The following is a 121,896-nucleotide window of genomic DNA, read 5'->3' on the forward strand; positions in this document are numbered from 1 at the left end:
CGTGACTTTACCGAAAGAACCATACAATATTCATTCCTGCAGTCACTAAAGTTTTAAGTCAACATTTCTAACGTTTGTGGAACGTCGCATGTGAAACATAGCGACTTTGCTGCTTGTGTTTTGCAACTCAGTTGCACAATACCAAGCGATGGAAATCACACATAAAACACCTGAACACAGTTATCTGGCTTGAACACCTGAATTTGAAATTGTAGTTGTTGCTCTGCATCTACATCAGCAGCCATACGAAAGAAGAAAGACTGCACCTCAGTTACACACAGCTCCCTCCTTCATACACTGCTCTCGCCTCTCACCGTCCCTCCTCCAATGCCCCCTCTTATCCCCACAGTTATCTCTCCCATTCCCTCCCCTCCTCCCTGTCACCTGATTCCCAGCCACCGATAGCATATCGTCACATATCGGACCATTTCTCCTCATCTCCCACCCCAAATCAGAGATTGTTCTACCACAGGGTCAAGCAGGTGCAGGGACTGACGTTACCGTGGAAAGGGATATGTAATGCTGGACATCTATGAAAAATAGCTTTGTAGCTCATCGGATTCCTCCAGTACAAATATATATTCTGATTCTGAATGTTGATGTTGTGGAAACCGTTATGGAGAAGCGTTACACAACCAATTGCATGTGCAACAACAACAAATAATGCAATCATTGTAAACAATGTTGTCAAGGGTAAAATATTTTTTTAGTTGTGTAACAATAAATGGAGCAAAACATTGTTTTGTAAGCAACATTATTATTGGAGGAAACTTCCAAGTGTAGATTCAGATTAAGGGAAAGCGGCACTTACATTGTGTTACACATGATATCACGATAAGCCCTGTAAACTGGCCTGTAAATTGTGATCATGAAACTGACAGTTTTAGGGATCTGGATTTATTGTCAAATTTCATCCTACTTATAGAAAACTAGTGCGTGCGCGTGGGGTAGAGTTCAGTGGCGCGCACTTTTCACAGTTGAGTTGGGACAGTCGTTGTTGTTGTTGGTGGTGTAAGGCTGTATGTTTGTTATTACTCCAGAAGTTGTTAAATAAATACCTTATTTATTGTTACGAGATCATCCTGAATGCATTCGCCTGTGACGACATGATTAGTCAAGTGTTCGATGAAGATAAATAGACAACAACACTTCAATCGGTTTTCTTCCCAAACCCAATTCAGTCACCCTTCTTGATCTCAACAATCTAAATATAGATTCACTTACATCATAATTCAGTCGCTGCCGTATAAAGTGTGCTCGGAAAATTGACCTATGTTTGCTGTTTGGTTTATTGTGGTTACAATATGCGATCACGTTTTTTATTGATGTTGAAACGACAAAAAACCTCAACACACTTCAAATTATTCATAATTCCACGTAAATTAGTTGGTTATTAATCTCAGATAAAATTTGATGTTAGCGATTATATATTCTTTTTTTACGTTACGGAGTTGTTGATGAAGTTGTCGATTTTTATTTATTTATTTATATTTTACAATTGCCCTTGATTAGGACAACGTCAAAGCCAGTCGGGGAATAACCTAAAACTAAAAAGTTTTTATTTTACCAGGTAAGGCCTAGTGAGTTATATAGCTCTCTTTCTGCAGTGACTTAGCCACAAATGATAGCTCAACGAAGTAGCTTATAATGCGAACATTTATATCAGCCAAATACTTTAAACGCATGTTTATAAATGTGTATAGAGCAGGCGTCAGGGTCGGAATCGAACCCACAACCTCCTCCATACCAGGCGAGATCGTTAACCTTTCACCACCATTACATGCCATGACGAAGCGATAAATTGTCGTGAAGTCAAAGCCACGATTCCATTCAACAATCGATACATTTTTTGGTCTCATCTCGACCGTCTCGTTTGTATTATCTTGCTTTTTTACGTGTTTTTCTGTCTAGATTTTTCACGTCATTAGCCATTAACAAATCATGTTTTCCATTAACTAATTTAATTGTATGAACTCATATCGTTGTATTAACTGATGTAATATTGCAACTTCAATTGCGGTGTTTGTTGCTCGCTGCTTGGCGTTTTGGGCCTTTTGGCCAACTGTGCTCAGGAACCGTGATTTTAAATATATATACCTCTCGATATAATTAGCACGTGCGTTTTGTAAATTACAATTCGTAAATTCTTACGGACACGATTCAAATCATGTATGGTGACAATTAAGAATACTAAATAATTAATGTTGCTTGTAAAATTCCCGAGTATGCAAGGCTGAGGCTTTTAGTGCCATAGTCTTCTACTAGAGGTCGCTGTTTACCCACCGATTAAAAATCATCAAATCTAGCAATAACGCGGGGTGTATTTGGTGTCACTGGGTTCATTGTCAGTGGAGAACAAGCACCAATACACACACACTAAACACATCCGTCACTTATACTGTGACCTTAAAAGGAACCACGTATAATAGGTGACGTTTCTGGCAGGGCACCTTATTCATAGCACCAGTGTGTTGATTTGTATTTGTTATTTGTGTTTGGGCATCACCACCAATGCAGTCTGCTCAATAGCTCACAACAGTACAACATAATACAGGACTAAATCATTTCAGACTTCATAAAAGCGTCACTGCAGCTCCCTTTATAAGCAGATCGGGTGTCAGTTTTTTATTACAGGGAGTTATACAATTTAATGGGGGCAATTAATGGTATAGGAGCGGTGGCACACTGAGCTCCAAACCTGGTTACCCGAGTTCGGTGTCTGGACATGGCTGAGATGAGTGATATCTGAACAGGTCCTGGGTCCCCTCCCCACCAACCTACACTAAACACATTCCTGCGGAGGGACCTGGTAGGAACGTTGGGTTGCTCGGTCAATGGCCAGGGTCAATGGCGGCGTGGTGTATTCCGCAACTAAGGCTGACTGTGAGGGCGGGCACAAGCCGGCGTGAGTAGGTTAAACGTTGAGTTTTAATCCCCTGTGGGCTGGTGGAACCAGGTGGTTCCTACCAGTATCAGGTGGTAAAGTATGGTCAAACAACCCCGAGGACTAACAGCCTGAAGAGGCCTTCATCCAGCAGTGGATTGACAAAGAGCTGTAATCGTTTTGTGTTAAATAAGATGAGTATAAAGTTTCCATAAGTTTAGAGTAATTATGTGTCTTCACGACAAAACAATATATTTTGGAGTTTATTTAGTAAGATCACAGCAGAACAGCAGTGTTACACATTTTGAAATGTCACAAAATATAGGGTGACTGAACACGTTTTCACTTTGTTCAGTTATCCAGTTTCAGCGCTTCCGAGTGTCTCGTAAATCACTTTATGAAAGTGATTTATTATTAATATTATTCATCTTCGGCTCTCATACATCTACAGTTAAGCTTGACGTTAGCCATTTCGTTCAGAGTTTTATAGTCCACCTTGAAATTTTCCACCAAAAGTTTTACAACATTCGGGAACTTGTCCAGCTGCAATTCTTACATTTGAGTTATTTACCATTTTGTGGCTTGTTTTTTATTTTCTTAAAATGTAAATGTAATTTGTTGAATCAATGTAGGCCTTATTATTTTGCACCGTTTAGTCTTGAACGATGGAGTTGTTGACAAGTCTGAACGCAGTAAAGAGTAAGCGCCTAACGGTACGCTTATAATATAAAATGAGTTTCCAGCAGAGGTTTTAAATATTAGATTTTTTATAGTTTAATATTCATCTGGGAGGGAGCCAGAGAGGCTGGAGAAAAAAAATGATAATCCCCACACACACCTCTAATTCCGCACAGATAGAATCAAGAAACCACTGTTGTCCTGTCATTCCCTGGCCACCGGACAGCTCGGAGAGAGTGACGCACACACGTGTGTCAATATTGGGTTATAGAGGAGGGAGGCGGGTGATGCTGTTTATATGCATGCAGTCTATATATGCCGTGTGTGTCTCAGTGTGTATTTATGACTGTATATGTGAATTAATTTCACATTCATGCTCAGGCTGGCTCTGTTGTGTTGCCCAGCTGGGTAATGTATTTAATTCACTTCAAGCACCATCCGTGTCGTCTGTGCGAGCACACGCTGTTCTCTTGTCTTGTTGATAAACTCACAAATAAGAGTGGCGGGGTGACTCGGAGGTCAGAGCACAGAGTTGGCACTTAACCGCAGAGTCCCTGGGTTTGACTCAGGTAGCCGCTTGTTATTGCTTCTGCACTCCATTTGGCCAAATTCAACCTCTGAGAATAAAAATATTGGGTTGACTGCCGTTCTACGATTATTTCCGTCCATAGCGAGGCGGGGGGGGGGGGGGGGGCTGCCCCGCTACTCTGCGGACCAGAGATCACTTAAAAAGGATCACTGTAGTAGTTCAGCGATATCCATTTCCGTTTAACACGTAGGCTTTCGCGATCAATATCATCCATAAGAGGTGTTTGGGTTAGATCGCGTAAATATGTGTCGTTAAAACCCACCACCACCCGACATAGCCAACTAGTAAGGGTTGTCACGTAAACAGAACATGCCAATTCGTCACTAGTACAGCACACCAGTGTGCTGGAGAGCCAAGCCACATTTACAATCTGCGTACGACGTTTCGCCAGTAATTACAACTAGCTTCATCAGGCGACAGCCAGATTTGTGGAAAAGTCTTACGGTTTCGTTCCTTATATCGAGGCGTCGACAAATTCTCGCTATGGGAATTTTGTATTTATTTAAAATGGGCTGTGCAACAAATTGTAGAGTACTTGTAACTGATCACATTTGCAATTTCCCTACATAGACCGGCCCACCAGCCCTCAGAATAGACCAGCCCACTGGCATTTGAACCTTATGGCGTGACCACGGGGTCCCATAAGCTCCCGGCCCTCGTATAAACTGTGTTGCGACGTCATTTTATGTCTGTTGAAGGCGAACAATACCACAATCTATTCCTCTCGAAGAGCTCTACACGATGCACTTGTTCAGCTCTTCTGCACATTTGTCCCTGCTGCGCTTGGACGACTTGACAAGACTGGACTGCTGCCTTATGACCATTCTGGGTTTGCCACCTACTTACTCTCCATGGCTATGCTCACGTGTGGTCGCGCAAAGGACGCGGTTAACAGAGAGAGAGCGAGGCGGAGAGGGTGGAGTACATACCCAACGACATCGGCAGGATCAACTATGGGACGCGCGACCAGATTATTTCACGCGTCTGGAACTTTGGTCAGGTGAGCAACGCGCAACACAAGGGTTGAACCCAGATTGCTATGGTGAGGTGATCATACATCTGGATTAACCCCACCTGTGTTCTTATACATGTGTAATGACTCTCGGACAACTTCTGTCTTTCTTCTTTATTTATTAGGGCGCGTCGCGCAGATAACGTACTCTCATATCCTACAGTACTTAGCTATGATTAACATAAAGTACTTGGGCTAGAATAACAACAGATACTTGAGCTCGGATAACGACAAATGCTTGAGTTAGGAAAACAACAGATACTTGGTCTAGGACAGCAACCAAGCAACGACCGCATGGAGACAGCGACGACACGGAGACAGCGGCGGCGTAGAGACAGTCCATCCCGATCCCAGGGCAACCTCGAGCTCTCTCAGCCTTCGCCTTTTATTCCCCCCGGCGTGGCCTCGTACCGCCCCAGCCAATCCCGAATATCCCTCCTATGGTTTCCCCCTGCAATTATCCCACGTGACCACCTGGCAACGCACGGCAATCCCGAACACCCCCCATGGTTTCCTTCTGTAATAATCCCTCGTGACCACCTGGCCACGCACTGTCCCTATCCCCTCATTATCTCCACCCACGCACCTTCTCTCTTTTCCCACACTGTCCCTACATATGGATTATTCCATCTGTGCTGTCAGATTCGAATTATTCCACCTATGTGATTCAATACACAGTCCTATGTCAATCCACTGCTGGACGGAGCCCTCTCCACACCGCCTCAGTTACGGGGGTTGTGTGAACATACAGGACTGATTCAGATATCACTTGCCACTGATGCTAGCTATGGCCTGGAATTGAACACAGGTAGCCGGGTTTATCATGCGGTGCGCGAACAACTGCACCACTGCCCCCCACCCGTGTGATTACATCTGGATGAATCCATCTGTTTTGTTGGCCCCACAAGGTGGCGAAATGTTAACTACCACACCTGGTATATCGGAGGTTGTGAGTTCGAACTCGACCCTGAAGCCTGCGGTACATTTAAATTTTTACTTCAAACTTTCGTGACTGCAGGAATTCATATTCTATGGTTCTTTCGGTAAAGTCACGTAGATAGAAAAAGTTTACGTGTCTCTCTCCCCGTGGTCTCGTGGGTTTTTCTCCAGGTCTTCCAGTTTTTCGCTCCACATTTATAATCAACCTGCGTTGAGAGTGTTTGGCCGCGATGCATTTCTATACGATAAGCCACTTGGTTGAGCTATCATTTGTGGCCAGGTCGCTTCTGAAAAAAAAGCTATATAGCTCAGATGATTGCACCTTTCAGGTTTGTTAGGCCCAGTCTAATGCAATATATATTTTTTATCATTCTAATTATAATCGTCACTTACAATGCAGGGGGTGCTGCCAGAGTGGTGTAGTGGCTCGCTAGTGTGCTGGACCCAGAATAGAGGTTTTATTCGATCTCCTGGCACGGCAATTGAAATGATAGGACGAGTCTCTTAAATCCCCCCGCATCTGTCCACCGAGCAGAACGAATGAGTACACCACAGATAGTTGATCAGCAGGTCATGCTGTGGTGGGGGTAAAGTGAGGGTACTCTCGTCTCTTTCAATATGTATAGCCAGCGTGGAAAGGTAGGCCAATCTCTATAAGGGAGGCCCTTCCACAAGTACGGTAATTGCTTGCATGGCTTCACCTTTACCTAGAACTCGGTAGGCTAACAACGTTACGCAGCGTAAATATCACATACTGTAACAAACTTTAAATAATTACCTGAAATGTTTAATTAAACTCAGAGTGAAAGTATCTGAGCAAGCAACGGAGCAGCATTCATCTCTCTTGGCAGCCCCTCTGGCAGTGATGGAAATTTTGCCAGTTGCTAAATTAATTGGGAAAGATGAATAGCTTCCTAAATTCACCAACTGTTTCTCACATCACCCTTGCGAAACGCAGATTGAAACTTCAGCGTCTGCCGGCCAGAATGGCACCTGACCCCCATGAGTAACCCGGCCAACCTCTGAAAAAAAGTTGGATTTTGAATTTGTGTGCATAATGGATGTGGGGCAAACACAGAAATGCTGCGTGTTCTAGTAGCGTTGCTCTCGTCCGTGGTTGTGTCATTACCGCCCGACTTGAGTTTAGTGACGGCCGTAACTCTGGTAAAAAATTACTATTTTTTATTGCGCATCCAGATTTATGAAAATGAAAGCACCCCAAACATGCGTTTTGCGTGTCGTGTGCTTGTAAGATGCTGATGATGCAAAGTGTTCATCGCCATGGAACGGTGTGAAATGTTAACAGGTTTTTTTTTTATTTCTGGATCCATTGGGGCGGGTGATGAGTTTTATAAAGATTTAAAACATGTATCCGTGGTTAGTTTTGTTTTTATATTACCGCGCTGGCTGGTTAAGCAGCAGCTCTGATATTATTTAAATTGTCCCTCTCTAAACTTCGGGCATTCACACCAAAGCCGCATACATCTAAATCAACTGAATACAAACTTATTCCGCCTGGCAGTAGAGCATTGTGGATTAAACCAAATGTAAGCAAAATGTATTTCTGTGTCTCTAGATGTAAAAAAATATAACATTTATTTTAGTTTAACACGCCGGCTTTCACAACCAATATTATCCATAATAGAGGTTTTCGGGTTAGATTGCGTAAATACAAATGTGTCGTTAAACCCACCACCACCCGACATAGCCAATTAGTAAGGTTTATCATGAAATTAAAACATGGCAATTCGTTACGATTGTAGCGCTGTAAATGGGCTGCGTGTACTTACCTGCAGTAGCAGACAGGGCTCACCAGAGGCAGTAACTTGGACCGGCATGTGGGTTGCTACATTCCCCAGGCCCAAAGCAGGAGGGGGCTGTGGGGTGTTCTGGGATCCCCTGAGACCCCCCCCCCCTCAATAGAAGGGGACTACGGGGTGTCCTAGGATCCCCCGAGAACCCCCCTGGAACGCTCTGGAAGGGAGGCTTGGCCAAGGGCGGACACACCTGGGGAGGTGTATAAAAGCCGGACCTCTGGACGAGCCTGGGGCCAGTCCGAAGACCGAAGCCAGAAGACCAGCTAGCCAAGGACCCTGGGACCCCTAGCCCAGCTGCCCTTGAAAGGGCTGGGTCTCTATGGGCCAGTGGTGAGACCCTGGAAACCCCCGGCCCGACGTCCTTGTAAGGGCCGTGACCGAGTGGGCCAGTGGTCGGGACCCGTGCCTTGGCTGGGTCGGGTCAGAATATCCTCCCCTAGGTCACCCCGAGCCGGAGGGAAGAGAGCCCGTGGTCCCAGTGATAGGGCACACTAGCCCGGATGACTAACCTCCCCAGGTAGTGGGTAAAGGGCCCTGCCCCTTTGTGTTAAGACTCTTCTTGTTACCGTTGTTATAAATAAACGCGTTGCCTCTACAAGTCGTCTCCACTCTCCTGGAACCCACTACATTTGTTTTGGAAGTGGCCATGGAGATGCGGTGGAAAACACGTACCCGGAGCCTGGACGCGGTGGGGCCGGCAACCCCGGATGAAGATGGCAATGCGCTGCCTGCTGAGCAGCAGCCCGCTTCGCCGCCTGCCGCTCTCCTGTCGCCGCGAAGCCCGCTGCGGGAGGCGCATCTCGCCTTGCGGAGCTGCTTCACGCTGCAGCCTCCATCCTGGGCGACATCCATCACGAGGAGGCTGCATATGCTATGGTCCAGGCGTTGGCGTCTCGCATGGTCCGCATTCCGGCCGGGTCTCAGATGCTTGTTCCTCTCCAATTTTGGAAACCCCTCAACTCCGACGCGCTTGTAGAGGGCGTTTTGTTGGGGCCCTTTAATATGGCAGTGAGCGGGTTGGAACTTGTCGGTGCACAGATGCTCGTGTCGGGTGACAGGGAACCTTTCATACACGTTCTGAATGCGGGGTTGAGAACTACCATTATCCCCCAGGGCACAGTGCTTGCCCACGCAACACCAGCCCTTCTGGGAGATTCAATGGTGAATCACATAGGGGATGTGTCACGTTCCGATCCGCATTCACAACCTGATGAAAAGTGGATTGATGTGCTCTGCTCGGGATGCATGAACCTGCTAACGTCCCAACGTGTTAAATTGCGTGCGCTGTTGTGTGACTTTGCCGACGTCTATAGCAAAAGGAAATTCGACATCGGCTGCACTAAATTACTCAGTCACCACATTGAGACAGGTGACGCTACTCCAATTCGGCAAAATCCGTTTCGGTTAAGCCCTGTCGAGAAGGAGCACGTACAGGTAGCCGTTAATTACATGTTGACAGCTGATATTATCTCGCCATCCACCAGTCCATGGGGGGCACCAATTGTTCTCATAAAAAAACATGACGGTAGCCTCCGATTCTGTGTGGACTTCCGGAAACTCAACAAAGTCTCCGTGGCAGATGCTTATCCGCTACCCCGGATGGATGAATCGCTTGATGCCCTGGCAGACGCGTGCTACTTTTCGACGTGAGACCTCTTGTCGGGGTTTTGGCAATTGCCCCTTGACAACGCATCGAAACCGAAGACGGCTTTTTGCACTTCGCAGGGCCTATTTGAATTCAACCAGCTCCCCATGGATCCTGGGGCACAGTGGAAAGGGTCGGAGTAACACCACCTGGGCGTACGAGACCGGCCGAGGGGGGTTTTCCCTCAACCGAGAGACGGCCCAATCTTGTGCTTCAAGTGCGGGCTGCCATGGGGTGCCGCGCTCGACGGAGAGCACCCTCCACGCCGACGCCGTCTTTGGATTGTCGCCCCTTCTCTCCGCTGCGTCCTCAGGCGAGTCACAGTGCACCTCATACGCAGCCCTTCGTCTCACCTCAGGCATTTGTTTCGGAGTCGCGGGTCGCGGATTTAGTGTCGGGAAGCAGTCGCGGGCCGATCGGGGTTAGCAGGCAAGGTTTATTCGCAATGCTCCGCGCAATTGACGGCTCTGGCACACTGTATTGTTCAAGGTGGGGGGATCGTGCGTGGTTGTCTATCTGCCAAAATCGAGCTCTATTTCACCCGTTTCCATTCCCTGTTTTGCCGCGAATGGACAGTCGTTAGGAACTATTGGGCAGATTTCGGCTACAATTTGCATAGGTGACATTCGTTTGATGGGGCCGGTGCTCATTTCAAAATCCCTAGCTGTACCCTGCCTGTTAGGGACAGATTTTCTAGGTAAAATGTTACTCAAGATCCTTGTGGATCAGGGCTGCATTGAGTTACCGTCGGGCCGCTGAATGGCGTTCTTATCATCGGGGATAGGGCGTGGCTTCACTGCCCCCAGGTCCCCATGGGGATGTCCCCTAAACCATATAAACCCTAATGGGGTCCCGTGGAAATTGTTGAGGTAAAGAGCCCCCAAAGTGTCCGCATCCAATTCGGTCGCAGGCGCTGGTTCGTGCACTCGTCACATCTTAGACCTTTTTGTCCGCCTGATGGCATCTCTTTATCTCCAATCCCTGAGGGCTGTGTATCGGGTGCAGCCGACGAGCAGGGGCACACGTCCACGGATGTGTTGCCTCAGGGGGACTCTGCCTCTTCCTCCACAGGGCCCCAGCGCCTAGGGTCGGCGGAGCAGCAGGCAACGCCACCGGGTTCGGCTCAAATGGGGAAAAGTGCATCTGTCGCCCACTCCGTCTTCTCAGGGCGGACAGCCTCCTCCTTCTCCACCTCAGGAGGGGCCGCGGCCATTGGGCCACTGTTAACCCGGCGTGGGATCCGAGGAGGAGGCCTCCCTCACCCTGTCCGGGGGCCCAGCGACGAGTCTCTTGAACCGCACTCAAGAACTGTGCGGTTCAAGAGACTCGTTTCAGCATGAGATACTGTCCCATTCTGCCTGCCTGGTTGCGGGTGGTTCGCGTGGGTGCATTCGGTACCCCATGCGTTGTGACTGGTTCGCCCCCCTCCCACCCCCCGTGTATTCGCGGCTGTATCGTTCTTCGTTGCTGTTGATATCGCCATTGGTTGTTACTTGCGCGGGGTTTTCGCATTCGACGTGCCCACAGGAAATTTTTAGGGTTTTTTTGTAGATGGCGCTCTCGTCGCGCCTTATGTTGGTTGGCGCGCTCGCAGTGCATGGTTATCACCCCTTTCAACGTTTGGGTTGGCAATGCCACAATATGCATTGGCGCTTTTAGAGTGCCGGGCTTTACAGCCCCCACCACCCCCTGCACAGCCCTAGCATGTTCAGCCGGGTTGGCTGTCCACAAAATTTGAGGAGTTTTTTTCTTGGAAGTTTTTTCTCCTCTGCTCAAACTTGGGGAGTTTTGTTAAAAATGTTCCTTTACTTGGCGAGGTTTTTTTTTTCATTTTTTCTCCTCTCCCCCTCGAATTTCGGGGATTTCCCAGCCTGGGTAGGCTGAGTTTTTATAAAGGGGGGGGGGGGTAGTGTAGTGACGTACACTGTCACTAGACTGTATCGCCGGGTACTGGAGGGACACGTGACTGGGGGCCGAGAGCCCTGCCCTCATACAGTAGGGGGCGGGGACCGAGGGCGGGGCGAAGTCACGGCCAGGCAAATAAAGGGGAAGCCCCGACAGGAATTGGGGCTCGTTCTGTGAGGATCAACTGGAAGCTCTTCGTTCTTCGCTCCTCGTTCGTCGTGCAGTCTGGACTGGGATTCGTGGGTTAAGCAGAAAGTGTGCTGCTGACCCGTTAATTTAGTTTAACGCACACACACATAGCGATAGATAGCCACACCTAACGAGCAGACTCAGAGTGTTCATAGTCGTTTATTAAGCGTGTTGCCTCAAACTTATAGTGTGTGCGCCTCCGTGTATGTCACACGCTACATACGTCTACAACACAACAGGAGATTACAAATCCTGTGGCAAAACCTCAGTTGGACCAGACTGTCTGAGGATGGGAGGCGGCGAAACGTGGCGAGGGAGAAAGAAGCTGTGCTCACCACGCCCGTCCCCAAAGAGTAGCTTTCCAAAGAATTTCAAAACCAAATTATGTTTAAGAAGATTGGTCTGATAGGCTTATGGACTCAAATGTCGTCTTATGTATATGTCAAGACACAGAACGGATTCCACTTTAATTTGCCACGCATAAAAAAAATCTAACGAAATGATTTATCTAAAATAAACAACGTTTAATATTTTAGTCAATCAGCCATTTGGACCAACGCTTCTCCTCAGCCATGGTCAATCCACTGCTGGACGAAGGCCTCCCAAAGCTGCCACCTGGATGAAAAGTGGGCTATATTTTGCCCATTCCTGGCCAGCTGGCTCAAAAACTTCGAGTGGTGTTTATTGTTGAAGCTGGGAAGTATTTTTTTTATCTTAAGTGACATGGCATTCAGACGGCGTCCAAACACCATACCGTAGGTCACCTCACCTCACTGCTTCTTCCCTCTCACCGCTCCACTCTGAGGCGCCACGGTAGCGAGATGTTAACTACCTTGCCTTATATGCAGGAGGGAATGGGTTCGATCCCGGTCCCGATCCCGACCCTGACGCCTGTATATTTATAGTTTGCATGTCTATCCCCGAGGTCGCGTGGATTTTTCTCCGTGTCCTCCGGTTTTTCCCTCCACAATTTAGAAATAACACGCATTTACAGTATTTGGCTGTTATAAATTGCCACTTGATTAACCACTTCGTTGAGCTATCATTTGCGGCCAGGTCGCTTCTGAAAAAGAGCAATATAGCCAAGTGGTCCTTACCTGATAAAATGTTTTAATAGTTTAATTCCCTCCTCCCATCATCATCATCATCGTCATCTCTTTTACCCCCAAGTTATTTATAATAAATAACCTTGCTCAATTCAAGACACGTGTTACACTCTTATCTACAACTTTGATAATTGCCCCCCACCTCGTCCTGATTGATCTTTTTCTGTGTGGAGTGTGACTTTTCACAACCACAGCGCTTTGTGATTGTGCAATGAAAAGTGCTGTTATAAATACGTTGTTATTATTATAACGTGTTGTGTGTTGCTGGCCGGTTGATGTTTTGTTAAATAAAGTAAACTCCGACGACGGACTGCGCTTCAACTTTGCAGGCAATGAGTGCTACTAGACTCATCATGCTTATGCGGTCAATAAATGAGCACCACTTTATGAGAAGCCAAACGTGCTTGTGGTACGGAATAATACGTCCCTTGCCCATAGGAATGCGAAATTTCCACCAATTGGTCAGGATTATGAACAGAAGAGTGGGGAGACCTTGATCATGGTTGGTGATTGATGATGTCTTGCCTGTGCTTTTTGAGCAACAAAACCACAATTTAGTTGACAGCATCTGCCGCAGCAGTCAGCTGGCGCTATAGTGTGTGTGCGCGTGTGTATGTGGGGAGCAGTAGCGTAGCGATTAGTGGGCTGCGCTAAAACATGGCGACCCAGTTCGCTTCCTGCTCATGGCAATCATCAGTGACGATTATCTGAACCGTTACTGGGCTCCTCTAGGTCGCCTCATCCTCAATTGAGTACCTGGTGCGGTGTAAAAACATTGCCACTAGGGAGACAAAGGCGGCCGAGAGAGGTGTTGGCCACCCACCCCCTCGTGTGTTGTACCAGCCCTCATAGTTGTTCGCTAACGGCACTTACCCCAACAGTCTGTTACAGGCTATACTGGGGCTCTTTGTCTTTGGTGGTGGCGGCGGCCGTGGCAGTGGCGCACGGCACCGCGTGTCAGCGATGGGGTATTTGCGTGACGCCGGCCACCTCCCAGGCGGTGGCGCGGAAAGGGTCCTATGGGTCCTGGTACTAGGGGAGCGGCTGCTGTGCCTGTCGCTGGTGCCTGGATACCCCGACGTCTTTAGACGTGTCTAAGAGACACCCACAAAATGTGGCACAAAAATATCCAAGTGTTGTTAAGCCCACGTTATTCTCCCTTCAGCCAGGCGACGTAAACGCCGATTGTGCTGATGGAAACTTTAAAAACACAGGAGCGCACGGTCCTTAACACAGGGCTCCATGCAGAGAAACCACAGTCTGACAGAGAGACCCATAGGCTAACAGGACGTGTAAAATAACACAGGCTACACTGACTTAGACAGGACCCATAGACTAACACATGGCCATATCAGTGATGTGTGGTGAGGTCAATGGCTGGGGAGGCACTGGCTAGTGTCAGAGCCAGATTCACACACTGAGGGGGACGTGACCTCACGGAGGGGGGCGTGGCCTCACTGAGGGGGCGTGGTCTCACTGATGGGGGCGTGTTAGACACGTCCCCCTCAGTGAGGCAGATGTGATAGCTGCCTCCCCCGGTGCTTTTTCATTGCAGTTTCATGACGAGACCAGCGAGCCTAAATATCTTTATACACATACGTGAAATAAGTTATCTGGAGTATGGAAGGCGAGGACATGAAATGAAGGGGTCTACAAACATTACATTGGTGACATACTGAGAAAGTAACAGGCACGCACTTATTGCCCGCGTTCCATCCAGTTACTGAGGGGTTGCGCAATCAGAGGGGAGGCTGAGCTCGTCGCTGCCTCACCTCTCGTTTCTTCCTGTATTTTCAGCAGAGCTCCGTAAATTTGGCGATTTTGACTATAAAGATGATTGGAATCGTACAGAAATTACATTTATAACACAGATCAGTGTAAAAATGTTAATATTTATTTTATTTGATTAGTCTTTTTTTTACTTTTCGTAACAGCTATTTTCATCGGAGTATGAAAGGTGAGGCTGCCTCCCCTGCCTCCCCTGACCGCACGTCCCTGGGCCATATACTTACCTAGACTTACACAAGTCCTATACACTTGTGTAGTGTGGTAAAATACGCGGTGCGCACTGTTGGCCGAGGGCAACCGAGGGCAGACAGGTGCGCGTGTGCAACGTGAGGTTGCACGAGCAAACCTCCACCTCATTAAGGGGAGAATCGGGTGCAGACGGGGTCGGCCCAGGGTTGCATACTGACACCGGAGGTGTTGCCAGGGAGACGTGTGATAAGGGCTGATTGATGGCCTGACAGGCGATAGCCTGTCTGGCCCTAAAGAGACACAAGGGAGGGAGCTGGACAATTGGGAGGGGGATATAAAAAGGTGTGTGAGAGCGAAGCGGGAGTTCGTGTTGCTGGGGACAAGAGAGAGAAGACGTCTCGCCGCTGCTGCTCAAGCTGGGAACGGACCTCAATCCTCACGAGTCGCCGGGCGGGTGATGGTTGATCCCCCTGCCCAGGTCAGACGAGTGCGTGGGTCTGAGGGAACGTAGGCTGTGTGCAAGCCTCTGTGTGAGCGCTGCTCTGTGCAAGCCTCTGTGTGAGTGCTGCTGTGTGCAAGCCTCTGTGTGGGCGCTGCTGTGTGCAAAGCCTTGAGTGCGGAGCTGCCGAGAGCGAGAGCGGCTGTGTGCAGGTTAGTGAGGTGTAGCGTAGATAAGAGTGGGAATTGGTAAACAGAAGTGACTGTAGCGACAGTGATAGGAGTGCCTACAAGTGGTGCAAGAAGAGGCTAATACAGTGTAAGCAGGTGACCTGTTACAACGTGTCAGTCTGAGTGATTCTACAAGACACTACACTTGCATAGAGACCCATAGACATATATACGACAATAAACTTACATAGAGAGCCATACACTATCACAGTACAAAGAAAATAACACAGAACACATGTACTTGCATTAAACGTGCAGTACATAGCACCCGTAGACTTACATAGGCTCCCGAAATACTTATACAGGACTCCGTGGAGATATATTGGTGTCAAATGTGACTCATTCGTGGGGAATTTTCAATCTGAGCACGGTTGATAAGGTAGTGGGTGGCCACCGGATGAATTCCACACTTGGGTAAATTTGAATAATGTGTTTTCAGTGGCGAGTGATGTGGAAGACGTGAGACGGATGTGAATTACCGTCGGGCACGTTAGAGTGGTTTTTGATGAAAAGCTCGGTATGAACATGATTTACTGTCATTAGTGACTGCGACCATATCTCACCGTGCTGCGTGGAGAAAAATACACTTGGTATTTTGGAGCTCCGCGGGAGGATGGGGAGACGCATGGAATCCCGGAGGTGATTTGGAGTTGGGGATGAAATGGAGGATGAGAGTACATTTCACTCGAGAGCAACGTATCTGAGGTAAGGTCTTATTTTTCGTTTCTTGGTTATCCTTTGGGCCACAGGAAATAATCGTTTCCTTCACTGACATCTCCTTGCCATGGACATTCGTAAAAAAGAGCTTTATAGTTCATAGGATTCCTCCAGTATACATTTTCTGATTGTCTATTTTGACTGAGATTGCTTCCGTCCTGTCCCAACATTGGCAGTTCGAGCCCAGCAGCTGACATGGTTAATACCGGATGGGGAGGGGTCGGGTTGTAACCATCTCGGTCACAATGGACGTTCAAGATCCCGGTGGCGATATTTGAAAGCGAGTAGGCCACGTGTGCCATCATCACGCTCCACATTTTCTCAACTTGAAAATTGCCCAAAAATTACTTAATTAGAAAACACCGCCCTACCCTACCAGCAGTTTATGTTCAACTGTCAAACATAGCGGCTTCCTCATGGTCTCTAGTGATGTATGAACAGAGCGAATACCAACTGCGCTTTGTGCAACAAACACTGGACGGTGTAGATTTCCACTCCAAACCCCCAATCAGCGGTGGTGGAAATCCAACAGCCTACTTGCGTTGTCTTTGTACTGTTCGCCTTTTGGCGTTCTCTGGTCTGACACTGGTGAGACAAGGCCATAAAGAAGGCTGTTTCTGGTGTAGGCCAACCAGTTTAAAAGCCAATGCATACATTATTAGGCCATTCTAGATTTGCTTGTTTGTTCACATTTTGCCACGAGTATATGTGCTTAATGCAGACTTGATTCCTTGTAAAAGGTATTATTTGGTGTTTGAACAACTTACCACCTGTTTTATTGCCAGAAAGGGTAAAAGCTATTCTTATTTTTCATACTTTTGATACTGACAAAAAGGTCCCATAGAGAGGAGTCTCTTCTTTGAGTTTAATTTATTTGCTACATGGATGGACCCATCTAGTCAGTTACACGCGCTATTTTATACGGGAGATTCGTCGTGCGTGAGCACAGCAGCAGCAAACAAACCATCGATATTCGGGTTATGTTCTGTGTGACGTTGCTGCAGGTGGAGGCTGTTTGCCAGCTTTCCGTGCTTGCGTGTGTGTGTGTAACTCAGCCTTGAATGTGTAAACATCGCCACTGGGGAGATAAAGGCGGGTCGGGCGTGGTGCTGGCCACCCACCCTTCGTGTCCCACGGTCCTGGCCTTCATCGGTGCTACTTCTCACTAACAGCACTTTGCCTCCAACAGTCCGTTAACGGCTACGCGGCGGGGGCAAGATCTTTGTCTCCGTAGGGATCTTCCGCTGTGGGCTGTCCCTGTGAACGCAGTGAAGAGTGGAATCGTGGACTTGCCCTAAGACACAAAGTTCGTGTTTGCGTAGGTGAACGGCCCTCTGTTTTGCGCCGCGTGCCGCGCTTCAGCCTTGCAGATCCGGGGCACTCCCGCTGCAGACGGACACCGCACTCCATTGAAATGAAATTCATATGAGGTTTTTGGGTTAGATCGCGTAAATATATAAATGTGTCGTTAACAGCCGCCACCACCCGACAGAGCCAACGAGTAAGGGTTGTCACGTAAACAGAACATGTCAATTCGTCACTAGTACAGCACACTGGTGTGTTGGAAAGCCAAGCCACAAGATTTACAATCTGAGTACGACGTTTCGCCAGTAATTACAACTAGCTTCATCAGCCGACAGCCAGATTTGTGGAGAAGTCTTACTGTTTCGTTCCTTATATAGAGGCGCTCTTGCACAATGTGGGGGCAGGGATTACTGAGGCAACGTACATTATGCATATGCATTATGTGAGCCCTTTGAACTTGTCCTTCCTGTCTCTTGTGTTTATTAAAATAGCCATATACCAACCGTAATCCCTATTAAAGTACGCTGCCCTTTGTAGGCATGCATTTAAATAATGCATTATTTGATGATTCGCTTCCACGCATCCGAACGATTAAAGCTATTTAGATTTCTTTCAATTTCGATAGATTCTCTAATTAGTCTTGGACAGTAGTAGCTAGTTTTGCACAAAACTTCAACATTATCAAAATCAATTGAGTGTCCTTGTTGTGTTCTGCTACTGCTGACAGTTTTATTTGGGATAATTTAATATTTCTCTGATGTTATTTTAGTCTCGTGCTGGTCATTCGTCCTGTTTGCCCAACATAACATTTACCACACGTGCAGTTAATCCTGTACACACCTCCTGTTGAAAATATGTATTACCGAAGATGTATTAAAAACAAATATTATTCTTTTTCTATCGACGTGACTTTACCGAAAGAACCAAAGAATATGAATTCCTGCAGTCACGAAAGTTTTAAGTTAAAAATTATACATACAGGGAGTCGATGGTTGATACATATAGTAGAGTAGTTTGTGGTGTAACGTTTGCAAATGTTGGCAAATGTGGACCACGACGCCAGCACACAGTGGACCACTCTTGTGAAGTCCATCACGGAGATCCTCAGCATCCGCTGCGAAGTCGAACACATTGAGTATTGTTTATGGTTCTCCGCGCGTTCTCGACACGCCCGCCATGGGCATCATCGTCGAAGGCAGCGAAAACGCCTCCCCCGTGGTCTCCGTGCGTTTCATTTCGGACGGAGTCTTCCTCCGAGCTCCACTTGACCCCCCACCCCTGCACATGGCCCTTGCGAGTCGCCGCTATTTTACAGTGACACTCAAGCAGGAAAGAAAGTGACGGCGCAGGAGCGGCTCACGTCAACCCGCCCGGAACTCCACAAGCTCGTCGGCAGCATGGTGTGTGGGAAAATCACCCAACGTGTACTGAGCTGCGAGGTCACAGTCTTGGTCAAATGAACGCCACAGCCAGTGCCATCAAAGCAGCCCGACACCGGTACCTTGGGGTGCCTCGGCGGCGAGATGCCATCTGCCTCGCCTGGTATACAGGTCGTAGGTACGATCCTGACCCTGAAGCCTATATATTTGGAGCTTGCATGTTCTCCTTGTGATTTCGTGGATTTTACTCCGGGTCCTCCGGTTTTTCTGTACACATTTAGAAACATGCTTTTAGAGTATTTGGCTGCTATAAATTTCCACGTGATAAGCCAATTCGGTGAGCTATCATTTGTGGACAGAACGCTCCTAAAAATAGCTATATAGATAGCTCAGTGGGCCTTACCTGGTAAAATGAAAATAGTTTAGTGTTTAGTGGAGTTTCTGATATTAATTGATGAATTAATGTTTCTTTACACCCCAATAATATTAAACATCCTTCATTTTCTTTTTGATGATATATACACTATGTGCATTTTAAGAGGTAGATAGTAGTATTTTCTCTTTTTTTAGGTAAATGAAAAGGTTACTGCATGCTTGTAAACTGCTTACTCTCGCATCACTGTTGGCTGTAGGGCCACCTCTAGAGCGAGCTGCAAAGAGCTCCAGAGAGCTCCCGCCAGAGGATCTTTTTGCCTGCTCTTCCACGCTGGCCAGATTACTTAAATAAATGTGGAAGTACCCACACTTTAACCTACCATACGCAACCTGCCAGTCGCCTGTGTAGTCAACCCGATTACACTGCTGGGTGGACAGTCAGTGGGGGTGGGGGGGTTTAGAAACTTGTTTCAACTGCCGTGCCAGAAGATTGAACCGGTGACCTTTGATTTGCAAATCCTCTGGATTGCAAATCTACTGGACATCTATGAAAAAGAGCGTTATAGCCCATAAAATTCCTCCAGTATAAATATATATTCTGATTTTTTTGAAAATCTGGTGGTGCTGACCGTTATTCCATAGTGACAGCATCTCTTTGCAAAAGTAAACAAAATTTTCCTGCTTCCTCTGCGATTGGAAACCCAGCAATGAGAAAACAGAGACAGGGATAGGGGACAGAAATTGGCGTACGGAGCAACTTCCCAGCCTGAAACTCGGTGGCAGGAGACCTAGGATAAGCTGAGATTGTTTTGGCAACGACCCTGCCTAATCGTACCACTGCAACGCGGTCAATTCAGCAGGAATGGAATTACACTGCAGGGCACTGAACCCGATAAGCGCGCCATTGAACAGCTGCGGCACTGGGTGCTTTATGGTGTCTAAATGTACCTGCACAGCAGAATGGTGTGACATGGTAACGAGCCCATTGTAACGGCAACCCCAATCGTGCCTGCTATGTATTGTAATTATGCTATTGCTGAGTTGTCCGCGTAAAAAAAATTTTTTAGCTGTTTGTTGGTAACGATGATGGTGGAAGTTTCTTTAAACTGTGTCCGGTTATCCACAATAACAATTAATTATATGCACGGCTAAGAGCATCCTACAAAGTGGTACTTATTTCAACAACCCCAGAGTGATTATGTGTTGAGTAAACTCTCGGCCAAGAATTGAAAGTGTAAACTTATGACTGTGAATTGTGTTCTACTACAGTGGCATGTTGATGGATACAGTAGTTATGGTAATTGTGACATTTTTTTTTCCTAGGAGAATGATAATTTTTAAATATTGCATGCCATGTGTAGTAACATTATGCCGTTAAATGTTACCCATTACCTAGTGCATGCCATGTTACCATGTGCGCCAGCGTCACGCTCCACATTTTTACAAAAAAATTACACCAACATTTTTTACATTTTTTTGTTTTTTTCGGTAAAGTCACGTAGAAGGGAAGTAATAAAATAATAAAAATAAAACATAATAAAATAATTCTCACGACGTTTCGGCTACAACGCAAGCAGCCGTCTTCAGGTGAAGAATGAGACACTGCCAAGCTTGGAGCTTATATATAAGCTGGGTTGGAGGTGGAAGAAGAGCGCCTTAACAAATTAATGTGCATATCAAGAGGAATTTAGCATATTCATGGAAAATGCGTAGGAGGTGGGCGGGGGGGTTTCAAAGTCATATTATGCCAATGCATTATGCAGGATCAGCAGCACCAAAGGGAGGGGGCAGGGGGTAGCATTAACAAAGGGAAGGAATGTTAATAGTATGTAGAAGCAATGAAACATGTGAATGGGAGAACGGTGGCAGGAGACCCGCAGCGGAGCAAATAATGCATTCCCTGTGGAGAACACAAGATACACAGTTAATGCCAGTGAGTGGACTGCGGTCTGAAAGTCACCGTAAACGTGAACAACAATCAGTTAAGATGCGAAATGGTTTATTACGTCCTTCCAATGATTGCTGAGCCAGAATCCATCTTCTCGGTTGAAATTGTCTCTGTGTTTGTATATGTGGATCGCCTGATGAACGAATCTCTCATGGTAGCCAGATAGCTTGCAGAGAACCTCTGTCTTGGAAAAGTCAATGTCATGTGAGCCCACTGAATTGTAACAGTGATCTGCCACGGCTGAGGTGTTTGTCCTACCGTGTTTCAGGTCTGCTTTATGTTCACGGATACGGTCCGAGACATGTCGTTTGGTTTCTCCAATGTAACTGCTACCACAGAGGCAACTTAGGTTGTAGACGCCAGGGTACTGTATGTCTGGAATAACGTATTTTACAGACGGGACCAGATCACGGATTTTGTGTACTGTGTTGAATCAGACCTGAATCTTGTGTTTAATCAGGATTTTGGAGATCTTTTTTGTGACTCCAGCAATGTAGGGTAAGGTGATGGTTTTGAAAGGCTCCTCAACAGGATCCTTCTTGATGGTTGGAGTGAAGGCTTTTCGGATTATGTAGTCGGAGTAACCATTAGCCTTAAGAGCTTGGCGTACGTGTTTGAGTTCACTGGCAATGTGTTCCTGGTCGGAGATGCATTGGGCTCTATGGTATAGAGTCTTGATGAGGGAGTTCTTCTGGGATGGATGGTGGTGGGAATCCGGTTTTAGGTAGGCATCCGTATGGGTGGCTTTCCTGTAGACAGAATGGCTCATTGAACCATCAGGTCTCCTTTTAATTAGGACATCCAAAAAGGGTACCTTGCCATCTTTTTCGACTTCCATGGTGAATCTGATGGCTGGGTGTATGGAATTGATGTGGTCGAGAAATTGGTCTAGAGCAGGCCGGCCATGTGGCCAGATGACAAAAGTGTCATCTACGTACCTCTTCCATAAGGTCGGGTGTAGAGTGGCAGTCTGGATGGCGTCAGTCTCAAATTTCTCCGTGAAAATGTTGGCTACAACCGGAGATAGGGGGGAGCCCATTGGGGTGCCCTCAGTTTGCTTGTAGAAGGTTCCATTCCAGGTGAAGTATGTATTGGTTAAGCAGTGTCTCACCAGGGTGAGTACTCCAGTATTCAGTCCATGATGAACCAAGTCTTCAATGATTGCGATGGTGTCAGGCACAGGAACCTTGGTGAACAAGGAAACCACATCAAAACTGACAAGCAGGTCGTCTGGGGACAGGGAAATCCCCTTGATTGTCGATACCAGGTCAGTAGAGTTTAGTACTGCAGAGGTGGGTTTTCCAGTGAAAGGCCGTAGGATTTCAGACAAAAAACGAGCCAGTTTGTAAGTGGGGGAGTTGATAGTAGAGACAATGGGACGAAGAGGTGTATCTTCTTTATGTATCTTTGGCAAGCCGTACAATCTTGGTGGCCTGGCTGCAGAAGGTTTCAACGACAACTGTTTGGTCTGATCAATTAATGCGGTTGAAGCAGAAATTATTTTGTTGGTTTTGGAGACGAGGCTGTTGGTGGGGTCTCTTTTTATTTTTGTATAGCTGCCATCGTTGAGTAGTTCCTGAATCTTGTTGTTGTATTCTAATTTGTCCATGATGACAGTGGTATTGCCTTTGTCGGCTGAGAGGATGACAATGTCATCCCTCTTTTTTAATTGAGCTAATTCAAAACGCTCATCTTTGCTGATGTAGCTAGCAGGCATCTTAGCGTTTTTGAGGGTTGCAGAGATTTCCGATCTTGCTACGTCTGCAGCGATGTGACTCAGGCCCTTGAGAGCTACATAGTTATGTTTAAAACTATGTTAGAGGAACCCTGATTTACATGTATCGGGGAGATAAAGGCACTTTGCCCACCCCAATGATCAGACGCCAGAGCCCTAGACCTGTGCTTCTCAACCTTTGTTGGCTACTGAATCCCTTGTTGAATTTTGTTTCAACCGAGTGTACTCCCTTGCCTGACCCAACATGGATCTGAGAAATAAATATATGAAGAATGAACATCGATATTTTAACGAATTGTCCGTGTTTTGAGGTAATCCTAAATAGTTTCGATTTAAAGCTTTCGTGACTGCAGGGATTCATCTTCTTGGTTCTTTCGGTAAAGTCACGTAGAAGGGAAGTAATAAAATAATAAAAATAAAACATAACAAAACAATTCTCACGACGTTTCAGCCACAACGCAAGCAGCCGTCCTCAGGTGGAGAACAGGTCCGTCAAGTAGACAGAGCCTGAATGGCACGCTCCAGGCTTGGAGCGACTATTTATGCGGGGATGGAGGGGCGAAGAGCGTCTTGACAAAATAATTTGCATATCAAGAGGAATTTAGCATACTGTATAACATATTATATAATAAATAGTATTAAAGTGCAATGTTTAATACAATCTATTAGGTAATATATAGTATCGTAATTTTATAGTGAATATATAGCAGTGTGCTATACAGTTGAGTGGGTAGAATAAAACAGTGTAATATGACAAGGTATAGTCAATAAGCATATTAGTTGCTGCGACGCCATATTATTAACATTCCTTCCCTTTATTAGCCTTCTAACCCTAGCCTTCTAACCCTAAAGGGGCGTGGTGGAGCCACGCCCCTTTATCCAAATTCTCTCCTGTCGAAGATTTCCTTAGCCTCACTAACACCTCGTGGATTCCACCCCTCCCCCAGCGGCGACTCCTCGCCCAGTTTTCTCAATTGACCCTGCCTGGCCTCGTTGCTGCAATCATTATTTGCGGCCACTAGGCCCTGGACTGTCCTTACACACACCAATATTAACATTTTTAAACTCTCACAACCAAATGTAATCTCCAAAACCTTAATTGTAAACGTTGCTGGGTAGTACGCACTTTAGTACAAATTATTACTTTATCCTCATCAATTTAGAATCGAGTATTAATTTTACGGTTACAAGTTACATGTTTACAGAGCTACCTCATTCAGCGTCTCACCTGCGCCACGCCGAGCCGATTCGAAAATCGGTGATGTAACACACTGACTCGATCACACCTATTCGAATCGATCAGTGATCGTGTTCACGTGAAGTCTCTCGATCACACTGGTCATCACCTCAAAACAAAATAAAGAGGTTATCCTTATAATACTGAAACGCGACAATATGCACCATTTAACAAGTACATAACCACACAGGTTACAAATGCAATATTTTAAAGATAGCGATTAATTATTTTTTCTTTTTTTAAACAGCATTTTTACAATTGGCAAACAATATGGAAACGAATTTGTGCTCTTGCGTATTTGCTTTCAAAGCGTGCAGCAAACAGGTCATCAGTGTACAGTACAGTACTTGACAACTACAGCACTCACACTAGTGGCAAGAGTAATCGAGTAATATAGTGCACAGGCGGTGCAACTGCACCGGGCTAACAAGAGAGAAGGTGGGTGGGGGAAATTGTAGATTTATCATAGGGCCCAATTTGACCAGAATAAGAATATTCATTTATTTTATTTTATTATTCGCACATAAAAAGACGATCAAAAGACAAATAGTGCAAATAACAAAGCAAGGTAATAAGGTGTGCAGGTGAGGTTGGAAACCCAAGAGGGCTTATATGAAAACCACACAAAGAACAATGTATACACAAAACAGATTGTCAATTAAAGCATACTAATTACAATTAAGCATGTTAAACTCTGTTAAAAAAACACGTTTATTTGTGTGTGTGTGTGTGAGTGTGTGTGGGAGGCTACATGGAGGAGACTACTGGGTAGTTTGCCTCATCAGGCTGACCCGCAGTCTATACTTGAACTTATTGAGGGATGATGATATTTTGGCAATGTGAAGATATTAATTTCAGAGTATGGAATCTCTGTATCTGATAGAGAATTGACTATATGTGGTGCGGCAGCGGGGAAGGTAAAGGTTATCGGATTGTCTTGTGTTGTATGCATGGATGTGGGGATTAAACTGGAAGAATACTTTGAAGGGGGTACGTGTATTTATAGATAAAGGTGCATATTTGGAGTATATTAATGTTGGTGATAGACATGATATTTAGTTTTTTTTTTATATGGGCAGATGAAGCCAAATAGTGAGATGAGTTGGCCAGTCTTGCAAATGTATTTTAATGATGTTTAATTTATAGAGGTTTGAAGCATATGTACTCGCCCAGACAATATGCAGTCGATGAGATATGGGTAAATTACGCTGTAGTATAGAGTTAGGAAGCAAGCCTCATGAATCAAACCACCCATTTTTCTGATGATACCAATGGACTTCATCACTTCACTGCAGACAAAGTGAATGTGATGTTTCCAGCATAATTTTTCATAAATTAAAACTCCAAGCAATCTAGTGGATGACACCTGGCCCATTTTATTCCCACTAATTGAGATTCTGGCTCTTGTTTCACAATATTTCTTATTCTTAACAGTGAATATAATAAAGTTGGAATTTTTTATATTGAAAAATAATTTGTTTATCTGGAGCCATGTATAAAATCTGGCTATGCCTGTGTTGGATTCATTGATTAGTGAATATAAATTATTGTGTGATAAAAACAAGTTGATATTACCAAACACATTCCTGCGGAGGGAGCTGGTAGGAACATTGGGTTGCTCGGTCAATGGCTAGGGTCAACGGCGGCGTGGTGTATTCCGCAAATATGGCCGACTGTGAGGGCGGGCACAAGTCAGCGTGAGCAGGTGAAACGTTGAGTTTTATAAGGGCACCACGGGGTGACCAGCCCCTCCCCACCCAGCCCCACCCCTCCCACCCAGCCTCACCCAGCCCCTCCCCACCCTCCCCACCCCGCCCCTCCCCACCCTCCCCTCTCCACCCAGCCCCACCCCTCCCATTTTTGGATGCATGATGGACGGACGGACACAATAATCCCCTGTGGGCTGGTGTAACCAGGAGGTTCCTACCAGTAAAAAGTATTGGAAGTAAGGTAGAAGACACAGCAGCAAGGTCATTGATATAGATTGGGAACAACAAGGGTCCAAGAATAGATCCTTGTGGGATGCCACAGTATATCCTGGCCCTGGTAGATGCACAACCATTTGAATATACAAATTGGTCTCTATTATATGCATATTTATATAGCCATGTATATGTATATTAACGAAAGCCATAATAATGCAATTTAACAAGTCATATTTCATGATGAACCATGGCAAACGCTTTTGATAAATGTAGAAAAATGGCAAAGGGCGTTTTCATTGTTCAGGGCTGTAAAAATTTTATCCACAAGTTGTAAAAGAGCCATGTCTGTGGAGTCGTTTATTTTACGAAATTCATATTGGTGCTCATATAAAGTATCGTGTTGGTTTAAATGTTTCAAAATTATTTTATTTCTTAGTTTCTCTAGGGTTTTAGAAAACTGTGGTAGTACAGGTATTGGGCGATAATTAGTCAAATATCTTTTATCCCCATATTTAAAGCCGGGGGGAGGGTAATTTTACCAACTTTGAGATCTTTAGGAACAATACCAGATTCCATAGATTTGGTGGAGATATACGTTAGAGGCTGAACAATTCAGGAACACACTGATTTCACCAAAGATGCACCAATCTCATCATGATCTGCTGCTGATATCTTTAAGTTATCAATTTCCTCCATCACCTCCATTACAGTATATCTGCCAGATAAAACTGTAACGGTGAAGGGAAATGCCCCTTATGCTGGAGGAATCCGATGAGCTATAATTTAATTTTTTACATATCCAGGGCCCATGCCAATCACACTCTGCCACCGATTCACACCACGTGGTACCCTCCATTCACCACTAAGCAGCCACTCTTATTTCTCCAGTAAAGCCTCACTGAGTTTCAGGACCTCGTTTTTTCAGGAGGGTCCTGCAGTGGTATCTTCGGCCAATATCGAGTGTCGGGCATGTGGAAGGAAACGGAATAACCCGAAGAAAAGCCATGCACACGAGGGGACACTGCCTTCTTAGCCATCTCGCAGTCACATGCCAACCTAAAACACCTGGCTAGCCCTGCAGGTCACCCAATTCAAGTATTAACCAAGCTCAATTCTGCTTAGCCTTTTAATATCTAATGATAACGAGCAATATTGAGGATGCTTTGGCCCATCATCCTAGACTCGTGCTAGACTAGGTGCACTTTGAAACCACGTGGAGTGGAAAAATATATTTGGCAGGAAGACACAGGACGGACCCAGGTGTTACGGATTAACAGAATATGGTGGCTGGCAGATGCAATGTCTGCTCTGGCTGCTGTGCCAGCTCACTGAGGTTTAGCCACCCAATGCTCTATATCGTTATGAACACTTTTTTGCCTCCTGTTGTTGCTGGAGGGCGGCTGCCTACAGCTGTCCACTGGGATAATTCAAATTTATCTTGACAGGCTTGTCCCAGAGGCAAATTCCATTTCCTCATAAACCCACAACCACCAACACGCACACATATCCCAAGAAAACACACATATACACATGCAACCACTAACAACACAATACCAACACAAACAAAGCGAAATTACATACTAATACAACTCAGAAAATGCATATACCAATATACACACAACCCTAACAAGCACACCCAACACACAAACCCCTACAATAACAGCAACACAACAAAGACAATGATATTATTGGTTATTTCGGTAAAGTCACGTGACTTTACCGAAAGAACCAAGAATATGAATCCCTGCAGTCACGAAAGTTTTAAATCGAAAGACAATTATCTTTCTGCTGTTGGCAGCTATGAAGGCCGTCACATCAGACGATGCGGTGGGTGGCCAGCACCATGCCCGGTCGACTTTATCTCCCCAGTGCTGATGTTTACACACTGTACCAGCTGCTCATTTAAGGCTGAGTTAACCTAGGGGAGAGGCCCAGGCCCGGTTCGAACTCGGGTCATCGGTTTTGTAGCGTAGTGCGCTAACCACTTCGCTACTGCTTACCACGGTTACTCCAACACATACACAACCCACTTTGCATTCACACTCAAACAAATATACACACATAACCCCAGCACACGCCAGCAGACACGAACACATCTCAATACGCACGGAAAATTTAACAAAAGCATGCTCACGTACGCACGCACGACATATTATGTAAGTTCAGCAAAATAAATTATTTTATCCACGCCCTCAGGGTGTCCAGGGGAATTGCTTGTTTGGGAAACTTTAAATTGTTTCAGGGGAAGTTGATCTGTGGCGGAACTTTATCGGCATCAACATGCGGAGTGCCGCGACGTTTATCCACCAGCCCCGGCCTGCTGCCTGTGATGCTCGCTTCTCATGTGGCGTTGGTGGATCACTCAAGGGATTGGGCTGTGATCGACAATGTTGGCTGCATGGGTAGGTAAACTAAACTATTTTTATACACCAGGTAAGGCCCATTGAGCTATGTAGCTCTTTTTAAGAATCGACCTGGCCAAAAAATCATAGCTCAACGAAGTGGCTTATCACGTGGACATTTTAGAGCAGCCAAATAAGTAGGGTTGGCCTTACCTCCTTAGGTACGAAAAAACACCACTATCATGGAAAGAAGATGAATATTTGACAGTACCTTAAGAGGGTAGGACTGACTACATGTGAATCCATTGACATGAGTCAATGGAGCTGGGGTCCGGTCCGTTGTAGCTAACTCCCAGTGTGTTAGTGTAGCTTAGCCGGGTGGTCCACCACCCAAGGCTTTTATTTGGTAAAGGGGCAGCTACACCTTTGTATATTCGTGTTGGTGTGATAAATCTGTTGCTTCTAAGAAGTAAGTCTGCGACTCAGTTGTGCCCACTGCACATGTTTAATGGGTTATTACATAACTGATAATGAGACTTTTATTATTTTACAGGTTGAGGCTTACAGATTTACCAGGACTGCAACTACCTCTTTAAAGATAACGTCCTGGGAAAATATGGACAGGTGGAAACGTTATGCAGGTCAAGAGTCAAAGCAAAATTGACTTCCCACAAAGTGGTACTCGATTTAACTATCGCAGTGGAGGAGAGGTGGGGTGAGGGAGATCAATGATTAGCACGGTTGGCTGCGTACGGTGCGAAAGAAGTTCAACATCAAAATGTATGTAAATTATTTTCTTTTTAAAAATATTTTTATTTTAACAGGTAAGGTCCCCTGAGCTTGATAGCTCTTTTTCAGAAGCGACATGGCCAGATATGATAGTTTCACGAATAGGTGAATCATGTGAAAATTTTATAGCAGCCATATATTCTAAACACACATTTTTAAAAGTGGAGGGAACATCTGGAGGACCGGAAGAAAAATCCACACGGCCACGGGGAGAATATGCAAACTCCAAATATACAGGCGTCAGGGTTGGGAACGGGATCGAACCCACTACCGCCTCTATACCAGACGAGGAAGTGACCATCTCGCCACTGCGGCGCCCTACATACACGCGTGCAGCGAGCCACAACTTTTAGCCAGTGAGCCAAGCGCTCTCACCACAACAGTGTCGCCTGGTCACAATCTAATTTTTAGTTGGGAAGTTTTATTTCCATTGGAGTTAAAAGTCCAGCCAAAGCTAATAACGATAACGCACGCTGCTCCAAGAGGCATGGCATCATAAAGCAATTTGGAATTGGCATGGACAATCTTAGCAGAATTGAGCCTGATGAGTTAACGAGCATGAATTGATGGGGTTGCATGGGAATGGTGCGTGCATAATCGGTGGCAGCAGAATTCGAAAAAATATACAGTGGAGTTTGTTATGCTAGTGAATGTAATCCACATTTTTCTTTTGAGTTTTCCTCTCAATTTAATGCCAAATGTGCTATCGGCGTCGCATCATGGACATCAATAATCTATTGGGATCTCTTGCAGGACAGTGAAATATTTTGCGTTAAGAACGGCCTGCTGAAGCGGATATCATTCAGCTACTTCTGAGATCCCTTCAAGTGACCATTTTCCCACCTACTCTGCACATGAGTCAAAACAATCTGTATATATATATTGTTTAATTCTCAGATATAAAAAAAACTCAGAACTAAATTGAATACGATGGGTTTTGTTTGTTTGTAGCCATTGGTGAGTGGGCTCTGATCGTCAACTCACTCCACTCAGTCGGCTTTACCTGGTAAAATGAAAATAATTTCGTTGTATTTGTATATATGTTTATTGATTTGTTTACCTTTTCTATTCTTTGCACTCCTATCGTGCTTTTGTATTGTTTGTTGTTGTAACGTTCTGACCTGCCCCTACTGGACATCTGTGAAAACGAGCTTTATAGCTAATTTAATTCCTCCAATATAAATAAATGTTATGATTCTGGGTGACACCTGGATCCGAAGCCAGGAACTCAGCGGTGCCTGCTCAGCAGCGCTCGGACCTCTGAGTGACCCCGCCACCTCTTTGACCCAAGTTCCCTCTCTCATCCAACATCCACACAACATCGCACACGACATCCACACTAACAACAACAACCGGTATTCGCCACTAAGTAGTGGTGACGTCACCACGACGCTTGTGCCAGGCTATGTGCATCTTGAGGCCACGTGAAGTGTCGAACGCCTGCTGGCTGGAGGTCACGGGGCAGACCCAGATGACACAGGTCGACTGACTGAGACGACTGGCTGATGCACCAACTGTGCCCCCTATTGTGCCAACTTGCTGTGCTTTAGCCACCCGGCGCTCCGCTCGTTGTTGTGAGCATCGCTCCTCCGCCCTCCATTGTTGTTGGAGGGCGACTGCCTCTAACTACCTAGTAGCGGCCTTCACGAGCCTCCTTCACAGAGGCCGATCTTGACACCGCTGGTACCAGTCATCGGCAAGTCCACTCAGCTCCACATCCTCCTGTACCGCATCACTCCATCTCTTCTCTGGCCCGTGCCGCACCCGTTTCGCCCCCTCGATCCGGCCGAACAAAAGCTGTTTAGGCATGCGGTGGCTGCGCATGCGGGCTACATGGCCCAGCCAACGCAGCCTTGTCTGCCGGAGGAGCTCACGAATGGGACTTTGTCCAGATTTTTCAAGGATTTGTGAGCTCCTCACACAATCCAGCCTGGTTAAACCCAGGAAGGATCGTAGACAGGCCAGGCTCAATGTTTATAACCAGCGAAGATGTTCCATTAGGGGGGTCCACGTTTCGCAAGCATAGAGAAGGGAGGGAATGACCGTGGTTGAGAAGACCTGAAGCTTCGTGCGGAGCGACAGACCAGGTAGCTTCCACACAGCGTTAGGCAACCGATGAAAAGATAATGCGGCTCGACTGACTCGGAGTGAGACCTCTGCTGTTAAACCAGAGCCGGTCATAAGCACATGGCCCAGGTATGGGAAACTCTCCACTCTCTTCACAACTGCCCTATCACCAATTGGGAGTTGTGGGGGTGGAGTGTCCGATGGTACAAAATACCCAGGCAGGTGCTTAGTTTTGGTGGGGCTGATGGTAAGGCCCACCTCTTAGTGGCAAGCTCCAGGTTCAGCAGCAGCGCCTCCAACTCCTCCTCTGAGTGAGAATCAATTACCAGATTATCGGCATACATAACATGGTTGAGCAATAGGGAGCCATTCCTTGACCTCACCCGGGCATCGATCAGCCTCCCATTGTATCTGTACCAGATGGAAATTCCTCCGGTACAGCTATTGAAGGCTTCACGAACTACGTTGTCGAAATATATGTTAAATAATGTGGAAGCCAGAGGACATCCCTGTCGCACCCCAAGGTGTACAAGGAATGGTTCTGACTCCCGGCCACGTAGTTTTACCCGGGCCCACTCACCATCATGAAGGTCCTTAATGATCGTGAGCAGAGGGTCAGGGACTCTGAAAGCACGAATAACAACTCAGAGCCCAGGCCTACTGATGGTATCATAGGCCTTGACCAGGTCAATAAAGCAGAGATATAGGTCTTGTTGAAATTCCCTACACCTCTGCTGTAGCAGACGGACAGAAAATATGGCATCTGTGCAGGACCGCCCTTTCCTCAAACCGCATTGGGGCTCCACAAGCCTCTCCTCAGCGTGCCTAGCAAGGCGATGTTGAATAATCCTTGCCAGGACCTTCCCCAGCACACTGAGGAGTGAGATGGACCCTGTAGTTGTTACAGTCTGTGCGATTCCCCTTCTTCAAGAGGGGGACCACCAGGGCATCCTTCCAGTCCTGCAGAACCCATCCAATGGTCCAAACTGTTGTTATGATGTCATGTAGGGCAGTCTGTGCACACACGCCACCCTCCCTCAGCATTTTGCTTGGGAGATAATCTCTGCCCGGTGCCTTTCCTGGTCTCAGACTCTGGATCGCCTTCAGTACTTCCTCAAAAGATGGCACCTCAGCCTGCCACTCACAGGGGGTGACTTCTTCCAATATTTGAGACACCGCAGCCTCAACAGGATCATCCCCACTTTGTCCCACGTTGTTATCCAGGCTGAGGGATGTCCCCTCCCCCAGGACCTCACAGAAATGCAAAGCAAATCTGAAAACCTGTTCCTGGGGGTCGGAGATTGGATCACAGTTCTTTCCCCTCATGATGGTAATAGGTGTGGCGCTGCAGGTAACTTTTTGTATGGTATTAAAGAGCGATTTGTGATCGCGGGCCATTGAGGCAGACTCCATCTCCTCAGCAACCCGCGACCACCACCCATCCTTGCAGCGCCTCACGGTTCTCCAAACCTCCGAGCGAAGGCTACGGTAAGCCTCCTCATTCTCCGACGTGGGATGCTGAAGCCGATGAGAGTGGGCCTGTCGCTTTTTCTCAGCCTGCTTGAACACCTCCTTTGTCAGACAGGGTCTCTGGGGAGGTCTGGACCATGTACCCAAAGCAGCCATTGCAGCTGCATGAGCCACAGTCCTAAACCTCGTCCATTTCCCCTCGATATCAGGAGGAGTAGGGGACGATGCCAACCCCAGCCGCAAGCGATGATTAAATTCTCGCTTGCAACTTTCATCAGCTAGCTGAGTCCATGCCACTACGGGTTTGAATTGGGTCCTGGGTGTACACCCAGGACACCCAGGACCCCATGGAGTGGAAGAATTGCAGGCGCATCTTACAGATGACAAGTCGATGGTCAGTGGGCAGATCAGCTACATGGTAGGTCCTGGTGTCAAGGACATGGGCCCGCATCCACTGTTCTGTCATTATGTAGTCCAGCAGATGTTCTTGCTTGGACCCGGCATGCATCCATGATGTTGTGTGGATGTGCCGATGCCTGAACAGCGTATTGTTAATTACAAGCCCATGGGCTGCACAAAAATCTAGCAGCCTCCTGCCGTTGTTATTGAGCTGATCTGGCCCATGACTTCCAATCACTCCAAACCAGGTGCCAGCATCTTGACCAACTCGGGCACTGAAGTTACTCAACAAGATCACTCTATCCCGAGGGGCCAATTTAGCTAGCACCTGTGACAGGAGGTCATAGAAGGCATCTGACTCATCAGCCTTGCCTGCATCCCTCCACGGATGTTCGTCTTCAGTGGGGGCATAAGTAACCATGACCACCACTCCTCGCCCCTGGTTGATGGGAAGGCGAGCCCAAAGTAGCCTGGGGCTTACAGCTTCCCACACCTCACCTCCACGCTCTCACGCCCCTTCATTATTTTGTTCAGAAGAAGAGCCACTCACTGTTGTTTTTGCAGTCTCCTGCCCCGAGAAGAGGACTGTCCACCCCTCAAGGTGGCAGGAGCCAGAGCCGATCCACTAGACCTCCTGAATACCACAGAGATCCAGGCGGTACTGGTCCAGCTCCCGACAGAGGAGTGGCAGCCTCTCCTCCGCAGTGAGCTTTCAAATATTCCACGTGGCCACACGTAGTGTTTTTTTGTTATTTTGGGAGGAGCCCCGAGGATAAGAATACAGTCTGCTGGCTCCACCAAATGGGGTTTGGCCAGGAGACGTCACAGACGACTGTCTCCCAGGGGCCTCCAGCACAAGCTTATTAATTAAAATTTTCCGTCGTGGTTTAGCGGTAACTAATTGAAGGTAGAGGGGTTACCAGCCCCTCGCACCCATCCAGAGCCCCCTTTTTTGCCGCTGTGGTGGTCACAAACGCCATGAGGGGAAAGGTCAATCGGAATTGGCCCTCACCCCACTGCACTGCCCACGACAGCATTGCCCGTCCGGCACCACGAGGAGGTAGGGGGTTGTTTTGCCGTACACATACACACCACATGCACACCACATCGCACATGACATCCACATCACACACCACATCCACACCACATCCAAATGACATCCACACATCCCACACTACATCCACATTACATCCACACCACATCCCACACGACATCCACACCACATCCACACCACATCCTACACCACATCCACATCCCACACTACATCCACACCACATCCACACCAAATCCCCCACTACATCCAACAACACATCCCACACCACATCCACACCACATCTACACCGCATCTCACACCACTCTATCGTCCCTGTGCGGCATTCTCCCAATCATTCAATCGATTTCCAGGATCAGAGGAAGTGGACCCAGAAGATGCAGCGGTGGGGACGACTGGAGGGGGCCGTGCCCCTCCCTGGTGCTATTAAGTGACGGGCGTCGGCATCCGTTCCTCGCGCACACTGGGGGTGAGAGAGCCAGAGCTATAGGTTTGTCCAGATGTAGTGGCATATTCATTCTCTCACATGAGCCTCTGTGTGAATAATCATCGCGCAAACTCTGGTCATTCTCGCAAGTAGCTTTTTGCTGGCCATCGGACAAAGATGGTCACTGCGTCGTGCGATTTCAGATGCGCTGCTGTAGCTGTCTGGAACGCTGTTCATTTCGATATTAGGAAGCTACTGGAGCTATGCACTTTCCCATCTTGATTGAAAACTAATTTCCTTAGAAATGCCTTTTTGTGTTTAGTGTAATGTCCTTCCCCCACACCTCTGATTAGCTATGTACGGTTGGCTATGTGCGGTGCAAAATAAGTTCCACAATCATACATGCAATCAGGGCCTATGTTATAAACTCGACAAGAGAATAAACACATTCATCTTCAACGGAGAAAACCCCTGGAGATTCGCATCGAATTTACAAGTGGGTTTACTCTTCCTGCCTTCTTGTCAGGAGCAGTAAATCATTCGAACAGTAGATCATGCATTAACCATAACCCTTGCCTTGACCAAAACCCTATCCATTAACAATTATCTTACCCTAACCCACGTTATAACCCAAGTCTGTAAAAAAAAGTATAATCTTCAATCAGCTCTTCGTCAATCCATTGCCAAGAAAGTATTTGTGTTAATGACACAGTGCGCCAGCCAACGTGCCACCACCCCAAACTTATCTTTAGCATGGCCATAATCCTGACCCCAGTAATAAACCCTATCGTTCTTCCGACCCCCAAGCAGGCTAAGTTTTATCCTAACCCATAAAGTGTAAATCTAACCTCATAGTAACCTTGATCGTAGTTCATCATACCATTGCACCATCCTTTACGGTCTCTGTTGACATGAATAGGCGCTCGCTAACGGTGCTTGTCGACAGTGTCTAGAAATAGGGTTGCGTGCGGGACCATGTCTCCACTTAACTGGTTTGATGTATTTTAAATTGCCTCTCTTAGCGTTACTTTTGTCTTGTTTTGTTTGAACTACTCCCGGTGGTTTTGAGTAAAAATGCCTTTTGAAAATCATATCAAAGCAAACACATCTGCACTCGTCTTTTGAGGGTTAGCACCGTGAGACCAACGTTGTGAACAGTGCCTAAATAATAAAAATCACACCCGTGTGTGGGTGATCGTGTGTGCGCACGTTTATGTGTATTCCTAGATCGACTCAGCCTAAAATGAGTACCTGGTGCAGTGTGCAAATATTGCCACTCGGGAGAAAAAGGCAGGCCAGGCATGGTGTTGGCCACCTACACCCTCGTGTGCCATGCCAGCCTTATAGGTGCTCGCCAATAGCACTTTCGTTCCATCTCCTCAGTGAATGTTTTCTAGGACTTGTGTAATGCCTTTGCTGTCACTCCAGGTACTCGGCTGGTTATAAATAAATGGTATTATTCACCGATTGAGTTAAATTTTTGTGTTGTTTATTTCTTAAAATGGACCCATTGACAGATCTGCTGTTGGGTTCAGTGCAAATAAATTAACCCGTAAAAACAAAGTTTTTCACTCTAAATCCTTTATATGCGTGGCGGCTAGAGTCCTCTCGTCCTCTGGCTTGAGATGGCTGCCACCTATTGGTCAGATGATTGTCTGCCAGCATTAAGCAATTGATAATTAAATATTTAAAATAATTTCCCTAAACAGTGTAAAATTTTGGAAAAAAATTTAACGAAAAGTAATTGTCAAGCACAACGAGTCTGTGTGGAAAATGTCAGCTCGATTGGATTACGGGAAGTGGGTTAAAAAACGACCGAAAGATTTGCACGGTCGTAAGCAAGCAAGCAAGCACGCAAGCACGCAAGCAAGCAAGCAAGCGAACTTAATATAAAGGATTTAAAAATGTAAAGCGGTGGTCTGCTCCGGGGAAGTAAGCAAGTTCTTGATTTGCGATTCCAAAAAATCGCGATTTATGTCCTGAAAGGGCCCCTACCTGGTTAATACCGGACTCAAATAGTTTTCTCCGGTGTGTCTTACAGCTTAAAAAGTTAATATAATAAATGTTTTACATTTACTACTATAACGAGCCAAGAATGTCTGTGTCCCGCATGTGACGTCACTCCACGTCGGCCAGCCCCCCTCATTAATAATCATGAACAGGTGACGTGCTCCACATGGACTCCCGCCCTTCATTAATAATAATTAGTGGGTGACGTCACTCCACATGGGGGGGGGGGGGGCAAGACGCCCCCTCCCCCCTCCTCGGCGTCAACTTACAACTCTCACTACAAAGGCAGAACCCTCACGTCACGTGATCTCCGTAACGCTATTGAGACCTAAAAGTAAAAAGGACGTCATGATGAACAAGGGATTATAACCTTTAAATGAAATAAGTCTGTGTCACTGCGGCCTTCAAATTGCACACGAATTGATGCAATGAATATCACGTTGCGGTCTGATTTTTGCTTGCAAGTTTCAGATTTGATAAAATACACTCATCATTGGACGGGCAAAAGGCTAGGTTAAAACATATTTTTACAGATAACGAATTTCAGTAATGATAATACTTCACTTTTACCCAGGAACTCCACACTAGAGTTCTAATATTCGTTTTCAGGAGGGTCCTGCATTGACGTCTGACCGTCGTGGAAGAGTATAGAGCTAGGGGTCGACAATCTGCTGTTCTGGAGTTCCTTGCGGCTCTTTAAGGACTGCTTCATGACGTTATTCACATGCATTGTGGCTCTTGAAATATTGAGGGTTTTTTTCCCAATTCGAAAATAACGGCTCTTCTTGGTAATTTGGTTGCCGACACTGCTCTAAACCCTCTTACCAGGTTCAGGATTTGAAAACGGTTGCCAGTCACTCTAGTCACCTTGGAGCTTACATTTGTAGAGAGCTTCTCTTTTCCCACCGAAATGATAAATTCCCCCAGGCGTGCATCGCGAAGTACCCTGACGTCACTACAACAGGTCTACCCATAATGCAATGCACCACTGACAACAGGTTTAATAATTTTAATACAAATGAGTTTAGTTAGCCACACTATTTTGATCATTGAAGGCTTTGTCTGTTACTCAATAGGTACATAAAACGTCACCTGTTATTTAGTCCACACACAGTGCTATCGACAAACGTGGTGTGCTTTGTTACCGATGCGCCACTACCTACGTAATGTTTACTTTTCTAAGCCATTTGGACGATGTCCTTAACCTGGGCACGTTCCCTGATCTGCGTGTTGCAACGTTAACACGTAATGTACCGTGTGCGTGCGAATGTCGGCTCAAGTGCACATTTCGACAAACTCAACCACTACTGACTCATTGGAGCTATGAAGACCGACGCATGCATCCAAATCAACAATGATGGCGACTGCGCATACATTGACGTTGATCCATTCGAATAGGTACATTCTCATGCGTTCATAAAAAATCACATTTATATTTCCATGAAATGAAAAAAACATCTACTTTTAAAATGTGTTGAGTTGAGATTTCATGTGTGTTGCTTCCTGCACATAAAGTGCCCCAAGATGCTCCGGTGCAAAAGTCCGGTCGATCAAATACAACTCGCTATTATTTTTACGACCGCTACCTACTACCGTAAGGCGGTCATGTGGATTGATGAGATATTGCGCACTGATTTACTCCAATCACCTCGCTCAGCGGCGGTCAGTCACTTATCGCTCTTTTATCGCTACGACCATGTTTATTAAATTTGACGCACTCACACAAAGCAGCATTGGTGCCGTGGAACGACTTAAAATAGTAACTTGCATGCAGCCTTTTGGCAATCCGCTGCTGGGTGAAGTCCTCGCACGACATCGGTTGTTTGACCATACTTCATGTTGACTATTGCAGGTTTGTGAAGAGGCGTCTTGATGTCCCAACAATCTGTTACCGAGTCCCAACAATCGGCTTCACTCTTTGTGCGTTGACATGCACATTTGTTCGGTGAAATCGCTTGAATTTTAAACTAATCTTACTGCCTTCCCAACCTAGATTCTTCATGTATCACAACGGCATTAGTTTGCAGACCTGGGCTGCTGGAATCACCCTCTTGCACATCGTTGCACAGTGAAACGAGGCCCTTTTAGTGGCCAAATTGGTTTTCCTGAGCAACCCTGCGCTAGAAGTTTGGTTTCCATCGCGGTAGGACCAGTGGTCTGCGTTGGTGAGGGTGGGGGCGGGCGTCCATACACACGGGTTGAACACCACAGTCCGAAAAGTGTTGGAGTTAGATTCGTTCGAGTGATAAAATGACCAAGGGCTTTTTAAATATTTGTAATTTTAATGAACTTTCAAGCCACACACAAAAACACGAGAAATAAGACCCAACAACATTAACATTATTGCATTTTCGAAAAGAACGTATTATCCCACGTACAAAGTTACTCTTGCATATTTTTTGCTTATTTGAAGTTAATTGTGTACTGCGACGCATACTTTTATTTTAAACGCACATCTCGGGTTTTAAAACGGGTTTCCCAGCGGATAAAAATTCTTAGTCGATATGAAAAATCAACATCCCCCGCCCCTCACATACCACCCTTCCCCTCCCGCCCCTCGACAATTCACGATCCTGACGAGGTTTAACTTCGCCCCCAAGGGCGACTCCAGTAAGGAGGCGGTATAGTACAACAAATAGGCTGCAGATGCGCTATCTGCGTGGTACAGTGTTCGCCTACTCTCCTCTTGCATGTGTAGATTTTCTCCGGGCATTCCGGTTTCTTCCCACGTGCAAAATAAATAGAAAATGCAAGAAATTAATAGCAATTTGTCAGACATATCCCAAATGCAGGACCCTCCTGGCAATTGATCTTGAGACTCAGGGAGGTGTTTCTGAGGAGACAAAGGAACTGGAATTACCGTATTCTCTGGATCATGTCACACTCCCCCCCTGCATATCCAAACATAATTTTGGGGTGCGTATTATGGTTCGGTAGATGTGTTCGTGCGTGGTGACCAGATTGGTCTTACTTTATTGACAGGGGACACAAGTTTGTATGTATGCTGAACTTTTTTGCACCGTACGTAGCCAACCCTGCTAATCGGAGGTGCGGGGGAAGGACAACGATACACTAAAAGCAGTTATAAAGAAATGAGTTTTCAATCTAGATTTAAACGGATACAAGTTTGGGGGGAGCATCTTCAAATCTTGAGAATACGGTAATATTGCAGTACAACTCCTCTTGTCTGCAGTGGTGTGTGGCTACACACGTGGTGTGTGCCCGGGAAACTGCAAGATATTTGGACACTGCATCAGAACTGCAGGTGGAGAGGAGGCAGGTGCCCTGCGTCACAAACTCGACGACCAGAGTTTCATTTCCGGACATGGCTAACACCAGTGGTGACACCTGGTCCGGTCCTCCAAGCTGCGGTGACTCCCACCGTCACTAACGGTGGGAGCTGTGGTGAAGTATGATCAAACTCCTGTCACCGGCAACGGCGACGGGAGGCCTTCATCCAGCAGTCGATTGACATCTGGGCCGTACGTAATTACGATCAAGACTGAGAAAAAACATTTTTTTCAATCAAAAAATTGTCTCTTGTCACTGCGCTTCCGGCTGTTTTAAGCAGTCTGGATGCAATTGTGGATGTGCCCCCCTAACTCTCAGCCATCGTGTTTGAGACGACAGCCAACAATAACGAGTTACAATTGCCACATTACCGTAAGCAGATTAACCAATGCAGTCTGTGATCAGTAATCTAAAATTATTCATTATGTTGTATGAAATCATATTACTAATCGGGTCAGGATGATCCGATGACATTTGATTCGTGAATCTGAAATGATCCATAATCATAGGCGGAGTTTGACTTCTATATTTGGGCGGGGCTTTGTTCGCTTTGTCCCTCACATTAGGAATCTCGGGTGCATATAGTGATTTTTTTTTATCATCATTGTAAACTATTGAAAATAAACGAATAAAATGTTTAGTTTGGGTGGGGCGTTGCCCCCCCCCCTCCCCGCAAACTCCGCCCATGTCCAAAATTGTATAAATTACTGTATATCGAGAAGTCAAAGGGCAGTCTCTCCCTGCTCAATGAATCGATGGGATTGGTATCACTCATCATCTGCTGCTCTGACCCAGTGTTGGATATTGCACATTCTCATGGCAAGTGCCAGTCTGTCCATAGGATGACCACTGCTGATTGACTTTCCACAAACCCTTTACGGATCATGGGTTTTATAAACCCTTTAAAGATGATGATCAACTGAGCCAACCCCTCCCCCCACCCCCGAGTGAGATTTTAACTCGTAACCTATCCGATTGAGAGTTGAGCTCTCTAACCACAGCCCTGCGCTATATTTACCACACACTAAATGTTATCCAGCACTTGTGCACTGTAAGCAGAGATTCTCTATCAAATGAAGCAGCAGTGGTGGAGGTGGCCTATTGGGGGTCTAAAGCAGAATTTATTTCTAGAGCCCCCCTTTCGGAATTATAGACTCCTGGTGAGATGACAGAAGAGCTATGGAAATGCAAGCTTTGGAATGGGAATGTAGTGAGCTAGCAGAGTGATGCAAAATAGGATAGCATTGATTTAGTGATATAATTTCCAATTATATTTTATTCTAATGGAATTGATATTTATAGAGCGCCTTCACTCAAGGCGCTTTATACAAAAACGGTGACAAAAGAGTTATTTAAATGACAGGGGCGTGCTACAAGGATTGAGCAGTGACAGCAAGGTATTTAGGGAATCACGAAAGGGGAGGGGAGGGACGGGAAGGAGTGGAGGGATGAGGGGAAGGAAGAGAATGGGCAATATAGAAGGGGTTGAGGCTTTATGTACAAGGGAAGTAGACTCCAGTGGAGAAGTACAAGGAGGGAAAATAACCGAAAATGGGACTGGGCACGGGGAGGAGGAGGAGGGACAGAGAGACAGAGAGAGAGAACATTGGGAACGAAGGGGACGAGAGGGGACATACAAGGAGATGAGAGAGGCAATACATATAAGATGGGCTAGGCCATGGAAAGATTCGCCGCGACGATACCATGATTGGAGGGCACCTTGTGCTACTTGTGACCTGAATCTTTTGCTTGGTTTGCTTGAGCCTAGCACGGCCACCGAGGAGCCACAGGCATTGATGTGATTGTGCCGTGTTGTCCTATTCACTTTACTTCACCGCGTCACATTGTCAGAGCAGTTTCACTGAGCTTGGAATCAGTCGGAGATCAAATGTTACGATGCGAGGCCTTGAACTAAAACACTGTGAGGATTTGTAAACGGCTGATATCCAAGCAGTTTTTTTCCCTTTCTATCATCGGATGTTTTGGTGTCGCAAAACAAAAACTGATTAAATTAAATAGGGAAGGATATTAATTAGCGGACTCGGGAGTCAAAAGGGGAAGTGTCCCGTGAGCTCTGGCGCGCGACGGGGCAGCGCTCATCTCTGTTGCCTAGCAACGAAGACAAATTAAAATTTGATAATTTGCATATTGCAGGGGCAAATAGCTAAAGCCTGTTGCGTGAGTGATACAGTTGAGCTAGAGTTGTTCAGTTCAAGTAAAGCCATCGATGGGTGACATTATTCAAGCCACAGACCATTAGCAAATTAATTACATTTGTATTAAATTTTGTCTTCCACCCCACCTATCGTGATTGTGCTCTCGGAGTCGTACCACGAGACGTCATTTCGAAGTCTTGCAGAGCAGGGAGAACAGTCCCCGCATGAGAGAACGGTAACGCAGGAGGGCTCGCAGAACTGCTTCCCAAATGTCTTGAAGTAACCTCGTTATTCGCAAGAGGCGGGCAGCATATTTTCGTTTGTCAGAGCTGGAATTTAGTCGAATTAAGGCCAAAACTAAATTAGTATGATTTTTTTCAGTGCAGCCATTGATGACTGGTTTGAGAACACCAACCCGCTACATGTGAGAAGCCAGCTAAATCATGGGCGACTGCAACCTGGATTCGAACCCAGGTTCTCTTCAGTGCCGGCACAGCAATCCGATCTCATAGTGACCCGGTCACCTCTCACTGCTCAAACGAACACTGTGCAGTGCTCAGAGCCAGTGGTGGAAAGCCCACGTTCCTGTGGTAGGGGCCATTCTCTCGAGGGAACCACCCTTTGAATTTTCACAAAGTGGTGCTCATTTTTATCTGTTCTGAAGGGATGGTACGCCGACAAGCTCAAAGCGCAGAGCTCCGAGGGCCATTACTGCACCAGTGAACTGCGGTAAGGTCTGACGAAATGTGAATGGTGGGGTTAGGGTGTCAGTTAAAGACAGAGTACTGGTGTCTGGTTGGCTATTTGGTTAGGGCTAGCATTTGGTTGGTCACTGGGTTAGCGTTATGGTCACTGGTAAGGCTAGTAATAATGTCAGGTTGCCTAGTTATTTATGGACAGAATAGGGGCTAGTACTTGAGACTGGTTTGCCTAGTCGGTTAGTTAGTTAGGGTTCTGACCATGGCAGTATTAGATCCGTGGCTACTTTTCATTCCCGGTGTTTACAAAGCCACCCAATAACCAGGACCACCACCACCATCATAAAAAAGTGATTAATAATAAAAAAAACGTGGCGATCATCGTCCACGCGTGCGGATAACGGGATTGCGGAGAACGAGGAGTCGAGCAGCGCCACCACAACGGCGGCGTTTGCCGCAGCTTAAAAGTGGATAGAGGCAGAGCGCAGCACGGGACCGTCACACTCACACGAGCATTCGTCACACTCGCACTCGCTCTCGTCGTCCACCTCCGTCTCGCGGGGGTCGCCCGCCGGGTCGCCGCGGTGGGGCGGGAGCGGGAGGCCGCGCTTCACCGTGAATATCCTCTTGCGGCCACGGCCCTCGGCGGGCCCGCTTGCCCCCGGCGACTGAAACGAGTGCAGCGAGTGCGCCGACAGTGCCATGTGCTGCTGCTGGTGCTGCTGCTGCTCGTGGTGGTGATGGTGGTGGTGCGGCTGATGATGATGATGCTGTTGCTGCTGGTGGTGATGTTGGTGAAGGTCTTGCTGATGCTGCTGTTGCTGGTGGTGATGATGGTGGTGCTGGTGGACGTCTTGGTGGTGAAGAAACTCCTGGCTGAGCAGGTCCTGGTGGTGGTGGTGGTGGTGGAGGTCTTGGTGGTGCAGCAGGTCTTGTTGATGGTGGTGATGGTGGTGGTGCTGTTGCATGGCGCTGCCAGGCAGCCGGTGGGCGGCGTGAACCCCAAATCCTCCACCTGTTCGGACTCCGCCTCCGCTGCTGCTGCTGCCGCTGACGCTCGCGCTGTTGCTGCCGCCTCCTCCGCCACTGCACGCCATCCGGCGGTCGACGTGACCGCAGTCAACCCCCGACGCAGTGCACATGTGCGGCGCGTCCTGGCGCAATAGCAGGTCGCGCAAGCTAAGCGTGCTGCGGGCCATGCACGCAGCGCCGCCACCACCGGCCACCGCGGTCGAGGAGGAGGAGGAGGGCAGGGTGCCCGGCCGGCCGGAGCCGCAGTGGTGCTCGTGCACGCAACGCGTGAGCGACGCGCACCGGCGAAGTTCTCTGCGCTCACACGCCGCGCCCGCATGTGCTCCGCCACCGCCAATGGTGGTGAAGGTTTCGGCGAAGGCGCCAGCGGCCGAGGAAGATGCTTGGCCATGCAGCATGGTGACGGAGTCATGCCGGCAGCCTTGGGCGGGGCGAGAGAGGGAGTTAGTCAGGACGTGCCAATAGACGAAAGATAAAGGTGCTAGAGACGCGTCACTGTTGGCACAATGGGACTCTCCACCAGAGGAGGGCTCTAAAGAGTCACTCTCTATGAGCCACGTCCTTTCTAAAAGATGTCAGCGATCGTGGCCTTCCTTTCTTTCAGCTTTACCCGTGATAATTACTCAAGAATGTTGCCAACATCCGCCAACTCTTGTGCAGTGACATCACAGCCACACGGCCGGGTTGGTGATGGTAGTAGCTATGCTGCACATGCCCTGTAGTCCAGCATTGTGGAGTCAGCAAGGGTTGGTGCATCACCGCACAAATGTTGTGCAATTACCCACACATTATAAGTTTACACTCATTGCACACAAAGTGCTTGCCACAAATGAACCACAATACCTCACTGATCTCGTCAATGAGCATAGACCACCACACAAACTTGCAGCTTTTGTATAGCGCTTCTGTGGCCGTCTGGAACACTCTTCCTTCTGATATTAGGAATCCACTTGCGCAATGTATTTCAAAACATAGATTTAAAACTAATTTCTAACTGCTTTTTGTGTTTAGTATGTTGTCCTTCCCCTGCACCTCCGATTAGAATGGTTGGCTATGTACGGTGCAAAATAAGTTCAACGTTCATACATCCCATGGGCGTCGAGGAGATGCCGTTCCCCTGGCTCGACCCAGGAGAAGGCGATACAGTAAAGTGCACACTAATATCGTCTGTCCCATCTGTATGGGATAGAGTACTGTCCCCTCGCATCCGTGGGTTTTATAAGGGTGCTCTGATTTCCTTCCACATGTATAAACACTCGTTAATTGGTCAAAACACCTTAATATAGAGGAACACAGAGCTTGGGCAATTTTGGTATTGCTGGCTCACTGCCTGGCTGATGTCCTGCAGCTCGTCTGTGGCTCCTCAGTGATGGTGAGATGTAGCTGTGCAAGAACGACGATGCTATTCATCAAACGAAACGTTCTTATTTAGTTTGCACGCAAAGCAGTCTGGGTATTTCCAAGAGGGCATGGGACAGCATGTCTTGTGCTGTGGAGCAACCGTGCTGTGTGGCAAATTTTCCAGCCGAGAAAAATGCCAGAGCAGCTTAAAAGTGATGGGAGGTTGGAAGCCGTGCGGTTTGTCATAATCATCATCATCTGGGATCCCTCGAGGTATAGTACAATGGTCCTCCGTCGACAGCGATGATGGTCAGGATTTGTGTGTGTACTCAGGTGGCTGATGAGGCCAATCCTGGAACCACATATCATGAAACAGTGGCAGCGGTGCGTCGTCTTTATTGGCAGTTTGGAAGCTTTGAAATTCATATCTGGCCTGGGTGCGTTTTATTCCTTCGTGCACGTTTCCTAACTCGTGTCTCTCACATGCAAGTGTGTATGTGTGTGTGTGGTTAGCGTGCTGCGCTACGAACCCGGTGACCCAAGTTCGATTTTCGCTCATGGACAACACCAGCGACGATTATTTGAGCCGGTCCTGGGCTTCCCCTAGGTCGACTCCGCCTTAAATTAGTTTCTGGTGTGGTGTGTAAAGATTGCCACGAGGGAGACAAAGGCAGTCGGGCGTGGTGTTGGCCACCCACTCCCTCGTGTACGATGTCGACCTTCATAGGTGATGACGATGATGATAATGATGTGAAAGCAGAGGTCATCAAATGGGTGTATACCTGTTTAAAATGATTCTGTATCTATGGCGTTAAGGCGTAGCGACATTGATGATAAAAATACGTGTATTAGGGGTATGATTTGAAAATATAGGAAAAAGTCAACATTTCTCAATAACACTTGCAGGGAAAAATCTATACGAGCGACATTTTGGGCAACAGACCTTCTCCATACATAAATAAAAAGTTACATTTATTTATACTTTAAAAAATTCTCCAACTAAAGTGCCTGTTAACCTTGAGGGAAACTGATAATTTGCATACGACAATAATCTGATAACAATACTTTCAAAGAAATGGATTATGTTACATGAAAATATAAATTGGCCCAAAATCCCCAGCAGGACATTCCTGCAGGAGAATCGTGCTTCTCCGAGGCTTTCCATGATAAATAAAGGGCACAAATTCATAACTAATTTACATTACTTCTAAAACCTCAATTAATAAGACATTCAGATACCAATTACTTTGAAAAAGTTACCCACGCAGCTCAGACTCAGGCAAAGACTGCCACAATATCTCCAACATTCTTCAACAAACACGAACAAACATAAAGCCAACCCCAGCGTGCTCATTCATCCTGCCAGGTTTGTGCTCGAGTGGCTTCTCCCTTGCCTCCTTTCATCTGCATCCATTCGTCAGCATTATTGTGCCGATCGTTTCAGAGCTACAGAGCCAAGTCTTTCTCAGCGACGAACACAAACGCTGACTTGCACGAGGTGGGGGGAGGGAGTGGGGGGAGCTTTCAGTCAATCAAACTAATGAATAGACTATCTCATGATTCCGCAAGATGCTTTGCAGGCGCTGTGTTTTTCTGCTAATTGAGTGTGGCCCCGCGCGTAATGAGTTTTTCCACCGCCGAGATCCGGGGAGAGGAAAGGGCTTTGTTGCGTCGTCGCCCATGGATGCTGGGAGTCCCTTTCCCCCTTCCCCCCTCACCTCACTCTTCTGGCAGAGCCATCAGCGGCCCGAGGAGTTCGCATCAACAGGGAGCACCATTATCGCGCTGCCGTCGAGCCTCAAAACCAGTGTCGGTGGGAAGGGTGACCAAGCCCCCCTGTTTGTTTGTTTGTTTTTTTCAAGCATCGTGCGGCGATAGACAAACTGTCTGCGGTAGTGTGGGGGGGGGGGGGTGCTAGGCAACATGCACGTGACGGGCATCACAGCCTCTCCTTACACACGCAGGGTGGGTGAGAGAGACAGGGCGAGAGCAGAATGTACGGTGGACAAAAGCACATCCTAGAGTTACTCTTTCTATTCGGCGGTTAATGTTTGTTTATAGCTTGACTAACGTTGACTGTGCTCGTGCCACCTCCTCCCCAACCCCCCAGAGTTCTTGTGTCCGTGCCCCCTCTTTTAAACAAGGTCCTGACGCAGGGCTGTTGTGAGTTATCTGTGTGGAATTTGAGTGCTTTATTTGCACATGGATCTCCATGTCCCTAGGTTTCTACTGAAATGCAAGAAATTCCCCAGAAAAGGCATCGGCGGCGGGTTGGCCAGGTGACCGGCTGGGAGGCAGGCCAGGTTCAGAGGTCAGAGAGCTGAGCCGGCACCCCTGGGAGCCTGGATTTTAATCGCCAACTGAGCTGCTGCCCACGATCACCCCGGCTTGTCCAGTGCAGAAAGGAGGATGCTGAAGTCACCACAATGGCTGTACAAAAATATAATCGTTTTCCTTGGGGGGTTAGATCGCGTAGGCATGATGCTGATATTGTTTTATATATATGTCAATCTTTTAATCATATCTAGACGATCTTTAATTATCTTTTCTTTACATGACACCTACGTGATCTAATCCGGCAGAAACTAATTATGAATGATTATATTGGTCGTGAAAGCCGACATATAAAGTAACTTTTTAGTTTTTTGTCTTTAGTTTGGTGTCCTTCCCCCGCATATCCGATTCGCACGGTTGGCTACATACCGTGCGAAATAAGTTCAACATACATACATTTTCTATTTTGCTGCATTAATCTAATTTCCAGCTCTGAGAATCAAAATATCGGTTTGGCGGCCACGTGGTGAACATGCATCCCATGGCGCTAATGGGTGTTGCGTCTCCCCACACTCGCTGGGAGAATCTCTGGCGCAACCCTTTACTGATGAAATGAAGTTGCACTGCTCTGTGAGATTTTACCAATGGAATTGTATTTGTTATTTTATTTCATAACCTAGAGAAGAGACGTAAAATTGTGAAAAAGACTGAAAAAAAATATATATATAAATGATTTGGTTAAGTATTTAAATTAGAAACTTACTTTAAAGGTTTAGAGACTATGAGACTCTACTCGGTAAAAACATAATAATTATATTATTGTAATCATTTACCTGGGAGGGCACACGTTCAAATCCTGTTCAAGGCAAATATCATAGAATTATCGTTGTCTGTCTCCTGTCAATAAAACGAGTACTGTAAAACTTTTTTGTAGGAAGCCAAGAAGCGATAACTCTTTGGATAGACTCTCACTGCCTGCCATGGGAACGTGTAATATCCACCGCTGGCATCAGGACTGCCATCCATTGGAGATGAACGCCGCCCAGCTTTTGTGTGCGTAAAGTAAACGACTTTGACGCCGACTTTGTGGATCTCGCTGTCGCTGGGTAAGGTCGCTCCAATGTTGCCTTTGCATATTGGTGTGGCCACACTTTACACTCAAAGCACGCAAGGCTCATGACGGCGTGCCCTGTAATGGACTGTGGTTGATTGCATGCTGCAGGGAGGCCTTGAGTATATACTTCCTCGCCGTGCAGAGGTGGAACAGAATACGGAATGCATTACTCTGCAGGGCAAGCAATAAACTAGCGTGAATGCATTCACACACACACACTGCTGTATCCACAAAAGACACAGACACGCAGGCAACAATCGCCTGTTTAACTTATAGAATTATAGACTGTTGGAGAAAGTTCTGTCAGGAGCAATTATGAATAAGCAAGCATCTACCATATTCTCCACATCAATACGACTCAATTATAAGCCAGTAGGTGTGAGTGTGTGTGTGAGACCAGCTTTTATTTAAATTATTGCCACCGGGTACAAGTTTGGGGTGCGTCTTACTTTCCGGAATGTCTTATAACGCAGAGAAAACGTGAATTAGGCTGCTGGAGCAAGTGCTGTGCATGAGCATCAGTGTATGAGAGAGTGGTATGGCCAGCACTACTGCTGGCCACCTTTGTCTCCCCAGCAGTGATGTTTTTACACCACATCAGGTACAAGACTGAGTCGACCTAGGGGAGACGCAGGACCCGTTCAGATAATTCCTATTGGCCGTAGCCAGTAATGTAACTCGGGCCAATGGGTTTGGCACGCAGTGGCCTAACCACTACACCACCATAGTGCCTGTGCAAGGCTCGGCGCACTCTTAGACCATGTGATGTATGGAAGACTGGCTGGCAAGAGTTCACCTCATTTCTTCAGAACTGCTTTTCGTGATTAGTTTGTTGTCCTTCCCCATACCTCTCATTAGCACGGTTGGCTATGTACGGTGCGAAATCAGTTCAACATACATACATACATACACACACTCACTGGGATGACTGGGAGATCCATTACTGCACCAATGCCACACACGTACCGGTCTACTACAGTACTCGTTATTTTACTCAAAGGTATCTTTTTGCTTGTCTGTCATTCGGTTTTTAACTGGTGAACCGAACGTTGCACAATACTGAGCGATTCAAGAACAGTACATAAAATAAAGGCATGCTTTGCGAGTTGGTTCATGGGAGGGCATGAACTGGCCTGGAGAGCTGGCACGAACGTTTCATGGAGTGATCTGTTGGTCGTGATTGGTTGGTTATTATTTCTCACTGAAGAAACCTTTTGACGGATGCCTGAATGACGGCATTTTTCAAATCCTCACACTCGGCAGAGAGTATGATGATGATTATGATTTGTCTGCATATACTGTACTTGCATCCAAAAGACAGAGATCCCCCATATAGCCTTAACAGACTGTTGGGGAAAGTGCTGTCCGCGTGCACATATTCAGGCTGGCAGGGCACACGAGCAGGTGAGTGGCCAGCATCAAGACTTTTGTCTCTGATGTTTACACACCGCACCAGGTACTCATTTTAGGTTGAGTCGACCTAGGGGAGACCCAGGACCAGTTCAGATATTCGCCACTGTTATTGGTCGTAAACTGTATTCGAACCCGGGTTGCCGGGTTTGTCGCGCAGTTGCGACAACGACTGCGCTAAAACTCCATAGACTAGGAGTCGCCCACCGTGATACCCACGGGCACACACACATGCATGCAGACACGCACGTGCACACACAGGAGCAGAGCGAGAGAACCCGCCTTCAGATTGCGATGACTGTAGCCCCTCATTAATATCCGGCGCAGCAGTGAATTATCTGCACAGATGTCAAAAAGCCCTGGGATGCAAATAAGGTCGAGTGTGGGCAGTTCACGCTGCCTTCTAGCAGCGCATGTGTGAGCCTGTGGGTGCGTTTTTTTAAAATAAACAAGCAGCCGCTGCTTTGTGCTGAAAATATTTTACAGTTGCTCACAGCCGGGCTGTGACGGCACTGGATAAATGGGTGGGTGAACGAGTACATGGGTGAACAAGTGGGTGGGTGGACGAGTGGGTGAATGGACGGGTGGGTGGGAGAACGAGTGAGTGAGTGAATGAGTGTTTTGGAGGACGAGTGGGTGGGTGAACGAGTGCGTGGGAGGATAAGTGGGTGGGTGGACAAGTGAGTGGGTGAACAAGTGGGTGGGTGAACAAATGGGTGGGTGGATAAGTGTGTGGGTGACTGAGTGGGTGGGTGAACGAGTGGGGAGGGGGGGGGGTGAACAAACAGGTGGGTGCACGAGTGGATGGGTGAACGAGTGTTTGGAGGATGAGTGAGTGGATGGGTGGGTGGGTGAGCAAGTGGGTGAACGAGTGGTTGAGAGAACGAGTGGGTGGGTGAACGAGTAGTTGGGAGAACGAGTGAGTGAATTAGTGTTTGGGAGGACGAGTGGGTGAACGAGTGGGTGGGAGGATAAGTGGGTGGGTGGACAAGTGGGTGGGTGAACGAGTGGGTGGGTGAACGAGTGGATGGGAGAACATGTGGGTGGATTGGTGGGAAGACGAATACCCCGTTGTGGGACGTCACCACTGAGATAAGGTACAGGTGAAGGGGCAGCCCTGAAAGTGCTTGCTCCCGCCACTGCTGGCAGAAGGGCGTCCGCTCAAGCGAGTTCATGAGAGCCTCTCTGGAGGGTTTTTCGGCCGAGTCTTCTGCAAGTGGCCAGACAGATGAAGTGGGTACCCACACTTCACCTCACCACACTCGACTTACAGATTGATTGCCTGTTGTGGACCCATTAATACCGCGTGGATTTAAGAAAAGTGGTAATTGTTTTAATTGTGGCGACCACTATATTTTAAGTCCAGTGCGATAACATTACACCAGGCCAGCATCCCACTGGGATAACGTGTAATTTTTTACTGCTGGTTTACTCTCTCAGCGAGGAGTGTACCACCCTGTGTCAGAGAACAGACCTGGAATATGAACTACTTCTGAAGCCACTTAAGTAGCCTCTTTAAACATGTTTAGGCACATCTTTTATATGTCCAGCAAAGAATGTTTGTCTTCTTTCAATCTGAAGACACAAACACACTTCACCCACTCATATATAGAATACAAAGATCCCCCGTACAGCCTTAATAGACTGTAATAGCAAGTGCTGTGAGCGAGCACCAATTAAGGCTGGCGCGTCACACGAGGGGGTGGGTGGCCAGCACCACCCCACTCTGCCTTTGTATCCCTCATGGAGATCTAGACATATGGCACCAGGCACTAATTTGAGGCTGAATCGACCTAAGGGAGGCCCAGGACTGGTGTTGGTCTAGAACAGGAATTGAACTCGGGTCACCGGGTTCGTAGCACAGTGCTCTAACTGCTACACTACCGCTTCCCACAACACACACCCACCCACCAACACACGTGAGCGCTACACAGACGCACCGGTCAGCGTGCCCGTGCCGTGGTTGCGTGCGCCGTCCCCTCTGCCGTCACGTGCCGGCCCCCCACTGGGCTTGGCAGTGGAGAAGAGGTCGTAGAGGGGGGGCTCCAGGACCTCCTGCAGGCAGGCGGCATCAGTGCTGCCCGAGCCGCTGGCGGCACCGCCGCAGGCCCCGGTGCTCGTCCCACGCTGCGGGAGAAGCTTCTTGCGCGGCTGCTTGAGCTGCACGTAGACGGAGATCACGATGAGCACCACCACGAGGCCCGAGCAGACGCCGATAAGCGTGCCGTTGGTGGTTGTCATCTGCTGGAAGAGGCTGCCCTTGCGCTTCTCTGCAAAGGGGAAACAAGGAGGCACGGACACGGCCGGGGTGAAGGTTATGAGGGGGCCCCAAGACTGATTGCAGGGAATGGCCCAAAGTATGTGCGCTATTACATATTGCAAAATAAATCATACAAACATTTATTCCTTTATTTATTGGTGTAAAATTTACAAATGTAAATTCCATCAAACATAAATCACTCGCTATACTCATTTTTTAAACAAAACACATTTTTGTTCCAAAGTTTAGCTGTGGAAAATTGTATGAATGATGTAATCGAAAATCCTAAAATAATTCTGATGGCTTCCATCGCTCAGCTGTTACTCCAACGTCGAACGGAGGGCATAAATTAGGGCCTAAGGCTATAGCCACCACACTGCAGGTCACGAGAGGTGGTACAAAGGTTTGCGAACTGCGCTACGAACACAAAGTTAATATCCCAGCTACGGCTAACATAGTGATGAATATCTGAACCAGTCCTGGGCCTCACCTAGGTTGACTCAGCCGTAAATTAGTACCAGGCGGAGTGTGTCAACAGACATTTTTTCTAAGGTTGCACTCATTACACACAAACTGTTTGCCACAAATGGACCACAATACCTCGCTGATCTCGTCAAGGAGCATACACCATCACGCGAACTACACTCATCCTCACAGAAGCGACTTTTGGCTAGCCATCGAACAAAGATGGTTACCTCAACATGCGCTTTCAGATGTGCTTCTACGACCATCTGGAACGATCTTCCTTCCGATATTAGGAAGCCATTGGAGCTATGCACTTTTAAATCTAGATTGAAAACTCATTTCTTTAGAATAGCTTTTTGTGTTTAGTTTGTTGTCCTTCCCCGCACCTCCGATTAGCACGGTTGGCTACGTATGGTGCGACAGAAGTTCAACATACGTACATACATCAGCACTGGGGAGACAAATGTGGCCAGGCATGATTCTGGTCACACCATTCCCACGTGCGCCATACCGGGCCTTCATAGGTGCTACTCGCTAACAGCACATGCCTCCAACAGCCTGAAAAGGCTATATGGGAGATCTTTGCTTTTGTACACGCATTTGCCAGGGTGTGTGTGCGCGTGCACGTGCCTTTGCAGTGCTTCTCGTCCCAAGGGTAGACGCAGTTCTGCACGCCGTTGCACACAAGCGAGCTGTTGATGCACATGTTGCTGTGGCAGAAGAACATGCTGCCATCGCACGGGGCTGGTAACCAGCATGGTGGGGGAGGGGGGGGTGAGGAGGACACTGAGATGAGACGAGAAAAGCAAAAGACCCAACCAACGACAGCAACCTCTTGACAAGTAATGCATTTTCGTTTCGTAGCCAATGTTACGATGACTCACAATAGATTAGTTTTTTTAGGCCACTTAGTGGTCTGGCCAAATTTGTGTCATGGCACCCTCCACTACCTGACATAGCTAAATAAATTAAATGTGTTGTGTGTACAAACATTTAACATGCCAATTCGTGTTCTAGCTCATTAATCTGTGAGTTTCAAGAACAAATCTCGCAACCAAATTTAGCTGTTGGATATAACAGTGGCGAGATGTTAACTACCTCGCCTGGTAGATAAAATGTCGTGGGTTCGGTCCCGACCCTGATGCTCGTTTATTTGGAGTTTGCAAGTTCTACCCGTGGTCGAGTGGATTTTTCTCTGGGTCCTCCGGTTTTTCCTCCACATTTAGAATCAACATGCGTTTAGAGTATTTGGATGCTAAGCCACTTCGCTGAGTTATCATTTGTGACCAGGTCGCTTCTGAAAAAGATAACGAAAAATTGTTAAATTTTTAGTTTAAAGTTTGGCTTGCAACTGTGTCTAGGCGTATTCTGGTGAGAAACCAGGAATTCATTCTGACTGCCTGGTTCTGACTTCCTCGTTTCTCAAAATGAGTTCCTGGTTTCTGGCATGAAGATGCTTTTAAGACCTTGCTCATAGCAAGTACAGTAATGTATTAGCCGTTACTTTGTTCAACTTTAATCGTGCTGTTTGTTGCTGGCCGCTTGGGCCTAGTGCACTTCGCAACCACGAGAGAAAAAAAATATTCTCAAGGGGGAGGGAAGTCGATGGGGCATTGTCGCATTCGATGTTGAGCACGTACGGTCGAGGAAGGAGGTGAAGAGCATGGAGAAGTGCGTCATGGTGCGGCTGCCCTCGTCAGCCCACATCCTCACGACGCCCAGGCCCGACTGCAGCATCACATCGCTCGCCACTGTGCTGCAGAACTTTGCCTTTAGGTTGTCGATGAGCCGCGAGCCGTCATACACGGCGATGAAGTTGCGCTTGCACTCGTTGGAGTGGTGCATCTGGTAGTCGAGGAAGCGCAGGTAGATCTGGGTAAGGTGAGTACGAGGGATGGGGGTGGGCAAGGGACGGGGGTGGGCAAGGGACGGGGGTGGGCAAAGGAAAATCGTAACTCAGCTTGTAACCATTTACCCACCCAGCTTGACTGCACCAACTGTCACGATTGGGTGGTCACAATTCAATCCAGGAATGCTTTTTTTGTGGAGTGTGTACTTTATATACTGTCTGGGTTATCCGTACTGCCTCTCTTGTCTGTACTGTCTTGTCATCTGTATTGTGTCCGTCTTGTTTTGCCATTGGTGAAACACGTTTATGGCAAGGGAGACACATGCAAACAAAGTACGGCACTAAATATCTTCACGAAGAAAAATAAAATAACTGAAAAACATCAACGAATCTGACACAAATACAAAGTTTCACAGCAAAAAATATAAATAAACAGTATAAATACGACGCGTAAGGGACAATCACAGAAACCCCTGTTGCTCTCGCCTTCACGCAAATAAATACATTCCCAATTTCAGGGACTTTATTAATGATGATACCACTGACCCAATACTCTAGAGCATGGGTGGGCAACCGTTTTTCTGCCAAGGGCCATTTGGATATTTATAACATCATTTGCGGGCCATACAAAATTATCAAGTAAAAAAGTTAGCCTGTAATATTTGGTCAAACATTTAATTAACTCATCTCTAATGTGATGGCTGGAACTGCTTATCTTTGGTGAGGCGTGTGATGTTAGCTGGTATTGATGATGTTTCTACTCGCAACTGCTTTTCCAGGTTTGCTCCTAGATTTATTGATTTCGAGTCCCGCCTGCGGTTGCCTTGGCAGGGCCACACCAAATGATTTTGGGGGCCTTACACGGCCCGCGGTGCCGGACGTTCCCCACTCCTGCTCTAGAGCCATCCAATCACCTACAACATTGCACAGTCATAAATAATGTCAGCTTGTAACGCGTCGCCGAGCGAGGAGGAACCACAGATAAGCAGGAAGGCAACCACGCAATGAGCCAGGACCAACAATTGCCCAAGCTCTGCGGCCCTCTGTCTGTTAAGGTGTTGTCAACCAATTCATGAGTGTTCATGTGTGGGAGGAAACATGAGCATCCATAAAAACCCCACATATGAGGAGGAAACGCTCTATCCCATACAGATGAAACAGGTGGAGTCCACATTTCTGCTGTATCGCCTTCTCCTGGTGAACCGGGGTATGGCACATCCTCTACGCACACAGGGAGGGAGTTTCGCAACACTCATGTGATCCACCTACCCTCGCTGCTTCCACAGCGCTGGATTACAGGCCAAATGCAAAACCACCACCACTGCCTGGCATGTACAGCACTTGTCCATCAGCTGCTAGATGTACATGATCTAGAATCGAATTGTGAACCAGAATCAACAGTGCTTACTCAACAATGGATGGGCGCTCTATCATACTCTACTTTGATCAAGCGTGAGTCAACCGTGTGTCAACCTCCATATATATTTACAAAATCTAGCTCTCACATAGGGTAATATGAAGTGAAAAGCTAGATTAATGAAAATATTGAGGGATGTTGTATTGCGATTTTATATTTAAAAACATGTTTTTACACCTTTCTCTCGATATTGGCATCGCAACGCAAGAATTTGGAATCCATTGGGAGCTCTCGTAGGGTACGGTCCACAGAAGACGCGCTGAACCGTTTCCGACATCCTTCCAAGCGCCCTCTTATTTACATGCTAGGGGGAAGCACCTTCCCGCCCACACGACTACACAAACTTAATGTTCATCACATGATGGTCAAAGCGATTTTTTTTCTAATTCGCAGAGCTGGAATGAATCCAAATTAAGTGTAAAACCAATTTATTGTTTTATTGTACAGCCATTGGTGACCAGGCTGTGATAATCAAAGTGACTACGCCTGAGCAACTGGTTTAATCACTGGCGGCTAGCATGGATTAAACACAGCATCTAAATGATGCTGGCTCTGCTCTGAAACACCCATTACCCCAGCCACCTCTGCCGACATCCCACTCCTTAATTCACTGCTCCAGCCTGATGCATCCACTCACTATTAACGAGACCCCCGTATTAACGAATTGATTGAATTATCCTTCAGATCCATACAGCACTGTCGATTGCTTCAATTTACGTAGAAGCAAAATGGGACATCCAAGCACGACACTGGCACGCGCTTATACAAACATACACACGAGACAATGATCCCCCATGTAGTTTTTAACAGACCGTTAGGGCAAGTGCTTTTTGCGAGCACCTATGAAGGCCGGCACGGTAGCACGAGGTGGTCGGTGGCCAGCACCACACTCGACACACAGCCACATATACACACATGCTCTAACACATTAAAAATGTATTCACACAATAGTACACGCGAACATACACTCACTGCTACACACATATAATCACACTATGACAAAGATAGCAATCCCCCATATAGCCTTTCACGGAAGTTGGGGCAGAGGTACTGTTTGCAATCACCTATGAGCACAGTGCCCAGCCACTTTTGTATCCCAAGTGACAATATTTATGCACTGCACCAGGAACTCATTTGAGGCTGAGTCGACCTCGGGGGAGGCCCGGGACCAGTTGGGATAATCACCACTGTTGTTGACCGTGAGAGGGAATCGAACTCGGTCGCCGGATTCATAGCACAGCGCGCTAACCGTTATACAATCGCTCCCCTATAACACGCGTACAAAGATCCTCCCAGCGGTGCCATACAACGGTCTGTACACAGACATGTACACAGACATTTACACAGACATGCACACACGCTCACGTCTGCAGACACCGAGCCGATATTCCGGGTCAAACGCAGTAATTTTAATAATACGCGCGCTCTTGGCTCTTTGCGATGAAACATCGCAAAATCAATGTCCTAATGTAATGGAATGATCTAAAACGGGCCCAGCTTTAGCGGGGCGACGTCGGTACCAGCGTGTTCGGCCCAGATTGATGGTTTTAAATGCAGGACTCGTTAAGGATATTGGCCGTGGAGAGACGTGACGTCAGCGGCTGTGGAATAAAATGAGTGGTGATTTTTTTTTTACTACTCCGCTTAAATTCCGAATCAATCTTGGCCCGGAAGAGTGTTGACTCGGCACCAGCTAATCACACAATTACTCCACCGATAACCCCGGTAATAGAAGTGGTGGTACGGAATTCTGATAAGATGGCCGTTGAGTGTAGAGCAGAGGGACGATGCTGCCTAATGAGATGATCGGGATGTGACGCTCACTAGTGGCAGTTGTGATTATAATTGTTGATGCTGTGACACTGAAGATGACGGTGAAATTGAATATGGTGGAAATATTTTGATGTTGGCATGCGTTGATTTTCTCTGGGTATAGTACTCCTCTTTCCTCTAACATGCAAACAATTGTTAACGTGGAAATAGACAAACAATGCCAATCAGGACCCTCCTGAAAAAAAGGCTCTTTGGACTCAGTTGATGACAAAACATGAAAGTGTCTGGCTGCTTAAACGACTCGAAACAAGTGGTGGAAATTCCACATTCCAATGACAGGCATCAGTTAGCCACTCCATAGGACACTCACTGGGGTTCTGTATTAATACTGTTAGAGGGATGCTGCCACAGCGTAGAGGTGAGCACACTGCACTTGCAATCCAGAAGTTGCCAGTTTGATTGGATCTCCCGGCGCGGCAGTTGAAACAATAGTGCGAGCTTCTTAAATCCCCCACCCTCTCCACCCCCCACCACCTCTGTTCATGCAGTAGTGTAAATGGATAGAACCAGAGTTAGTTGATCAGTAGGTGATGTGTGGTGGGGGAAAGTGTGAGTACTCCAGCCTCTCCCACGATGTCTTGCAGTTGTGGAAGATCAGGCAAAAATACCCTCCACAAAAGCCCCCTCGAGTGGTGGCCCTTCTGCCAGCAGTAGCATGAGCAAGCATTTGCAGGGCTGCACTTTTACCAAGTACCGTCAGATGACGACAACGATGCAACGGTGACAATGATGAGGACGGCGATTGTGATCACGATGACAGTGATGGTGAAGTTGACGATGATGACGACGATGGCGATGATTCGTCGAGGCGGACTCTTGTGGCTGTGGATGGGAGGGTACCCGTGAATTGGGGGTGGCCCGGATAGTCCAAAAGCAGTCGATGGCTTCGTTGGCCGTTGCCTTGCTCTCGGTTTCGAGCTGTGCTGACTTGAGGATTCCCTCCGCGCCGCTGACTTCAAACTCACACGCTGCACACCGCACAGACATCAGCTACGCTCGTAAATTTAAAATAATTATATAGTTGAGACATTTGGTATTCACGCCACTCTTACAGTGCGAGGCTTTCGTGAACGTCCTATCTTTCATCAACACAGCAGTATATTCGCAGCCCAGGGGTGCTGTTGTTTGCTGTGTGTAATTCCTACCGAGTAATTTGCATGGAATTTTCTTCAAATTTGGCAAAGGTGGATCACGACGCCGGCACATAATGGCCTACCTCTTTTCGAGTGGTGCCACAGGAAATCGTTAAATGTCCACTGTGAAGCAGACGACACGTAGTAATTTTACAGTTAATACGCCCACAGTGGTAACCATGGGCGACCTTTCCGGATTTGAACCACGAACGTGCTCCCACTGCCATTTTCTGTGGGGTGTGCAATACATCGCCCGTATGCATCGCCTCAATTGGATGGTCACGTGACCAGGTATGTCACAGTGGCAAGATGTTAACTACGTTGCCTGGTATACAGGAGGCTGTAGGTTCGATCCACCCTGACACCTGCTGTGTATTTGGAGTTTGCATGCTCTCCCCGTGGTCACAGGGATTTTTCTCCGGGTCCTCCGGTTTTTCCCTCCTCATTTAGAAACATGCTTCTGAAAAAAGAGCTATATAGCTCGATAGACCTTACCTGGTAAAATAGAAATAGTAGTAAGTAGTTAGCATAATCTATATTGGGGCTCTTGCTGGAGTAGGATACCCATATAATGCCTACCTAATAGACATTCTGTGTGCTGTACCAGTCTGTGGGCCTCATCACGATGATGATTATACAAAAGCCATGTCAGTCCTTACACTCGTTAATGGATGCATCTGTGTCTCTGGTGAAATACAAATAGTTGAGTTTAGTTTTAACTCTTAACTTGGGAGATGAGGTTTTTTGGCAGCAAGGATGGGATGTAGCCATGAGGTGCAGTTTATCTGGCTATAGATGTATATGGAATATTAGTTTGTTTGTATGTGGAAAAAGCTGCTGCTGCTGCTTTTGGGATGCAGAGGCCTGCATCAGCCAAGAAGCAGCAGAAGCCTGGTGATTTTCAAGCAAGTGAGAACAGCAACAGCAGCATCAGCCAAGTCATGGGCAGAAGAAGCAGATTAAATCAGGAAGAGAACAACTGAAGGTTGTGCAAGACCCCATTGGATCTCAGTTGCAGATACGTGGAGAAAGGCATGGCCACAGCAGCACAAAGGGTGCGCAAGATGCCTCTGGATCTCGGCTGCACGGTGCTCTTGCAAACTAAGCTGCTGCACTTATATGCGTAAATGTTTTAATATATACAGTTTAACCATCACCCCCTTACAGGTCTTTGTTGTGCAATATTGGAAATTGATATTTTGCTATGTTTTTTATATTAACAGGTAAAGCCCACTGAACTATTCGTTCTTTTTCAGAGGAGACCTGGCCACAAGTTATAGATCATCAAAGTTCTTTATCACCATATATGGGAATTTATAGTTTCAGCCAAATAATAGAAACGCATGTTGTTTACATATGTGGATTGGGGCAAAACCGGAGAGACCTGGAGAAAAATTCCACGTGACCACCATGGGGAGACAGAAAACGCGGACTCCAAATGTACATCCATAATATAGTTTTTTGGGTTAGATCCTGTAAATATCTTATCGCATAAATGGCTTATCACGTGGACATTTATAGCGGCCAAAATACTCTCAATGCATGCTGATTCTAAATGTGGAGGAAAAATCCGGAGGATCCATAGAAAAATCCATGCAACTACGGGGAGAACATGCAAACTCCAAATATATAAGCGTCAGAGTTGGGATCGAACCCACAACCTCCTGCGTACCAGGTGAGGGAGATAATATATCCTCGCCACTGGGGTTGCCGTGATATCGTTTGTCACCTGGCTTTATGGTTGTCACCTTTGAGGTACAAAAAAACCAGAATAAATCATGGGAGAAGTGGAACATCTCACAATACCAGAAGACGGGAGAACTACACGTGTGCATGCATCGTCTTTAGTGGTGTAATATTATTGTTATTCATCAGCAGACATAAAAACATGGGAATGAGAATGTCTTGGGAAGATGTTCCAGGATGACAGCAGCTACCTCAAAAAGGATGATTCTGGGAAAACCAGGTCAAGTATCAACCGTACTTGGCTCAGGAGAGACAAATTGGTTACAGAATTCTGGGTTTTTTAAATAGCAACCTCGACTATCAGTCTAAGCGGCTGCGTTCTGAACTCTGGCCGTGCTGATAATGAGGAATGGCTGCTTTATAAATGGGCGTGCTCCTGCAAAGCTGCTGACCTCAGAGGTCAGGTCCTCTTAACCAATGCTATGGGACAGACGGCCACCGTGCAAAAACCATCAAATAGACTAGGTAGAGCACACAGCATTGGCAGGTACAGGCAGCCTGCTTGTCTAAGAGGTATGCATTATCTAGGTGTCCACTCCAGAAAGAGCCCCAATATAGATTATACTATTTTTTACTGTTTTCATTTCACCAGGTAAGGTCCACTGAGCTATACAGCTCTTTTTCAGAAGCAACCTGGCCTCAAATGATAGCTCAACGAAGTGGCTTATCACGTGGAGATTTATGGCAGCCAAATACTCTAAATGCACGTTGCTAAATGTGGAGAGAAAAACTGGACGACTTGGAGAAAAAGATACACAACCACGGGAAGAACATGCAAAATCCAAATATACAAGCGTAAGGGTCGGCATCAAACCTACGACATCCTGTATACCAGGCAAGGGAGTTAACATCTCGCCACCGCGCCGCCCCTAAACACAATGGTTCGACTGGACAGCCACGGCTCGACTGGACAGCCACGGCAGTGATGCATCTTAGGGGAGGGGGGTACGAGGCGCGGGAAGAGATTGCAGTGGAGGCACCCGCTGCCCCACCCACATTGAGACTCTGCGAAAAATGGTATTTTATTTATATTTACCATAGGAAATACATGGGATCTTTTTGCATGATTATCGGGCTTTATGTATTTTTTTAAACACTTGGAATTTTGGGACCACCCTGGCCTCCACCCACCCCACCTCCTTTGAGAAGATTCAAATCTGCCTCTGATTCCTGGTCTCGAGAAATCTGTATCATTGTCCTGGACCATTTGCGTAAATCATGATTGTCTCCCAGTTGAACATTTTCTGGCCGTGTCGTGGATGGGACCGGAGCAGAAGAACATAGAAAAGCAGACAACTCGCCTCCTTCCCACATTCGTCCCTCCACGTAAAAAAAAAACCCAAAGTATTCTTTACACATCCCCAAATCGCATTACTGATTAGCACGGTTGGCAAGAAGTTCAACATCCATACATACATACGAGCCACACCGTCTTCTGGAAGTGCATAATTTTAGCAGAATTATTTTGACACGAGCAAAATTTGGACCGGGTTCGCCATTCAGCATCTCATCGGTAGAGTCAGGCTTTGCTTGAACCAGTGCTGATGAACCGCCCCAGATGTTAATAGGCAAGGGCCTTCTGTGTTAGATGTGAACTGAGCACTCACCTGGGAGCGGGTGGATGATGCTGCCCATGTGGCTGAAATCTGGGTCTGCAAGAGGAGAGTGCAAATCGTTGTTGCTTTATCATCATTCATATAGGAACACAGCCATAAGCCAGACACCGTTAAAATCGGAATGGCTAAATATCAAAATAAAAAAAAAAGGCAGGGGTTGGTCCAGTGGAAACAGTTGTGCCTCACAGCAAGATGAGTTAGTAACATTGCATGATTTTTCTTCAGCTATGGGGGAAAAACCCCGGAGAACCCAGATGAAACCCATGCAGAACAAGGGAAGAACATACAAACTCCACACACAATCACAATCACTCTCACATTTGGGAGAACATACAAACTCCACACACTCGCAATCACTCTCACATTTGGGAGAACATACAAACTCCACACACTCGCAATCACTCTCACACTCCGGAGAAAATACAAACTCCACACACTCGCAATCACTATCACACTCCGGAGAACATACAAACTCCACACTAAAGAGGCAGCCAACCCAAGCCCTTCTTGCTGTGAGGCTATAAAAACTTCACTACTGCGCCACCCTGCCGCCCACTAACCGCCACTCCCGCCGGCAGCGCTGCTCCCCAGGGCGGTCGCGGCGCCTCACCGGGCAGGAAGATGTAGTAAGCGCGGAAGCCCATGGACTCGAGTTCGCCGTCGGAGTAGAACTTGATCCACATGAAGCGGCCATTGGAAGTGATGGGCGGGGGTCGCTCGGTACCGCAAAAGCGGCCGATGAGCGGTGAGAAGCTGAAGGGGCCGTCGCGCACCTCCAGGTGGTCGAATTTGCACTCCCACGACGGCTCCACCGAGTACGGCTCGTCGAAGTGCAGCTCCGTGCGCTGCCGCGGCGGGGCTTAGGGGTGCGGCAGGGAGAGGGGTCGGGGTTAGGGTCCGATTCAGGTCAGGGACAAATTAAGGGAGGACACGGCTGGGTGGGTTGTTTGGAGAAGACCGTTGGTAGGCATCTCAAGCACGGCAATGAGCCGCGAGTCAAATGCCACGTTCTTACAATTGCTGGAAACTTGCTGGAAACTTGCCGGAAACAAGCCGGTCCATATTACAAATCCTCTGTATATCTCCATATATATAAAAGGCAAAGTTGTGATTACTGTGTGTCTGTTCAAAATGTTTAGCGTACTTCCCGACATGCAACAAACTTGAAATTTTCCATGTGGGTACTTTCCAGACTGTACAACATGCAAAAATTATAAAAATAGACTTTTGATTTTTTTGGGGGGGGGGCTCAATAATGCAACAAAATTTTTGCACAGCAAGTGAGCTGTGACGTCAAATCTGTCACGTGACCCGCGCATGTGGAAGTGTAACGCATTGTAGTGTAGTGGTTAGCGCGCTGCGCTACGAACCCGGCGACCCGAGTTCGATTCCCGCTCACGGCCACCGCCGGTGACGATTATTTGAACTGGTCCTGAGCCTCCCCTAGGTCGACTCAGCCTCAAACGAGGAACTGGTGTGGTGTGTGAACATCGCCACTGGGGAGACAAAGGCGGCCGGGCGTGGTGAATCCAAGTCCTGGGCGAAGCCGGGTAGTAAAGCTAGTATAGATATATACCCCTTTTCCACTGGCACATCTGAGCCGAGCCAGCACGGGCCCTCATAGTATGAGTATTACATTTTTTCCACTGACTATTTGCAGTGCCAAGCAGGAACCAGACCGTAGTGCGCTGGCCTTGGCATGGCTCTAATTGTACAATGGAAGACGGGGGATGAGTGAAGCGAGTACAGTAATTCGACAATCGCACTCGGCCCATGGAGCTACCCTCAGTGCTTGAAGCAATGGGCAAAGTAAGTGAGACATACAGGACCAATCAAAACACAGATCAATTGGTGTTACAGATCCAATAACTCAAGGGATAATCGGGCTGTGGAGAAGGGTACGTTCACTCTATAAGATTCAGAAAGTTCACATACCTTTGTTATTTTCAATGCCTCTCTCATATTTGCATCCTGTTCAGTCACTCTGATCGCCCACCCCTAAAGCTAGGCGTGCAAATTGATCACGTGGGCAGCGATGCGAGCGAGCGTGGTGCTGTCCACCTATCCGCTCGTGTGCCGTGCCGGCCTTCATAGGTGCTCGCTAACAGCACTTGCTCCAACAGTCTGTTAAGGCTATACGGGGATCTTTGTCTTTGCTGTGTGTGTAGAGAGTGGTGACAGCGGTTCGCGCACACTGCAATACAAACACTGGCGACCCAAGTCAGTGGAGAGTGATTAACTGAGCCAGTCCTCGAGTTGACTCCTGCCTTAAACTGATACCTGACGCGATGTGCAATCATCAGCACTGGAGAGATAAAGATGGCTGGGCTCGGGTATCGGCCATACCACTCGAGCATGCACCTTTCCGACTTTAATCGGCGCTCGCTAACAGCACTTGCCCTAACTGTCCTGTTGAAGGCTAGCCAAGGGGTCTTTGGCTCGGTGTGTGTTCGCTTGTCTGCCGAACGGGGGAGGGCCCCCTCACCCTCCAGGATGTAGATGCACTCCTTGTCGGGGGGGTAGTTTCCAGGGTAGTTGGAGGAGGAGAAGGACCCCCCATTGGGGTTGCGGAGCCACGTGCCGCACTGTGCCGCGCGGAGCCTCTCTGCCGCCGACTGCGCATCTGTGGGGCCCGGCACACAGACAAAAAGGCAAAGGTCCCCCCCCTATATTACCCTTCATGGACTGTTGGGGCAGTACTTTTAGGGAGCACTTCATGAAGCTTGGAAAGGCACACGAGGGGGGTAGATGGACAGTACCAATGCCAAGACCCATCATTCCCACTAAGTGATGTCGACGTCACCACGGCGCCTGTGCCAGACCAGGTGCACGCATACACAGATGCCCCCGTGAAGCATGCACGTGTAATGACAATAGAGCCTGCATGCGGTGTGAGTGGACTAGTGGCCACGGGAAGTAATGATAGGGAAGCCAGCCTAGAGTACGAATGCACCTAGTGGCCACGGGAGGTAATGACAGGGATATCAGTCATGAGTGCGAAGCGACTGGTGGCTACGGGAATGTTGGAGAAGGGAGCGTGATCAGGAGACGGAAGAGGATGGTAGAGCGAGCGTCCAGAGTCAGCGAGAGTGATCGAGAAGGGGGGCGTGGCCTCGGTTGGTATATAAGGGAGATGTGCGGGAGACTCGGGACTGTTGCGGTGGGATCTCCGCCTGGCGTCAAGTGAACGTGTCTTCAATAAAGTGCCATCTCAAGAGAAGTGTGTCAAGTCGTCATTACACACGTACACACAGATCCCTCGTGTAGCCTACAGAGGCTGTTGGGGCAAGTGCTGTTAGCGAGCACCTATGAAGGTCAGCACAGCGCACGATGGAGTGATGTGGCCAGTACCGCACACGGGGACACTTGTGACTAAACTTACACGTAGTGCCAGGTACTCATTAAGCCTGAGTAGACCTAGGGGAGGCCCATGTACTGTTTCAGATATTCATCACTGATGTTGGCTGTGAGCGGGAATCGAATTGGGGTCTGCTGGGTTCATAGCGCAGTGTGACATATATATATATACAGATATAACCATGAGAGATGTCAGCTTGGGAAAAGACTTCATCTAGCAATTTATTGATCATAGATGATGAATTGTGCGGTATTATCCCTGTGGTCACTCGCTTTGTGCAGCAGCAGCAGCGCTTATCATAGCAGTGGAATAAAATTCTCAACCTGAGGAAATATATAAGCAACCTTTATCAGTAACCCTTAGGTTATTGTCAAAAGAGCCTTTAAAAACTTATTTTAAAAAATCTCACTTTTCTGAACAAAAATCCTCGAATCAGGGATACAACTTTTCTTTTTAAATGCGACGGAGATAAAATATCAGTTGTATAAAACAACTCGGCTGTGACTGTACCCCCTTGCACTGCTGTCGCTGACAGATGGAGCAAAGATTCTACTTTAGCTATTGTTGTATGCCAGCCAGCTGATCTGGCAACACCGGTGGGTAGTGGCATGCATGACTTGTCTGGGTGTGCGCTGTAGCAGGATACGATGAATTTGCGACAGAATGAATGATACATTGTTAATCAGGGAAGCTAATTAGCGTGGGCAAAACCACGCCCAAATATTATATATATGGGTCTGAAAAAAACTCCCATAATTTATCATTAATTCTGTCGCGGATTTATTATATCCTGTTACACGTCCGCCTCTAAATCGGGGTCGGTGGCCACTGGTCGTTATTGAACTGAGGCCCTCCAGTGCGGCGAGCTGATTGTCTGAGCCTGGCACCAAACGCCGCAGACACACAGCCGGAATTCTTGCTTCGCAACCAATCTATAATCTTAATCTTCCGTGATTCGTAAATCCTCGTGTAAATCGGTGCTTTACACAAACATGCATTGTTTACAAGACTGTATTGCATTATTTTATGGGTGCGTCCTTGGTGGACTTTTAGCTGCATTAGGCTACGGCCTAGTCACTCATGACTACACACACAATAAACTCAAACACGTTATTTTCTTACTTAATTCAGCTTATTCCAGCTCTGAAAATTCTAAATCCTTCTTGTATTGATATGTGATAAAAAGGGCATATGGCTGCAGAGGCCTGAATGCAGAGTAACCTTAGAACTAGATCTACAACAACATCCCCAGGGAGAGTTAAGAATGAAAGATTGTTTATTATATTCTCATGAGTCATGACATAGCACCGATAGCACGAACTCAATACATGTACGTTGTAACAGTATAGACATGCACTGTCGCCCCGCAGTGATGTGCTGTGGCCGAGGTTAAATGAGGTAAGGGGCCGTCCATAAATGACGTCACGCACCTAGAGGGAGGGGGGGGGTCAGACATTTGTGACGATGTGTGACAAGGGGGGGGGGGGGTTGAGAAATGTGACGTCACATCCAAATGCGCAACTTTAAATAAATATAGACAACATGCTCTACTTAATTAAATATACTTCTTAAGAAATGTTTTCTCCTACAACACCAGAGTGCAGCGTCATATTAAATACGCACTACAATGACAAAGCGATTTGAAGCATGGTTTAATTTTTTTTTGGGGGGGCAGAGCTATGTGACGTCATATTTGAGGGGGGGGGGGTCTGACTTTTTGTGACGCTGTGTGACGAGGGGGAGGGTAAAAAATCGTCCAAAATCGCGTGACGTCATTTATGGACAGCCCCTAAGGGGGGTTGAGAGGTTATGGGAGGAAAACGACCCATCTAAGGAAGCCAAGGCACCACGGAGGCCTTGACCGGGGGAAGGCGACGAGTTGGCCATTCAGGGCAGGCCGGTTGGCGTGGGGTGAGGTGTGAATCGACGGGGCTGTGAGTGGTGGAAAGTGAGGTGAACAAAAAGCCAGGGCTAATGTAACGATTTTCTGGGGTTACATTTGAGGGGTGCTGCACAAGCCAAGTTGATTGACAGAGGCTGTGAGGGCGGGACCAAATGTGTATGGAAGTGAGCGCGACCCGTGCACGGAGGGGGGCTGGGATGGTCGGCGTTCGCCGGGGCCGGGGGGCTCCCACGGGGGGCCCGCTGCTGCGGGGGGGGGGGGGGCTGTTGTGCGGGCGGGCCGGTGCCTGGGGCTGCTGGTGCATGGCGTGGCTGTGTGCGGTGCTGCCGTGCAGGTGGGTCGGTGGCCGAGACCGCGGCTGCGTTGAGTAGCTCAGAGCGCTGTGTCGTGAGCGCAAACCAAGTCCCTGAGACTGCCGTTACGGAGCCTTGGTTTCTGGATAGTGCATAAGAGTTGGTGCGAATGGTTCGGCGCAGTGTTCTGTAATTGTCTATTCCGTGCTGTGTTCTGTAATCGCATTACCGTCGCGGTGTTCTGTACCTGTTTTGTCGTCAACGGTATTCTGTGATTATTGACACGCGGGTCGCTTTGTTGAGCAGGTTAACTACGGAGTTATGTAAATGTTATGGAAATGTGTTGTCAATTAAGTATTATCTACCACAGTTGGTTCGCGTCATTGTGCATAGTGTGTCAATAGTGCATAAATCAAGACATAGTTAATACATTCCAAATCTTGTTAAGATTCATTGTATTCTGGATCGAGTTATTTTCCTCCTTTCAGTCGCCATTAAAGCACGTTTAAAAAAATCCGCATTGGTATCCTCATAAAATTATAGAAGGCATTGCATGGGAGAGAAAATGAATCCGAACTCCCCTCTCTCCCATATTTAAAGTGAGCAACCCTCACATAAGTAAATGATAATAAAAAGATTGCTGGAAACACTGTCTCCTTTGGGTTGAGTCATACCATTCTTTCCCAACCTTTAGGGTCAGATATTGCCCTTCGTCAGTGGGCAAGGGCCCTGTGCTGTAATGAAATGAGGCCACCCCCCCCCCCCCCCTCTTCGTAGCCCAGGGCATTGATTGAGCCCCTGTGCCTTGGTGCAGCTGCACCGCCAGGGTAATACTACTCGATAGCCACAGCATTGACAAAAGAGAACTTGAGAAACATTCGATCTCTCTGGATATTGAAGGCCCGCCTGTCTCCTGCCTTGGATATGAGCAGTTGGAATTAACCCGGTGCTCCTTGTGTAGCATCACTAACGTCTCTACAAGGACATCGTGGCTTTACCACAAACGCTCTTCCGCATGAATAATTCCAGTATAAATGATGGCTTAATGCTGCCGGACTGATCCTTCTAACACATTGCGTGTACCGACTACGATGGAATTGAATTTAAATGAGTGTGCATAGGGACACACTTTCAAGCGAAAAGGCGCAACGAAAATGTAATTTCTCCTCTCCCTGTGAATCTCCATGAAGCGTTTTAAATCCCTCCTTACGAAAGAAAAAATAAATTCCTTCCTTTCATCCCGTGATCTGCAAATGCCACCTATTATCCTGGGTCTTTGAGCTGCAATCACATTTGGCTGCTTTGTCAATCCAGTGTGTTGATTTAAACTGTAAAGGTCAAAGTGCAGTCCTGAAATCTCATGTGGAAGGGCCTCCACTAGAGAGAGCCCTAGAGGGCTCCTCCCTTAGGTATTTTTGGCTTCCTCTTCCATGCTGGCCAGGCATCTCAGAAGTTGTGGGAGCAACCGCACTTGACTCCACGACACCTGATCATTTAAACGGCTGCTGGACAAAGGAGGTTAGCACCGCTTGTTTCAACTGCCGTGCCAGGAAATCAAAACGGAAACATCTGAATTCACATCCAGTGTGATAAAAATGGTTATAACCATTAGCTGCATGGCAGTATCCTAATTAGAGTGCACTTTTAAATGGGATGAGTGTGCTTTGAGCTGCGTTCCATGTCGCAGGTGCAATCGCAATGAGGATTGGAGGTGGCCAAGTGGGTCAGAGGTCAGAGGATTGAGCCAGCACCACTGAGATCCTGCAATACAGAATCGGAATCTTTATTTAAACTGGAGAAATCCGATGAGCTTTGAAGCTTGTTTTCACAGATGTCCAGTATAGGCGGATCAGCAGGCATCCCCTTGTGATATAAACTGGGTCCGCAGGTGTAACGAGCTGATGGTCTCAGCCTGGTCATCAATGATTAACATAAACATAGACGTACATATAGACCCATAGACTCGCACATAGACCCATAGACTCACATATGCTGAGTTTGGATTTAAACTGGGTTCACAAGCGTAATGACTGGATGGTCTCAGCCTGGTCATACAATGATGCACACAAAAAATACCACGTAAAATGTGGTTCTGCACTTGTTTCAGCTAAATGCCAGTTCTGAAAGTTAAAAACAATGTAATTGACTGTCACACGACGAACATTACTCTCAGGTGGCAGAGCAGCTGAAAGAAAGTGCTGCCTCCCTTCGTGTGGACCAAGCCACTTAAAGAGGGATCTCAATGGTAGCTCTAATGTATCCACGTCCGGGTGCCATTGTTTAGCACGAAGGGTGATACATGCTCTGCAACGGAGCCAAATTGATTATTTGCCTAATGACGCTGTGCCGAAAGCGCAGTTGATATCAAGATAAACATTCTAATTATGTAAGATTGATGACTATTACAAGGATTTGTGACTGAACTTTAAATGGGCAGTTTACAACTCGAGCAGTCATCGTGGTCTATCAACAAATCCCGATTGGCGTGAATTGGTTGAACGCCCTTATGTCTATCTATTAATACCCAATCGGCATGCCGCCAGCAGATATGGGAAATTAGTGTAGAAATGTCAATCGCCCGTTCCAAATACTGTACAGTACAAGATTGACCGATTAATTGAAGGCATTCATAACGGCCGGGAAGTTATAACGCCTTTGAACCTAAAAGTCACCTTAGCCGTTCATCAGAGCACTAATCACTCACAGCATGTCGACGCGCGCGTGTTTATACTTAAAACTTAGTTGCGTAATTTGGATGAAAACTTGGCACTCGCACTTGCTTGAAACAAGGCAGGTGCACCGTCCTGCTCAGGATGCTCCCCCCCCCCTTGCCGACTACCCGCCACCCCTCTTTCCCTAGATGACACTTGTAAATTTCCATTGATGCTTACTTAGTTTAACTTTTTCAATCTTGGTCATCGTGAACAACCGCTAAGAATCTCAGTATGCCTTGTTGAGCTTCTGTCGACCCCCTTGAGAATCAACCGTGGGTGCGCCTTCGAGTGGCACACTTGGAAACGCCGTTGATTTCCGATTGAAGAGGTAAAGGCGCAGCCCTGCAATTTTATTTTCATGCCACTGCTGGCGGAAGGCTCTTCACTAGAAGGAGCTCTAGAGAGCCCCCCTCTAGAGGGTATTTGGCCTACTCTTTCACGCTGGAAAAGGTGGGAGTACTCCCACATTTTACCCCACTGCACAGGACCTGCCGATCAACTTGCCTGTGATGTACCATCGAATGTTCCTGATTGGACATAGGCGGGTCATTTGGGGATGGGGAATTTAGAATCTTGCTCCCTTGTTTCAACTGCCGTGCCGGGGTATTTAACCGCCGACCTCAGGATTGCAAGTCCAGGGTGCTGACTACTACATCACTGCGGCAACAGCATCTACCAAGTTTGACACGTCGGCTTTCACGACTAATATATTCTTCAAGTTTTTTTGGGTTAGATCATGTAAATATAAATGTGTCGTTGACTGTGTTGGGTGGTGGTAGGTTAACTACACATTTATATTTACGCAATCTAACCCAAAAAACCTTTATTATGAACATCGATCTGACTGACCTTTTCATCCACACCACGTCCAACCACCACACTTGCAGGTCACAACGCTTCTTTATCTGCTTATTTCGTCGCACCTGTTCCACTTTGGAATTCCTTCCCTCCAAATCGTGTCTTATGTTATTTCTTATATATATTTATATTGCGCCATATTTAAAGGCGCTTTAACAGCAATTATAAAATTGCACGTAATATAATGGTTGAATTCACAAATAACTGCTCACAGCTCTGGCCTGTTGATGGTATTATAGGCCTTGATCAGGTTAATAAAGCAGAGATGTCAGTCTTGTTGGAATCTCCTACACCTCTGCCGTAGCAGACGGACAGAGAATGTCACATCCATGCAGGACCACCCTGGTCTGAAACCACATTGGGGCTCTGCAAGCCTCTCTCTCCTCAGAGTGCCTAGCAAGGCAATTTTGAATAATTTTAGCCAGTACCTTTCCCGGCACACTTAGACGAGAGATGTCCCTTCCGATCCTGAGGAACCCATCCTGTGGTCCAGACAGTTGTGATGTCATGAAAAGCAGTCTGCATACAGATGCCACCCTCCCTCAGCATTTCGTTTGGGAGATCGTCTCTACCCGGTGCTTTTCCTGGTCTCAGACCTTGGTTCGGACCTCGCACTTCCTCCACAGATGGCACCTCAGCCAACCATTTAGAAGGCGTGGCTACTTCTGCCAATAATTGAGGCACGGCAGCCCTAGCAAGGTTGTCCCCACTTTGCCCCATGATGTTGTCTGGGCTGAGAGAATTCCCCTCCCCCAAGACCTCACAAAAATGCTCTGCAAACCTGTAGATCTGTTCCTGGGGGTCGGAGATTTGATTATCATTCTTTCCCTTAAGGATGGTGATAGGTGAGGCGCTGTAAGTTACTTTTTATGGAATTAAATCGTGATTTATGTTTGCGGGCGACTGAGGCAGATTACATCTCCCTAGCAACCTGCCCCCACACCACTGATCCTTGCAGTGCCGCACGGTTTTCCGAATCTCTGATCGAAAACGACAGTAAGCCTCTTCATTCTCAGAAGTTGGATTTTGTCGATGACGTGAGTGGGCCTGCCATTTTTTCTCAACCAGCCAGAACACATCCTCTTTCAGCCAGGGTCTCTGGGGAGGTCTGGACCGCATACTCAATGTAGCCGTTGCAACTACATGAGCCACAGTCCTGCACCTCACCCATTTCCCCTCAGCATCAGAAGGAGGGCAGATGATGGCAACCCCAGCTGTAAGCGATGTTGAAATTCCTGCTTGCAACTATCCTCTGCTAGCTGAGACCAGCCACTGTGGGTTTGAATGGGGTTCTAGATGTACAACCACCACCGGAGTGGAAGAATGGCAGGTGCATCTTACAGATGACAAGTTCATGGTCAGTGGGCAGATCAGCTCCACAGCAGGTCCTGGTATCAAGGACATGGGTTCGCATCTGCTGGTTCATAATTATATAGTCCAGCAGATTGTCTTGCTTGGACCCGGCGTGCATCCATGATGTTGTGTGGATGCGCTGATGCTGGAACAGCATGTTCATAATTACAAGCCCATGGGCTGCACAGAAGTCTAGCAGCCTCCTTCCATTATTATTGAGCTGATTTGGCCCATGCCTTCCGATCACTTCAACCCAGGTGTCTTGAGTCATGACCCACTCAGGCATTAAAGTCACCTTACAGGATGGCTCTATCTCAAGGGTCCAATTTAGCTAGCACCTGGGACAAGAGGTTATATAAGGCATCTGACTCATCGGCCTTGTCTGCATCTCTCCACTGATGTTCATCTTCGGTGGGGCCATAAGCAACCACCACTACTATTCCTCGCCTGTTGTTGATGGGGAGGCGAGCTTAAAGTGGTCTGGGACTTACAGCTTCCCACACCTTACCGCCACGCTCCCACGCCCCCTTCATCCTTTTGTTCAAAAGAAGTGCCACTCCCTGTTGTTGGTAGTTTCCTGCCCTGAGTGGAGAACTGTCCACCCCTCATGATGACTGAGCCAGAACAGGTCCACCGAACCTGCTGTATTCCACAAAGGTCCAGTCGGTACTGGTCCATCTCCTGACAGAGGAGTGGTAGCCTCTCCTCTGTAACGAGAGTCCAAACATTCGACCTGGCCAATCTCAGTGTTTTCCTGCTCCTGGATCTGACAGATAGAGTGTGGCCAGAAAGCAGTCATGAACGCCTGGTGCTTGGCAGAAAAAGGTGCCAGGTGGAGGGATTACCAGCCCTCACACACAGTGATCTATCTACATACACAACAACGACATGACCCAGACAACACAGTTTTGCCTGCAGGTGGAGCTTACCAATGGGACTTTGTCCAGATCTTTCAAGCATGTTGTGAGCTCCTCACCCAATACAGCCTGGTTAAACCCAGGATGGATCGCTGGCAGGCCAGCCTAAATGTTTCTAACTGGCGAAGATGTTCTATTAGGAGGGTCCACGTCTACATACAGATCCCCACTCACACCAACACGGCCCGCACACACACATAGCCTGCATCGCTTACTCAGCCTGCACCGCACAGACAGCCTCTAACCACACGCACACCACCTGCGTTGCATTGCATACAATGTAGTGTACCACACACTATGCTCTACAAGCCAAAATGCACCATATACTACAGTACACACCCACGATAGTAAACACACTACACAGTAACACACACTGCAATACTTCTTCTTCTTGTTCGTCCATCAAAGTTGATGATGACCATGGCACGTTTGTCATTTTGTTGGGTTTTGATGAGTGCGCAGATGGCTGAAGAGGCCAATCCGAGCCCGGAATTCCCTGTGGCACACTGGACAGGTCAGGGAGGATGTAGAGCTCTGAGGTGCAGCCACACGTCCTTCCTTGGTAGATTTGCGCTGCTGCCTCTTCAAGATAGCACAGGAGCGTCTCCTACTCTCACAGAGGACTGCAACGTCCTGTACTTTTCTTCTCCAGGCAGGTCGGTCCTGTGCTAGGGATTCCCAGCTTTTCAGGTCGAATCCAAAGCTCTTCAAGGAAGCTTTAAGGGTGTCCTTGTAGCGCTTTTTGGGGCCACCTTGTGCTCGCTTGCCATTCCTCAGCTCGCCAAAGAAGACTTGTTTTGGAAGTCTCGCGTAGGGCATTCTGGTCACGTGGCCAGTCCATCTAAGCTGTTCCTTCGCAAGCAAGGTGTAGATGCTGGGGATATTTGCCTTGCTGAGGACTTCCGTGTCAGGGATTCTGTCTTGCCACTTGATCCTCAGCAGTTTCCTCAGACAGCTCAAGTGGAAATGATTCAATTTCTTGGCATGGCGCTGGTAAACTGTCCAGGCTTCGCACCCATACAGAAGAGTTGGTAAGACAACAGCCCAGTAGACCTTCAGTATTGTCTCCTGCTTGATGCCAGTCCTTTCCCATACCGAGTCACTGTAGACGTCCAAAGGCTGCACTGGCCTTGACAATCCTGATGTTAACTTCATCATCTATGTGCACAGCGCGAGACAGTGTACTACCAAGGTAAGTAAACTTGTCAACGGCTGAAAGCTTTTGCCCATTCACATAGATGGTGGGCTCAGTGTAGGGTTTCCCAGGAGCAGGTTAGTACAGGACTTCAGTCTTCTTTGTGCTGATTGTTAGACCGAAGTTGTTGCAGGCTGAGGAGAGGTGCTCCATACTGTCCTGTAGATCTTGATTTGAGCCAGCAGCCAGAGCACAGTCATCAGCAAACAAAAGTTCTCGAACAGTGATTTCCTCCACTCTAGTTTTGGCTTGCATCCTCCGCAGATTGAATAGCCCACCGTCAAAATGGTAGATGAAGTTAATCCCAGTGTTGTGGTTCTGGAATGAGTCTTGCAGCATGGCAGAAAACACCATGCTGAAGAGCGTTGGTGCTAAAACGCAGCCTTGCTTCACCCCGTTTGTGATTGGGAACGGATCAGAGAGTTCTTGCTGGTCTCTGATGCTGGCCATCATGCCATCATGGATTTTGCGCACGATGCCAATGAACTTGTCTGGACACCCATACTTGGCCATGATTTTCCATAGGCCCTCCCAGCTGACTGTGTCGAATGCTTTTGTTAGATCAACGAAAGCCATATATAGATCAACATTTTGTTCTTGGCATTTCTCCTGTAACTGCCGGGCAGTAAATACCATGTCAGTGGTTCCGCGGTCTTTTCTGAAACCACACTGACTCTCAGGTAGCAGACCCTGGTCTAGGTGGACAATTAGGCGGTTCAGAAGGATTCTTGCCAAGATTTTGCCAGCGACTGATAGTATGGAGATGCCTCTATGGTTGTCGCAGTCCTGCCGATTGCCTTTCCTTTTATATAGATTGATTATAGTAGTATCCTTGAACTCCTTGGGAACGGCTTCTAATTTCCACAGAGACTGGAAGAGGTCGGTCAGTTTCTCGACTAAGCGAGGCCCTCCAGCCTTGTAGATTTCTGCTGGAATGGCATCGGACCCTGGAGCTCTGCCTGATGAGAGGAGTGTTATGGCTTTGCTGGTTTCCTCAATGGATGGTAGAACAGCCAGGGACTGGTTTATTTCAACTTGAGGCAGTCTCGCAATTGCTAAAGTACACACACTACAGTACACCCCACACGATAATACACCAAGCTATTTATAAACATACAGACAAGAACACGCGCACCAAGATAGACTAACACACAGACACTAATAATACACAGACAGGCACAAATAATACACAGACACTAATAATTCAGGATACAGTACGTGCACGCTGTGGGAAAGAAAAAAGTTAGCCAAAACCGCCAAGAAAAACGTTCAAAGACGTTAAACAATATATACTATCTTAAAACAGGATATTAACTCAGACTAACAAACACTGGAATATTTATAGCCAGCCTACCTTCACAAATGCACTCACTTTCAGACACAATCACGCAATCGCTCATTTAAAAGTATTTTTTTTAAACACACTTTAATGAAATGTACCCTACGAGTAATGGAAGAACTCCACGACTTCAGGAAGTGGCACCGAAGCTTGCCATAACGTAAGAAGCCGTGGCCAATTACAGCCAACGTCAGTTGATCGTGGACAATTAGACCCAAGCCGAAACATAACATATAAAAAGAATGTTTAAAAATATTTTCATTTTTAATGATAAAATATAGTATTGTCATCAGTATGACATACATATACCAAGTTTGCAGTCGATGCGACATTGGGAAGTGGGTTAAAATTGAGTTACAATATTTGAGGATACGACAGTTAATAAAAAGCGTGTAAAAAAATAAAGTTTTTTTATGATAGAATATAGTATTGTCATCAGTATGACATAAGCATACCAGTCGGGGTGCCGATTTTTAAAAGGGCGGCTCCACCTGACAGCGTCAGGACCGCCGCTTCATTCTCAAAGAAGCTGCCGGGACATCCAACGAAACGTTCCCGACGGACGCGTTCGGAGCCCGGCGTTACCCCCCCCCCCCCCCTCTTCGGGGGCACGACAGAGCAAATTTAAGCAAATTAAAGCATAACCTTCCGTTTATAAATCTGCATCTGAGGCTACCAACGTCTGGTTACGGAGTGGGATTACAGGGCCAAGGGGCCGTCCATAAATGACGTCACGCACCTGGGGGGGGGGGGGGTTCAGACATTTGTGACGATGTGTGATGAGGGGGGGGAGTTGGGAAATGTGACATCGCATCAAAATGCGCAACTTTAAATAAATATAGACAACGCATTCTACTTAATTAAATAGACGTTTTAATACATGTTTCCTCCTACAACATCAGAGTGCAGCGGCACATTAAATACGCACTACAATGACAATAGTTTAAAGCGATTTTAAGCATGTTTTCTTTTTGGGGGTGGGGGGGGGCAGAGCTTGTGACGTCATTTATGGACGGCCCCCAAGAGCACGGATTGAGTGGGCATTTATTCCCTTATGTTTAAACTTCTACCATCTCTCTGATTGATATCCGCAAAGCAATTACGCCGCCGGATTTTAAAATGTACAGCATAATTATGGATATGATCCGCGCCGTGAATTCTTGCATTTGAAACGGATATGAAGTCCACGGGATGGTTCGTTGCACTAGTTGTGTGTCTGTGGGCTGTCCAGAGTTAACATTCCGGTTTGTGCAGCCTGGTTAACAGCTGAGACTAATAGTGACAGTTTTCAAAATTTGAGATGAACGTTATTTTACGGTTCACAAAAGTATCGAGGGTAGGGGAAATGGCAATGCCTGAGCAGCCAATTGGTTGCCGCGTTCCTTATCGTACATTCTCTATGCACTTCTACGTGACGGTCTCTTGCCAATGTAACTGCGCGCCTCTACGCATGCGTGTACAGCCACGTGTCGATCCACTGCTAGATTGAAGGTCTCCCCACGCAGTGAGGGCTGTGGGTGTTATTTGACCATACTTCACCATGCTGGTTAATGTGGGTTGGTGAAAGCATGTAGATGTGGGAGCACAGAGGTACAGCACAACAATGAATCACTGTCCTCTGCATGGGGTAATCCACCTTGCTTTAGATGTTGCTTTATTTATTAATATCTCCAAGACTTTCCAAATTGTAAAACATTGCCAAACCCACAATTTCTCGTTGAGGGCCGTCCGGTGCGTTGTCTCTTTCTCGCGTGTTTACTGAGACGCGTCTCGTAGCGAGCTCCACGGTCGCTGTTGCAGAACGAGCGCCACGAGCGCATGAACGGGGGCGCCCGTAGTCGGCCCATCAGGGCTGCACAGCGCGAAGACACAATTGCTCAACACCACTCACTTCACGTGCGTCGTAGTTTTGGTGATAATGAAAATCCAAAACAAATTTCGAACAATATCACCAATTTGTGATAAGTTTATTGTCTTTCCCCCACATCGCCGATTAGCACGGTTGGCTACGTAGGGTGCGAAAGAAGTTAAACATACAGTACATACATTCACGGCCATATATTTACGTATTCTTTTGTTTCCCAAACGTCTTTGGCGTTGTAAAGATCGTGAGATAGTGTTGGTAGAAGCTGGAGCAGTCTTTATCCCCAGGGCCCCTGACGCTTTTGCCACCGTTGTGCCTGCCACTCGTCCGCTCTCCAACCCATGCCTGCGTTGCCCCTCTCCACCAATGAAGCGATTCTCGGCACGGCACGTGAATCGTGCGCTTCCTGTAGTTTCTGCTGCGACGGTGGTTTTGTTTTAGTTAAAAACTATCGATTTTATCAGCGGCCAATATTCATTATCGGCGTTGGCAGTGCCGTGCGCGGACAAAGCTATGAACCAAAATTAAACCACGGACCACCGCACGTTTCCGAACCTAACCCTCAGCCGTTTGACAAAGCGATTTTAAGCTGGAACTGAGATTAGCTTTGCGCTTTGGCGAACCTCTCGAGTGCCGAATAAAACTTTGAAATCCCTTTGGCGAGAAGCCACACGTTAACATACATGCCTGGGCATTGCCTGTGACGTAATGGCATTATTATTGAATTTATATTTGGATTTTAAAAGCTGTTTATAAGATTATAGGAACATAGGGTACACTAATATAGGGTTATTACAGATCGGCTTTCCACCCTGTAATTTAGTGGTAGTGCCTTACGCCAATAATCCTACACCACGCCAGCTAGGCAGCGTTCTGGAAAATATCGAGTGAGAAATGAAGCACCAGCAGTGGATATGTAATGATGTCCTGGCTCTGAAATTGAGTGGATGCCGGTTCATTACCTGAAAGCTTGTGTGCAAATCCGCAGAAGCCCAGTGTGAGTAGAGGCAGCCAGACTGGAAAAGAAACACAAACACACGCGGAAACATAGTCCAGCTTAGCAAGAGGTCATCACAGCCACAGAAGTCGATTTACAAATACATTTGGCGACACTCAGTTGGCAGTGGTGCAAAAGCACAAAAAAACACAATGTGGTCTTAAAAAGACAAAGTATATAATAGGTAACGTTTCAGGCAATGGCCCTTTTTCACAGCACATAGAGAGCCTGGACTCCACCTCTCTGACCTATGTGATGTGAATAAAAACCATTGCATGAAACGTTACCTATTATATACTTTGTCTTTTTAAGGCAACACATAAGGTTACGTATTGGCGGACGTGTTGAGATTATTCAGCCAGCTCTATTTGGAATGCAGCGAGGCTTTTAGATAAAAAAAAAACCCAAGTATTACGTAAGGATAATGCCAGTTGGAGTAGACTTGTATGCGCGTTATGAACGAGGGCGGCTGTGGGAATTGCCTATTTATCGTGCATGCAAAGCCACACTTATCACATCAGACCCCTGTGAGAGCATCGCCACGCCTTCCGTCAGGGCACTTACTCTTCAACCGTTTCTCCAATATAAATTTATAAATATACGTCCATCGCACATATAAAACATTTTAATTAAAGTTTAAAAGTGAGGACATTTTTCATTTCAAATCAACACGTCAGCGAGGAGCACCTCGGGATCGGGCCGGCGTGACAGCTCCCCACGCCGTGACCGTGCATAATTTAACAGCCTTGGGCGTTTTCCGTCTCTCGTTTCCCTGGCCCTTCGGCTCACCGATCGATGATTGGCTCACTTTTACGTGAAGTTTTCTCCCCCCACTCCACGGAGAAGTCCGCGCGAGTGCCAGAGATCCTATTTGCATGCACGGCATCAGCTTCACCACGCCTGGCTGAGTGGTTGCCGGAGTCAAAGAAAAATACTAAAATCTTTTATTTATCCAGGTTAGGCTCACTGAGCTGTATAGCTCTTTTTCAGAAGCAGTATAGCCACAAATGATCGCTCAATGAAGTCGCTTCTCACGTGGAAATTTAGAGCAGCCATATACTCAACATACACAATTAAATGTATGTTGATTCTGAATGCGGAGGGGAAAACTGGAGGATCCGGAAAAAAAATCCACGCGACCATGAGGAGAGAGAGAGAACATGCAAACTCCAAATATACAGCAGACGTCATGGTCGGGATCATAACCACGACCTCCTGTACACTTGGCGAGGTAGTTAACATCTAGCCACCTGGTGCCCAGGTCAAATCCCGGTTGTGGGGTCGACTTGCCGGCCAATCAGTCCATCATCATCTATCCGGGGTCAATACAATAAGTTTCTGCTTTGTGAGAAGTTACTAGTGGTTGTTACTGTGGGTAAACTGGCCCGTGCCATGGGAATGTGGAATTACATGCCAGGTTTGAGACATGAAAACAACAAAAGAAGGGCTCAGAAACGAAAGGAGGCCCATTGGGTCCATCCAACTCACTCGGCTGCATGTCGCTGACCGAGTATTGGAGCTCACCGAGTTCGCACTTCCGATTAGCACGGTTGGCTACGTATGGTGCTAAAGAAGTTTAACATACGTACGTGTGGCAGCCACTACCACACTCGCACCACCGCCCCCTGCGCATTAAACATAATTACTGCCTCCTCCCGGCCTCAGTCGTGAACTTATCCCACACGAGGCTTCCATACACCTGTATTAAATCCCCATGGATTTTTTTTCTCAGTTTAAGGCTAAAGAGATACAGAATCTTGAACCAATCAGCGACTCTGTCTTTTGAGTTCTTAAATCGCTCAAGTTGCTCCTTGTTGGAACTGCCTCCAGGCAAGCAGCAATGTCTGTGTTGTACCGCGGTGCCCGCAACTGAATGAAAAGCTCTGTGTGAAGTCGTAAGAGCGCATTGCGCAGCCTCAGCGTTACATCCCTGGATTTACATTGGGCACTTTTCCCTCCGTACCCCAAGTAATTTACTGCATTTCTTTATTGCGTCTCTGGTTTTGTCTGGTCGACGAAAATGCTGAGTCAACTCACTCCTAGATCCCTACCTTGCGTCCTGTTTCCACGAATTCCCATTCCTCCAGTTTCACATAAAATTTACGTTGTCTTTTGAGAAAAGTTCAGTGGGCTTGGGCAGGACGCAGCGTCACTAGAAGGGAAGAATGATGGGCCAGTGGTCGAGATTAATGATGGACTGGCAGCACAAAGCGGGAGCATGCCTGAGAGGGGAAGTACTTTGTAAAGATGGCCCAATGAAATTAGATTGTGTGCAGGAGCTGCATGCATTCTTGCATCGCAAAACCGTGAGAGATGGCGACTGCTTGGGGAGGTTTCACCCAGCAGTGGATAGATCATGGCTGCTGGTGATCATGAAAATAATAATAATGGACATTTATACAGTACAGTACTATTTCCAAATGCTAATTTTCGCGGAACCCACTTTCATAAAATATATAAACAGTAACAAAATTGTATGCTAAGGTTTTCTGTTACTTGATCATCTTCACGATGATTACAATACTCTTTCCCTCCCTGCCTCCACACACCAATTATAGACGAACCGACAGTCAGAGATAATGCAAAAATTGCTTTCAACCTTAGTTGGAAATATTACAAAATTCTAAAAAATATATGTATATATACCTTCACCACTGGTATATTTAGGAGCTGTAATTCATCCATAAGCCATCAGAAACAACATCGGAGACGTGTAATATCCTTGAGCCCTCATCCCCTGCCATTCCCCTCTCTCCCCCTATCTCTCAGACTTGTCCTTAGCGTGCTGGTTTATTCTTCTCGTGCCCCTCCCTGTCTCCCCTCCCCATATACAGTGAGGGAAAAAAAGTATTTGATCCCCTGCTAATTTGTACGTTTGCCCACATTATGCTTTGGGGGTGTTTTTCTGCTAAGGGGACAGGACAACTTCACCGCATCAAAGGGACGATGGACGGGGCCATGTACCGTCAAATCTTGGGTGAGAACCTCCTTCCCTCAGCCAGGGCATTGAAAATGGTTCGTGGATGGGTAATGAGTGGCTCAAGAAGAAGCACATTAAGGTCCTGGAGTGGCCTAGCCAGTCTCCAGACCTTAATCCCATAGAAAATCTATGGAGGGAGCTGAAGGTTCGAGTTGCCAAACGTTAGCCTCGAAACCTCCATGACTTGGAGAAGATCTGCAAAGAGGAGTGGGACAAAATCCCTACTGAGATGTGTGCAAACCTGGTGGCCAACTACAAGAAACGTCTGACCTCTGTGACAACAAGGGTGTTGCCACCAAGTACTAAGTCATGTTTTGCAGAGGGGGCAAATACTTATTTCCCTCATTAAAATGCAAATCAATTTATAACATTTTTGACATCCGTTTTTCTGGATTTTGTTGTTGTTATTCTGTCTCTCACTGTTCAAATAAACCTACCATTATAATTATAGACTGATCATTTCTTTGTCAGTGGGCAAGCGTACAAAATCAGCAGGGGATAAATACTTTTTTCCCTCACTGTATATCTTCATATCCCCCTTTGTCCGTCGTGCCGAAATAAAATGTCTACGCTTTTGTTCTGTACCGTGTTCTTGGAACTTTTCAATATGGTATGCTGGGCTCGCATGTTGTAATTATAGAAATATCCTTGAGCACTCAGACTTGTCGAGAAAAAAACACGAAGGCATATTTTAGAGATTCCTAAGCTTTAGTGTGCACACTCTGCACAGCTCAAACCGAGGCATGAACCTTGCAGAGAGTTACAAGCAACGCGCGATAAACGTTTCGAGGCGGGCTGCATGAGCCGCCCCGTTAACGCCACACTTTCTTGCCAGTCGTCCAAAATAAACACGCGCTCGAGCATTGGATTATATTATTGATGATTGCGATGACGTGGGCGGCCAAGAGCCAGCGGGGAAGTAATTTCTCCCCGAGTCTTGGATGAGCAGAGAGCGCATGCTCTTTGAACGCTGCTCGGTTCTGCTTTTTTGGCCTCCAGTGATGTAGAGAAATAAAAACAGCACATCTTCTTGGTTCTTTCGGTAAAGTCACGTAGAAGGAAAAAATTAATTCTCACGACGTTTCTTATTATTTTATTATTTCCCTTCTACGTGACTTTACCAAAAGAACCAAGAATATGGATCCCTGCAGTCACGAAAGCTTTAAATCGAAATTTAAACAGCACATCGTCGTCCCATAAAGCTCTCGAGACTAGTTATACGGATCTTAAAAACCTATGTGTGTTCGTTGTTTTTCCAATTAAAATCAAAGCTGTGTATATGTTTTTAAAGTTATTTAAAATGATCATCGTTGGCCATGGTCTATCCACCGTTGGATGAAGGGCTCTCAACGCTGTCGCCCTCCCGCGCAGTCCTGCAAAACCACCACCATCTGACTTCCACGCGTGAGCTTATTTTATTGCTCCGACTCTATTCTCTCCTCTGTGGCCGTTAACCCTTCTCCGAGATGTTTCCCGCACAAGCCTGCACTGCCCAAAAAGAACCAGACACACCACAGCTCTTTCGCCATCTGCATGGCACCGCGGTTGCGAATAAAACGATCTAAGCTCGCGTTCTTTACACACAAAGTGCTTACCACAAGTGAACCACAATACCTCGCTGATCTCGTCAAGGAGCAAAAATCATCACGCAAACTCCAGTCATCCTCGCAGCGGCTTTTGGCTGGCCATCGAGCAAAGACGGTACTACATCGCGCGCTTTCAGATGCGCTTCTGCGGCCGTATGTAACACTCTTCCTTCCGATATTAAGAAGCCACTGGAGCTATGCACTTTTGAATCTATATTTAAAACTCTCTTCTTTAGAACTGCTTTTGTGTTTACCTTGTTGTCCTTCCCTCGCACCTCTGATTAGCACGGTTGGCTAGGTACGGTGCGAAATAAGTTAAACATGCATAGATACATACAAAACGTCTCCTTTTTCTTGGCAGCTCCCTGCCATTACCCATGCTCTATGCATCACAGGCAGCTGCGAACGCCCGTCTTAAAATTTCCTTTCCAAAACTCGACAGATAGACGTGGCGTTTATTACCGATACCGTCAGTACGCGCGTGGCTGGCGGTGTACTGGATTGGCTGCTGCCCATGAGCGATGGGTGTTTGCCAGGCAGATGCTGTGGCCTGCAGCAGTCCGTGCCGATAGGAGAAAAAAAAACACTGAGGAAGGATCTGTCACAAAGTCAGAAAAACTCACGACTTTAGATATCAATACCCCCTTTTTCCACCAGAACATGAGGGGGGCCAGCATGGGACCCTCAGGAAACGGGTACTTTTCCACTGGCGGTTTGCCATACTGAGCCAGAACTAAACCGTGATGTGCTCACCTCACACGACTGAATCGCACTGGGTGCCAAGTAGGGCCATGGGCGAGGCTAATGATGCGTTCACTGAGTGTGATGTCAGTCAGTACACTGTGAGGACACTGCATCATCTACATGCATCTTTACTAGTTCGTTGTGCGTGAAATATGTATGTTGAACTTTTTTCGCACCGTACCTAGCCAACCGTGCTAATCGAAGGTAACGTCAGCAACACAGCTCAGGTTCTACAGTGGAAAAAACTATTTGCTGCCTCCTGAGCCATGCCGGGGTGGCTCTCTGGCTAACGAGAAGTTTCAATAACATATTTTGAGGAGTTTCACCGCTATCTTTACGCAGAAGCTAATTTCTCGATACAGTATATATATATCACCGAATCACGAATTACAGTCAAAGTCAGGGAGTCTTCCTGCTTAAAGGTGCATAGCATAAAGCTCATGTTTATTGATGGCTCGCAACACAAATGCCGAACAGCCAGCAACAGACCGCAATATCGACGTGGTGAGTTAATGTGTTTCTTGAATTACGCACGGATGTAAGAACTTGGGAAAATGGAGCAGTGCGAAGGAAGAAGCAGAAAGAGAAGTGAGGTGACCTCCAGTTTGGTGAGTGAGTGGGTGTGTTGTGACCCGCAGTGTGATGAGTGGGTGGGTGAGTGGGTGTGTTGTGACCCGCAGTGTCGTGAGTGGGTCGGCGGGTGTGTTGGGATCCACAGTGTGGTTAGTGGGTGGGTGAGTGAGTGTGTTGTAACCCGCAGTGTGGTGAGTGGGTGTCTTGTTGTGACCAGCAGTGTGGTGAGTGGGTTGGTGAGTGGGTGGGTGTCTTGTTTTGAACAGCAGTGTGGTGAGTGGGTGGGTGTCTTGTTGTGACCAGCAGTGTGGTGAGTGGGTGGGTGTCTTGTTGTGACCTGCAGTGTGTTGAGTGGGTGGGTGTCTTGTTGTGACCAGCAGTGTGGTGAGTGGGTGGGTGTCTTGTTGTGACCAGCAGTGTGGTGAGTGGGTGGGTGTCTTGTTGTGACCAGCAGTGTGGTTAGTGGGTTGGTGAGTGGGTGGGTGTCTTGTTGTGACCAGCAGTGTGTTGAGTGGGTTGGTGAGTGGGTGGGTGTCTTGTTGTGACCAGCAGTGTGGTGAGTGGGTGGGTGTCTTGTTGTGACCAGCAGTGTGTTGAGTGGGTTGGTGAGTGGGTGGGTGTCTTGTTGTGACCAGCAGTGTGTTGAGTGGGTTGGTGAGTGGGTGGGTGTCTTGTTGTGACCAGCAGTGTGGTTAGTGGGTTGGTGAATGGGTGGGTGTCTTGTTGTGACCAGCAGTGTGTTGAGTGGGTTGGTGAGTGGGTGGGTGTCTTGTTGTGACCAGCAGTGTGGTGAGTGGGTGGGTGTCTTGTTGTGACCAGCAGTGTGTTGAGTGGGTTGGTGAGTGGGTGGGTGTCTTGTTGTGACCAGCAGTGTGTTGAGTGGGTGGGTGAGTGGGTGGGTGTCTTGTTGTGACCAGCAGTGTGGTTAGTGGGTGGGTGTCTTGTTGTGACCAGCAGTGTGGTTAGTGGGTGGGTGTCTTGTTGTGACCAGCAGTGTGGTGAGTGGGTTGGTGAGTGGGTGGGTGTCTTGTTGTGACCAGCAGTGTGTTGAATGGGTTGGTGAGTGGGTGGGTGTCTTGTTGTGACCAGCAGTGTGGTTAGTGGGTGGGTGTCTTGTTGTGACCAGCAGTGTGGTTAGTGGGTGGGTGTCTTGTTGTGACCAGCAGTGTGTTGAGTGGGTTGGTGAGTGGGTGGGTGTCTTGTTGTGACCAGCAGTGTGGTTAGTGGGTGGGTGTCTTGTTGTGACCAGCAGTGTGGTGAGTGGGTGGGTGTCTTGTTGTGACCAGCAGTGTGGTGAGTGGGTGGGTGTCTTGTTGTGACCAGCAGTGTGGTGAGTGGGTGGGTGTCTTGTTTTGAACAGCAGTGTGGTGAGTGGGTGGGTGTCTTGTTGTGACCAGCAGTGTGGTTAGTGGGTGGGTGTCTTGTTGTGACCAGCAGTGTGGTTAGTGGGTGGGTGTCTTGTTGTGACCAGCAGTGTGGTTAGTGGGTGGGTGTCTTGTTGTGACCAGCAGTGTGGTGAGTGGGTTGGTTAGTGGGTGGGTGTCTTGTTGTGACCAGCAGTGTGGTTAGTGGGTGGGTGTCTTGTTTTGAACAGCAGTGTGGTTAGTGGGTGGGTGTCTTGTTGTGACCAGCAGTGTGGTTAGTGGGTGGGTGTCTTGTTGTGACCAGCAGTGTGGTGAGTGGGTTGGTTAGTGGGTGGGTGTCTTGTTGTGACCAGCAGTGTGGTTAGTGGGTGGGTGTCTTGTTGTGACCAGCAGTGTGGTGAGTGGGTTGGTGAGTGGGTGGGTGTCTTGTTTTGAACAGCAGTGTGGTGAGTGGGTGGGTGTCTTGTTGTGACCAGCAGTGTGGTTAGTGGGTGGGTGTCTTGTTGTGACCAGCAGTGTGGTGAGTGGGTGGGTGAATGGGTGGGTGTCTTGTTTTGAACAGCAGTGTGGTGAGTGGGTGGGTGTCTTGTTGTGACCAGCAGTGTGGTGAGTGGGTGGGTGAGTGTCTTGTTGTGACCAGCAGTGTGTTGAGTGGGTTGGTGAGTGGGTGGGTGTCTTGTTGTGACCAGCAGTGTGGTGAGTGGGTGGGTGTCTTGTTGTGACCAGCAGTGTGGTTAGTGGGTGGGTGTCTTGTTGTGACCAGCAGTGTGGTGAGTGGGTGGGTGTCTTGTTGTGACCAGCAGTGTGGTGAGTGGGTGGGTGAGTGTCTTGTTGTGACCTGCAGTGTGTTGAGTGGGTGGGTGAATGGGTGGGTGTCTTGTTGTGACCATCAGTGTGGTGAGTGGGTGTGTGAGTGTCTTATGACCTGCAGTGTAGTGAGTGGGTGGGTGAATGGGTGGATGTCTTGTTGTGACCAGTAGTGTGGTGAGTGGGTGGGTGAGTGGGTGAGTGTCTTGTTGTGACCCGCAGTGTGGTGGATGATACGCTGTGTGCATGAGAATGAATCAAGTCAGAGTCTGGTGGAGCGAGTTCATGGAAACATTACCCTAGGTCTTGGTGGCAGTGAGCGAGTGACTGGAGTTGTGTGGCGTGTGAGTAGGTACGCGGATACGTGGCCGGATAGGTCAATGAGCGGATGGTATGATTAAAATTCATTGCTAGCTCGCAAAAAACACATCAAATAGTGTGTGATATTTAGTACTCTCGCTGTAAGCAAATGCTATGTCTCCTATTACGTTTAGGCTAATGGGGTGGAAAAAAACCCATCAGAATTACAGATAACAAAACAACACATTAGTGATACAAATTGGATGGTTAGTACGAAACTAGAATGGATTCTTGAATCGTATGAATACCTCCAATCCCAACAATTCATTAATCAGATCGCTGGCAGAGCAGACCTTTGCGTTCCTCGCGAATGCTGAATGAGCGTTTCGCAAACCTTAACGGAAGACTCAACACAAAAAACACAAACAGACCTCAATAGAAACACACCTGGGCTATGTGTCGCGGGCTCTCTGACATGCTTTTGAGGCTTAGACAATAGAATGCGCTCCTTAGCCACGTGTTAATAATGACGCAAATTAATTAATACAGTTAATTCATCAAATTGGGAATAGCCCGAAAGGAGTTAAATCAACATTGAATGACGTGGTTCGAACAGTCAGTGGTGACCGGGCTGAGACCATTACCTTGCTACTCTTGGGAACTGTGGTTTAATCACGAGCGGCTGACAGTGCGACTCAAACCCAGGAAGGATGTCACTGGTGGCTCACTGTATTACATGCCCTGTCATGGTAGTGATCTTTAGTCCTCAGAGCTCGGATTTAATCGCATGACATGAAAACCCAGATTGAGTGTGAGCCGATGTTATGTGTGGTCATCGGTGCCTGGGCCGAGACCATCACCTCGCTGCACTTGGGAACGGGGCTTTCATCTCAAGTGGCTGACAGTGCAACTCAAACCTACTAACCCAGTGGTGCTGTCTCCGCGTCTCTGACATGGCCATTATGAACCTCCAATCATACGCCCCTCTGATGTAACCACGGGTAGCTGAAACCTTCATTCTGTTCAGGATCTCAGCGGTGGCTCGGTGTCGCGGACTCGGCCATGATGAGCTCTTCATGCTACTCGGATTTAATCTCTGGTTTATATCCAGACGCTCGGGGGGTTGGTTCAACGGCACCAACGCGGCACGGGTCCCCCTCAAGCCGTTTTGTTCGTGCTCCACAAACACCAAAGAAATCCGAGTCGGCCACCAGGGCGATGCCACAGAAGGGTTAAAGCGCTAAACTCTCGTTCTGCAGCCGAACGGCGGGTCACCTATCAGCTGGGGTCGCGCGTTCTTGCCAAACAGCTTCTCTCTCTCGCCTTATCTCGCCCCCTGGGGAAACATCGCATTATTCCGCTAAAAATACATCCCACGCTCCCCGTTTCCTCCTCTTCGTCTCGGCGTGGGCTCCCCGGCCTGGTAGTCGGCTCCCTCACACGAGGCCGCCCGCCGAGAGGCACGTTTATACCAGCAAGCGGGCAGCGCTGGTTTGATGCCACGGTTAAAGTCAGTGCCGAGTGATATCTGAACTGTGCCTGGGCTTACTCACTCTTTGCCTTGCGGGCGGGGGGGGCAAAGACACGCGAGCAGTACAGTACAACACTGGATTTTGCTGTGCTGCACTTTTCTGGCCACTGTGTAATCACAAAGCCTCGAAACAGGGGTCGGCAACCAGAAAAGACAAGGACAGCATTTTATTTTTTCAAATTTGGTAATATATTTCAAGAGCCATAATGCATGTGAATACGAGACGGTACTTATTAAATAACGCTACTAAGCAGTCCTTTAAGAGCCGCATGAGGCTCTGAAGCCGCATGTTGCCAACCCCTGATGTAGAACAACCTGCTTGTGCATTGTGACACTCATCCCGGCACTGGCCAGGCTCAAAGCCCTGCTTAGCTCGTGCGATCGGGCACATACCAGGTGATTTGATCACAGCGCGTAGCATGTCACATGAGCTGTTAGCGAATGAGAATGCAATACGATTGAAACGCGAGTCCAGGTTAAATCAACTGAGGCAATATCACTGTTAACCCCACTCACGTATTGTTCTTCCGAAGATGTGCGAAATATTTGGGTCGCTCTTTGTAGGAGCGGTGATGCCGTGGTTGGTGCGTTGGGCTGTGAACGTGGCCACGCGGGTTTGGTGCCAGAACCAAGGCTAATGCTGGTGAACTCCCAGATGTTCATAGTCAAGGACCCTCGTTGTTAAATGTGTGTTCTAGTTGAACGGAAAACTGTATAACACACAACCAATGCAGCCTCCGATAACCCTAGGTCTAACAAATGTTCACTCCTCTGAGGCTATACATTCATAGAGGGAACATATTTTCACTGGTGCAGCCAAATATTGATTTCCTCGAGGGTACAAACATTCGCAAATATATTTTGTTTTCTCGAGGAACAAATATTGAGGAACCTGCGTGTGTTTATACCAGCAACACTGAGAACCTAGGTTCGAATCCAGTTTTTATTCACCTGTGATGAAACCGGTTTCTCAAGCGCAGCGAGCTGATGGTCGCAGCCGGGTCACCAATGACTTTGAACAAGGTCATTCAATAATTCGATTTCTGTTTGTCACTCAAATATTTTTGGACTAAAATGATGACATTTCATATTGCTTGCCATGCGACGAGACAAATCAGCAGGGTATATATATGCAATGTGTGCTTCTAATGTGAACAAGGGTTTGGATGATTCTTGCACACCGGGTGGTACATTGTTCACTGCTCAAGTTACGAATGGAAATTTCTTCATCGCATGAGACAAAAACATTGAGGGGCTCGTTGGCATTAGTGTGCAGATACTGTGCAGCTAAAATGCCCTCGCCAAATGTGTCATTAAGAACGCCATATACAGTGAGGAAAAAAAGTATTTGATCCCCTGCTGATTTTGTACGTTTGCCCACTGACAAAAAAATTATCAATCTATAATTTTAATGGTAGGTTTTTTTTAACAGTGAGAGACAGAATAACAACAACAAAATCCAGAAAAACGCATGTCAAAAATGTTATAAATTGATTTGCATTTTTATGAGGGAAATAAGTATTTGACCCCTCTGCAAAACATGACTTAGTACTTGATGGCAAAACCCTTGTTGGCAATCACCGAGGTCAGACGTTTCTTGTCGTTGGCCACCAGGTTTGCACACATCTCAGGAGGGATTTTGTCTCACTCCTCTTTGCAGATCTTCTCCAAGTCATTAAGGTTTCGAGGCTGACGTTTGGCAACTCGAACCTTCAGCTCCCTCCACAGATTTTCTATGGGATTAAGGTCTGGATACTGGCTAGGCCACTCCAGGACCTTAATCTTAATGTGCTTCTTCTTGAGCCACTCCATTGTTGCCTTGTCCGTGTGTTTTGGGGCATTGTCATGCTGGAATACCCATCCACGACCCATTTTCAATGCCCTGGCTGAGGGAAGGAGGTTCTCACCAAAGATTTGGCCCCGTCCATCGTCCCTTTAATGCGGTGAAGTTGTCCTGTCCCCTTAGCAGAAAAACATCCCCAAAGCATAATGTTTCCACCTCCATGTTTGACGGTGGGGATGGTGTTCTTGGGGTCATAGGCAGCATTCCTCCTCCTCCAACACGGCGAGTTGAGCTGATGCCAAAGAGCTCCATTTTGGTCTCATCTGACCACAACACTTTCACTTAGTTGTCCTCTGAATCATTCAGATGTTCTTTGGCAAACTTCAGACGGGCATGTATATGTGCTTTCTTGAGCAGGGGGACCTTGCGGGCGCTGTAGGATTTCAGTCCTTCACGGCGTAGTGTGTTGCCAACTGTTTTCTTGGTGACTATGGTCCCAGCTGCCTTGAGATCATTGACAAGATCCTCCCGTGTAGTTCCGGGCTGATTCCTCACCGTTCTAATGATCATTGCAACTCCACGAGGTGAGATCTTGCATGGAGCCCCAGGCCGAGGGAGATTGACAGTTCTTTTGTGTTTCTTCCATTTGCGAATAATCGCACCAACTGTTGTCACCTTCTTACCAAGCTGCTTGGCGATGGTCTTGTAGCCCATTACAGCCTTGTGTAGATCTAAAATCTTGTCCCTGACATCCTTGGAAAGCTCTTTGGTCTTGGCCATGGTGGAGAGTTTGGAATCTGATTGATTGATTGATTGCTTCTGTGAACAGGTGTCTTTTATACAGGTAACAAGCTGAGATTAGGAGCACTCCCTTTAAAAGTGTGCTCCTAATCTCAGCTCGTTACCTGTATTAAAGACACCTGGGAGCCAGAAATCTTTCTGATTGAGAGGGGGTCAAATACTTATTTCCCTCATTAAAATGCAAATCAATTTATAAAATTTTTGACATGCGTTTTTCTGGATTTTTTTTTGTTATTCTGTCTCTCACTGTTCAAATAAACCTACCATTAAAATTATAGACTGATCATTTATTTGTCAGTGGGCAAACGTTCAAAATCAGCAGGGGATCAAATACTTTTTTCCCTCACTGTAACAAACATGCTCTGGAAAAGGACCATTACCTAAAACGTCAACCCATGTTATAGTTTTACTTTACAAGGCAGTGTTATAATCTCTGTGTGAGACGTGGGTGTGAGATATGGACATGGGAAAGGTAATGGAACCAAAGTTGAAAAGTGAGAAAAGAAGAATTGCATGCTTGGAAATTGACCGAGAGACAAGCAGAGGAACACGCGGATTAGAGGACAGAGGCACAAGTTGTAGACATCAAGTTGGCTGTTAAGAAGAGTAGGTGGGCTTGGACAGGGCAGGTCGCTAGGAGAGATGATGGCCTACGGTTGAGACTCACGGCTGAGTGGCAGCCAAAGGAGAGATTGCGCCAAAGAGGACATCCACGGCGGAGATGGAGCAGTTACAGTGAGATTGATTGTGACATTTTCAAGGCCACAAGCGATGCCAACAGCTTGCCGAAGACTCTTAACCAGCAGTGGATAGATCACGGCTGACCGATGATGATGGTGGTGAAGGGAGTGTTAATGATTCATGTGGGGAGTGATTTTTTGCATGGTGACGCAAATTGCGCCTTCGTAACGTAATTGTAAAAAAAATCAGAAAGCGATGTTTTTTTCAAAACGCAATATGAAATGTATTTGAAAATGTAAAAAACAAATCTAATCTAAGAAAAGCAATTAAAAACCTGAATCAACACCGCGACCGCGGGTCATTCTTGTATTCGTTGTTGTTGGTGGTGGAAACTTCAAGGGGCGAGAAGACAGACACAGCCTTTGCTCTTCTGAGCGTTGTTGCCCAGGACTGGCCACATTCCAATTGGCACAGCGGAAAATTGAATGGAGGGTGCGGAGCAAAAGCGTCCGTGCACTTTTGCCAATTGCATTTGGGGGAGGGCGAGCGTTTTGGATTTTCAATCAGCACTCTCGCACGGGACTCGTTTAAACCGCGCCGCTCTCGAAATTAGCAAGCGGCACGATTTGAAGGGATGATGGCCCACACGGCGAGACCGGTGAAGGAACGCGCCCGATCGCACGGCCGTCGCAGAACGAGATGGATCTTTGAAATCATAAACTCGTGTTTGGGCGCGAGATTAATTGTGGTATTGCAAGACCATCAGAGATTGATGGTGACAGCATGGGGGGGCTTTAATCAAGCAGTGGATAGATATTGGTTGACGATAATGATTGGCACAGCTGGAAATTGATTAGAGGGCGCGGAGCGAAAGACCCCTACCCCCTCCCCGTGCTATTTTGTTGATTGCATTTGGGGAGGGCGAGCGCTTTGGCTGCCAATCGGCGCTGCCGCACGGGGACTCGCGTAAATCGGCCGCTCTTGAAATTAGCGAGCAGTGGATTTACAGGGACTCGGGGACGAGACGCTCTCCAGCCACGGGGCTGGTGGTGGAACGCGACGCCATTGTTTGCAAGATGGGAATTGTATTGCGAGGGTGGCTCAGAGGTCACTTCTGGTCTCAGCCTGTTCATCGATAACTCACATTGACACCTTTATATATATGACTCGCTCGGTTTGCTAAATCGCCTCTCATACTTGGTCATTCCCGAATTTTGCCAAAATGTATTTATTTATATTTGCAATCTATAGTGCTTTGAGTACCCTGTAAAAGGGCGCTTTATACGTGTAATGTATATGATTATATAGTGCATCGACAACGCTGTGAATAAACCGGGTGCTCAAGTTTATATTCTTAGGTTTTTTTCGGTAAAGTCACGTAGGTAAAACATTAAAATTAATAAAAGTAAAATAAAATAAAAATCACGACGTTTCGGAAGCAACACAAGCTTCCGTCTTCAGGTGGAACCGTCACAGCCCGACAGCTGTATCAAGTAAATGAGAGATTACAGGAGATACCACTCCGTATATATAATGGTTGAGGGGGGGGGAAGGGGCAGGGATGGCCCACTCTTTATTATTATGGTAAGGTGCGGTTTGAGACTAAGAATAGACTGCATAACAAAAGACTGAGCCTTTATTATGGAGAGGTTCGGTTTGTGACTACGCCTAGCCTACATAATAAAAGTGTGAAAAAAGAAGAAAGCTAAACCTGGTAGAAAGCTAAACCTGATGAAACAACTGGCTGTCCATCAGTAACCTGCAATAGTTTTCTGTCAAATAAGATGGTTCAAATAAGTGTAGTTAAATCATTTTTGCATGGTTAATCACATCTTTCCAATGATTAAAGGTGCGGCTTGAGACTATGAAAAGACTGCAAAATAAAAGACTGAACCTTTATTATGGAGATGTTCGGTTTGTGACTACGCCTGGCCTGCATAACAAAAGTGTGAAATAAGTATAACCCGTAAAAACAAAGTTTTTCACTATAAATCCTTTATATGCGTGGCGGCGAACTTAATATAAAGGATTTAAAAAATATATTCGCCTGTGGAGGACGCGGGGATCGATCCCGCGACCTTTGGCATGGGAAGCGAGGGCGCTACCAACTGCGCTACTCCGCCACGGCCTGTGGAGGGGTTACGCTCTGGGCTCTTACACTCTGACGTTCAGCCAAAGCCAAGAATGAGTTCTTTTGAATATATGTAAGATATTTTTTTTTTGCCTAAAAAGTGTAAAATTTTGGGAATTTTTTTTCACGAACAATAATTGTCTGGCACAACGAGTCTGTGTGGAAAATGTCAGCTCGATTGGATCACGGGAAGTGGGTTAAAAAACGACCGAAAGATTTGCACGGTCCTAAGCAAGCAAGCACGCGAACTTAATATAAAGGATTTAATAAAGGATTTAAAAAGAAAGCTTAACCTGGTAGAAAGCTAAACATGGTAAAACAAAACTGGCTGTCTAATAGTTTTCTTTCAAATAAGATGGTCCAAATAAGTGTAGTTAAATCTTTTTTGCATGGTTAATCACATCTTTCCAATGATTACTCAGTTTGTAACCATCATCACGGTTGAAATTATGTCTGTTTGTATATGTGTACTAGCTGTACTACCCGGCTTCGCCCGGGACATGTATCCATCACGGCCGGCCGCCTTTGTCTCCCCAGTGGCGATGTTAATACGCTACAGCAGTTACTCGTTTGAGGCAGAGTCGACCTAGGGGAGGTTTAAATAATCGTCACGGGTGGTGGCCGTGAGCGGGAATGGAACTGGGTTCGCCGGGTTGGTAGCGCAGCGTAGCGTTAAGCACTACACCCACCACTCCTCACACACCACACACGCACAGACACACACAGACACACGCAGACACACACAGACAGAGACACACACACACACAGACAGCACGCTAACCACTACACTACCGCTCCCCACACACCACACACGCACACACACAGACACACACACAGACACACACACACAGACACACACACACAGACACACACACACAGACACAGGCAGCACGCTAAGCACTACACTACCGTTCCCCCTACACAACACACGCGCGCGCGTCCATAGGTACACATACACGCGCTTGCTGCAGACACACACGACTTTCAGGGTGCGTACGGCAGTAAACGACTGAAATAATAAAGCGGCAATGCTGCGCAAGGAACGCCTTAGACCTGCAAAACATTTGTGTAATGCGAGCGTAAACACACAAACACACACAAACACATACACAATACACACACACATACATGCAGACACACAGACAGACACATAACACACATACATACACACACATACAAACACAGAAACACATACACACACATACATAGACACACACATACATACACACAAACACATCCACAGATGTACATACACACATACATACAGGCACGCAGACATACACATAAACACATACAAAAAAACCCACATACATACACACACACATACATACACACAAACACATGCACACACATACATACACACATGCATACAGACACACAGACATACACATAAACACATACACACATACACATGACCCGGCTTCGCCCGGGACTTGGATCCACCACGCCCGGCCGCCTTTGTCTCCCCAGTGCCGATGTTAATACGCAACACCAGTTACTCGTTTGAGGCTGAGTCGACCTAGGGGAGGTTCAAATAATCGTCACCGGTGGTGGCCGTGAGCGGGAATCGAACTCGGTTCGCCGGGTTGGTAGCGCAGCGTAGCGTTAAGCACTACACCCACCGCTCCTCACACACCACACACGCACAGACACACACACAGACACACACACACAGACACAGACAGACACACACACAGCACGCTAAGCACTACACTATCGCTCCCCACACACCACACACGCACACACACAGACACACACACAGACACACACACACAGACACAGACAGCACGCTAAGCACTACACTACCGTTCCCCCTACACAACACACGCGCGCGCGTCCATAGGAACACATACACGCGCTTGCTGCAGACACACACGACTTTCAGGGTGCGCACGGCAGTAAACGACTGCAATAATAAAGCGGCAATGCTGCGCGAGGAACGCCTTAGACCTGCAACACATTTGTGTAATGCGAGCGTAAACACACAAACACATACATACACACACATACAAAGACAAAGATCCCCCGTATAGCCTTAACAGACTGTAGGGGCAAGTGCTGTTAGCGAGCACCTATGAAGGCCGGAACGGTACACGAGGGGGTGGGTGGCCAGCACCACGCCCGACCGCCTTTGTCTCCCCAGTGGCGATGTTTACACACCGCACCAGGTACTCATTTAAGGCTGAGTCGACCTAGGGGAGGCCCAGGACCGGTTCAGATAATCGTCACTGGTGTTAGCCGTGAGCGGGAATCGAACCCGGGTCGCCAGGTTCATAGCGCAGCGCGCTAACCGCTACACTACCGCACATACACACACATACATACACACAGACATACACATACACACAAACACACACATACATACACACAAACACATACACAATACACACAGACATACATGCACACACAGAGACACACATAACACACATACATACACACACATACAACAACAACCGCCATTCGCCACTAAGTGGCGGTGACGTCACCACGATGCTTGTGCCAGGCCAAGTGCACCTTGAGGCCACGTGAAGTGTCGAAAGCCCGCTGGCAGGAGGTCACGGGGCAGACCCAGGTGCCACTGGTCGACTGACCGAGATGACCGAGATGACTGGCTGATGCACCACCTGTGCCCCCTACTGTGCCAACTTGCTGTGCTTTAGCCACCCGGCGCTCCGCTCGTTGTTGTGAGCGTCGCTCCTCCGCCCTCCGTTGTTGTTGGAGGGCGACTGCCTCCAACTGCCCAGTAGCGTCCTTCACGAGCCTCCTCCACTGAGGCCGATCTTGACACCGCTGGTACCAGTCATCGGCAAGTCCACTCAGCTCCACGTCCTCCTGTACCACATCACTCCATCTCTTCTCCAGCCCGTGCCGCGCCCGTCTAGCCCCCTCGATCCGGCCGAACAAAAGCTGTTTAGGCATGCGGTGGCTGGGCATGCGGGCTACATGACCCAGCCAACGCAGCCTTGCCTGCCGGAGGAGCTCACTGATGGGACTTTGCCCAGATCTTTCAAGGATTTGTGAGCTCCTCACACAATCCAGCCTGGTTAAACCCAGGATGGATCGTAGGCAGGCCAGCCTAAATGTTTCCAACCGGTGAAGATGCTCCACCAGGGGGGTCCACGTCTCGCAAGCGTAGAGAAGGGAGGGAATGACCGTGGCCGAGAAGACCTGAAGCTTCGTGCGGAGCGACAGACCAGGTAGCTTCCACACAGCGTTACGCAACCGATGAAAAGATATTGCCGCTCGACTGATTCGGAGTGAGACCTCTGCTGATAGACTGGAGCCGGTCATAAGCATACTGCCCAGGTATGGGAAACTCTCCACTCTCTCCACAACTGCCCCATCACCAATTGGGAGTTGTGGGGGTGGAGTGTCCGATGGTACAAAATACCCAGGCAGGTGCTTGGTTTTGGTGGGGCTGATGGTAAGGCCCCACCTCTTAGTGGCACGCTCCAGTCTCAGCAGCAGCGCCTCCAACTCCTCTTCTGAATGAGCAGCTATTACCAAATCATCGGCATACATAACGTGGTTGACCAATAGGGAGCCATCCCTTGATCGCACCCGGGCGTCGATCAGCCTCCCATTATATCTGTACCAAACGGAAATTCCCCCGGTACAGCTATTGAAGGCTTCACGAACTACGCGGTCAAAATAGATGTTAAATAATGTGGGAGCCAGAGGACATCCCTGTCACACCCCAAGGTGTACAGGGAAAGGCTCCGACTCCCGGCCACGTAGTTTTACCCGGGCCCGCTCACCATCATGAAGGTCCTTAATGATCGTGAGCAGAGGGTCAGGGACTCCGAAAGCACGAAGAACAACCCAGAGTCCAGTCCTACTGATGGTATCATAGGCCTTGACCAGGTCAATAAAGCAGAGATGTAGGTCTTTTTGGAATTCCCTACACCTCTGCTGTAGCAGACGGACAGAAAATATGGCATCTGTGCAGGACCGCCCTTTCCTGAAACCGCATTGGGGCTCCGCAAGCCCCTCCTCAGCGTGCCTAGCAAGGCGATGTTGAATAATCCTTGCCAGGACCTTACCCGGCACACTGAGGAGTGAGATGCCCCTGTAGTTGTTACAGTCTGTGCGGTCCCCCTTCTTAAAGAGGGGGACCACCAGGGCATCCTTCCAGTCCTGCGGAACCCGTCCAGTGGTCCAGACTGTTGTTATGATGTCATATAGGGCAGTCTGTGCACAAACGCCACCCTCCCTCAGCATTTCGCTTGGGAGATCATCTCTGCCCGGTGCCTTCCCTGGTCTCAGACTCCGGATCGCCCTCAGTACTTCCTCAACAGCTGGAACCTCAGCCAGCCACTCACAGGGGGTGACCTCTTCCAATATTTGAGGCACCGCAGCCTCAGCAGGGTTATCCCCACACATACATACACAGAAACACATACACACATACATACACACACAAACACATACACACACGTACATACAGACATAGACATAAACACATACAAAAAAACCCACATACATACACACACAGACATACACACAAACACATACACACACATACATACACACATGCATACAGACACACAGACATACACATAAACACATACACATGACCCGGCTTCGCCCGGGACTTGGATCTACCACGCCCGGCCGCCTTTGTCTCCCAAGTGCCGATGTTAATACGCCACACCAGTTACTCGTTTGAGGCTGAGTCGACCTAGGGGAGGTTCAAATAATCGTCACCGGTGGTGGCCGTGAGCGGGAATCGAACTCGGTTCGCCGGGTTGGTAGCGCAGCGTAGCGTTAAGCACTACACCCACCGCTCCTCACACACCACACACGCACAGACACACACAGACAGACACAGACAGACACACACACACACAGACACACAGACAGCACGCTAAGCACTACACTACCGCTCCCCACACACCACACACGCACACACACAGACACACACACAGACACACACACAGACAGCACGCTAAGCACTACACTACCGCTCCCCACACACCACACACGCACACACACAGACACACACACAGACACAGACAGCACGCTAAGCACTACACTACCGTTCCCCCTACACAACACACGCGCGCGCGTCCATAGGTACACATACACGCGCTTGCTGCAGACACACACGACTTTCAGGGTGCGTAAGGCAGTAAACGACTGAAATAATAAAGCGGCAATGCTGTGCGAGGAACGCCTTAGACCAGCAACACATTTGTGTAATGCGCGCGTAAACACACAAACACATACAAACACATACACACACATACACACAAACACATACACACACATACACACACATACAAACACACAGACATACACATACACACAAACACACACATACATGCACACAAACACATACACAATACACACACACATACATGCAGACACACAGACAGACACGTAACACACATACATACACACACATACATACACAGAAACACATACACACACATACATAGACACACACATACATACACACAAACACATGCACACACGTACATACACACATACATAGAGACACGCAGACATACACATAAAGACATAAAAAAAACCCACATACATACACACACACATACACACAAACACATACATACACATACATACACACATACATAGAGACACACAGACATACACATAAACACAAGCACACATACACATGACCCGGCTTCGCCCGGGACTTGGATCCACGATGCCCCGCCGCCTTTGTCTCCCCAGTGACGATGTTCACACACGACAGCAGTTACGTTTTTGAGGCTGAGTGGACCTAGGGGAGGGCCAGGTCCGTTTCAAATAATCGTCAGCGGTGGTGGGCGTGAGTTGGAATCGAACTGGGGTCGCTCAAGCAGCTTAATGACTGTTTGTACAAAGAACATATAAAGAATCGATTATAATAACCAGGCAAGAGTCCACATTATAGACTGCCAGTACACGCACTCAGCTTCATAAGCAGGCTAGAGTGTACATGATAGAGTGGCAGTACGCTCACCGAGCTTAATAAGCAGGCTACAGTGTACATGATAGACTGGCAGTACGCTCACCCAGCTTAATGAGTATTTGTACAGTGAACATTAAAGTAATCGATTGTTGGCGCGTTGGGTTTAAAAGTAATATTAATAGCACACATTGTGGTGGGGGTGTAGTGAAGAGTAGGAAAAACTTTGATGAATTTACCTCAGAGTGGCGTGGTGGGTGTCGAGGCCTAGTAGCGTGCAAAGCCTGCGGCCTCGCCTAAAATTGTCGGCTTGGAAGAGGCAGGGTACGGGTGGCGTTCCTTCCCCCCCCCCCTAGCGCTCCAACAATACTGTGTAATGGCTATTATTTAATTAAATACGGAGCTTATGTAAGTGGCGAAGGCGTGGCTAGCTGTTGGCAGGGGCAACCGCCGTCCAATGAAACTGCAGCCCTTGGCGAAGGCGTGGCTAGCCGTTGCCAGGTCCAATGAAAGCGGCGAAGGCGTGGCTAGCCGTTGCCAGGGGCAACCGCCGTCCAATGAAAGTGCGTATGGGCCAAAGTCCACACACACACACACAGACAGACAGACATGAACGATTTTATATATATAGATGGCTTCGTGTACAAACCTTTGATGGTAGCCAGGTGGTTTGCAGAGAACCTTGGTCTCGGAAAAGACAATTTCATGAGAGCCCACCGAGTTGTAGCAATGATCGGCAACGGCCAAAGAATCAGTTCCGCCGTGTTTCAGATCTGACTTGTGCTCGCGGACACGATCAGAAACATGACGTTTCGTTTCTCCAATGTAGCAATCACTACAAATGCAACTCAATTTGTAGACTCCAGGATACTGTAAGTCAGGAACGACATCCTTCACAGATGGAATCAGATCACGGATTTTATGCACTGTACTGAATCGGACTTGGATCTTATGTTTGTTTAGAATTTTGGAGATCTTTTTGGTCACGCCTGCTATGTATGGTAATGTGATAGTTTTGGTCGGAGTTTCATACGGGTGCTCAAGTTTAACGAGTTTACAGTCTCAGCCCTGTCACTAATAACAAAGCTCCCCCGTGTAGCCTTAACAGACCGTTGGTCGTGAGCGGGAATCGAACCCGAGCGCCGAGTTCGTAGCGCAGCTCGCTAACCGCTACACTACCGGTCCAGACGCCACCAATTACACGCACACACACAACAGACCATGTCAAGTTAAATTTGGTTCTGCACTTGATTTGACATCATTCCAGCTCTGGGAAATGCAACATCGGTTTCACTTCTCATTGGTGCCGTCCATAAATGACGTCACGCGATTTTGGACGATTTTTGACCCCCCCCCCCCCCCCCGCTCGTCACACAGAATCACAAAAAGTCAGACCCCCCCTTAAATATGACGTCACAAAGCTCTGCCCCCCCCCCCCCCAAAACCATATTTCCATTTTGAAAATAAAACATGCTTCAAATCGCTTTAAACTATTGTCATTGTAGTGCGTATGTAATGTGGCGCTGCACTCTGATGTTGTGGAAGAACACACTTATTAAACGTCTATTTAATTAAGTAAAACGTGTTGTCTATATTTATTTAAAGTTGCGCATTTTGTCAGAAGCGACCTGGCCACAATTGATAGCTTAACAAAGTGGCTTATCATATGGTAATGTACAGAAACCATATACTCGAAACGCGTGTTACTAAATGTAGAGGGAAAACCCGCAGGACCTGGAGAAAAATGCACGGGACCACGGGGAAAACATGCAAACTCCAAATATACAGGTGTCGTGAGCGAACCCACGACCTCCTGCAGGGAGTTAACGTCTCGCCACCGCTACTGCCCTTCCGCTCTTCTGTGGTTCCTCCTCCTCTCTCCTCTGAGTCGTCTTTTCTCTCTACTCTCTTCTCTCTCTCCCTTCCCCTCTCCTCTTCTTTTTCACTCTCTCTTCGAGAGCTAGTTAATACCCTGCGGTGCATTACAAGTTTAATTGCTGAAATTATTATCGTTATTAACTGATTGTCAAGATAAAGTTTATTTTGTTTAACCAGGATGTCAATCATCCAATACACATTCTGGATAAGCTGTATCCTTCGGCTCCGGGCTATGCTGAATTCAGACAAGAATAACATTTGCATGACGGATTATTTTTTTCCCGTGCATTAATTGGTGACCAGGCTGAGACCATCAAAGCGAAGGTGCTTGAGAACCTTCTTTAATCATGGACAGCTGCCAGGACTCAACGCAGATTAATATAAATTAATGTTTTTTCTCTTTCTTTTCTTTTTTTAAATTAACTTGGTCGTTCATGGGAGCGAGCAGAGATATCCGCACCGGCGTCGGCAACTGAAGTGCAGAAGAAAAGTACCCTTCTGGTTCCCGCTGCCCATGCATAATTAATTGCAAAGTGGAATTTATCGAGATCTTAATAAGCTGGCGTGTTATTCATTTATTATGTCCCCCCCGTTACATTGCGTGTTGATATTTATTGAGACCCACGCGCGAGGCTTGATTTACATGCATAACCGATAACCACCGTGTAAATGGATGTCCCGGTCTGAACGTCGGCATGAATAATTGATTTTGCCTTTACTGACGCCTCGCGTGGATCTTTTTTTTTCCAACTTTGTCGCTCGCTGGATGTTTTCCAAGTTCATTTTCATCGCGGCGCTCCCTCGCTCCCTCTCAAATTGCGTCGTCAAGAAGCCCTCTTCTTTATTTCGCTCATTTAGCCGCCGCCTCGTGTGGCGCGATTAATCTGGCCTCATGTTTCTCGCATTAGCTCCGCTCAAACTCAATTCTACTCAAGCCAGTTTCAGAAAATTTAGTTTTGCCGCTATCAAACATATTTAGGTTCTAATGAAACTCAAAAGAGTGCTTGGTAACGGGGCACCCAGACGGCGCCCCGCGACTACGTCTGTGTCTGTACGAACCGAACAGAGGCCCCCATGGAGTGCCGCCTCGGCACGAAGCCTCCGACGTTTCGCTCTACGAGCCCGGAGCTTCTTCGAGAACTGAATTGATTGCGTTTCACTTCCTCCCTAGATGAAATTCGATGATATACCGCCATGAAACCTGGGCAGAACGTGAGCTGCACAGTTCAGTATGATGGGGGAGGGGGGGGGGGAATAATAGGCTATACCCTATCTGGCAATAAAACAGGATGTGTTAAGATGTTCAAACACCAAATAGATTCTTGTGTCAAGGCATCAATTCTGCATTAACCACACATACGAACAGTGTTCGCCTTTTGGCATTCTCTGGTCTAACACTGGCGAGACAAGATCATAAAGAAGTCTGTCTCTGGTGTACGCCAATTTGTTTCAAAGACCATGCATATATTACCAAAGCATGTTTGTTTGCATGTTTGCCAAAAGTACATGTGGATAATGCAGACTTGATGCCTTGAAATATGTATCAATTTGGTGTTTGAACATCTTAACACATGTTTTATTGTGAGAAAGGGTAACGCCTCTACTTATTTTTTTATCGTTTTGATACTGACAAAAAGGACCCATAGATATAACTGCTCAACCCGAGCTATTCATACTCTGATACTTGTGTAGTGACATCGGGGATGTCACCATATGGTGACGGCTCGGAAGGGCCGTGGCGTGCGATGCACTGTGATCGCATACACCCTGTGGTGGGTGTAGTACCAGCCCTAGCGGGGCTTGGTGAGCGCTGCAATAGCACAGGCACGACCCAGAGCGTGCAGTGCGGTCTCCCACGAGGGGGAGCGAGAGAGTGTCAGCCCAGGGGCAGGGTTGTCCTGCGTCATGGCACTCTGGTTGACCCTGCAGACACGTGATCTAGAGTGTCCACAGAGAGGGCCCCAGGTGGGGGGACTAGGGGGTGATCACGTGTCCGTGGAGAGCTCTCGAGAGAGATCAAGGGGGAGCTAGAAGGCTCCAGAAGGTGGGCGGGGCCAGGGGTGGAGCGGCCCAGACCCATTGGGGGGATATAAGGCGGGTCCCTGAGAGGGACCGAGGTCGCTGCATTCTACAAGCTGGAGGCTCTACGTCTCAAGCTGGAAGCTCTACATCCTACAAGGCAACCACGTGGTTGTGGACCGGAATGAGGGCCAGCCCCTTCATAGCAGTAACTCCTCTGTATAGGGTAGTTAGCTGGGTGGTCACCACCCTAGGTTGTATCTGGTGAAGGGGCAGTTACCCCTTTGTGTTACATGTTACAAATAAATGTGTTGCCTCTAAAAGGAACAACGTCTGCGATTACGTTGGACTCACTACACTTGCATTGCCTTTGTACTGTTCACCTTTTGGCGTTCTCTGATCTAACATTGGTGAGACAAAGCCATCAAGAAGGCTGTCTCTGGTTTAGGCAAATTGGTTTAAAAAAACAATGCATATCATTATCAGAGCACGTTTTTTTGCATTTTTTGTCACAAGTACGTGTGGTTAATGCAGACTCGATGCATTTAAAAAGGTATCGATTTAGTGTTTGAACATCTCAACACCTCCTGTTTTATTGCCAGAAAGGATAACAGCCTTTTCTTAGTTGTTATTTTTTTCATTATTTAGATTCTGACAAAAAGGTCCCATAGATATGCACAGTTCAGTTCCTGGAGAAGAGTGCCATAGCAATGGCCAGCAGGCAGGAGTGGCTATAGCTCCCGGGGTGCCCCATCCGAGGGGTGCACCGGTCGATCGTGGACACAATTTAGGAAATGAAGGCGGCAGTGGCAGCCGATGGCTCACATACTTAGTGGAGTAATGGTGGCGCCGCAGGAGCAGTGGCTGTAGGAGAGGTGGAGGGGCAGGGGTGGCACCTTGCCCCCCACAGTGCTACAATGTATCGCGCTACAACTCTGCTGAAGCAACTCCCAGCACATGGAGCGAAACGTTGGACATCGTGCCACACAACAGCTGAGGAGTTCTGCAGGACGACCACGAGAATCCAAGCAGCAGCCGTAGGGGAGCAAATCCGCATCCAGGAATCACAAGACACTGAATGAAGATCCAACGATGGACATATGAATCTATGACGTAGGCTTTCGCGACCAATATCATCTATAATAGACAGGAAGGACAGAGGGCTCGCATAATTCATAATGTACGTTGCCTCAGTAATCCCCCCCCCCCCACCATGTGGCGCAAGAGCACAGAAGCGTGGTCACCACATCTACGCCTTGATATAAGTAACGAAACAGTTAGACTTCTCCACAAATCTGGCTGTCGCCTGATGAAGCTAGTTGTAAATACTGGCGAAACGTCGTACATGTTGTGGCTTGACTCTCCAACACACCGGTGTGCTGTACTAGTGACGAATTGGCATGTTCTGTTTACGTGACAACCCTTACTAGTTGGCTGTGTCGGGTGGTTGGTGGGTTTTAATGACACATTTATATATTTACGCGATCTAACCCAAAAAAAACTCTTATGGATGAATCTATGAGTCTGCATCTGCATCTATTCGAGTCTCCAGTATTGAGGAGTCGCCTAATTGTGACTGGTGAAGTGATATCCATCACTCGCATCACCGATCATTGCCTCCCATGCGCTTTGATAGGAGGTACAATTGGAATCTATTGGGGCTCTTCATACCCAACAAACAGTTGTTGCGTATGAAGAGACAGTATCAAAGTATGTAAAATAAGTATAAATATTACCCTTTCTGGCAATAAAACATGTGTTAATATGTTCAAACACCAAATAGAAACCTTTTGCCAGGAATCAAGTCTGCATTAACCACACGTACTTGTGGTGAACATGCTAACAAGCTCTGATAATATATACATTGGGCAGACTTGACCTTGCAAACAGTTGTAGAGTTAGTCCGTTGCTTCTCAGCCGTCATATTGTCAGTAAACACGTAAGGGAAATACAAATCGGACACTTGGAGGCCGGGGTATCACGCCCATTCTACACGGTTTACAAGTCACTAAGATATTGCCCCAGCCACATACCTGCAACCCCAGTAGATGATTTCACGGGGCTAAACTTGGAGTTGGCTAAATCGTTTTTGTTGTTGTTGCTGCGTAAATAAGGCGGTACACCTTGTTAAATTATCTGTAAGAATGGCCAAACAATCTATAATTGTTTGTGCCAATAGTTGAAGTCTGCTGCATAAAATGTAAAACAAGTCATATCTGTGGGGTATTTTTTTTTTTGCGCAATTTATATTCCAATTGTGCTTATCGCCCACAGCACGCCCCTCACGGGCCTTGGTCGGGCAGGGTGAAGGAGTCGCTCTGGGGCCACCGTTCACTGGGCGCGAACGAGGACGCCTCCTGTACTTGACCATCGCTCCACACTCCAACGCGGCGGACTGCGTCGGTCGAATCGAACTTCAAAAAAATGATGACGGAGTGGCAACCGAGGGATGCGACCGCGTGCGAGGGGACGTGCACCCAGGAGATGGAGCCATCAAAGCAGCTCGCGTGCAAGCGTCTGGGGGATGATTACATCGCGGTACTTTGAGGGATTAGTGGCGGCTTTTGTGGAGGCCTTCATCCAGCAGTGGCTTGAGCAAGGCTGCTAATTGTGATGATGATGTGTTTCTCAGCATCATTGTGATTAGATGACTTCTTCATTTGAAACTCTATAATATTGCTAGACAACAGCCTGTGGGAAATTACATCAAATAATGACTTCTGATGTCCCTTTAAATGCCCCCTGACCACACTCGATGGTTCTGCACCTTCTCGGACGCCTCGCTACAGAGGTGTTCGTCTCGTGGCAATCAAACTATCAACATTGTACCTATCAGAATACAAAACAAAACTCACAAATTGAATATAATGGTTGTTTTGTTCAATATTTGGTGATCGAGCTGAGAAGATCAACTCGCTACTTGAGAACCTGGTTTACTCATGAGCAGCAGAGCGATGCTTGGGCTCAGTGTCTCTCACAAAGCCCCCTTCAGTCTCCCCCTCCCCATTGTAACGGAGATACCCAGAGTTGTTGGTCTGCTGTTGGCGTCTGTCAGTGACAATGAATGGAGCCATGTTGGTACAATCTGTGCCAACATAGAAGCCAGGTTCTTACACAGTTAATGGCTTCACCGAAGGACACTTTTTTATTCATTCATAAATCGTACAGTGACTTTGTGGCTTAAGAAGACAGAGGCGCCCATTTTTAAATGTGACACCGGCGGTCAGGGCTGCTAAATGCAGCGTTGCTATCGTCGTCACCGGCATGCGAGCAGCAGCACGCGTTGTTGGCGTCACGTTGCCGTGAGGGTTTTAGCTCAATTGGCTGTGGGGGGGGGGGGGTGGAATTATCACGCGGTTGTAATTAGATTACAGCCAGGCAGGTGAAAGTAAACCTGTCTTATCGGCGTGAGGTGGTCGTGTTGAAATTGGGATTCCTGTTTTAGTACTGCGATAACTTCTCTTTCGATTACGTTCATACAGCATCGCGCTCCTGTTTCTGAGGTTAAACCAACGATGGGAGGTGTAGAGTAAAAAGTAAAGGTGTAGCCCTGCAATTGCTTGCGCACTCCACTGCTGACATGAGGTCCTCCACGACTCCTCTGGCCAGACATTTTGGACGAGGTGGGAGCACCCGCGTTTTACGCCACCACACACGTGACCTATCGATCGACTAACCGGGTGTTTTTCATTACAAGGCCGGTGAGCCACTGGCGGCTCCTGGTGGCCTTTAGTACGGGCGCTGACGTGCGGCCCCCGACAATACCCAGACGTGAAAACACCCCATCATCATCGTGCTGGCAAACCCCAGTGGTTTCAAATGTGTGGCGGCCTTCACACTGATGATGTCATGTTGGCAAAAGTGGCCCACCTCTGAAAATGAGTGAAGAACACTGAACTAACGAGTTGTACCCATTTATACTGCTGGGTGGACAAAGGCGGTGTGGTGGGGAAGGTTAATACAATTTCAGCGTAGCTCCAACTGCCACGCCGGGAGGTGGAATTGAACCGGCGAACTCTGGATTGCAACATCCAGTACCAAAATATATCAGAATAGGTTTTTCCCCTTTCATCTGTCAACAAAACAGGTGTTAAGATGTTAAAACACCAAATTGAAACCTTTTACAAGGAATCATGTCTACATTAACCACAATGCTTGTGGTCGGTATGCAAACAAAAACAAACATACTCTGATAATATATGCAATGTACTTGAAACTGATTGGTCCACACCAAAAACATCTTTCTGTTGAGCCTCGTCTCAAACGGTGTTAGACCAGAGGACGCCAAACGGCATTTGAGACGAGGCTCGAAAGAAAGTTGTATCTGGTGTGGACCAATCAGTTTCAAAAACAATGCATATATTATCAGAGTATGTTTTTTTTTGCATTCTGACCACAAGTATTGTGGTTAACGTAGACATGATTCCTTGTAAAAGGTTCAGTTTGGTGTTTTAACATCTAAACACCTGTTTTGCTACCAGAAAAAAGGGGAAAACCTATTCTCATATTCTGGATTGCAAGTCCAGTGTGCTCACTGTAACACTCATTGTGGCAACATCCTTCAAATATAAAGCAATAATTATGATAATAAAAATTCGTAATTAAAGTATTGATCTGACTGCCTTACGTTAAAAATTATATTTGTAGAAAGTTTCTTTGAAAAAAAAAACCCTCAAGTAATGTAAATGGTAATCGGACACACTAATTATTTTTTAAAAGTAATTGCTTGGTCAGTAAAAAAATGTAGATATAACACCAAGAGGCATAGGTTTAGAAATATGCGGAAGCGCACAGTCACACTCGCTCGCGCGGCAGAACCGCAAGGGGAGGCTTCCATAAGAGCACACATGTAATTTAACGCAGCATTTTCCTATGAATATAAAACCGCTTTGCCCATGAATACGGAATGAGACGAAAAAGCTGCCTGGCTCCAAAAGTAGATTGCATTGTGTGAAAATAAAGTTGGCAATTCTGGCGAAATGTTTTTTATTTCCTGTGTATATTAATACAACTATTTATCTCTTTCAATCAGCACTCCTTTGAAATCTGCCAAAGAGAGTGAACCCACGGTGGAGGGTGAAATGGGCTGGGAGGGCATTATTACATTCGTTTTGCAGTGAACTCCAATTATTTACCCAGGCACCTGAAGTCTATAGAGCAGTGCTTCTCAACCAGTTTATGGCAGCCCCCTTCCACGCTCTGCCCTCCCCAGCTGCTTGGTTACTTAAGCCACAGTATGCAGAGAGATCACATGTCCACGCCGCTAGCGAACACGTTGTTAGTCAGGCATTAGTTTCGTGTTGTGCATCTGTGTGTTTTGTTACCACAACATGGCACTGACATTCCGTGCGCACATTCGATATTTTTCTCCTGCACAGTATCCGTGCCACAGACTGCGTCCCACCACCCGCTCCCTGAAAGGCTTTCGCATCCCCTTTGGGGGTTGTAACCTACATATGTATCCGATACAGAACTCTCGACGTATCCAAAACAGAACCCTTGTCTTATCCAATACAAAACCCTCGTCTCATCCAATACACAACCCCTGAATAATACAATACTGAACCTTCTTCTCATGCTGACATGAGAACCATCGTCTCATCCTTAAGTCAGTAGAGCGTCGCGTCGCGTCAGCGAAAGCCACAGATTTACTGCCATAGCCACTTTTACTCTCGATGTCTTTGCCCAATCGCTTGGTAGCGCAACTCCATGCCCGATAAATAGCAGTTATCCTCGTGTCGGTTATGCAAACGCGCATGTACATTACACGACTAATCGTCCACACAGATGGGAATAAAGATGTCGGACGTCGAGGGTGGAGGTCAAGAGGCAGGCGTGAACAGTCGCGGCTCGGAGCCATGAGCCAGGATGCGGGGGGGGGGCGTGGATGTGGAGGTGATGATGACCCAGGGCAGGAGGAGTGAGCGGAGGGAGAGGAGGAGCTGGAAGGTAGAGCCCAAATGAGTGGGCCAATGCCAGACAGGAGAATATTAAATCTCTCATAGCTGGAATATACACAATGAAGTGAACAATCTGATGTAATCCTGCGCGATGTTTTGTGTTCAACTTACGACATTCGGGAGCCTAACATCGTAACGGGTGGCTGAATCGATTATTCTACCTGGAATCTCAGTGGTGATGACTCTGTGCCTCTGACGCGATCATTATGAACTTATACCACATCCAGTTAATCACGGGTGGTGCCGACTCAATGTCTCTGACGTGGCCATTAAGAACCCCCCCTCCCCACCCGAGGGGAACGAACGGGCCACGTCAGTTGCTCCGGTTTAAAATCGTTATTTATGGCGGCTGAAAAACGCCTGGCGTGGCCAACAGGGGTCACTCAAGCGGTGTCCTGCGTCCCATGTCTCATCCTGTCAACGAGATCCCGCGGTGGTCGTTCCGACGCTGCGGCAAGTCGTGAACCTGCCCGGTGTCACCATCGTGAAGATCCATTCTCGCCCTCGCGATGCATGCACAGGGTCGGTCTTTTCCCAATTATGGTTGAGATTACGGTAATTCCAGGATCGCGGGTGATGCATTCCATGGAAATTCCCATCATTGCAATGTATTGCTCATGCATAGGAAAATATATTAGCATTGATCTTGCCTATATCACAAAGTACTGTATGTTTAACATGGTCAACGCATTAGCATTGCCCAATTCAACGTAATTATGTGTATGGAAAATACTTTGGTATTACCCAGTACTAATTATTGCCTTCATCGCAATGTTTTGCTCAATATTGAAGCAATATTGGTATTTCATGGGACCTCCTTTGCCAGTACCAAAATATGAGAATAGGTTTTCCCATTTTTTTCGCCAACAAAACTGGTGTTCAGATGTTAAAACACCAAACTGAAACCTTTTACAAGGAATCATGTTTGCATTAACCACAATACTCGTGGTCAGAATGCAAAACATACTCTGATGTTTTGTTGCCAGAACAAAGGGGAAACCCTATTCTCAATATTGGTATTGCCCAATGCACGGTATTACCTATACCACAAACAATTACTCAGACTGTGTGAGTGTTTAGGAAATAATATTGTGACTTCACCATATCATGTATGTCGTGTAAAGTATTGTCTATATCACAAGGTGTTCCACAGGAGAGGTAATATAATATTGGCCAATGCTCGGCTATACCCACACCATAACGTTAAGCCATTAAAGGAAATTAAAGGAAATAGGTATTTCCAATCCCTGGTATTGTCTGTATCACATGTACAGTACATGTACTGTCTATCCCTTTTGTTAATCCACTGCTAGATGAGGTCCTACCCACACCGATGTGGGTTGTGGGGGCTGTTTGACTATACTTCACTACTCTGGTCAGTGCGGATTAGTGGTGGGGAGCAGAGACGTGTGAGCACAGAAATATAATACTGCCCTCTCCTGCACACCACGCAGCGCTGCATCCCTGTGACATCCTGTTTGTGCCATTAGACCTCATTTGCCAGTACCAAAATATAATGGGTTTTCCCCAGTTTCAAGGACAATGCATATATTATCAGTGTGTTTTTGTTTGCATTTTGACCACACGTATTGTGGTTAATGCACACATGATTCCTTGTAAAAAAGTTTCAGTTTTGTTGCCAGAAAAAAGGGGAAAACCCCTATTAATATAACCTGTTTGTGCTTTGGCGGTCTCCGATCCTGACAATATCCAGGCTTCAACCAGATTAGCGTCTGCGGTCTAAATGAGATGGGCGCGCATTCTGGGTGACTTTATCATCGGAAAATGCTAGAATTAGGTCGTACATTAGTGCTGTGTTGCTTAAATCACAAGTAACACTCAATATACAAGGTATATTGATATTTGCCAATGATGTGTAGTGGATTCAACTGAGTCGCAGACGCACTCTTTGGAGGCAACACATTTATTGATACCAACACACTTAACACAAAGGGGTAGCTGCCCCTTTACCAGATAACAAGCTATGGTGGTGGACCACCAGGCTAACTACACTCGTTACACTGGGAGTAGGACCCCAGCTTGGGTCCAGGTCCACGTGTTGGTGACTTCTTCTTGGACGTAGAACGTATGTAGATCGTAGATCTTCAGATGGCAACAGCAACGCAGAACCCTGGTCCCTCTCGGGGACCCGGTTTAAATCCTCGCTGGCCGTGGCTGGCTCCGCCCTTGGCCACGACCACCTTCTCGAACCTTCTAGCAGGATCTCGCCCCGGCACGTGACCACCCCAAGCCCCCACTTGGGGCCCCTGTGTAGACCTTACCCGTCACGTGCCTTCCAGGGTCAACCAGAGTGCCATGGCCTGGGGTAACGTCATTCCATGGCTGACACTCTCACACTGCATACTGTAGGAGTCAGCACTGCACGGCACGCGTGGTGCCACTGAGCGCTATGACCCAGCGCTCACCGAGCCCCCTCTAGGGCTGGTACTACACCCACAAATACGGGGTGTCCGCGATGATAATACATCGCACGCCGTGCCTCGCTGGAGCTGCCATTACCCAGTGACATCCACGATGTCGCTACATACGTGTTGTCCACGATGTAAGTGCATCGCACGCCATGCCTCTCTAGGGCCGGCACCACAAAATGACATCCGCGATATCACTACAGATGTAGCAGGTGTTACCCGAAACGCAATGCATTGTTCAATATAGGTAATGTATTTGCACTGCCTGCATTAAATACAACCACACTAGAGCTCATATTTATTTATTTTACTACTTCACCGAAATGAATTACGATTGGTAATCCAAGATAACATATTTACGCATTGCTATGCTAAATGGGCGGTAGAGGCATTGTATGCATTACTAAACAGACACTATGATCTCCATCAGGCCAATGCCCTCAGGTAGTTATTATAGCTACCAATATGCTGGATGTATGTACATATGTACATAGATATTGTTCATTTAGTAAGGAAAGCCTCACCGAGTCTCAATGGTGCTTGTCAGGAAGGTCCTGCATTGGGATGTTTGGCCAATCTCCGTTTTCGCGAGTGTTGTATGTGTGAGGAAAAACTTATGACAGACATCATCCTGCCTCCCACTGCTGCTGATGTCCTCTGCATTACCTCCATCAGACATTATATATCCATTGCTAAATATTGTCCAGTTTTTTTTTACATTGGTATTGAAATGCAATTAATGACAGTTTGATGTAAATTATGTGGCACAATTCATTTGTACCCTTAAATGAGATTAACCGTCACAGTTTAAACGTTGCGGTGAATAGTAGCGCCTCTAAAGGCTGCTGTAGAGGGAAGAAGAAAAAGTGGAGCCCTACAATTTACCTGCTGTTGGTGGAGGGGTCTCCATTGGCCTACTCTTCCATGCTGGACGTACGTGCCACCTGCCGATCGACTACCTCGGGGGAACCCGTTTACATTGCCGGGTGGATAGAGGGAGTGGACTGTAAGCCACTTTCCCATTTAAAACGAAAACACAACCGTTCATACAACACACGTGCTTGGATGCGTCCATCACAAAAGCTTAAGAATCGATATGTATCGATGGACTCAGTGCAGAGTTCCACCTCCTCCGAATGCATATGCGACCTGGATAAAAACAGATAATATTAAGACTCTTGTCAATTAGGCTATAGAAACGAATGTATTATTCACCTTACATAGCATGGGGTGAAGTTAAAACATTTAATCCGTCTACTTGCCACCGTGATTGTGGTCACGTGGGCCCCGTGTCACTGACCCTCTACGAGTGAGGAGCAGCAGCTATAATAATAATTAAACCATACGCAACAGACACAGTCATTAATTTATTTATCTTTCTCACCAGCTCGGTTTTAGCAACCAGGATAATCTGCCCACGGATAATCGAGAATCTAAACGTTGTGCTAACAACCGAGAAAATATCGACTCTTATCACGATGTATATCGTTTGTGCTCAAGACTCGGATACCGCAATCCATTCTCTGATCATACGGATACATCATGCACCACACGGACGCTCAGCCGAGGCAGGTCATTGGGGTCATCACCTGGTGGGCCGTACCACCGGTTGTCTCTTCAGCGGGGGTGCTCTCATATTTGCTATACAGTCAGTATTTGCTTCATCAATAGCCTGTTCTGTGTGTGTCACTGTTGGGGATAAGGAATGTCTCAACAGAGCACCCCCTGGTCTCATTCGCTCACGGCAGTGCGTGCCGTGAATGTTACCTAACATGATTCATAGCCTGTCAGCGGCACTTACACATAGCTTACTGGTCATTATTATTATGCCGCCTTCAGAATGCCGCTTATGCATAGCCTACAATTTAACGGTAGCAGTCATTTGCCGGGATAGGAATGTGGAATTTCCACCACCGTATTTTAATGGCTGCCAATGGAGATTAGCAATTCCCTGCGGTGTTGTTTGAGCAGGGGGGTGACTATGACTTTGATAGCAGAGTCAAAGACAAAGATCCCCCGTGTAGCCTTAGGAGACTGTTAGGGCAAATGCTGTTAGCGAGCACCTATGAAGGCCGGCATGCCACACGAGGAGGGGATGAACACCACCACGCCCGGCCGCCTTTGTCTCCCCAGAGGCGAAATTTACACATCGCATCGGGTACTCATTTGAGGCTGAGTCGACATAGTCCAGGACCGGTTCAGATAATAATCGTCAGAGGTGTTGGCCGTGCGCGGAAATAATCTAACTCGCAGGGTTCATAGAACAGCGTGCTAACCGCGACATTACGCTCCCCATAGCAGGGTATACACACACAAACAGTTGACAAAGGTCCCATGCTTAGCCATATGTCGAGCTGCAGAAAAGTCTGTTAGTGAGCACCTATGAAGGTCCGTTTCGGCACTCGATTGGGAGGTGGGTGCGACGAGCGATATGCACGCATGCTTGACGATATTAACACAACTGCTATGATAATAAATGTGCTTTATGTTGAGTCAGCCTAGGGGAAGCTCGGGCCAGATGTGTTGTTGTATATAGAGAATTGTCATTAAACACGCGTAATATTTAACCTCTTTGTCGATCCACTGCAGGATGAGGGCCTCCACACACCGTGTGGACCGTGGGAGTTGTATGACCTGGCCAGTGCGGGTTGGTGAATATTGGGAGCACAGAAGTAGGGTACAACATTTGACTTTTTTGTCCTGTTGTCTGATGACCAGCACGTAGCCCAGCCCGTAGCCCAGCCCACGCAGTCACCTATAACAACCTGGCATGCATGGTGGTGGCCACCCATACATCCAAGCACTTTCTAGGCTCGACACCGACTTGGCTTGTGACCTCTGACGAGCACGGGTGCATCATGGGAGACTTGATCACAAGCTCAATACACTGTACAAAACAAAAACAAATATCTCCCGTATAGACTTAAGATACTGGAGGCAAGTGCTCTGAGCGAGCAGCACTTGTGAAGGCCGACACGGCACACAAGGGGGTTGGTGGCCAACACCACGCCCGGCCGCCTTTGTCTTCCTAGTGACGATGTTAACACACTGAGTCAACGTACGAGAGGCCTAGGACCGGTGTTGGCTGTGTGCAGGAATCGAACTCGGGTCGCCCAGTTCGTATATGTTAATTAACAGTTTCATTTATTTGGTATAGCCCTGTGAGCCATTCGGCTCTTGAATCGGGTGCAACCGCAACAAACAGAAAAACAAAAACATGAACAAGAAAACATCTTAAAGTGACTATGCGCAAACAGAAAAATCCAGGAAAAAAAGTATATACTGCCAGTGACTTGCATGCGAGACAGACCGACCTGTTATTGCTCGATAAATGCTCTCTCTCTAGCCCTGTGCCAAACGTGGCATGTCTTGGGCTCAAACTCCCTCCTTCCCTTCTGATCTTTAGCTTTATTCTTAATTTCACTCAACAGCTCCTACCCTTCAAATTATGAACAATTTTTTTTATTTTACCAGGTAAGGCCCACTTAGCTATATCGCTCTTTTTCAGAAGCGGCCTGGCCATACATGATAGCTCAACTTAGTGGCTTATCACGTGGAAATGTATTGCAGCCAAACACTCCAAATGCATGTTTCTTATTGTAAAGGAAACAATTCTGAGGACCCGGAGAAAAATCCACACGACCACAGGGAGAGAGCCATACAAACTCCAATTATACAGCATGTGTCAGGGTCGAAATCGTACCCACGACCTCCTGTATACCTGGCAAGGTAGTTAACATTTCATAGCCACCGTGGCGTCCATGATCCCCTGAGCACCCTCTCCTCTTTCCCAACAAACCGGAACCTTTCCACGACATCCTTCATTAAGCTTGCAACTTTGAGAACGTGCCCATTCCACATTTCTTGTAGTTTAGTTTGTTTCAACAGGGAACTTCTGAACCGATTTCGACTTTCTTAGGTCTCATCAACATTGCGTGATACAATGCCAGAAGTTACAACCTTCTGATATGCATTGGTTTAGAAGGGCCCATAGGTATGATGGACTGAAACACAATGTCAGTAATAACTATGGACGTGTTATAAGACATGTGGATATAATTAATACAGCATACACACAATGTTATGTTCATGAACACTCAGCACATAGTGAACAGATCAAATATGGGAATGTATATTCACGAACAATTTGCATACATGCATACACAAAGACACAACATGTACAGGTACATGTCATGCAACACATAGATAGACGTATCCACAGTTACGTTATGCAAACAAATACAAGATCCCCCGTATATAGACTTTAACAGACTGTTGTGGAGAGTGCTGTTAGCGAGCACCTATGAAAGCTGATACGGCACATGAGGTGGTGGGATGGCCAACACTACACCCGGCCGCCTTTGTTTCCCAATTTCTGATGTTTACACACTGCACAATAAATTGTACGTACAAAGTGAACTAAGTTTACAAAAGGCGTAAAAAGTGTATGCATTCACATTACCATGCATACAACAAAGACACGGACTCTCTATATAGCCGACACATAATGCTAGGGAAAGTGCATACATACACATACATTACATATATCAACATGAATTACATTATCTCCATATATAAAAGGCAAAGTTGTGATTATGTGTGTCTGTTCAAAATGTTTAGCGTACTTCCCGACATGCAACAAACTTGAAATTTGCCATGTGTGTACTTTCCAGACTGTACACCATGCAAAATTATAAAAAATACACTTGTTTTTTTTTTGGGGGGGGGGGGCTCAATAATACATATCTTTTTTGCACGGCAAGTGAGCTGTGACGTCAAATCTGTCACGTGACCCGCGCATGTGGAAGCTTAACGCATTGTAGTGTAATGGTTAGCGCGCTGCGCTATGAACCCGGCGAACCGAGTTCGATTCCCGCTCACGGCCACCACCGGTGACGATTATTTGAACTACTCCTGTGCCTCCCTCCCCTAGGTCGACTCCGAGTAACTGCTGTGGTGTGTGAACATCGCCCACTGGGGAGACAAAGGCGGCCGGGTGTCGTGAATCCAAATCCCGGGCGAAGCCGGGAAGTAAAGCTAGTCTAGTATAAAGCACAATACCGGTTTGTTTCCCACTCGCTACTGATGTTCGCCGTCACCGTGGGATAGAACTTAGGTAGCTGGGACGCCGCTCGACAGATCGGCACACAGACTATGAATACAGAGATTACAATCACAACAAAGAGAACATTCCAAAGTCAGAACGTGCAGTACGGAGGTTTGTGCCGGATGGCTGATGACTCAGAGGCTGTCTGGGGTCAATTACAGAGTTAATAATTAACAGTGGAACTCTCACGCCCGGTGTGTGCGTGACGCGCGATATTGAATTGTCTTGTACTGTGATGGTATGTCGCCTGCACTGTGATGGGCTGGTGCATTGTGATGTTCCAGGTTATACTGTGATGTACTGTCACTGATGTGCCATCTTGCACTGTGATTGTCCGTTTTGTTGTATTGTGCTGTAATGTACTCTGATGATCTGTGCTGTACTGTGTTGTGTTATCAATGGTGTACTGTGTTATAATTTAGTGCAATGGTATGACAATATTATATGTTGTACGGTGACGTTTATACAATACACAAATCAGCATTGTATGTTCTGTGTTGCAGTATGTCAATTTAGTGTAATGTCATGCGTTTGCACTGCGTACTCTGTGAATGTGGACTGTTCTGTGTGCTGCAATCTGGTACTTTTTGTACTGTGGTGTGTATGCTGTGTGTACTGTGATACAGTACGATGGAAATTATGTGTATCTCCATACATACTGTGATGTCGCGCTGTGGAATATCATGTTCACTATTATTGTGTACTGTGTGTACTGCGTGCTGTATGCTGTCGCATTTTTAGGTTGGCATATTGTCATGCACACTGTGTACACTGCGCTATGAGTACTGTTATAGTAAATCATGCTTACCCCGAGCTCTCATTACTCTGATAGTGCGTTGTCTTTGAACTGTGCGCCTTTTGGCGTCATTTGGTCGATCACCATATGAGACTAGGCTCTAATAAAAGCTGTCTCTGGTGTGGACCAATGAGTTTCAAGGACAATGCATAAATAATCATAGTATTGTTTTTGTTTGCATTTTGAATGAAAGTATTGTGGTTAATGTTAACATGATTCCTTGCAAAAGGAGTCAGTTTTGTTGGCAAAAAAAGGGAAACCCTATTAGTATACTGTAATAGTGCTCAGTGTCAATTGTTGTGTATTTAGTACGTACTATTCTTGACTGCTTTGTCTACTGTTATGTAGTGCTGCTAAATGTGCACTGTGCTGGTTGTGTAGAGCTGTAATGTGTCTACAACAGTACACGCATCGACACTGTACGTACTGTGAATACTTATGGAAGGCGTATTGTCTGCTTATTCACATAGATGTTTATATTATTGACGGCACTCAGGATGACTTTGTGTTATGTATTATATATGGTTTGGCGTCCACTCAGGACCCATATCCCACAGAGAACAGGAGGATGATCCGTGCCGACACAACATCTGGCAGTTTACCAGCACTGGTGCAAGTGAGCCTGACTCTACCGATGAGGCACTGAATGTCAAAACCTTTCCAGAGTTGTTGTTTGCGTTGAACCAATTCCGCTGTACGATGATGCACTGCAAAGAGGCAGCTTTGCTGACGGGATGTGTAAAAACACGTTGTGTGTGTGTTGATATGTGGAGGAAGAGACGTGTGTATTGTGCGGCGCTGTGATCCAAGTGACTCACCCCGCAGTGTGCTGAACGCAGCCTTGATGCGCATCTCTGCAGCCTGTTCTGGGCTGAGTATCTGAAGGTTACACACAACCAATGCAATAACCGCATAGATTGTAGACGACACTGCCCTCCTTACACAACTCGGCAATCAGAGCAAACACTCCGCAACCTCTACGACGGGACGCGTTAATCCAGTAGGCATCAAAACAAGGGGCGCAGTGTTAGTAGCTTGAGCGTTAAAGCGGTCGTGATGTGGTTTCTTTGAGAGCGGTTTATAGGAATTATAACATGCAGCGTATGGCTTTTGCGTACGAATGGTGTATGTATGCAATCGCATATATCTGTACCATTACATGTACCGTGAACACGAGTGCATCTCTGTGTGTGTATACCAACATACTACATGCGTGAGCGTGTGTTTAATATGCCATGTATGTCTGCGCCTTTTAGCAGCACAAGCTACAGACTGTACACTTTGTTTGTGGTGTTTATGAGTGTATGCGTTCAAAGCCGTGTAATTGCCTGCGATAAGACATCTCGTTAGCTCTGAACCGAGTGCATGCGTCCAGACATCCGGACAGACCTGTGTTCATGCATACTCAACACTATCTACACGTTCGCATGTATTTCAGAATGTAATTAAGATAAGGCTTGTTGTGCATTACAGCGTGGGGTAAACCTGCATGTGAGCGCATGTGTTAAAATCCATTACTGAAGATGAGACAGATGACCTGTGTGTGTTTACATATACAAGGCACAATAGCACACACACACACCCATGTAAGTGCATGGATTAAACAATTGCATGTGCTCTAAGTGGGGAAGGGTGGTGCAGTGGTCAGTGCACTGAATTACGAACCCAAGTGAGAGTTATATTCCCATGCACGGGTATGATTTGGAGCGAGCGAATATCTGAATCGGTCCTGGACCTCATCTAGGTCAACTCAGCCTCAAAACTATTGCCTGTGCGGTGTGTAAAAGATCAAAACTGGGGAGACAAATGCGGCCGGGCGTGGTGTTGGCCACACCCCCACACAGCACTTGTCCTCACAGTATTAATGTCTATACGGTGGATCTTTGTCTTTGTATAAGACGTATGTAACATCACATACATACATATATTGGAAAAAAATAAAATATTTTGAATGAACGTAGATATGTGTACGCATTTATAAACACTTGTCTCTGTGTGTATAATTGTGCATACAAAACATAATCATACCTTCTGTATATGGATGCACGCATTCATTAGTAGCTAAGAGGTCAGCTGTGTATGCATGCATGCCAGTATATAACACCATACCTACAAATGAGTGTATGCGCTTAACAATACTTAAAAACAGACTTTATCTACGCATGTATATAGGTTGACTCAGCATTTAATGACTACCCGGTGCGATGTGTATAAACCATCAGCATTGGGGAGACAAAGGCGGTCGGGTGTGGTGGTGCACCCCGCCCCACCCCCGCTCGTGTGTCGTGCCGGCCTTAATGGTGCTCGCTAACAGACAGCACTCGCCCCAACAGCCTACCTACATATGGGATGTGCTATGTCAATACATGCTAAGGACATTCATTATTTGTGTTACGCATTTGGGCAATACCAGACACCAAACAGACTGTGCATTGCTGGCCCGCGATCAGTGTACACGGCGTGTAGGATCAGCTTACCTTCATATGAGTGCATGAATTCAGGAGCGGCGAACAGCACGGCCGCGTTCCTCCTCCTCCTCCCCCCGCGGTGCTCCGTGCCTGTCCGGTACGAGGCTCTTCAGCCGCACCAGCGGGGTCCTCTCCGCGCTGTAATCTTCTCTGAACGCGTGCGGAATTATAGCCAGAGCTGCTGTGCTGTTCGGCGGGATGCAGCAGCAGCAGCAAATTATGATGATGTCGGTGAGGATGCTGGTGATTTTGGTGTTCGCCTTGGCAGACAGACAGGTCCTGCTTGAAGTCATGGAGCACATGTGCGCGCACCTGGACGGTCGGCAGTCAAAACAAAACAAGAGACCGTCATAGCAAACGGTGATCTCTCTCTCGCCCCGAACGCTCGCTTAGTCTCACACTCTCACACATGAGCTCATTTCAACTGGGCGCGAATGCAAGAGGGAGGGAGAGAGGGATGGGAGGGGGAGGGAGCGTGGTGTCAGAGAGCGAGAGGGAGGTGGGGAGGAGAGTGAGTGTGTCTGTGTGCGTGGTGCAGGCCACCCACCCCCTCGTGTGCCGTGCCGGCCTTCTTCATAGGTGCTCACGAACATCACTTTCTCCAACAGTCTGGTAAAGACGATATAGGGGGGATCTTTGTCTTTGCGTTGGCCACCCACCCACTCGTGTGCCGTGTCGGCCTTAGTAGGTGCTCGCTAACAGCACTTGCCCCAACAGTCTGTTTAAATCTATAGGGGGGATCTTTTTATTTGTGTGCGTGAGAGCATGTGACATAGGGGGAGTGTGTGTGTGAGAGAGAGAGAGTGTCACATCAGTGGGAGATGGAGAGAGGCACCGAGTCAGTGTGAGAGGCAGCTTCTCTCTGAGTGCGTCGAGGTGAGGGAGGCCATCAGGGTGAGAGTGTGAGATTGTGAGCAAGTGTGAATAACGGTGAGTGTCATAGTTGGAGGGGCAGAGAGTGTGAGAGGAGTTGTGGTGTGAGTGCAGGTGAGAATGTATGGGGAGCGGTAGTGCAGCGGTTAGCGCGTAGCG

The 121,896-nt window shown here is 47.3% G+C and overlaps 1 protein-coding gene across 1 annotated transcript; it reads right to left on the reverse strand.

Moving 5' to 3' along the window:
* Positions 1–39,150: 39,150 nt before the first annotated feature.
* On the reverse strand, positions 39,151–121,273 carry LOC133354887 (neuropilin and tolloid-like protein 2). Its single transcript, XM_061572039.1, has 11 exons — positions 120,874–121,273; positions 119,215–119,275; positions 78,978–79,031; positions 64,707–64,844; positions 62,832–63,080; positions 62,213–62,257; positions 58,567–58,694; positions 54,268–54,499; positions 53,258–53,371; positions 51,843–52,172; positions 39,151–44,184 (listed from the first exon to the last, which is right to left on the reverse strand). Exons 1-11 carry the CDS (start codon positions 120,877–120,879, stop codon positions 43,193–43,195), a joined length of 2,349 nt encoding a protein of 782 aa, XP_061428023.1. The 5' UTR covers positions 120,880–121,273; the 3' UTR covers positions 39,151–43,192.
* Positions 121,274–121,896: the final 623 nt, after the last annotated feature.

This window comes from Lethenteron reissneri, chromosome 49 (assembly GCF_015708825.2).
Source record: "Lethenteron reissneri isolate LAM-NWPU_2019-01 chromosome 49, ASM1570882v1, whole genome shotgun sequence".
NCBI classification, from domain to species: domain Eukaryota; kingdom Metazoa; phylum Chordata; class Hyperoartia; order Petromyzontiformes; family Petromyzontidae; genus Lethenteron; species Lethenteron reissneri.

Coding starts and splice junctions, on each gene's coding strand:
- LOC133354887 (XM_061572039.1), bottom strand. Junction 79,032..119,214: donor TGCGTTCAGCACACTGCGGG/GTGAGTCACTTG, acceptor TTTCTTTTCCAG/TCTGGCTGCCTCTACTCACA. Junction 44,185..51,842: donor CGGCACGGGCACGCTGACCG/GTGCGTCTGTGT, acceptor GCCCCGCCCAAG/GCTGCCGGCATGACTCCGTC.